This window comes from Agelaius tricolor, unplaced genomic scaffold (genome assembly GCF_023055355.1).
Source record: "Agelaius tricolor isolate 1412-34295 unplaced genomic scaffold, bAgeTri1.0.p SCAF_12, whole genome shotgun sequence".
NCBI lineage: Eukaryota > Metazoa > Chordata > Aves > Passeriformes > Icteridae > Agelaius > Agelaius tricolor.
The window spans coordinates 13,805,619-13,927,514 of NW_027269272.1; the positions used below are offsets into that span (position 1 = coordinate 13,805,619).

General features: G+C 38.3%; 2 protein-coding genes and 1 long non-coding RNA gene across 4 annotated transcripts; 2 read left to right on the forward strand and 1 right to left on the reverse strand.

The window, feature by feature from the left end:
- The first annotated feature begins 60,377 nt into the window (after positions 1-60,377).
- AGTR1 (angiotensin II receptor type 1) lies at positions 60,378-81,435 on the forward strand. Of its 2 annotated transcripts, XM_071437683.1 has the most exons (3): positions 60,378-60,521; positions 65,110-65,226; positions 78,803-81,435. In XM_071437683.1, exon 3 carries the CDS (start codon positions 78,856-78,858, stop codon positions 79,933-79,935), a length of 1,080 nt encoding a protein of 359 aa, XP_071293784.1. In that variant the 5' UTR covers positions 60,378-60,521; positions 65,110-65,226; positions 78,803-78,855; the 3' UTR covers positions 79,936-81,435. The 2 variants fall into 2 exon arrangements, with proteins under 2 accessions (XP_071293784.1, XP_071293785.1); XM_071437684.1 differs by lacking the exon at positions 60,378-60,521 and having other exon boundaries at positions 64,636-65,226.
- An 8,743-nt stretch (positions 81,436-90,178) lies between these two features.
- On the reverse strand, positions 90,179-96,719 carry LOC139594687 (uncharacterized). The gene is made up of 3 exons (XR_011680733.1): positions 96,423-96,719; positions 95,491-95,555; positions 90,179-91,339 (listed from the first exon to the last, which is right to left on the reverse strand). It is a non-coding gene; the product is annotated as an uncharacterized lncRNA (long non-coding RNA).
- Positions 96,720-103,442: 6,723 nt separating this feature from the next.
- On the forward strand, positions 103,443-121,342 carry CPB1 (carboxypeptidase B1). The gene is made up of 11 exons (XM_071437685.1): positions 103,443-103,513; positions 103,609-103,684; positions 105,459-105,583; positions 107,877-107,976; positions 108,539-108,640; positions 108,982-109,083; positions 111,370-111,480; positions 111,563-111,653; positions 112,318-112,520; positions 119,845-119,929; positions 121,106-121,342. The coding sequence occupies exons 1-11, from the start codon at positions 103,443-103,445 to the stop codon at positions 121,291-121,293; spliced, it is 1,254 nt and encodes a 417-aa protein (XP_071293786.1). The 3' UTR covers positions 121,294-121,342.
- Positions 121,343-121,896: the final 554 nt, after the last annotated feature.

The following is a 121,896-nucleotide window of genomic DNA, read 5'->3' on the forward strand; positions in this document are numbered from 1 at the left end:
CAGAAAACAAAAATTGGTAAGCATCTTCCCTCTAAACATTATATAGTTAAAAAACAATTTAAAAGCTCCTCTTTTTTCTGCTTATACAACACTGCTTTGTTAAAACAAAGCTTCTTCAGGAAAATGTCCATAAAGTTGTTGGTTTATTGCTTCTGCTCCTTTTTAAATTCACTGCTGCTAGTATAAATAAAAGAGTTCAGAAGCATGGAAATTAATAACTGCAGAAGCTGTGAGGTGCTAATGGCATTGTATTTCACTAGACTAAAATGTGGGCAACATAGACTGTATTAGTATTGCAAAGTACAGCACAAACTATAAGAAAAGATTTTAAATTATTTACCTTTCTACTTCAGCACAAATGTCCTATAACCAATTATCATGAGATATTGCCTAGAAATTAACCAGTCATCTTGTGTTTCTATCTCCAGATTTACAATTAGTAATGCTATTAATGTGGATCCTGTACTTAGCATCACTAATTACATTGCTATGAACTAATGGTGTTAAAAATAGCAATAGCCATCAACTACCAATTAATGCTTAATGAGAGCGAATAAACCCTGGCATTGTAATGAATTTCCAAATTATTGTTTCTCATGTGTCTCTTGAAATCATACCAAAATGTGTGCAACCTATGAAAGCAAGCAGTGAATAAAAAACTAATTTATCACAACATTTTGAACAGGAACAATAGGAAAATGTTTAAGGATTAATCTACACCTTTCAGGCAAGTAAACAGAGATACACTTTTACAGGTAAACGTTCAAATTCTTACAAAGGTTAAAAATACAATGCATTAACTGTTGCAGCCTTAAGCAGAGCAGGGCAAGAGCCTAAAACACAGGAAGGCTGTGAATACTGTAAATAGCATTAATAAACTGCTTTGTGTTGAATTGTTGGAGTACAGAGTAACACTCACTATTTCCACACCAAACAGGTTTTGTTCTTGGAAATACTACGGTAGACAAGACAGAAAAGTACCCCCAACCCCTGCATCATAAAATACAGCAGGTGTTGTTAACTCCAGAAACATTCAGAAGTTAGAATGCACATTAAGCCATAAAACCTGGATTTGTTGTGCCTTGGTGGAAAGAAATAAAGATCCACTACAGGTCTGATCTCTGGGGCACAATATGAGGCCAGGATAGATCCAGGGCTGGAAGTTAAAGGCAGAGAACACCAAGGAAAACGGTAGAGAGGGACAAGAAGAAAGAGTAGGAAAGGTAAGGAAACAAATATTGCTAAAATGGGAAAGGTCATGTTTCTGGGAAGAAGCCAGTTTGATGAAACCTGTGGAATGATTGACCCTTGGAACTGGAACTCTGCTGCAAGGGGATCACCCTTAATGCAAACTTTGAGAGTTGAGAGAGATGAGGTGAGAGCCAGAGCAGTGAGTGAGTAAAGGCAGAAGGAGCACAAATTTGAACTGCTTCATTCAAAATGTAAGCATGGGCATAGGATAAAGGATTCTACAGTCACAGCCAACCTGAGCAGCCCTGGAGGAGCCACTGAGGGGCACAGCAACTCCCTTCCTGCAGGGATGTGTGGGCAAAGGGACCTGGGGAGCAGAGGGCTGGCTTCTCCCGTGCTCTGCAGGGCAAAGGCAGCCTGGGGACACCACAAGCAGCTCTTTCTTCCATGGAGCAGTGTTATGGGGAGATCCAGCCTCACTGCTCCACATGCCAAGCTGGGGGAGCAGCCCAGGCAAGGTGCTCTGTCAGCACGAGCTTTCCAGGGGATACTCCCCCAAGTGTTCTATTGGTCACCTGACAATGTAATTTTTCTCATTTTTGCTCACTAACTCTGTGCCCAGCTTTGATTAGAAATAAATCCTAGAAATTCCAGATAGCTTCCTAACTGTGTAATATCATGAACACATGCTGGGACAACTGTAAAAAGGCAGCAGCTACCACTGGGAAGCAGCTCCATGTTTCCTGGTTTGTTTTGCATGGAAGAGCAGATACACCATTCTATACAAGGAAGGCCTTACTCATTGTTTACTTCCTTACCCTGGTTCATTTATGACAAAATTGAGTACTAGAAGATTCACTATTCACTTTTTATATCCATCCATTGAGTACTGGAAGATTCACTATTGACTTTTTATATCCATCCTTCTAGTTTTCCTACTAACAGAATTCTATCTCAGTATCCTAACAACATTTAGACAGTACATAGTTATGATGGGACCTTCATGCTACTCAGTGTAAACCTGTCAACAGTTCTTGAAAATAAGAAAGATCCCCTCTATACCAAGATTATTCTTCCATTTTCTCATCTTTCTTCATCAGCAATATCAAATTCTAGAGCACTAAATGTGCTCTAGTATTAAAGCAAATACGCAAAATTAGACCTCTTTTTAAGGCAGTCAAGTAATTTTAATCTGAAATTATTCTCAAATATTGGAATTGAAATGTTTTCTTACACCTTGGCTCTTCATAAGTCTTTGGCCTAAACTAGAGTCACTAATTCAATTCTACCTGCCTCAATTACTTCTCCAAAAATAGGCATCACTAACACCTTTGCACAGGAAATTGAAATGCACTTCTCTGAGATGATGTTTAGCACAAGACACTTAAATTTCCTGCAGTTTTAAAGGTTTAGCCACGGTAGCTTTGAGTCAGGCACCAGAACTAAGAATTCTCATTCCAACCTGCAGCAATCCCCATCTTTTTTCAGCAAAAGCATCAATCTACCTCGCCTCCATGGTGGGAAAACAGGCTTTATCTGATGTATTACAAAGGATTCAGAGCAGAACTGATAGTATACAGCTGGGATATTCTGGGAACACATGTTGGGAACACATGCTGGGATTCTGGGAACAGCAGGGAACACACATGTAGATTGACAAGCACTGTGGTTAGTTTATATGGTTCAGGGCAAACACTCAAAGCAAGAGTTGCATAACCATGCACAGCTCCAGACTCCACACTCAGGCAGTGCTCACTGCTGGGCACCATGTTAGAGACCATGCCTCTGCTTCTGAGATCAAACAATTAATTTTGAAGCTTAGCTGTTCTTTTAAAGTATCTGAAAAGTATGTTAGAGCTTAAATATCTACAGCCCTAGCATAATTCTTGGAAGTAGATTTGTGGTTTTCGTTCACACAATGTATATTTGTTTCATCGATAATGGGATATTTTTAATACAAATAGATTAAGTCTTTGCTTTTTTCATTTCTTCAAAGTCCTATTTTTCTGTGGTTTTCTGTTTTTCCACTTACAAGCCAATTTCAGTTTAGTGTCAGGCATTTGTATTCAAACAGAAATGCAGAGATTTTTTTTTTTTCTGTTTTCCACTGGCTCCATCATATGGTGATCTTTTTCTTCAGGACCACTTCCCTGAACTAAGTTCCTTTGAAAAGAGTTCCTAATCAGAACACTTGTAAGAACATTTGTAAAAGGACTTCAAAATGGTGAAGATTATCTGTATAAAATGAGAATCTTATGGATTAAGGCCACATAGTAAATTGTAAATAAAGTTTCTGAAATATTCATCATCATACAGACACACCAAAAAACCCAAAAATCAACTGGCCCTGACAATTTGGCTGTGAGAAAATTCTGGGTCACAAAAAACCAAAAAACCACCACCAACAAAAACCTACAAAAAAAACCCAAACCAAAACAACGAAAACAAAAACAACGAAAAAATCCCAATGAATTCATCTTTGTATAAAAGAAAATGAATGACAACTTGAAGCCTTTGCCACCTCCTTCATAAGTATAAAGGAAATAAAGTCTAAATAACAATGCAAAACCACTACCTGCATTCAAACTGACTAATTGAAGATTGATAACATGAAATGATCCATAGTCAAACAAACAAGAAAGTTCTTCTAAGTTTAAATTCTCATTTATGTCACCTTTTCTCAGTGTCTTAACAAAATATTTCTGGGAACACTTCCCTAGTCTGTTCACTAAGGTTGAGATAATATGCAATATATCTGTATTAGTCCCATGTCAGCAGAGAATAATTTTGTTGTTGTTTATTTTTAGTAATAAAGAATAAATTAGAATTATCAAAGCCAGGTTGTATACTTAAAAAGTTTATTACGCAATCAATAATGTTAATATATCCAAATACATCCAAACTCTCAATTTGTAAAGAATATTTTTAAGATACTGAAATGTGGCTCCCAATTGCTCATCTTCTGATATCAGTGCCACAAAATTTCCTCCTACTTATTCTTAAAATCCCTGAAGATGATTGCAGAACTCAGTGTAGAATCCATTTTTACTGATACATTTGAAACTTTTCTTTGACACAAAACAACCTTCTACACTATAATTGTGTATTACACAACCCAAAATTATTTATGCATTAAGAAGCATCTCAAATTTATGAGAATACATATAATCCAATATCTAGAAGTTTTACTTGCCATAAATCCCACATCATAATATATATTAACTGCAAATAACCAATCTATTAAAGAGATTCTCCCACCATATAATACCTGAAACAGAAACCAAAGAAAAAAATAAAGCTTCAGTAGAAATTTATGGTGAAATAATCTCAAATACTCAAATGAGTAGCTGTGTTTCTGAAAGGATGATCATTCTAATTACTATGGATGGATTTGTGATAAATTCTATATGCCTGAGTTGGTTCAGACAGGGCAAAGCACTCAGGCCCTGGGAGATGATATTCTGTGTGTGAATGCAGCAAGCAGCAGTCTCACAACACAGTAAATCCTGCTCATTAGTGCTTGTGAGAGATGGGCATGCAGTTTGCTAACTCTCAAACCAGGTAATGCATATACTGTCATTTTATTGATTGAAAAAGCTTTCCTGAAGAGGTCCAGATCCCACAAATGCAAATTCCATACAAGAGTCTGAATTCTGTGTAAGAGTGTCTGCTCAGTATAAGCCCAGAGTTCTGTCATGAGCTGAGTGTACACTCCGACCCTCACACCACATATCCAGCTCTCAACCAATGCACTTCCAACTTTTTCTTTGTTTTCTACAGCACAAGACCACTACACGAGGAAAAATGCACATGTTTGTTTTTCAATTCATCTGCACATGATAACGTCCCCATCCAGTGTGACAAGGTGTAGTGACTGACTAACACAAGATGGTGCTCTCTTCTTATTAAACAGCTCCAAGCCTGGTTTACAGCTTGTGGGACCGTTTTTGAGAGCTCCAACCAGTTTTCAGAGGCATTTTTCCCCCAAAACCAGAATTTTTATATCAGAAATTCAAATAAGTACTTAAGCAATTTCTTTCTTTTCCCCCAAAGGTATTTTGCTGAATGAAATGAAATTTCTCACTGCATTTATCAATTCTCCTACCATAGGTCTGCCTGCAGCTCTCCCATTGCATCTTCACTCTCCTCTGCTGGTGTCTCTCATCCAGCCCACCAGCTGGATGTCACCAGGACTTAAGGCTCTCAAAGGAGATACACAAGCTCTTTTCTCAGAGGCTGCTAAAAACCCTAATGAAATCTATTTCTTAGTTTTTTATCAAGTGGTAAAAGAGATTCCCTTAGAGACCCTTTATGAACAAGGTTTCCTCAGCACACTCAGTTTCCACTATGAGAACTTAACACCAGATTCACTCCAACCCAGACACCATATTAAAGATCCAACAGTGGTTTCTTTCCTATTTGTGATGCTAATAATATGTATCAGTACAGCTTTTCCATTTCCCTCCCCAATGAAAGACTGGTAGGCTTTCATTGCCAGAACTTCCAAATCAGCTCCAAAAATATCAATCATAATTCTGTCCATCAAAACAAGTGCATGTGCAACACTTCCAGATGAAAAACCAGAGCAAAACAAAGTAATCTCATTTGCTCTTTACAGAAGGCTTTCTTTCAGATGAAAATTAATATTCAGAGCAAGCTCAACCATATGTTTTGCCCAGGTTTTGATTTTTTAGGATTATGTATTTGTCTAGCAGCAACAAAATGGACACTCCAGGGACAGAGGTCAGTCACATACAGGAGGATTCTGATAACTCTTTGGGTTTCAGTGTGGTCCAGATCCATACAAACCCTTGCACCACCTTGGAGCAGTCACAGCCTTTTATCTCAGTCCTCACAAAATCACAGGTGACAAACTAATTCCCAGTCTCTTACAGGTCATCTTGACCTTGGGAATACTGGCCATCTGTGGGAACCTCTCAGAACTGCAGGATACAAATTACACAGGAACACCTTGTTAACTATATGAAAATCAGTGCATCTAATCCCTTGAGCAGGCATCAGTGGTGGAAATTTCCTACTAGAAACTGCATCCTTGCCCTGTGAAAAAGTGTATGCTACATAGTGGCTGAATACCTTTTCCATCACCTCCATAAATTTCATGGCAAACTAGAGACAGTGGAAATCCCAAAGCATAAAATGAGCACAATAAACATTTTCTCATCTCTTCTTTAGAAGTGCACCATAAGAATAGTAAGCATATGGGAAATTAGTTAACTTATAAAGACCTGTGTTACATAAACATCTCTTTAATCAGATTACTCTGGTGCCACGGGATTGTGCCATGTTTTATTTCCTCAAAGGACATGCTATTCGGTTACTATAGCATTTCTGTATCTAGATTAATTAGAAACGGAAATGTGGATACAATTAAGTTTGAAATTAAACATTCTGTGTAGGAGGGAAGATAATCATTGCTTTAGAATGATCTGGCTGCTCCAACCTGTGAAGGATCAAGCTATTCTCTCAATTAATTGGAACAGTACTGCATGTTCTCAGAGCCAGCTAACTGTGGCACTCTGTACATATTGCTCTGGACATATTGCATCTCTGACCTATTATTTGACCTGCATTACTTGATGATAATAATAGTAATTAATGTCCCTACACAGCTCTTGATGTCAAGCATAGTACTTACACTTTTAAATTACTCTGGTGTGTTGCACCTCTTCCTCTGGCTGCCCTGGATTCTCACCTGCTGTGTTCATCAGCACATCCTGAGCAAGGAAACTGAAGTGTCAGTGAATTCAGGCAAAGTTCTCTGCCTCACAGCAGAATTTATTACCAATTTTGATTTCCATGAAGAAGGGTCTTCATAAACAGGATTTTCTCTCAAAACAGGAAAAAGACAAGTCCTCTTCCCCCGTCCTGCCATGCATTGAAAAAGAATGTGTGAAAAGTGACCAAGGTTCAAGACCTTAGGGAGTGGGCTAGTATTGATGTAATTTCTGCACACTAATACCAATTTTTCTCTCAAAAGAAAGCAGAATAAACTTTATGCTTTATCTTAACATTCCTGGGGCTGCAGCAATAAGAACTTAATTTATCTCAGGAGGGCAATCAGCAATGCACACAGATCTCATGATCCAGCAAGCAGGCCAGGAAGACAGAACTTCTGACTATGTGGGAAATCTTAAAGTTGTTCTAAATGCTTCCCTTTTACCTTCTGACCAGCTGTGACAATAGGGAGCTTATATTCTCCCCACCTCCAAGTATAGTGGAAAAGAACTGATCCATAGGGTTGAGAGAGGATGTGCAGACTGCCTAGTCTTCAGATTCAAGGCAGTAAGACAAAGTCTTTCCTTCCTGATAATACTGGTGGAGATATTCACACTAAAATGCACAAGGAAAGCAGGGTTCTGCAAATGAACTGTGCAAGTAACAGGTCATTGGGAAATATAGAACCATCAGAGCAAAGAGCATTTCTTCCTGTGCATAGACAGAGATCAGCTCTGTTTGACAGGTTGAGAACAGAAGTCTCTATTGTGTGCATTATAATTGAAATACCAGAGTAGGTTAGGGCTAAAAAACCCCAAAACAGGATAATGAAAAGTACAAACAAAATTTACACAAGCTCTCCTTAGAAAGGTTTCATGTGGAATTATAGCTCAAAGTTGAAATCTGATTTTCATATTTTAGAGCATCCACTGCATACATGCAAGTAAAACAAACAAATAATAAAAGAATGGAAAATTATCCGAACTGCATAATTAGAGCACCCTGATCTTCTTATTGCCAAGCCCTTGGCTTTAACTACTAGACCACATGGTTCACACCCTAATTAATGCATAAATTCAATGTTATAAAAATTTCCAAATCTTCTTTTCTTTTTTTTTTTAATAAAGCTGAGATGGAGATTTCCAGTGTCAAGCAATTAGAAATGTCTTAATCCACTCAGATACCTTCTACAGGGCTTAGCATATGGCAAGTACATTTTCCAGTCTTCTTGTTTGGCTTATTGCTCTTATTTTCAATTATGTCTTACTTTTTATATTAAGTTTTTCACATTTTGTAACCTTAGTCCCAAGTCAGCTTCACTGAGGATGGGAAAGGACTTAATGGTCTCCTACCAAGTTACAGTGTAAATGAAGCAGAGATTCTATTACAAGCCTATGCCACCTACATTTCAGTGGGTGTTTTATGCATCAAGTATGTAAACAATCCTGGGAACATGCAGAAGGAGAAATTCTGTGCCAGGAGACTGTAGCATATTCCCTTCAAAGTGTTCAGTGGTCATTTGCAAACATAAGAATGACAGGAATAATAATGATAGAGAGAATTTAAATATCACCATGGAAAAAATACCACAGAAGGAGGGGAAAAAAGCTTCTGTGCATGTTTGTCATGAGACTGCAAACTGATACTCTCATATGCAAATGTTTTTAGAATACAAAATAGGAACAAAGAACAAGCTCCTGAAAGTGTAAAGTGTATTATTGAATCAGTGGAATTGTGAAGGTCTAAGTTATAGAATAGTTTCTTTTAATAACTCTGACACCTGTTTGCAAGGCACAAGCCTAGTTGCAAAAATTTCCAGTATATCAGAAGTCTCCCACATGTGGCCATTAATCCATGCAGAGCATTTTCCTTTTAAAGTTTGAGGATCATTAGGTAACCTGCATTTCTTTAAACAGAAAAGTCCCAACCCAACAGGGCCTTACTTTTGCCAGCTCAAAACAAGCACAGGCTTTAAGACTAACTAAAAATCTCTTAGACAGGGTTTCTTATCCCAAAAAATACACAGACATATTATTTCCATGTATGTGATGAGTTCCAGGAGAAACTTGGTGGAGATTATCAGAAAATGAAATGCGACTATGGATCTTGCAAAAAACCTCCTGAAATGCCCGTGTGTGGTGACAAGACCTGTGGTGTTTACAGAAGCTCCACATTTTCATCCAATACTTTTTCTACAAAGTTTAAAAAAACTAGTTTTCCCAGGGGCTCACTATAATACTTGAGGAAAACCATTTTTCCAAATGGAAAAATTCAACTTTCTCAAAAGAAAAATTCAGCAAGTCCAAGGAATTCATAATCCTTACTCCCTATGCTACTTTAGACATCCCTGCTGCCTGTGCTTCTGTTTTCCTGCCTCTAAAGCACAGAAAAGACAAATGCTGGCTGAAGCTGGTTATGAGCTCTTTCAGAAAACTCATGCTTACCATTTCCTGGGGTCACCAAGGAATTGTAGCAGATGCTATCAGAACAGCTCCTACTTAGGAGACCACATCTCTGCAAACATCAGTTCTCAGGACAATGAGAAAAAAATCTTCAACCCGAAGGTCTTTTAACCTAAGTTCTATTTGAAGCTAAACCGCTGCCTTTCTGAATATGGCACAACCTTTTTTGTAGTCATTTTGCTGTCTAAGATCACCATTACCACCATGATAGATACACCACATCATGGAAGATGATAAACCCCCATTGAAGATGGGGGACTTGGAGTGGCTCTGCTGTTTGCTACTCAGTTGTTATTATCTTGGGTTTGGATAAAACCAAGAAGTTTGTTATATAACTCTTAAGAAACAATTCTCACGATCAGAAGGCAGCAGACACAAATAGATCCACTCACACAGGGCTGAGAAATGAAGGAACATACAGATCTAAAGCACAGCAGGCACCATTTTCCTGGTCACCTTTTCCTTGCAGGAAAGCGATGGCCCTGGTGCATAAATGACCAATTTGGGTCTTTTTCGTTTAAGTGATTTTTGCCATTTGGGGGTCCAGACGTGTTCCTTTCTCCCTGGGAAGGTCTGTCCCTGCTGTGAGTGGCTCTCTTGGTCAACAGCAGGAGGTAAGGCTGGTGGCAGCTGCCTGAAGAGAGAATACAACAACCTATTACTGCTTCATACAGGAGCAGCAGCCACCTCCGATTGTGTGAAGAAAGAGCAGGAACACTTGTTTCACCCTCAGCAATCTCCCCTATTTCATCCCTACCTATGAAAGGCATTCACACAGCTCCTACTGAGCTAAGCAATCTCCAGTGTCCTTACAACACTCCTGCACTGCAGCAAAGCATATCATATCTTTGTGCACATCAAAACTTGAGGCACTGAAAAATAAAGTTGTTCAAGGTAACAAGAAGTTCATAGTCCAGAAGAGGCACTCTGTACTTGGAGAAGAAAGCACTTAAAAAAAAGAAAAATGCTCACTTTTATAAATTCCCCAGAAAATTTTCAGTTCCAAAAACATTGATTGATCCACAAAACAACCCAGCTTTTATACTTCTCTATGCCTTCATCCTTGCAAAGCCAAGCTGAAGAATCAATCAGTTATCTTGTAATAGATCAGACAGGTAGCAAGCCTAGACTTTATTACTGAGCTTCCTATACAAAAATTCCTTTAAAGAACTTCTACAACTTCAACTTGCTTCATAATGGTGAAATCCCAGCCTGTAAAGCACTTTTTGGAGACTCAAATCTGTGAATACACCAGTATCTCAATCTGAAGTGGGAAAGACAGAGGATGGAGATGAGTTTCCTACAAATGAAATCCCATCTGAAAAAAAAAAAAATGTATAGTCACTAGAGGCTTAAAGGAATTGTCAGGCATGACCTCCAGCATCTCTAAGTCATCAGGGCAGGTATCACCTTATTTTGGTGCAATGAAAAATGGGTTTAAGTGGTCTATCTTAGCCTCTACCCAAGACATATGGGTAGGAAATACCAACTTTAATTGATCTACACAATTAAATTCAACTCATCAGCAATGAGAAGACTCATTTTACCTTGATGCTACCGTCATTTCACATATCCTAACACTGCTGACTTTCAACAGCCGAACATATTACAAATAAACGCAAAAATTCATGAAATAGATTTTTTTAAAAAATTGAAGATCACGAGATTTATTATTAATTTTGCATGACTACTTTTTTTAAGATCACTCTTTGGGGTCAGTGTCTTATGGCAGGTATGAAATTTTGCCTTGGCAGGATAAAGGTCAAGACATGTGTTCCACATAAGCATTTTTTCGCTTATTTGTTACCAGCTTCCTCATAATAATCTTTGAAGAATATTATGTAAAATGTAGAACTCATTATTTATTTTAAGTTATATTTAGTACACAAAAAGCTAAATCGCACTTGTTCAAATACTGTACATACTGTAATTACACCCTCTAATTTCATGATTTTGGTCATGCACTTAGCATAAGTACATGTAATTACACATTTAAGGCATGTAATTATATAATTATTAAGATTCACAATTCAATTATATAATTAATGTATGCAAATACATAGAACTATCCTGTGACATTGATTTTAAGTAGAATACTCCACTAATTCTGAGGGGAGTTCTGCTTAAAAACTCATTATACAATACAAGTTGCAAAGGACTATACTGACAGAAAAAGGGCAGACCCACTGTCATGATTCTTTGGATATCTGCATGAAATTGAAGTAAAAAATATATAGACAGAGATAAAGAGATAGATATAAAACAAAGCTATACACACAAAGGTTCTCAAAACAGATTAAAATATTTGTTTGCAAGCCAATATTAGTGTAAAAAGAGCCATCTCAAAAAGTACCCTACTACTTCATAAAGAGCTGTTATGTCCTCAAAAATATATTAAATAAGCATGATCTCTTTATATGTTTCCATTTTTTTAAAAGTGTTTATTGTTTCTTTCACAGGAGTAGGAAAGGAAAGAAAGTAGCTTTTCAAAAATAAGGAACCCAGACAGCAAACTCATTTCCACTATGGTTGGTTTTTTGCCTAACCACCAAAAACAGTTAACAAAAATATAAACCCCAAGATTACTGACCTCCATCTCATTGCATATTTTTGCCAATGCTTTTAGTAATTTTATTGACACTCTTTTCTTCTCCTAATGAAAAGAGACTTCTAGACGCAGGAGGGCTTTGTGCAGAGCAATGCAATAATTAATGGTTCATTCAAGGGGGTTTCTCTCCAAGAGTAGAAAGTGGCAGGACCAGGAAAGCCACTGCCAGAGCAAGGGGAGTCAACTTTCTGCTAAAGCACATGGGTGGTGCAACCACTGAGCCCCAGTGCCCATTCACACTCACACTGGCAAACTGGGTTTGGAAAGGAATTTCGAAAGATGACAATAACATCTTTCTGGTGTAAGCTCCACTGAAGAGTGGATTCACCTTCCCCTGTACATTCACCTTGGTGTGGTTTGAAGAACAGGCATGAAGAGTTGAGAAGCAGAATTTCAGTATTTTAAGCTTGGTACAGATAAGGCAAGGGCTCCTAAGCAGAACCAGTCTTCACCTCTGACCCAGCAGGTCAAAGCATATCCCAGAGGCATTTACACACATTTTATCATCCTGTTCAATGCTGCTGTGATGGCAATTGACCACTGCAAACAGGAAAGTCATGAAAGTCATTAAATGTTGTAATTTAGACATATAAGGATTTTGCTGCTGTGGGAAAATCCAGCACTAGACTAAAATAGCGTACAGCAAATATCTTCACACATAGAAGTCAACACATTGCAGGGCACTAACTGCAAATTTTTATATGAACTTTCACAAAGAAAGGAGTATGGAAAAATATAGACACACAAAAAATAATGCCAGTTTGAAGCCTGTTTAGGTAAACTTCAACAGCCTTGATACAAAAACCAGTGATGCTGTAGATTATTTGCACTATAACACAACATTTGTTGTTGCTGACACAAGTGGCATTAAGATGAAAGACATTTTCAGATTTATGGTAGAAAATTATTTATTTCTAATGAGATCATGGATATAGTATAGTAGCCTAGCATATTAATCTCATCACCAGTTCCTGTAGATTAAATTTGAGCCCAATGCTGAGGTATGTGCCCTGTCTTCCAAACAAAGATATTTTGGTGTATCTGTACTATTTTATGTCATTTCCAGCACTGCAGCCCAGCCCATTTCTCTCTCCACCCCTCACCCTTCGTGTCTCACAGACTGACCAGGATGAAAGGAAAGGAGCTGTGTGTGACAGCTCCTCTCACTCAGGGCAGCAGCATTCTCAGGAGCCTGCCTGTGAAAAGGGTTGACCACTGCAGACAGACTCCAAGATCTGCCACCATGAATATTTGATATCCCATAATGCCAAGAGCAGCTAACAAACCTAGAGAAAAAGCCTGACCAAGGAATGTGTCACAAGGGCATTGACAGCAGGGACCTTAACCAGTGGTGCCAATCAAGGCCCTGAGCAGCATGGTCTGTGTGAGCTTCTCCTACTTTAAAACTCTTCACCACCTTTTGGTAAGAGGAAAACAGGCTTGTATCTGCTTTAAAATTGGACAGCAACATCAAGATGTATTCAATGAAGGTGTCAGGTCCCATCTCAAGTGTAATAGGAGAAATGAAGTAGTACAATAGCATTTCACAGCTGATAATTGTGTTTCTGCCTGATTTGCTCTAATTACACAGATTGAACTGGCTCAGTGTTACAGGCAACCATTAATTACCTGTTCTATAACCCAAGTGCATATTTTTCTTCAGAGTTTTATAGCTAAGGTCCTAACCCTTATCATACAAGAATCACACACAGAAGTTTAGGTTATCTAGTAACTCTCCTTTCATACCCAAAAACTTTATTGTTCATTTAGGGCAGACACTTCATTTCATTGCCAGCATACTTAATGGTAACTAAATTACCCCTAAGAGAAACTCCAAATGAACTTTCAAATTCATATAAGAGCCTTTGCCAACCATCTATTTTCAATTACACACTAAGTTGTTTCATGGCATGACTGCTGCTTTTTACATTCATTAGTAGATATTTTTTGCTTACATTAAATTGTTCAAGGGCAGAATACATCATGATGAGAATTGGATTTCAGAAAGTTTGCCTCATCACATTTTGGAAAACATATGTAATACAGTTAATTTTTCTTTTTTGTTTTATTTCCCTTCATGCCTCTAAATTTTGACAAGGAATTGAAATGAATGCAATGCTGAACTGTTTCCTATTGCATATTTGTGATAACCATTTACGTCTCTAGAGCACAGAACAACTTTCCACTGGAAGTAATTTTGGCAGAAGTAGCAGGCTTGTGGATTGGCCCCACGAAAATGTGAATTCCCATTCATGTTTATGGGGCTCTGATGAATACCCAGCTAGAACTACTTAAAACAGGACTCTGCAAACACAGTCCTTTGAAGGGAAGGAACACTTTGGAACTCTTTTACTCAACAGAGTACTTTTGCTAGAAGACCTTGAATAATTATTGCTCAACAGCAGGAATAATGCCACATAAAACAGCTCTGAAAACCTTCTTATAAAATGCACACATTAATTTATTACAAGCAAAGACCTAACTGTAAAAGCAAATATAGAACATTCCTGTTAATGGAGAAATTGGCTTTTATTTAGCTTAAGGTTTTCTCTTACTTATAGAAGTGTTCCTTAGACAGAAAACTAAATCCCTGGTCTTCCAGAAGAGGACAGGATACACACAGTCCCTTATAATAAATGGCTGAAGCCACAAACTTCTGTGTTTCACAATGCTGTGTTTGAGTCTTTCTCTAAGGAATTGTCTTTCAAAACATTGTTATGTGCCAAGATTAAAAGTATCCACAGCCTTTCAACATTGTAACCTGAAGTTAAAAAAGCACTTGTCAACACTCAAAAAAACTCAAATACACAAAAAAAAAAAAAAACCAAACAAAACAACCCCTCCCCTACCAACACAATGTGATGTTACTAGTGTGATAACTAAATGCAAAATTATCCTAATAACCTCAGTGTAAAGATATTGAGATAAGGAGTCTACACTCAGAATTACAATTGAGTATGCTGTATTTACAGAAATCATGTGTTTGATTGTAATTTTCCGATAAAGGCATGACAGCTGAGAATGCTCAGAACACTTCTGACTATTTTTTAAAATCCACAGTGTGAGCCTTACATTTTTTCTCTTCTTGTTGTTCAAGCCATTTTATATTGTAGGTGACTGGAATAGCTGAAATAAGAAAAACAATGAGTCAAGCAACAGAACTCCTAACCACTTATCTATGTGGAAATACACCTTTTTTCAGCCTTTCAAATCAAGGGCTTAAGGTAGATTGCAAGGTTAGTATCATATAATTCAAGAATTATATGAATAATTCAGATTCAGTTTGATATTCTGTATCTTTAGTCGTCATCATCATCATCAAACAACTCCACACTAAGAGAAATAATACTGGGAATATGACATAGGGGTAATCTTACTAAAATCTGTTTCCTTCTGTGAGAGTAAGGAACCCTGTGATGGCCCTTCCTATTTCCCTGTTTGTCCTTATAGGAGGTAAAAACACCTTGGAGGTGTTAATCCTCCTACAACACTTGATTTTGCTGTGGGAATCATTAGTTCTCCCCTCATTAACACAAAAATTGTGTTGATTAGACTTTAGACTTGGCAACTTTCACTGAGGAATTTTGTTTCTACCCTGGGAATTCAGGGTAGAAATACTGTGAAAACAAAAGTCTAAATTTTATCATATGGAATCAACAAAAGAGCACTGCCACTGTAAACTTGTGCAAAAAACTCTCAGAAATGTCTGTCTGAAAGCCCTCTTGGATTTGGAGTAATCTTATGGATGAAGGTTTTCCATCTAAGACTGAAAACACAATGTTCCCTTCCAAAGAGCCTGCTCTCTTCTACCTAATTGCCAGGGTAAATATGTACCTCTTACAAGGACATCAGCTCAGACTCAATGCAGAGGCAAAAGCTGTGATCCACAGGTGATGGAGGTTATCTGCTCCTCAGGTGATACCTCCTACACTAACTGCTATTCCCAGCACCATGCACTAACAAAGTCCCACTAATCTCCTCAGGCAATGAGGCCCCCGAGGGTCTCTGTGACATTGTGCACCTTAGCCTATTGTCCTGCTCCTGTTGTTTGTGTTGCTGCTGATTCATCTCTCAAAGCAGCAAACACTGTCTGAAGACAAAGCAAGAGCACACCATTCTCACTGCCTGCTGGTTTCTATGAACACTGCAGTGTTCTCTTGTTTGTTTTAGAAAAGGCTCTCTTCCTTTATTCTTCACTGAATTTTTCAGGATCCAGCCACCAAGCACTGCTCTGGTTTTCTCCATGTGATTTAGAAAGCCTTTTGATGCTGCTTTTATCTTTCCATTAAAAAGTCACCTCTTCATATCATTGTTCTGTAAAAAACTTGGAGTGGCTCTGATAGCCCTCAATCCAGTAGCATTTCAGCAGCACACAAATCCTTCCAGCTCTTCTGCAGGCATTGTCCAGTTCTTTGTCTTTGAAGCTCTTAACCCCAGAAAGAGATGCAGTATCCCAGTATTTGTTACTTGAATCCATCTTCTCAAAAGTAGCTTTCTATTTGCACCAAAATAAGAGTGAACCAAAATAAGAGTGAAAATAAGAGCAACACAACTACTTGTACCCCACCAGTCTTTTTCTATGAAGTTTACTTCAATAATCATGAGGCTTAATTGCTTACTCTGTCAGCCAAGCCTTTTGTAGAAAAGTATCGATTCATAATTCACTCTGCCTTCTAACTCAATTTAAACACAGGATGTTTATTCTTCCCTTTTGTCACATGAAAACTTCATTTAAGCTGGATATAATTGTCTATGGCACTACAGGATCCAGTTCTGTTGTGTAGAGCTACAGGCTATAGCAACCATCTATTATCACAGTGCAATTAAATAAACACTTCATCTACATCCAAATAACTCAGCACGTTCTGTTCCTCTAGCATAGCAGAGTCCAGCAATCCCTGACATGTCTGAGTATACTTTATTAAAAAAAAAAAAGAAAGATAAGTAACATTAATAATTACAACTATTTTCTTCATTCCACTCGCTCACAGAGGCAAAACATTACATTTGAAGAGCTAAATAAAGAAAAATATTGAAATATACTTCCACAATTCAGGCACTCAAAGCTTCAATCTTGTTAGCAATAAGCACAGAATTTTTTGGAAACACTGTTCTTGAAATGTGTCTTGAAATATGACCCTTCTTTTTTCCTGCATTACTCTTTTCACTTGCCTTGCATAATTCATATAAATTTTGCAGAAGTCTGAATTACAGTCTTGGCACCACAATGCTGTCTTCCCAGAACATGAGTGGTGATCACATAAATTTTGAAACAATGACTATTTAACATCAATAAGACCAACAAGGGCTATTTAAACACCAAACATTAACAACTTATGCGGTCAGTCCTGCCCTAATTTCCACCTGACTTTCTAAATAACAATGATAATGAATAAAAATGCAGATTGTTTTGTTAATGGTTATATCTGACAACATACATTATTTATTCAGGCCTTTTGTTAATATTTAAGTGATGGAAATTACTTTAAATTATACCTATTACTGATGGGAACTTTTTAGGCAATAACCCACCTGAGCTGCACATTGTGAGGCAAAAGTTTCATTGCTTGGTTGGATAATGAGGCAAAAAAACCAGCAAGAAGCTGGCAGTCACCACAGACTAACCATGTTCACACCTGCCTGCTCTGCCAAAGCCTCCTCTCCTGGCCACAGGGGCAGCAGCCCTTCAGCACCTGGCAGACAGTGGGATGGGCCTATATGGCCACTTTCATGCACTTACAAAATTACATGCATCAAGTAATGCCATAAATGCTCACATTTTACACTGACAACCTACTTGCAATACTGAACTGCTATGCTGACATTTGGAAATGTGAAATAGATAGGCATGTGGAATTAATTATTTTGTTTTTCAAGTCAGAGATATTATACTCAAAAGAAAGCAATTTATGAGATCAGTGACAGGCAATCACAGTGACTTATTTATGAGGACAACACTGAAACACACATCTCCTTTACATTCAGGGAGGAGTAGGTGTGGATAAATCACATAACTCACAGATATCTTTGTTTCAAGAAGACAAGTCATATTCATTTTTACCTAATCCAAATACAAAATCACAATACAATCTATCTTACTACTTCCCCTGTATCAAGTACTCATTTGAAAAATGCTCAGTTATGTCTGCTACACAGCCAACTTCAGGAGGAACAAATCAGTGCTAGGTATCACTTCCAGAAGAAGGGTAAGTTTAGACTCTATGAAATCTGCAGCCTTCTTCATCCAAGAGGGTGCTGTCTGCAGTGTAATGCTAAGAAACTACAATTTGTTAGCATTAAATGGAAGAATGTTACCTAACAGAAACCACAGCTATAGTACAGAGGGAAGACATTTACCCCAGCAGATGTGATCCCTTTCAGTGTCTGGTAATATCTAGGTTTTTCAAACAAAGCTATTAAAAATAGATTATTTTATCAGTCAATACATAAAAGTATTACTGCATATAATGAACTCAGCTCTAGACTTAAAGTGATGAAAACAGAATGATAACTGAATTAGTTGATCTGAATTATAACATTTATGACATGCTTTTAACAAGAAAGGACTTGTTCAAGACCAAAGTGCTCTTTGTGTTACAAATTACTTTCTAGAAGGCTATGGGTACATCATGCTACAGAATAAAAATCTAATATGTGCAGACATGCAATCTCAAAATGGTCCTCAAGACCAGAACAGGACATTCACATAAAGAAACAAAGTCCCATAAATTTACCAGCCCTTGCCTGGTACCCTAGAGGCATAGCAGATTCCACAACTCAAAGGATAAACAGCAGACAACTGTGGGCAGCATTCAGCTTTAGTAATGATCACAGGCTAAGAATAACAAAGAACATTGCATCTCTCAACAGTAATAAAATCTGCCTATCCAAGTGTCTGGCTTTCAACCCCTCGTTCATGGCTGGGACCAGCACTGCCCTATAAGTCAGGGCTCATCTCCTGCCATTTACATGATCAGCCAAAGCAAGGAATGGATAGACAGAATAAAAATATATTAAAATATTTACAAAAAGCAAACTTTTTTACTAATAATCAATTTCAGACAGATCAAAAAAGTATCAAGAACAATTTTGGGAAGAACTCATTTCAAAAATCTAACGTCATGAAGGTATCAGAATAAGGGGGTTTGTTGAAATAACACAACTTAGTGTTCAGACCAAAACCTAAATTTTATTCATAAGAAAATATTTTTAAAATTGGAAAAAAAAAACTACTTTAAAAAATGGCCTTTCCTTCCAGGCCTGTTCTCCCCACTACTTTCAAATCTCTACAATTTGGACCTAGTGTGAAAAAAACAGAGCCACATTTCACTCTGCCAAGTCATAATACAAAACTTTATGCACAAAACATGGTTAAAGCCTTCTAAGCCAGTACAGATCTTTGTAGAGAATCTGTTCCCCTAAGCCCCAATCTTGATTTTTTTTCATGCAAAATCAGCTCAGATGCCAACCCATCAGAGACAGGCCATTCTGCAACTACCAGCATTTATGTAAAGTTATGGCTAGGCTGCACTCTCCAGTTGTGCACAGCCCTGGGTGTCTGATGTGCTCCATCATTTAGCCTTCCCAGCAGCAAATCAAATAAAGATGCAATTTTGCTTCTTTTCAGAGCTGACATTTTAATTAATCTTCAGTTAGAAGTGTTAATCGAGCTATGAAGTGAGGCAGTAATTCACAGCTAGTAAAATCCCCCACAATGGTTTTACAAGCATCAGTACACAGTTTATCTCATTAGTTGTTCTTTGGATAATTTTAATAAAAAAAAAAATGCATCCAGAGTGTATAACCCTTTTTTCAAAGAAAACCAGCTTAGGAGCCCATTCCTAACAGAGGATTCTTCTTTCCATTTATAAAATAATCTAAGCCCCTTATGAGTTATTACAAAGGATTCAAATACAATAACAACTTTATTTACTACTTTCATTTTGATACATTCATAAAGATATAGCCATAATATCCCTCCTCCCATGGAGCTTCACCCCGCTGACAATATTATAGAAACAAGTTTTGTCCTTCTATTTTTAAAGTATTCTACAGATTCAGACTCTCACTCCAAAGATTTTCAGAAACAAAAGCTGTGCTTGCTCTCAAACACAGAGCAAAAACATGTTGAATGTGGTATGTATGTGCATAACTATTAATTTTTTTTAAGAATGGAAATCCTTCACAACAAATATTTTTAAATTAATGCTTCATTTGTTTATTCATTTAGTGCATGCATTTTGAAGGATTATTTATCTTCTACAAAGCTCAACCATCTGGCTATTGTGAAAGCCTAAAAAAAAAAAAATAGAAACAAATGGCTAAGAAAATCCCTTGCTTTTCTAAGTATTATGGGTGTGGTGGGGCTGTTTTGGCAGTGTGCATGTGCATGGCTCCAGCAAAGGATGGCTGTACCATAGCATCATGCTCTTGATAGACAGTTTTCCACTTCAGTAATTGTACACAATAATCCTAAAATATACTCAACACTTACATCCAATATTTTCAGAGAACAGGGGTAGCAAAAGAATTTGAAAAGTGTTTGAGAAGTTGAAAGTGCCCCTGTGCACAGATGTATCTCCAATTCTGAGAAGCATGTTTAATAAAAATTCACCTATCAGAGGCAGACTTAGGATGAACTCCATCCTGTCACCATAGGAAGTGCACCAAGAGCTCCCTGAGCTACATTACACTTACCAGACACCAGAAACCTTCACATAGTGTTCCTTTGCAAAAAGTTTTGAAGATGAGTGCCAGCACTTTTTCCTTTCCTTTTACCTCTTGAAAGGGCTCAACAAGTTCCTACATCAGTCAGCAGTAGCTGTAGATCAGCTCAGTGCAAAGGTAACACGCCACCTTATGCAGCTCTGCAGAACTTTCCATTTTCAAGCTTAATTTCTGACTCTGCAGATGAACTTAGCCACCATAAAAAGACATCCTTACCCACTCATTAGTGTGGGTTGAGAGAGAAATTAGCCAAGTCATTTCAAAATACACACATCAAACAAGACAGAGAAAATTTCTTGCATTCTTTCCACATATAATTTTTTTACTTTGGTTTTATAGTAAAGACTAGTTTCAGATGCAGCAGAATGAAACCAACTCAATACACAAATAATCCTTTTTATATCAAATACAATTTTCTTGAAACTAGCAGCTTCATCTTCATTTACAAAAGAATATAGTTGGCCATTTTGCCACTTTCCAAACATTATAACTTCTATTACTGCTTCAAGATACCATGTTCAGGGTTTTTACTAGATCATACTTCCCTTTTATACCCCAAGGTTACTGAACTTTTCACAGCTGACTGAGATTTACAAGGCAAGTGACAAAGCTGCTTGCACAAGCAAGGCTTTGTAACTAAGCAAGAAGGAGGCAGCTCTAACCATGGAAATAAAGTACATTATTCCAATCACTCCAGTAGATAAGGTATGATGGGGCAGCAACAGTACAAGGGCAAAATACCAGGGAAAAAACAAGTCATAGGATCTACAGACTGATAAACTAACAAATAATGCATCTGCATCTGAGGCAGCTTAGATTGTCCTTGTTTTAAAGTTATTTGTAATCTCAAAATAACAGACATTAATATAACACAGTATATGTTAGTACACAGCCAGTGTTTATTTAATTCACCAAATTAATGAGACAAAAAAGCATTACAGTTATTCTTTGTAAGGTGACCCTGTAGGAGGATATTATTACTACAAGTAAATCTAAAAGGATACTTCACAATTCTTTTTCCTAGATGCATTTTATTTTACTCAAAATGGTCCACAAGCATGTAGTAGAATTCTAATAGCTAAGGTGAAAAATTTAAAAAAAAAAATTTTTAATAGTGTTAATAACTCATTTCATATATCTATATACATATGTATATATCTACACATATGAACTGAAGCAATAGAATGTATAAATATATATAATATATATTATTAAAGTAATATATATAAATAATATGTACTAATTTCTCTCATTGGCAAATTCAATGCATTTAACTCCTCCAATTAAATGACTTCTGTAAGTACTACAAGGAAAATCCTGTATCCTGATTTTTACATAAAGTATACACAAACAGAAAAAGACTTTCTGCTAATGAAATAATTTATAGATAGAAAATTCAAATACCTGTAAATTAATAAACAGAAAAAGCTGAGAAGATCAACAGAGCTGCCACAGCCCTGACAAGCTTTTAATATTTCTTTCACATTTTCCTCGGAATTAAATTTTCTGTCTGGATCAGACAGAATCAGTTCTCTGATCAACTTTGCCCTTACCAGTGAGGTCTGACTGCATCTCCACAGTCTATCACACCCAGATCAATCCCAGGCAACACACAGACACTGCAGAGCTGGAAGGGAGCACAGGCTGTGGGGGAACAGTGCTCTCCCAACATTGCAAAGGCAATTAGCAATTTCTAGCAAAGAAAAGAACAGGGGCATGTTGTTAGTGTGGTCACTCTAATGCCAAACAAACCAATGACAACAAGAGAGAGATTCATGTCACTGCATGAAGTAAAGGAAGCTGCAAGCACCATGGGACCCATCCTGTGCTCCTGCTTGCTTTTCCCAAGAGAAATTGCAAGACCTGGATTTTATCTCAGCACAAGTGTCCATACACTGATCATTCCTGTCTTCTTTCACATCTGTTACAGTCCTCAAAATCTGCGTTAGCTACTACTACATGCAACTCCCAAAAATGCTATTCAAGAACACAAAGGTTGAGTTTTCTTCATATCTCAACCATCCAAAGAACTGAAACCTAACCTCCAGCCCAAGGGCAATTACAGCTCTTTCATAAGCAGGGGAAATCACTCAGGGCTGATATCCAAAATAACAGCACCAAGTAGAGTTTACATTGCTGCAACCAACAGTGGAGCCCCTTAGGCAAGCAGACAAGGACTGAGCTCAGTGCTGTAAGGTTAGAGAGCTCAGCCTGTGCTGCTCTCAGCACAGGATGAAAGAGATGGAAAGATGATTTTTCTTGCTCTCCTGCCACAAGGAGAACAAGCAACACTTCCCCAGACCCCACTCCATGGGACAGATCTTCAACAGCACAGAGTACACAGCTGAGTTACAAACTATCCCAGTTTTAAACCAGCTGAAAATCTTGACTACTCTGGAAATAAGATTTTTGAAAGAAAATAATAAAAAATCCTATCTTTTGTGGTTCAAATGTTCCATGAAAACAGTTATGAAGATATTATAGGATGTACTTTTAACAAAAAAGGCAGAATGCCATGTCTCATAGCACAGATCTCCTTTTCATTCACAGAACTCTCAATATTATGAGTGCTATGAAGAATATTGCCCCTCTACGTCAAAAACAAGTTTGCCTTTTTTCCTTTCTCCACAAATGTCAACACTTGTCCCCTTTGGGAAAGCTTGCAACTCAAACAGCTTTTCACCAAAAAGAGGCTTACAAACGTGGTCTTGAACTATGCTTTGAAAAATATTATCCCATTTTTCCATTAATTTTCCCCTTGTGCATAACTAAATGAATGGCTTTTGCTTGCATTTATATGGGTTTTTTTTTCCTTCAGTAATCTTTCTTTTATTGAGTCTTTAAAGTAGAATTCCCTTTCCCCTCCAGATTTTATTTACGAGTCCTATAGAACTTTGTTCAGGAGTGTACAGAAGGCAGTGGCACATTTCTCAACACATGGTGTTCCACATGCAAGACTTTACACGTGTCCATAAATTGGATGTACTAGAAGTCCTCTGACAGCAATGAATTGAATTGCTGCCAGTCACTACAGCATGGTTAAAAGAAGTCTTTACCTTCTTCCAACAACCACTTTAAAATCGATTTGGTGTTCCTGAAGTACTGCAAATAAAGAAGAAAAAACCTGCTCAGAAAAATAAATATCATACTTTTTAAATATGAAAATAAAAGACAGCTGAAATATCCAAATATGCTTTAAAGTTTTTTTTTCTCTCCACAGAATCTGGTTAATTCACTGTTACTGCCATGAAAAATAATGTCTCAAGAGGGAAAGAAAGAAAAAGAATGAAAACTCAAAGTACAAAACTGGTGACACACACAGTAATCAGAGGTACACTACATGCCCTTGCTGATGGGATTACTGCTCCAGATTTGCTCATTAAATTGGGAAGAGTTGGCTGTTCATGCTCTTCTGTCAGGTGCTATCTGATGGTAGGAAGATCATCCCAGCACATCCCAGCCACCAAGTGTCTTGACAAACGTCCTACAAAACTGGGATGTTGTATTTCAGCAGTATGCAATGGAGTTTTGCCAAATGTCTAACAGCCCTATTATTTCTCCCTGACAGGCTGTTTTACAGAGGTTATTATTTTCTGATTACAGCAAATTAAAGTATGGGTTGCTGGACAGAACAGAAGGATATTTACATTGGATCTCTGGCATCATTATAATGAGATAAAGGGCAAATACATGCCAGAAATGCTTCACTTACAGTGACATTGCAACTTGTTATACTGTATAGTTACAAATTTAATTTAATCCTTATTTTCAGTACAGTCTTAGCAAAACAAGTCCATTACAGTCACAGTGATTAACTCTCAAGAGGCAAAAACATATATAACCCTTAATTGTGAAACAAATGTATGTCTTAACAAGTAAAGAAAGTACATTGATAACAAGACCCTCCTTGATTTTAAATGAAATTCAGACTGAATTTTTCCTACAATTGTTTTATGTTGAGGACATTTATCTCCTACTGTTGCCATTTATCTTGCTTGGTAGGCACATAGCACTAATTTGGCAATCCTATGTAAAAATAGTATCTATTGATATACAAGCTATAAAATTTTGTCTAACAATTCCCTTTCCTTTGGACTGTGTGTGGAAAATGGTATGGAGTGGGCAGAGTCAGCCCTGCAGTCCCACAGGTGTGTCATCCAACAAAGATAAGGATGCATCTAAGAGGGAATAATGGTACAGCAAATGGAATTATTTCTCTTCCACAATGAAATAGCAGGAGCTTGCTTTTCTGCTTTGCATTCCTCCTATAGGACACACAAGTTACATGTGTTCAGTACACAGCACTCTCTACTCATACATTGCTGTGCACAGCAAACAAGTAAATATTGTTTTCTAATTTCAAAAAGAGCAACCTAACTGTAGATGGTAATTAAGACATAATTTTTCTGGCCCCATATCTATTTGCATAAAAATTAAATCTTCATGACATTTGTAGTTTGCAACAATACAGTGAAATAATGCTGCATAGAAGAGAAACAGAGCATACATCTGTTGTACTAACCATGGGAAAAGAAGAATGGCACATATGTTAAAGATTATTACTGATCAAATTACATAGAAATCTAGGCTCATAGTAATAATAAAGAGCAAACTGAAAAACCTATCAAGGGTCAGATCTGAAATCTAAGTCAAAATATAATAACCTTTCCATGCTAGTCTGCAATTCATTGCTTCTGGCAGAGATCAACACTGTGGACCAGAAGCAGAACATAATGTTGTTGGTTCTGAGGCTGAACTTCCTATTTAGGTGTTAATGGTTATAAAATTTATTTTATCTTGGCAAAGATATTTCTGACCTGCCCTAGAATAACACCTTTACAGCTGCATTTATGTAAATTGCTGGTATTGCCCTTTCTGATAGGCAGATGTTACTGCCCACAGCACAGACAACAAAACTGAACATTACCTTACCTGCAAGTTAACTTTTTTTTTTTTTACTCTGTGCAATTCCCAACAGCATATTTTTATTTCTGAGTGTGTTTCTTTCCAGCTACATGCTTACAGTATCTTGCAGAAAAGGATTTCAATGTTGGATATAGTATTTCAGTACTATTTTAGTATAAATACTGGTGCAAAAATGTAACTAAAAAATAGTTTAAGCACTTAATAAATAAAGTACTGCAAGTGAAATGACTGCTTGTATATCCCCTGGGATCCCAGCCCACAGATACCAGGAAAACAGTTTGAGAGGCAACACAGAAATAGAAAGTTGGATATCAGATTAAAAATAACCCAGAACAAATGAATAGCAGTCTTATTTAAAGTTAGATTTAAGAATAAGATTATTTTATTCTGTAGTGTTAACCACATAAGTCAGATCTCACCATGAAAAGAGAAATAGCATCAGTAGCACACAAAAGCCATTAGAAGAAACACCAGCGGTAAGATTTCCATGAAAACTGAAAAAGAAAATAAAACATGCAAAAACACAGACTTCTGTAGAGAAAGAAACTCATGGCAGTGTATTAAAATGGATGTTACTTTGAATACTGGCCATTGTAATATTGTGGGATTTGTCACCACAATGTTTCTGTAAACTGAAAAGCAGGTGCTTGACAGGGCTACTAGCTATATTGAAAGTTGGAACTTTATTGAAAACAAAAATATGTGAAGGTGAGCAGCAGCAAAAGGAATCAATTAATAGTAAATTTAAGCCACAAAATTACTATAAAGTAACTCTATAATAGACTGGCAAGGATGAGATCTAGCTACCATAAAAATAACATTATTACATAAAGCTGGACTTGCTATATTGGGCTGCAGCTGTAATGCAACATCACAAATGTTCTGCCTCTGACAGTGATTTCAAACAGTTCTCCAGAGGCAGCCATAATCCCCAAAATTTACAAGTACAGATTACTCTGCCCATAGATATTTTCACTTAGAGCCCAATGGCTGTATTTTCACCACACATCAAGATGTGCCCAAGAACATTTTCAGGACTGGACACATTCTCCATGCATGTGGTTAACAGAGAAGGGAAGAGAGCCATGAGAGGAGGCCTTGGCCCCTCCTTCATGCAGAGACTCTTTGCTCCAACCACATCATTTGCATGTCATAGGTGCAGCAATGACAATAGCTCCTAAGCAGGTACCTCAGAAGGCCTATGGAGCAGAAGGACACCATCTTAGTAAGGAGCTCAAAGAAGCTTCATACCCATATCTGGACCAACCAAGCACCTAAACCCTTGTCCAGTCCCCAGCCCATCCTTTAACACAATGACAAAGGTTTATGTCATATGCAATCTATGCAAGTTATCTTCACTTCTCAACAATGCCCAAGTAATACTGTTGGGAGAGTGACCTAAGTAAACATTATCAGCCATCCAACTGCCCTGACAGGCTCAGATTCAATTTTTTATTTCTTTTCCTCAGGTACAAAGAGCTTCTGAGGAGGTGGAAATTGGCCTGATTAAGACTAATCCCAGTAGAAAAAACTGGTCCCCAGAATATTCCTATCCATTCCACAAAAGCCTGTACACACTTCAAAAATCCTTCCTTAAAACCAGAAGTGTGTATGTCTTGGGGAAAAGGGTTTAATCTCAATCTAAACAAACATGACAGCATAGCAGGCAATCTACAGCAAAGTGAGAACTAAAGACATTGGGGCACATCCAAATCAACGAGCAATTAGCCAGACCCTCAGTTAATACAAACCAGCACTATCTTCATTAACTTCTTTGGCTCAGAATCATCTTCTAGGCTTACAGCAACGTGACTTCCTCCATCTAACTTTTCACAAGCCAAATCTCAGCCTCACCCACCTCCTCCCACAACCCCTCGGTTGCATCCTGTTCCAACACAGCTGGGCTTCATTACTGCACCCTCCTCAGCCCTGTGAAAGCACATCCTGCACAAGGCTCAGCCCCCCTTTGCTCCTTTCTTCATGCTAGAGAAGCTTGAAAGCACCACCTCATGGCACAAGTAACATTCTGAATATTAACTTTTTACACTCTTTCTAGAGTGCTCTACCACAGGGAGATACAGCCCACTGCCCAGAGAACGCAAGGTACAAAAATAGAAAATTTTATTTTGTCCCACATCAAGGAAAAGGCATTGCACTTTACCAAGACCTACTTATGCAAAGACATCTCTTTCTATAGTGTATGTCAGAGTTCACAGATAGCCTCAATTTGGCTTAAATATGGAGTTCATTAGTGCAGTGACCACAATTCCACATCTGGATTTAGAAGCAGCTGAGTGAACTGTACTGTAGAGAAATTAACAGGAACACTTCTACTGTCAACTGCACATGAAAGAAAAAAAAAATGTGCTGTACAAAACATTTTTAAGAGCTCAACTGTATGCTGTCTTATATCATTAGTACTGACTAAACAGAAACTGGAACAACAGGAAGCTGTGTGACTGCTTACTTGACTCAGAGTTTACCACTTGGCTACTGTAATGTTCTCAGCTACTTTCAAGAGAACAAACTAAATGAAAAACTGTGATTTCATTCACGTTTGGAGTGGATTTTGGCAGGACACTACAGATTGCTGTGGTCAGCCTCTGACTCTGAAGTAATCTGCCTGCTCTCTATTCAGTCCTGAGCAGAAGACAAACACCCTTCTGCATCCATTCACTCCATAAACAGCCAGAACAGGAGTCAGTGGTCTGTGCATGCCTATTTACATCCTTTATATTTTAGTATCCAAACATGCCTACACCTGGCACATCAGAATTAACAGAACTGATATTGCTCCAGAACCATCCAATATTTTTATCTTTGTAAAAAATTATACAAGAGGAATAAATTATATTCTACTGCTAGTTAGTAAGAATTATATCTTCCCATCTAGAGAGGTTTTTTTTAATGCAAAAATCATATTATAATAATATAATTCTTCTGCAGGTAGAGAAATCAAGAAAAGAAGAAATTAAAGCATATAATCACATTCCACAGCAAGTCAGTAGCAGATCTAGAAACAATTCAGTATCCCAGCACTGTTCCAAACCCTGGAGTTTACAATGAAATCTATTTCTGTTTGACTCCTCCATACTAAGTATTTCTTAGTTTCCTATTTGCTTTGTTTGACATTTTTGTCCTGCTTGCACAGAAGAAACAATAACTAAATGAATAGAGAAGCAATGTGAGCCTGGTATCATTCATGATCAATCAACAGTGAAGGAGGAGTTCAATCCTTCTGTTACAGATTGTAACATTTTTTAACTATGTTTTGACTTTTCTGTAGGATTTTCTGTTTATATGCACTAAACCACAACAATATTTAGCATACTGAGTACTGTTTATCTATCTTGCATTTAAGAAGTGCTTGCTGTGTTTATGTTTAAATCAGATAACACAGATGGCTTCCCCTCCACAACTCTGTAATAAATCTAAATTCTAACTCCCCATTTATTTTTACTGTTTTGACAAGAATCCTTTGAAATTATCATGTATTTTATTTAAAGGATTTTTTTTCAGTTTTCCCATGTTTAAAGAAATCTCCTGGGAGGGGAAAAAAGGCACTTTCAAAACAAAGAAGTTCCATTAATAGAAAAATATTTTTAAATTATTAAAAGGGAGTGGATTCAGAACTTACTATTTTTTGCCTACAGATCGAGCATAAAGGTTTGGTCTTTTTTTCTTGATTTTTATTCTTTTAACTAATATAAATTGGGCTAGTAGGAACCAATTTTTTTTCTCAGGTTTTATAGAATGCATTTTACCTGAAAAATGAGGTTCCATTGAATGTTAAAGACTGTTTTTGTTCCAGCTTTACCAGTTCTATGGTATGATTATCCATGACTTAGTAGGCAGAGGATTGGAAACTGGAAAATCCATGCTCTACTTTGCTTCTGTCCCTGTCTGTTGCTTCATGCCAGTTTCTCTAAAATTCATTGACATTACAGAAGAAACATATTAGTTTTTGCCTGTCCAAATTTCATGATAAAACACAAATATACAAGTTACTCAAATAAGTAACACAAAGTCCTCAGCTCCATCATGGCATAGATCATGTCTCCATATAAGACAATTTCCACCCCATGTGCCCCTAAAGCCACAAATTTCATGTGCAGCAGCCAAGAGCCAGGGCTTTGTGAGCCATCAAAAGAAGCAGCAACCCTGAGAGAAAGCAGCAGGTCAGACTGCTGTACTTTGGACCTGATTAGTATAAAAGATTTGATAATCAGGGTGCCTTGGTAAGAACAGAGCTTTGAAGATTGCAAGAATATTGAGTCAAGAAAGAAGATTGAGTCGACTTCTACAAGCAAGAGATGTTGCAAAATGTATAAGTATGTTTATGTGATGATTAAGCCAATCACTGTAGTAAAACATTACTAGCCTTCCTAGAATAGTATATAGGCACATATAGCCCACAGTAAATCTGGGTTCTGAGCAGCTCCACTCAGCTTCTCTCCATCACCAGTGTCAGACCTCACATGCACAGCCCTGGTGTGGCCTCCTGGGCAGAGGCAGAAATGCAGCACCACATGAGGTAATGGAGGGAGGCCAAGCTTCACCAGGTTTATTGCTCAGAAAGTGCTCATATGCTGAAGAAAATCCACAAAAGAGATATCATACACATTGCAGACTTTTTATTGTTTGTATAGATGCAGGGCAGGACGGCTGGTGGTAAGCACTTTCTTTTCCTTTAAAGTATTTACTCAGCTCTTACAACAATGAAAATGGGCATTACACTGGAAAGTGACACAAGAAAAGAAAATTTACAAAGCATGTAGAGAGTATACAGAGCTCAATGTCTATGTGGGCATACATGCCTGCCACCACTTATATTTCCATGTTGCCAGGAGCCAGCAGGACTGCTGGCAGTGCTGATTTTTTTCTATATTACATTTTCCCCTCATGAATCAATGCTTATGATTTCATTTTAACCAGCTTTGAAGGGGTTAGAAGCAGTAACTGGTCTATAAAGTCTCCATTATTCTAAACGTATAAAGGAACTAAATATCAATTTTTGTTTTTCCTGGTCTGAAAGGGTTTTATATTTAATAGTAAAGCAGTGTACCTGAGAGTCCAGCCATCCTTTCACATCACTCCATCTGATGAAATACATCTTAATTTTCCTGATTTAAACCAATATGAGGATTGAATCAGATTAATATTGGCAAAACATTCTTAATGCTCCTTGGAGCTGAACAGGAGATTACATATGGTCTATAAGAAGCAAAAATTAAGACATCTCACCTAAAAAAGAGACAGAACGACTCCCAGGTTTTAGCTCAGTTGAAATCTGCATGTTTGCTAAATGACCAGAGTTCAGAGCATTGGCACAGACATTACAGTCTCCCAATGCTTTTGCTTCTAAAGCAACCAGCATGCATTGGCCCCTACTAGTGAGGATAGTGAAGCTTCCCAGTAAGAAACAAAGGTTATTTCACTTTGCTACAGATAATGAAAAAAACCCTTAAACAAAACACCAACAAAACTGTACAGGAATGCTAAAGCATTCTGACAATTCAAATAAGGAGCTAAATTATCAACTCCTGAGGTTCCTCCAGTTTTTGAAGCGAGGAGGGAGATTTTCTATTACTTCAAAGGAAGGCAGCCTTAACTCCCACAGAGTTTGGGTGAAGACTGGGCACTAAAAGCTCCAAATGCCCATAGAAGAGAACAATCTTTTGTGCTCAGACCAAATGCACTCCACAGAAATCACTGTGATGGCAAATTATAACACTAGACACTTCACACACAAATACAAAAACAATAACAAAAATTACTCATTTTCATGGTAACTGAAACAAAATCATTATTTTTGTTCTAGTTTGCTAAATTTTCTCCAACAATAAGTTTTTATAATATCATAAGACAGAGGAGTTCATGAACCCATTGACTAACGCTTCAATGCATTGACAAATGCGTTTTGGTTTGCACCCAATGACTTAGAAGAAAACAACGCCTTCACAAGTGACAGCAGCTGTGACCATGGGAGGATTTGTACCTCACTCTGGGAGCTCCAGCTTCAGGTTGAGTCTCTCATCCTGGCATTCAAGATTGTCCTAATTACTGCCCTGCAATATTCCTGGATGGGCACAATGAAAACAGATCTACGACTCCATGAAAACAGGTCATCACAGAGAAAAAAGAAATTATCTGAAAAAAGAAAAAAGTGACCACAGAAGGCCACCATTAACTCATCATAAAAAGAAAACCACTTGCTATAGTTATTCAGAGAATGTAGCTCACCAAGAATAACTTTTCTGAATAGCTAAGATATCTTGTGCCAAGAAGGAAAACTCATTATTTTAAAGTTGGCCAGGTCAATGGAATACACATTTGGAAAGATATCAGCTGTGTAGAAAAAATGAAATCTTTCCATCCTCTTTAAAGGGGGATGGATATTTAATATTGGTATATTTAATTCGGATAAATTTTGCAATGGAAAAAAGCTTCTCAGATATTTTCTGTGTTATTTCTATTGGTTGTCTCCTTTTTTTTATAATGTTTATTCTCTCCCTTTCTCCAAGTGTTACAACTTCACTATAAAGATCAGGTATTGCTTAACAGTTAAATGATCCTATTCCAAATATTTTGACAAACTTCTGGAAGAAGCACTTGAAGAGGCCCATGCAATTCAGTGCCAAATCCCCTCCTACTTCCATGCTCAGGAGAGAAGCTGGCAGGACACATCAAAATTACAGCCATGCCACACAACTTCATAAGAACTCCATCTTGAAGCCCCTTTTAGGATTATTGCGCATTACTCCATCAGCCTGCAAAGCAAGCTGTTCTTAAATGAAACATTGTGGTGGTGGTGACAGTCTCCTTATGGACATCATAAACTCTTTATGACACTTCCACAGATATCTCTTAGGTTGTTTTATAGTTCTGCCACTAAAAGCAAAACTTGCACAAATAGATTTAGGTTGGTAATACAAGATAGTAAAGCACAAAGCCTAAGAGAACCAGATGCAATTTCATCTTTAAAACAGTTTAATGTTTAAAAGTTAAGTTGACTTTATGGATTTTAAAATTTACTATTTGATTTTATTGCATAGCAACAAGGACTACATGTGAAGCAAGAACCCTTTCATAAAAGGCCATATGCATCCTTTTATACCCTTTCTACATTGTCTTAATTTAGACCAGTTTGGTAAAAAAAGGCAGATCACTACATGAAGATATGCATCATGGCAAGTAGCTCTAATGATTCAGCACTGATAATGTCAGACATGCATGTTCAAAGGCCTCTCCACAATTAAGCTCTGTTTTAAGCCTTGTAGAAGCTATTTTAGCACATGCAAACACCTCTTAAGAGGCCTCTTAGCCAGGAAATTATGTTGGCTGTTCACTATTGAGTACAGCTCATGAGACCACAGGATTGCAGAACAGAGAGCACCTTCTTGTACACTGAGTAGGGTCTCATGTTTCCAGGGCTGGAATACACTTCACATGTGTAAACCCCTCTGCCTTCCAAATAGGAGTACAGCTAGGGCTCTCCTTTAGTTACATGGATTTTGGCCAATGGGATGCTTACAGAACCAAGTATTTGAGTTTTAGTTCTGTGCATCTTCCCAGAAAGAGGGGAAACTTTAATCCATCTCTTATGCTAGTTGAAATGAAGGTAAAACACCTAAGTGCCTCTCTGCTTCCAGACATTTATTAGGCTGACTTTACAAAACCAGGCAAAATAACAGATGAAAGTGGTTGGACCCATTTTTTTAACAACATTTGTTAGTAACAGGTTTCCACATTTTTTTCCCAGAAAATCTATCAATTCATGTTTTTTAAGCATCATCACCAACTTGCAGATGCATGCATAAGTAGGAGAAAGATCAGTTCCTGCATCACACAATAGAGAACACAAAATTCACAGAGACAAGACTTGGGATTTGCAGATCTACACTGAAATCCCCATCACTCACACTGTGGCTGATTGTACCTGTGGCCTCCCTGCTCTCCTCACAAGGCATCAGAGCACAGAGTCCCTGCCTTCAGGCCTGACAGAAGGGCCAGGTGTTAGGCATAAGGAGTTAGGAAAGTAGAAGAGGCTTTTTCTTTTTTCCACAAAATAGCACATGCAAAAATTGAGTAAGACCAGGTTTCACACAGGAAGCTCCAGCGTCAAAGCATAGGGCCTCTAACATAAAAGTTCCTTGAAATACATCTTCATTTAAAAAAAAAAAATTATGAAAACAGATTCTCTCAGAATTCAATAAAAAGTTCTAATTAAAATCTTGCATGATTTTTTGGTTTCAGACAGGCAACCATCATGGAATACAGCAGCACACTAGAGCACACCAAAATACGGCAACGTGGCAACCATCTGAAAAGAGTCACAGGAAACAAACATCCAGCTCCTGGTCCTGAGAGCAGCCCACAGCTCCAGCTCTCTAATCATCCATTTACTGGTACTTACAGTGAAGTGGACCAAAATCTGGGTCTTGTTCAAGTCAGTAGCATAAGTCCCAAGTCTCTGCTCTTCTGTAGCTCTCTGGCCCCAGTGTAGCTTGGGGATATTTCACTAAAAGGTTTGAATGTTTCAAATGTGCCTATCACTATCCATCAGTAGGACAAATTTATATTTCTCCTAAATGCCTGGTATTAATCACATGAAATAAGAATAATTCACCCCATAAAGCTGTTCAGGAGGTAAGTGGTTTTCCTTGGAAACACCAGCTTTATTGTGTTGTGGGGTGCAGGAGAAAGCCTTAAAACATCACCTTCTAAATTGAATTTGGACACTTTCTGAAATAAAATCTCATCTACCTCACTGAATTTAATAATTGATCCAAATACTTTTCTTGAAAGCTATTTTTCTTCTGCCCCAGCCAAAAGTACCAAGAGTCCTGAATCATCCATTCACTTCTCCATTTTTCACACATTTAAACTTAAATCTCATAACAGTTTAGGTCTGACGCCAAGGGGAAATGACCACACAACTCTGATGGATTGTCAAAGAAAGAAGCATCAGTTTAACTTTATAGTGTTTTCTGAGAACAAAGTCTTCCCTTTAAAGGCTTTAATTAAGGTTCCACTTAGAAATAATTTTTTTAAAATTTAAACTTTTAATTAAGTGCTGTCAGTGTTCTTGGTAATAATGCAAGAAAAAAACATCCTATCAGGCTGTCTTTAGCTCTCCCTGAATGAACCAAAGTTCCCTGATACCAACCAAGAAAAACAGAATCAGAAAACACGCTATTTTTTAGGTGATCAATGCCAAAAAAAAATACTTTGCTTTACTATACAAGCACAAAAATAGATGAGTTCTTTATCCAAATTAAAATGTCCACCCACACTGTAGCTGAAGTAAGTAATACTTCTGGAAACATGAGTGTGGAATATGAGGAAGGTTAACAATTCTGTATTCTATTAACACACTCTGTGTGTAAGGAAATGCACAGACAGCTGCAGGGTCTTGACAGCCACAGCACAGCCCCCACCCATCAGTATGGGACATTCACAAGGACTTTAAATTGACTAAATTTCTGTGACTCTCAAATAACAAGAAAATTGCTAAAGGTTTTCTTTCCTCCTTGACATCTTGTGTCTGATATGCCACTGTTCTGCTCAGTTACACAGCACAGGCAGAATTCCACTAACACATTCCCATACATGGGTAGAAGCTCTGCCATGCTTAGAGTACTATAGGTACAACAAGAAATCCAAAGAATTTTAATTTCTTGCCCTGCTCCTAATAATAAACATGCTTTGTATCTCTTTTAAAAGCAGACAATTTACATTACTCTTTTAATGCCACTGGCCCCATGACTCTAAATCTTTATCTGCATCACTACTCTCAAACATATTACTGACATTAAATACTTATGGGAGAGGGAAAAGCCTTGACCTCTTCCATGAGGAAGTTGTTCATCACTGGATTTTATCCAAGGGGAATGTTAACAATGATACAGAAAAGTGGTTAACCATTTTTCTTAAATATAAAAAGCATCTCCTCTTAAGGATATGCTTCCGTCTTACTGTGGGAAATACACTAAAAGGCAACATATTAACCTTGGTTTGTTTGCATGAACTCTTATCTTCAAATGTGGACATATAGCTCCAAAACTATTCTACCTGACAGCTGAGGGATTGCTCCAATACGTCCACTCAAGAAAAAAGTAGGATTTAAACTGATTATGTGATGAATGGAATCAGGCCCCCGTGCATAGGCTGCAAACATACTGCACATGGCAGCACTGAGAGAAACTCTTGGGAAGAGCACATAAACCCTCTCTAGAGCCCCTCTGCTTTGCCCAGTGTCTATGATTTGCCTCCATTAGGAATGCCAGAGGACACACCTCTGCCTATTCCCTTTAGCATCCTAGCAAATACAGGCAGCAGCCTCTGTCTCCCTCCCAACAACATTCCAGAGGCTGCCCAATATGTGATTGGCTTTTTTGACCACCACACACTGACATGGCAATTTTAGGGAACTGTAAATGATGGCTTAATGACCTCTTTCCTGAGTTTTAACTGCCAGCCCCAAGTCCAAAATCATGCAGGTATGTGTGATTTACCTGTGCTGCTCTCCCTGAAGCTTTATTTCCTGCCTTTTTGCCCACTCACAGAGTTCCCTCCCCGTGTGCTCTAAGAGCCAGTCAAGGCACTGTGGTCACAACATGGAAAGGTTAAGAAATATCTGGTACCTGACTGGGAAAAATGGATAAAGGGAAATCCACAGGGTTGTTCTTGTTATAACTGAGAATTTAGTTCAGAGGGATCATAGGCAATTATTATTTTATTATTAGATTGGTAAATTAGGAATTTAATAAAATAGTCATTCCTTTCATGCACTAAGTGACTAGGACTCGCAGTTGAAGGAATAAATCAGGTTTGCTACATTTAGAAGACTTAGAAAATATAAAAATCACTTATTTCTTTTTGTCTATGAAATCTCAGGAATGAGATGGTGGCATTAGTGAAAAGGTGACACAAGCCACCTTTACCATTACTATTACCATACTCTGCATTTGGCTGGTTTTGGGGAGAGAACAGGTCACTTTGGCAAACCTCATGGGGCTCTGTTAAAAAAAAGAAACTCCAGGTCTGTCTCCACAGCTGCTCACACAGTGAGCACCTACCACAGGCAGGTCAGTTGCTACATTCTGACTTTGGCCACACTTGTACCACCTAAGTTTAGCTTGGACAGCAGTTCATACACAGCACAACAGGGTCAAATACAGTTCCCATGACAGCACCCCACAGAAACCATAAATAAAGCAGGAAAACGTGACCCACAGTGTGAGATTGGGCAGCCTTTTACAGCTCCATCCCTGCAGCAGCTGTGCCCTTAGAAAGGCAGAGCCAGGCTGCCAGAGGGAGCAGCCAGCAGAGCTGCAGGGGGGTCCCTCAGGAGGGAAGGTTCCTCTCCTCTTCCTCTGCTGCTCTCAGGACAGGAACCCTGCGCTCCTGCACCCACCATGCTGGAAAAGAGAGCAGAGCCACAGAATACTCTCCCTAGAATTTTGAAAGTTCATTTAATAAATTTTGGAGTCTCTTGGTCTCTCTCCATTATTTTCCTTTTGCTATCCAGCTCTGATTAAGAGGAAGGTGCTCTTTAAGAACTTTATAATAGGAAAAAAGAGCCAAAAGACAATTTCCTCTTTTACCATACTAGAAAGGAATTAATTTGCTCAGCTTTGAAGCAAGTAATTTTATGGGTGTTAAATGAAGTTAAGTCCTTATTTACCAATAGAGATGTTTACACAAATGAAGGCAGATTACACAATAAAAACGTCCAGTTATACCCCTAAATAATGTCAAATTACAAGATTTTGCTCTTTGGGACCTATTTTGCAATATGCTTATTAACTGCTGTACTACAATATATTTAAAATCTTTTGCTTTCTGAAGCATTACTGGTACAATGTCTCCCATATTTTAGAATTGAATTATTCAGCAATTCATTAAATAAATCAGACAAATCAGATTCTAGCACAGCATGTAGTAGAATAGACTCCAGTCACTGGTATTTATGATGCTTTGCAATTGAAAGTAAACAGGCTTTTCCCAATTATATTTATGATCTTTTATTATTTTAAATCTCATTTATATACATAGCAGCTGTTTATACAAACAGTAGCTGTCAGGTCACATTAGAAATCAATGTGTCAAAAGTATATAAAAAGGTTTTTATATAGGGCTGTATAAAATCATATATATACACAACTCACTTAAACATTTGCATTAGCAGTTGTTTTTCAACAGATTGTCAAGAGGTATGAATTTATTAATTTAGGATTAAGTCTGCTAGTATAGCATGAATCCACTTTATCAGCCTCCTCAAATACACCAAATTATGATATAGCTAATGTAAACCATTCACACTGAGATGTTCTGCAAATCTCCTTTGCCTGCAAATGAAAATATGATTAGACACAGCACCATGTAATACTTGGGAGGCGAGGACAAATGCGTGAAGTGTGAAATAAATGTAGCAGAACATGAATCTCCCATTCCTAGCAGCTCTTTGGCAGTGCAGCATGTGTGTGTGACAGCAGGGACAGCACGGTGTCCTCAGAGGCAATGAGACATTTCCCAAAGCGCAGAAATGCGTCACAGCTGCGAGCCCCAGGACAGGCACCGTCAGCACAGGATGCATCACTGGCTGAGGGAAACCAGGGAGCAGGGATTCCAACCAGCAACAGCCACTTCCACACCCAGGTGGAGAAGCACTATTGGTCTGTATCACTACCAGAATTGTGATTCATCATTGGAGCTGATGTAGCAATGTATTATACCTTGCTTTTTGTAGGTACTGAAATGGAGCTCTGAAGCCCTTTCTTGTCTCCTTTAGAGCAATGTATAATTTACTATATTTTAGCAAGTAAATTAAAAAAAAATTACAATACAACTTCTTTCTTTTATCAGCTAGAAGCTGCTGTCATTGCTGACAAGGGAATAGAGCACCACAAAAAAGCTGGGATGCCTACCGCAGAGAATCCACCAAGAGCTTCCAGTGGAGTCTGAGGAAAACAAGACACACACATAAAACCTACTGCCAGAAAGCCCAAAAGACACACCCAGCACAGAAGGGGAGCAAATGTCAAGAAGCTTTTTGAGAAGGGAAATGATGCACAAGGTGCACCAAAATACACGTGATTCACACTGCCTAGAAAGATCACTGGGGAGTTACCTGACTCATCAAGCAGAGAGGAGCTGGTTCAGCTGCATCATCACCTGTTATTTAATGTACCATAGTACACAACTGGAAGGAAAACATGAATAATAACAGGGTTTGTGTTTGAAACAGAAAATGGTGTTTATCCTGCATAACTCAAAGGAGGGGATTTATCAGCTCACAAAGTTTTACTTTATGTTGGAAGAGCAGGGAACAAAAAATAAAAACAGAATGATGCATGCTTATCAGCAGACAAACAACCTGGGAGTCTCTGAAGGGTCAGCGTTGCCAAGATATTTTTCTTATTAGCCATACACACATTCTGAATTTCATGCAAAGGCAATACTTGACTACACATAGACCAGTCCCATATTTTCACTCATCAAAATAATGAATTAAAACCCAGCATTATTCTAATAATAAAAATGTTGTGCACTCTTCAACAGTAGCATTAATAAAAGATGCAGAAAAAACAACTGTGCATTTAACCAGGCCATGATCAAATGTAATTAGTATATTTTTTTAAGCACTTCTTCTGCTTTCCAAGAACAGTTTTCATGGAGCAACATGATGATTTTGACACTTCGGGATACCATAAGCCTATATGGTATTCAGACATTTCAACTATTCTTATGGTCATGAGAATTTAGATATGAATCATTCCTTGAAAATTTGGACTTCCTATTCTTTAGCTAGGAAATGTCAGCTTTTTTCTTCACTAATTCTCCAACAGCAGGTAAAAATAACAATAAACTGCCAGTTAGGCATGTTATTTCAGAGGGACTGAATGGATTCTTAAGAAAGGACAAGATATTAGTGAGAGCAGATGCAAATTATCTCCAGTACACACTCTTGAGGGTGTGAATGGGAAGAAGGAAAAAGTTACAGAGAATGCTGAAAGGCTGTTTTATGAGGGTTTTTTTAAAATATTTTTTAAGGAGATGGAATCTTACAAACAATTTGCCCACAATCAGCCTGTTTCACTTTGAAGCCAAGTGCCATATTTTACCCATTTTTAAAAATAATACCCATAAAACTGGTATTTATTGACAGTAGTTATATGTGCATTGTGTTGCATTTGCATCACTTACTCTTCAGGACAACCATCTCTCAAGTCAATGCAGAAAAATGTGTATAGGCTAACAAAAACAAACAAAATATTATGTAGCACACAGGATGTGGCAAGATTCAGTCAGGAAGGCACTTTTTATTTTTCTAGAAACTCACATAACACACTGATTTTCTGCAAGCTAATTCCTAACAGCAAGCACAGCCAAAGAAATGTCTTTTCAGGTCAGGATCTTCTCCATGTAGAACAGTAAACACTGCACAGCTCTAGCCTAGAGATACAACAGTATTTAATGATGCAAATAGAAACACTAAGAGAAAAACAGGACAAAAGCATCACAAGAGAAAGAATGAAATGTAGACAAATTGTATTTAATGTATATTTCTACGATTCCTGTATATAAAAGACTCTAACTCCCTGAGTAAAACTGATTGAAAGGTCAAAGTCAAAGAGAGCTGCAGTGGGAACATCTATGTTAGGCAGTTCTTGGAGAAACCAAGCCCATACATTTTCCTGCAGCCACCTTAATGCTAAACTTAATGGCAAATTCTGCCTTGATTCCAAGGACTGTAAGGCTGCCTAGGCCATGTTAGCCTGGGCAAAGCCAGGACTCAGCAATGCTCAGGTTGTGCTTTGTGTGTCTATTTTTGAACTACACAAGTTGAAGGTCCACTGGGGTAAGGATGGGATTGCATTGGTACTGAAGGAGGAAGACCATGGTTCAGTGTAAAGTTACAATGAGACAAGGTAGGACAGACAGACAATTAACCAAGGGAGTCACAGCACACAGACTGCAGCTGGAGTGCAGAAGGGAGCCCAGAGAGAGGGAGGGACCCTCAACAACACACTGAAAGTAACTGTGAGGCTCAGATGAACTCAGGTGACCTGGAGTGAAGTTTTCACTCTTTAGAAGGCAGCAAACACGTGGCCGTTTGCTAACACGATGTACTCAGCCCTATATTTTAAAAACATTTTGTCTTTTATTTGCAGAAAACTTATTATCAAAACCAGCAAGCCATCAGCTAAGAATGAGTCATCACAGCAGCTACAAAAGGGACAGGATTAAAAAAATACCTATGTATGTATCCAAAGTTAACACCCATGCATGGTAACTAACACAAAAGATCATTCACACATTGCAAGATGTTGTCTGTGCAAGGGGCTGCAGAATAATGAAATATTAAGAAATTCCATATGGAACAGATTTTCAAGAGAACATTGTGAAAGGTGCATCTTCCAAAAATTTGTTCCATAAGAGAGAAGTGCTTTTGCCTAAAACTGATTGCACCATTCCATCAGGACTCATTAGCAAAAGATTAAGCAATAGCCTGTGAGACGCCCCCTTACACAGAAGTGATTCAGTTTCATGGTGCATCCAAACCCACACTCTGCACAGGAAACAGATTCAGTGTAAAGAATCGCATCCATTCTGCTACTGAGGTCAAATATTCATTTTCTGAGGCTGAAGAACAGAATACAGCAACCACTTTCTGTGCATTTCTAATCTTTAGTCAAGCTCTCACTTATCAGTGTTACTCCCTCTGAATTTGGTAGTATTTGTAGAAGTGGATTCCTTGCTCTGCCCTGGCTCTTGCTGCCACTGACCACCTTGGCAAACACATCTGACACTGTGGCTGTGACCACTGCACTGCATTAACTCAGTAAGAGAGCAATGCAACATGTGTTGACAAAACACTTGTGAACAAGAGGAATTTGCTACGTATTATCCAATAAACACCACAATTAAAACCAGATATCTCTGTGCCCTTTACTCTTTTTAATTAGCAAACTTACAAATACATACGCTTTGTTGTAGAAACAAGAAAGATACTGACAAGGAATTTTACCACTTGCTGTAAAATACACGAGTGTGCACTTTGCCATATTTGAGAATTTTTTCACATACAAAACAAGACATGGCAAGACCATACCCCAACCTGCCTCAAATCTCTTCAAAGTGTTAAGTAAAACAGATGAACATTTTCTTGATACTGAGCCAGGATATGAAGTTTACTTTGACCGAAAGACTGAAAACTGATCACAGGGCAACTGAGGACAAGATTTTCATTAAACATCCTACATTTGTAATACTTCAGAATTTACCAAAAGGATGAGCTAGTTATTGGGTTTGTGCTTCCAGCACTGCAGTAAGTTCTGTGTCTCCCTCTCCTGCATGATACCATATCTTGCTTAATTTCACAGTTATAACAAAAAGTGACAGGAAGTACCTGACATTGTGCTTTATTCTGTTCAGAGGCCTTTTACACACATGCTTTGGGAGAGATGGCCACATGGGCATCTGCAGTTCTGCTTTCAATTTTACAGCCCTCACTGATGAGCAGCATTAGATAAAACACTGCTCACCCAAAGTCAAGTGTGCACCAGCAACAGAAAAACAACTTGAAGGTGTTAGATAAGTGACATTTCAATTAGAAATATCACCTTCTATTAATGGAAGGTGTTTTTTTGCATTATCTAATCTGAAACTTTAATTTTGGGAGGAACAGAGAAAGGCAGTAACTTCAGTACCTGGCTGTTCACCTAAAGTCATTAATATAATATAGTTTTTACACTGAACAATGATAAAAAACTTTAACTGACATTTCAATAGCATCTCCCTATCAACATTTAGAAGTGTTGGGGAAAAAAAACCATCATTTCTCTATTAGCCACATGAAGGCTCCAAAGGGTTGGTCATCTTCCAGACAGTTGTCTCATCTGACACTGCTAACTACTTTGGAATTTTAGAACAAAAACTTTCATATTTTGCTGTAGGATACGAGAAAAAGCAATTTCACTTCATATCTTTTTACAGATGCAAGTAAGTGTGCAACAATAAGAAATTGCTTCACTTCAGGTCAAAGTTGGCTGCCACCTCAGCAGAATCAACACTGCCTACTGCAGGAGGCACCAGTGAGTCACCTCAAGAAGAACATCAGAAATTCTGCAGCTTGCTACCACGTGGCTCTTAACTCCTCAGCATACAAAAGAGAAAAAGCTCTCCAAAGAGCCAGAAGAATTACCCAAGTCTGACATCAAAGTTACAAACCAACCCCTTCCCTTTAAACTCTCATTTAGCTCTTGTAGATTTTCCTCCTGGGTAATAATCTGATTTTGTACATACCATTAATTTCACATAGATTTAGAGTTCAGGTGATCTAGGTAAAGGAGAATAGGATTTTCTAGTAACATTGCTCTCTCTAAGAATGAAAAAAAAAAATCAAAAAGGACAATAAATTAAAACAAACCTAAATTATCCGTGATCCCAGATACTCCAGCTCTTAATCAGTCCAAATTTCATAAAAGATAAGGGTGAGAGAGAGATCTCAATTTCCCCATCTACTCTTGCACAAAGAATAATTTAGAATAGATCTCATCTTTACAGATGAGCAAAACCAAATTACAGAAATAGTTTTTTAAAGTCACAGTGCCTATTTTCTTATTAAAAAGCAGACAAGCAGTACACAACTCTCTGATAGAAGCTGCATTTAAGAAGAATATGTATGTGCCCAACATTATCTCCTTCAAATCCATGTCTATTAATGGTTAAAACATTATTTCTCATTTTATTTCTGCTCCCTTGTTTTGCTGCTCTTCTTGCCAGTGTTAGACAATGTTTTTTTCTCCTACTTGCCAGCACTGAGCTAAGTGTGAGCTCCCTAAGGCAAGGCTAACCACAGTGGGCCACGTTGCCTTTCTAGGGGCAGAGCTTCTTTCTTGCTGTTTAAAGGTCTTGGACAACAGGTTGTCAGTCAGAGATTTCTGGCTGGATGTACCAAGGACTGTGGAGCCATCTCAACAAAGTAGTTGGTAAATACCAACATTTCTGCAAGTTGCTTTAATTTGATTATTCTCAGCCTACCAGCAGGCTGGAAGGGGCTCAGTACTGAGTCCATACCCATTCATAACCTCCTCATAACCACTGGGATCCAAATGACACTAAAACCAAATGAACCACCATACCAGGAAAAAGAAACCAGCCTAACTGGGCTGTCTGACCTCTTCCCACTTAAGCCTCCACTGCTAGTGCTTGGCATTTTCCACAAACGTAGGGCAGGCAGAAGCTGCCAGCATTCATAGCATCTCCCTAACCCCCAGCAGGCTGTCATTATTTGAAAGCTGTTTCCAATATTCAAGTAGTTTTAATCATCTGCTCTCCCCATCAATCACAATCACTGGGAGTGCCTTGAAGTCCTTTTCAAACTGATGATGCCTTTCCAAGACCGACTTCTAACCTGCGTTAGAGCAAATGTGAAAAATCAGCAACCCCAGCTCGGGGAAAGAACATAGCCATGCACTTGAAAATGCAGACATGTGCCAGCCAACTTGATACAAAATTAATCCAATTCTGTATTCCTACATGCTTTAGGGAACTCTTAGGTTTCTTTTTACCTGGGAACATATTAACCTTGAATAACGCTGTATGCTCGGATCCCCCTAAGGCAGATAAGGCTTATAAATCTATGAAAAGACTGATTAGAATAACAAAATATACTTAAGTATCAGTTTCCACCCTTGTGGGCTCTACAATAAGACAACTGGCGGAAGCAACTTACACATGTTAAGCTGCAGGCATCAAAATTAATTATTTTACACCAAAGCTTGCCTCAAAAGGGACCACTGTAATTAGTATAATAAGCATTAGTGCAGATCATGAAATTTATGTGGGTTGGGCTTTTTTTAAAGTTTATAAATCCCCTTTGTACGCAATTGTTATGTTATTGCTATTTGAAATAAAAACACAAATTAGACATTTAAAATCTTATTAAAATGTATGCAGTTAAACACTGACTAAAGTGTATATAACCCTCCCACAGTTTCAGACTTTATGGGCTATATCTATCATTCTAAGTCCATAAGTATATTCATTGCATGGATTTTAAGTACCATTAACACTCAACAAATAGTGTTATTCCAGAAAGCTTCCAGCAAGGATTAGCACCTTTTGGAAATAAAATTTAATTTGCAGGGAAGGTAATAACATTTTAATCTATCTCAATGTATTAAAAATTAAAGGAAAAAATCAGCTAATATTGGCTTTGAACACTGGAGATCTGTCCCATGGCTGCCAGAAACTAAAACAAACCCATTGATTGGGGAGAGCAGCGTGGGCTGAGTGCCCTGGGGCCCCAGCTGGGGCTGCTCTGTGCTGCACTGGAGCTGGGAGCCCCTGCACCTTCTCCAGCTCTCAGCACCTCTGCTGCAGCCCCAGAGACAGGAAACAGATGCTGAGGTGAAGGCAGACAGGGCACTGATTGCTTCTTTTAGGATTAGCATTAAAGTGTGTGCAATGTGTAACACTTAACCCCCAGCTCCTGCACCTCCCCACCAGCCACCAGAGCACTGCACACGACAGAGAAGAAGGATTTTGCCTTGAGCCAACAAAGCATTTGACTTTGTAGGAGCAGCATCGATTCATCTTGCTCCTGTTTTTTGAACGTGGCAGTTGTTTGCTTTCAAAAGTGCTACAAGGCAACATTAAGTTGCTGTTGCTGGATACCAGCTTTATAATTACAACTCAATTTATAAATTTTTTAGCATATCAAAATTGTTACTGGTACAAGGAAAAATTTTGAACAGTAGTTCTGCGTATAATCATTATGAAATTTGTGGTTCTTTCTCTGAAATTTAGATTTGTTACCTCCAGGCTCCCAGCAATTTTGTCCAATTAATTAATTACTGCTTTCCTTCTTAATTTTCTCAAACATTTTGACTGTCACTAACTATATCTGTGATATCCTCCTTCAGATTATTAGCATTCACAATTAGCATTAAAACAGATACTGTTTTTCTACTCAGAACCTAATGTTTTTGAAGTGAGCCTAACAATTTTTTCCTACTTTCTGATCTATTGTGAAGCCCAAATAACATCGTTAAAGTGCTGCAATATACAGACAAAGTAAGAGTAGGAAAGGAGTTTTTATCACTGATAGTAGATTTTTTAGGAAGAATGGGAAGGGTATTCTTGTACTAATTTCCTTCTAATAGAAATATTACATAACATAAAATTTGACAAAAGATCACTGTTTTGTTACCAAGAACTTTAACATATTCATTGAAATAAACCCTTTAAAAAGGGGCCAAATATGCTTCAAGTGCTGCCTGGAAGAAGAGAGGAAAATTCCACTGAGATTTTAATCTGCCACTTACTATTGCTGAAATAATGGCTGATAACACAGATCCCAGTAGCTAATCACACTGTTAACATCCCTTCACATTAGTTTACATGAGTTCTGTAAATTGCTGTATCCATCATAATTGTTTATGTTTCCTTTCAGGACACAAGGATTTTCGTGATCCAAAGCTAAAGGAAACTTTTTTGTTAATGTCAGTGGATAAGACCTCACACAAAATCTGCACCTTGGCTGTCTTGAGCCAGCAGTTACCAAACCCTCATGTACAAATTTAAACTCACAAAGGCTTCTGCACCAATATCATAATCATGTCATCTAGGGATGCTAAAACCAAGCTCAAGTTTTTGTGAAGATGAACTAGAAAATTTTAATTAAAGAAATGTTAAACTTTTGGGGTTTTGTTTGTTTTTAGTGGTTTTTGTTGTTGTTGTTGTTCTGGGTTTTTTAATAAAGTAAAAAAAGACAGCAGCCTGAAGGCCAGAAGAGACTCATTCCATGTGTGTGTGAGGGGAAACAGGGAGGCAAGCAAGCAAAGCATGGGTGATTACATAACAGTTATTGATGGGAGAGAAGACAAGATAAACTTTGACTGTGTAAACGTTAGTCAGAAAAGCAAGTGTGTTTAAAATGAAATGAAGGCACTGTTTGCAAGAGTTTCTGGCTTATAGCAAGCCTCACATCATTAATGCTTTAGAAAAATTTCTGTTGACCAAACCCCCACTTGTTCAGGGCTTTCCAGTAATCACTATAGATCAGACTTGCTTAGGAAGTGTAATGTATCAGTTCTGGTTTACTTTGGGATCTGTTTGTAGCAAATAAGGGATCCTGACTTCTCAAAGACCAGCTGAACGTTGTGATCCATGCCCACACCCACCTGAATGTGGATGACTGCCATTACCACACAGAGAAAAGCAGGCTCCAAAACAGGTGGGACCTTAAAAACAGGAGGAGGCAGCTCCTGAACCTGTCCAAATTGTTGATGAATTTTAGGAAGCAGAGTGGGACAGCAATTGAAGGATTATTGGCACTGCTCTAGCGGCAATGGTTATAGTTTGTTCCAAGCACGGTGTTCCCTGCCCATGGCTGGGGTGTGGAACTAGGTGATCTTTAAGGTTCCTTCCAAACCAAACTATTCTATGAAAACATTTTACAAATCATCAGTATGGCAACTCCTCCAGGCCCTTACAAATGAGTACAATTAGTTTGCACAAAAACCACACAACTCTGCTGCCTCTGATGGCAGGGTCTGGACTGGATTGCAAGCTGTGTTTTCTGCATTCCCACATCTCAATACCTGACTGGCTAACACTACACAAGTAGAGTGCAAGCTGTCTAAAAAAGGCTGATAGAAAATGTATTTTCCCTGTCACCTACCTAGTGCATTCTCAGGGCTCCTGACAAGTTACCAGTCCTTTTCCTGACATCACTGTCTTTCAAATGCACATCAATTTGCAAATCACCATAGCAAATTGGCTTTTGTCACTCTTTTTATGCCACTTTTTCTAAATACAGCTGCAATTTACATCCTTAATCACTAGCTACATTTTAAGTTTCCAGGCACATAAAATTATTACAGCAACTACTTCTTTAAAAAGCCACTGTTGTGACCACAATAGATTTCATTAATTTCCACATTTCTTAGCTGGATCACCATGATTTTTTTCTCCAAGTGCTTGTGCACCATCTGAGAGCTTCTCTTGTATTGACTGTATTTAAAGAAAGAGTTTCATTAAATTTCTGCAGGTCAGCTACTAAACTTAATGACTGTATGCCTTGCTAAGGAAATAGTTTTCACAAATCCTATAAGCAGTATCAAAGTCAGATACATGTTTATATTTCCATCAGCCACCGACCTTTTTACTTATTTATTCCCCCACTCCTGAACAGGCATTTCATCCTCACCTCTTATAAAGCCTGTTTCTTTTCAACAGCTTGACCTCTAAGTCTCTGCTCCTCTCTATACCCAAGTTCTGCAGCTGGAGCTCCACTCATTCAAGCCTCTCCTGAGCCACAGAATTTAACCCTGAAGAGGTCCTTCCATTTTTCTGCAGCTGACAACAGTTACTCTCTTTAATGAATCCTAGTTATGACTAATTTCTACTTCCTGTATTTTCACTAGCAGAACAGGCCCCCACCAAGTTCCTCTCTTGTTTTCCTTTCTTTCTCCTAAAGCAAGGCCTGTGGATGCACCTTGGTGAGCACATTGCAACTCAGCTCCCTCCCCATCTTCCCACAGCTACATCAGCTACTTCACTTCTTATCATTTCCATTCCTTATTAAACAAAACAACATAAATCAATTTGCTCTGCTGCATTTTAAGTTTCCAGAACACTCCTTTATCATTTGCAAAAGATAATCATCCATCCACAAGTTCCACCAGCTGGGACTCTTCATTCAGTATGACAGGGCTCACCAGACCTCAGAAATGCCCCAGTCCAACCTAACTGATGACAGAACTCTCACATTGACCTGTCCCAGGTGAGAGTTTCAGTAGTCAGATTCTAAACCAGGCAAGACCAGCCTGTGTCTCTTGGAAGCTGTTGGGTTTTGTTTATCTGCTCACAGTCATGGGGTTGGAAGAGTGAGGCTGCCCCCTCCATGGACAGGGTGCTGACTCCCTCCAGGTAACATTTTCCAAACCCTTCCTGTAACCTTTCATACATTTCAAATACTCCTCTTCCTCAGTTGCTATCTCCATGTCCTCCCATTGTATTTGAGCAGAGCTCTGGATTTGCAGGCATGTATTCACCTTGTGAAAATCTTCAGGCAAAAGCTACCATGTGAATTGCCTTTGGATGAGGTAACTGAGCCCTCTCAGTTCTTTGTTCACTCTTACCACACGGAGTTAACTGTGTGTTTCTAGCAAATGTGTCTCTAATCCAAATGGTTAGTAAACTGAAAATGGTAAGCTGAACACATTAAAAAAAAATTCAGAAACATCCCACATTCTCCATAAAGCAGCATTTAAAATGAACAGAAGCAAATTTAAAAATCTGTGAACTCTAAGCAGTAATTCTGGCATCCCAGAGACAATATAAAATACATCTGATCACACCTTTTTTCCATGGGGTCATGTCATAAGAAAAAGGAACATAGAATATTAGTGTTCATATAAACCTTTGCATTTAAAGGCATGAGAATTACACATTGACAGAATTTGGGTGTCTGAACACACAGTTATTCTTTCTAGAAATGGTCAGGGTTTATGATAATTTTTTTTTCCATTTATATTTTATTCCTGACCAATTCCACCACTTTTTAATAAAATAATGTTTTAAATAAAATCCTGTTGCTATTTGTTTCTGCCAATTTTGTTTTCCTGAATTCAGTTTTGCCTGCAGCAGCACTTCAATTCTGACTTATAACTTTGACTAGTAAGGCTAATTAATTCTCATCATACCACTTTCCCTTACCCTAAACAGAATTAAGGGCTTCCCTCAAAGCAGATTGTTTTCTTCTAAGCCATACTTTAGATGATAAAGGAATGCAATTAAAAAACCAAAACAACACAACTCCACCAAAATAAAGCCAAACAAAACAAAATCAAATAAACAAACAAATCACAAATATTTGCAAGAAAGACTCAGAGTGAATCTTGGAGATAACAGAAAATTGTATGCATTGAGGCTCCAGCAAAGTTAAAAGAAAAAAATAGTTAAGGTGAGAAAAAACAAATCATAATAATTTCTGATTTGCTGAACCTCTGGATCAGGACTTTCTGGTCTGACTCAACAAGCAAAACGATCTCCTAAACTCTTGAGTTCTTATTATAATATCCAATTCCACTGTGATGAACTCTTTCCTATGAGCTTCCCTACTACAAGCAAGCTACAGACACCTATCCCTAATCCCAGCTATGATCAATAATGCTTCTGTCACTTTATTTTACAGACATTACCTCTTTGACCTCTTCATAGCAGAGAGTCTGTATCTCCAAGAAAGGACATTACCACCAAGCTAAAACTCTCCAAGCCATTTTCTTTTCATTGGTCTTGATTTAATACATCTGGAAACAAATACCTGACACTGGTATTTGCTACCAATTTTCAGCCTGAACCACCCTAAATTGGGCTTTAGGATTCAGCTGTGCTCATTTCTGAGAAATAATATAGAAGAAAATGCTGAGCACTTCAAAAAGTAATTTAAGAGTTGGAGACCTTAATGCTGCTTTAGGATACTGGTGCACTAAAATAAAATAAAAGAATAAAATAAAATAAATAAAAAATATAAAATAAAATAGAAAAATAAAATAAAAATATAAAAATAAAATGATAAGGAAATAAAAATAAAAAATAAAAATTAAAATTAAAAATTAAATAAAATATAGAAAACAAAAAAATAAAATAAAATGGCTTTTTAAATTGAGAATACAAAGAATCAGGCAAAATATCTGCTTCTAAATTGCTTTTCTTCCTTCTCCTTCATTTCCTGATTATTGTGGGCTTTTCCACAATGCTAATGATTTTTCCAAATAGCTCTTAAAAATAAACAAACAATGATTTTACTTTATCCACACAAGCAGGAAGGATACCAAAACAACACAAAGAGATAGACAAATCCTGTAAGACCTCCCTCAGTAAAAAGGGTCACAGGTGCAAAGGCAGCAACATCATGAGCAACAAAAAGCAGACAAACACAGATCACAGGAGAGAAAATGCAATGCAAGAGAAGGGATGTGATCACTGCTACAAAGTGGAATGTCCTTTTGAAAAGGCAGAGAGACAAGCTGGTGCAGAAGGCCCCCTAATCAAGATGCTTAGGGATGAAAGCTCAAGGAATGCACAAGCAGGTCCTGCTTTGCCCTGGAGCAGCCTGGCCAGGAGCAATGTTATCCTAACATCCAGAGGCTGACCACACCGATTCCTGGGCCAAGCTGCATTCAGCATACCATTCCTGTCTCATCCCTGCCTCAGACACAGCATAATAAACACAGAGAAGGTGGCAAGATTCTTTCCCCAGCTATGAAAATCTCTCCTTGGGTGCTACTGGTACTTGGGTACACACAGGCAGACTCCCACCCTGGATTGCAAGGCATCATTTCATAGTTTGAAACCCATTGTACACAATCTACCCAGTAAGGCAACGAATGGTCCTCCTCCCATCTCTGTGACTTTCTTATATTTTGGATATTTTTATATCCAGAATATCTTATAACATTTCTTATATTCTGGATCCTGTGAACCATCCAAGCTTGCAGTGAAAGTGAGACCTGCCAGATATGTCAGATAACTCTTGCCCTGCCAGCTTCTCCACGTGCAGCTCTGGACAGCTCACTACAGTTGTAACTTCCAGGTAAACAAAACCCTACATTTTCCTCCTAGCAGCACTTCACTCCAAATTAGAACTGCCTTTTTTTTTTTTTTTTTATAACAGGCCTATAGAAATAAATAGGAAAACTAGAAACAATGTATGTTCTGTGAGAGAAAGAATGCTGTGTTTTAGCTCTAAAATAAAGAATAAAAACAAAGTATAGTCTGCCATCTCATGTTGCTCAGATACAAGGCAAATTACCAAGAATGTTGCTGATTCTGTGACTTGATAAAGAGTTATTATGTCACATAGCTACATTTTCCTGTATAGATTCTCTTTTTTTGGCTTAATGTAATTAAGCCAGAACAGTCATGGTTTCCAGTCGACTTTCCCTAATGCTGAAGTAAATCTCTTGTGGTTATAGCCCTGTGTACAAAGACTCCAACACTGAAAACAACAACAAAAAAGAAAAGCAGTTCTTGAAAAGCATGTGGAATCTTGATGCCTATAAACAGTTTGTTGAAATATGAACAAAGACATGTACCTGGCACTTCCAGAGAGAGGTCTATAAGGCAGTGTCTACTCCCTATGATTTATAGGTGCTTATGTTGTGGAGTTAACATGCCACAACAGGGAGGTAATAAGTATGTTCTTCACCAATTATTCAAAGCACTCTACATTCCTTCAGTGCTACAGCACTGCTCCAGCTGGGCTGTGTTAGCTCTTCCTTCAGAAAATGCCTCCAAATACTTGCAGATAGGTCAGGAGAACATGTTGTGGAATGAATATAAACTGGGAATGGCAGCAACAATACTCTGTTCCCCAGACTCTTCCAAAAACTGAGTTTACTGATTAAATATGTTCATAAATAGAGCCTCACTTGCCGGTGACCTGTAAGAAGCCCATGTATTTCAATCAGTACCTTTTTTGGAAAAGATGTATATGTCCCTGCTAGTATTTTGATTTTAATAATATTTCAACACATTGAGATGGTGCATTGGATGACTTCAATATCTAATACTGCTGATTGCACCATCTGACAGGGTGATCCTGGCCCTTTTTGAGGAGAAAATTAAGAGCATCAGTCATTAGGACCAGCATTCCCCTCATAAGCCTAGTAGTCCAAGCTCCTGCTAATAAAGGATCACCACAAAAATGCAAAACTAGAGAATTTTTTTAGAGAAAAAAAAATTTGAATGGCAGTTATAATACAAAACATGTCTATTTTACTTATGTTTTCATAAGTGTACAGAGAATACAGGTAAGTTTATTAGGGATATGTTTACATATCTATACATTTTTCTATTTCTTTGTAGAAGCATTAAGGCTTTAGGAAATTGTAATTCACCTTATGTAATTCATGTTTTCTAAAAAGCAAAGCATTCTAAGTGTTACTCTGCTGCTAAAAGCTTCACAGTATAAACCTATCCAACAAAAAACCTTTAATGATAAAAAAAAACCCTAATAACAATTCTGTGATCCTCTGGGGGTTTGTTGTTCTCATCCTCATATTTACACAGTTCACTGTCAATAAGCTAAGCCAGACCCCTGCAATAAACCAAACATCACAACAAACAAGCTAAAGTCATCTCAATTATGAACAAACTAACATGTTCTTACTGTTCATTAAGGTTGCCTAGGAACGACTTTTACTTTTTTGAAAAACAGCCAGAGTCTGGATAAACAATTCAGCCCCCAAAATGTGCAGTGAAAACAGATAACATCCGAAAGCCATGAAATCAGAGTGCCAAAGGCACACCCTGGCCTGGCCAGGCTGTTCGAGAACACTCAGATAATGGCTTACAAGCAGGGATGACAGCATGGGCTGGCCAAGATTTAGACAAAAAAAAAAGCAGCCACTGAAATTAGACTGCTAAATCATATGTAATCATAGAGAGATGTCCTTAGCACCATTAAAACCAAAATTAGCATAAATAAGTAGGTCTTCAAGACATTCATTAATTGTGAAAGACAACAACTCCAAGCAGGCAGTTAGCACCACTAATTAGTGTCATCTCCCCACCCTGCCCCAGCAGCTTTCCCTGGGTTTCTTACACAGCCCCAACATTTCTGTCAGCCCAGCAGCCTCTGTGACATGGAGGGGCAGGGAGCAAAGGGACAGCCAGCAGGGTCATTTCTGTCAGCCCAGCACCCTCTGTGACATGGAGGGGCAGGGAGGAAGGGGACAGCCAGCAGGGTCATTTCCCCCAGCCACAGCACCCTCTGTGACATGGAGGGACAGGGAGGAAGGGGACAGCCAGCAGGGTCATTTCCCCCAGCCCAGCAGCCAGGGAGCTCCTGTGTGTGCAGAGCTGGCAGCTCCTGCCACAGCCTGGTCACCCTGCAGCTCCCCCAGCACACTCCATGTGTGAAACTGTGAATCTCTGGGAGAATTAATGCTATGAAATTTGGAGCAAAACCAGAGCTCTGGTTCCAATGCAAACACTCCAAACTGGTGGAGTGTCTGAAAATTGCAAACTGATCTAAACTCACAGGTTTGGAAAAAAATGTAAACACCAGTCTTACACACTAGGACTTTGGTTTTTGTATTTCAGACAGAGCATGGATACTTTTTGAGCTCTCCATAGGAGGCAGGAAAGGAAAAAAATCCCTTTTAAAAACAGTGTGATAGATCCAAGGTGATTATTAAAAGTTCATATTTTTATGCCAGTTGTCTTCTATTTAAACAAGTATTTGACATGCACAGAAACACTAAAAGATAAATTCTCATTAATTTTGTTTGTACAATGATAGAATCATTCTGATCAGTTGCTTCAATCATGAAATGATGTCTTTATAACATATTCCTTAGTTTTCATGGTGTCCTAATGACATAGCATGCATAAACACATAATCACATCTTACATTTACCCACAACATGTACAAGATTTAAACTATCACCTTTCAAATCAACCCAGTCATTCCAGGGATGTCTTTTCCAAACTTTTCCCTTCACAAGAGGGGCCAACTATTTGCTCCAGTTCAGAACAAACATATGTTGAAATGTGAGGAATACCTGAAAAATAGTAGCTCCCATCTTTTAGCTATTTATATGTGTTTGCATTAGGTATTAATTGCCTCCAATTTTTCCTCTGCCAGGATATTGTATTTTGTCCATCTAGAGGTGTGAGCAGTGCCATAAGACAATGAAGAGTCAAGCTCTATGGCTCTGCAGCTCACACACATCCTTTCAGCAGCACACTGGCCACTTTGATTAGCTTTTGATTGAAGTGACAGATTTTCAAGGAAGAGTTATGTCTCCAGTAGATCAAACACTACTCCTTATTGGAAACTTGCACCTGTTTTTAACATTATCAGCCTGGTGAGTACTGGACTTTAGCTGCTTTTTCTCTTACTCCATAAAATGCTTGCTCTATTTATAATAATTTTAATAGAAAGTGCTGATTCTCAGACCCCAGTGCTTTGCAGACAGCACTGCTCTGGGGCTGAGGGAATAAGGAGACTGAATTTTCACTGTGCCATGAGCATTCAGAGGCTCTCCATCAAGTGACTGTGTGATTAAACAGCCTAATTCCCCTGTGAGGTGATGATAACACTTCTGCACTGCCTGTTCATCCCACAGCAACTGGGCAGGGCTAGGCTGATGAGCAATATGTGCCTGGAACACTGGTGTTCAGCCATAATTCCAATAATTATCATCCCACTCTGAACTGCTCTGATGAGAAGAGGTAGAAATTCTGGTTTTGTGTAACTCTGTGTTAAGAACACCATCTTTTACTCTTCTGTTGATTACATTTCTTTTTCAGAAACAGCAAAGCTCCCTGCTAACTAGAAAATAGTGTTTTCTCCAAACTGCAGAGAGAGGAAAACACATTTATTTATGCTTCTGTTTAGCTCAAAGAACACAGTAAATAGTGTCAGGAGGGTCTTCTAGCAATAATTCTTGGTAAATTTGCAGAACTCCAGAAGTAAGAACTGACCTCTAAATCTTTCCCATTCTCCAGTTAGGCTGGAGAAGAGAGTTTTTCCCATAGTAATTATCACTGATAGCACTATACACTCTCCATCAAATTTTAATCACAATTATTAGGGTCAACTAGAAATAGAGGCCAGCTCAAACACCAATTTCTGTGTCTCTTCTGGTTCTAAAGTATAAATGTGGGTTTATGAATACATACTGTATTTAAGTTTACCACAATGGGAAGTCTTGTTTGTCATTTTGAGAAATGACATTTTAAAAATTACTAATTACACATTAGTCCACCCTCATTTTCAAAGGTGACTAATGCAAACATCTTGCTTTACCATAACTGCAGCCTTTCCCAGAAACTGATAATTTTATGATCAGTTAAAAATTAAATGGGATAATTCTTTTGACCTACAAGAGCCTTGCATCATTAACATGTCAAGAGGAAGTGCCTAAACTTTCCTTTTCTGCTGCACAACAAAAGAACCACATAAAAAATAGTCACCAATTTCATAACTTAGGTTCTCTATTTCAGCATGATATGTTCCTTTCAAATTTTAACTCCATTCTACTCTGAACATAATTTTTACATAAAGGTTGCTTCAACTGAGCTGGATTTACTCAGGGGAAGGAAAAATGAAGGGCTACAGTGTGCTCCCCACTAACAGCATCACCTATTAAGAACAAATCACATGGCCCATCCAAATGTACTTCACTGTCATCATCACTGCTTCCAGCTCTAAGGAATTTAAACATGATTCCTTTCTCAGGAATAATTTGTTGGTTCAAATTCTGCTTTCTTAAACCTGACACATAAATGATGATTGTTTGGCATTGTGTGGAGATCAGAGCTGAATCTCAAACAGACAGGACTGCCAGTGCTAGAAATGGGAGCCAAACTTCACAGACTTTGGATCATGACCACATTCAGTGTTCACTGTCCTGTGCTGAATTTCATAAAAATAATCTTTTGAATGGCACCATCTGTGTAATATTATATTTTAAGGCATGCATAATTTTAGAAAACACATTTTAAATATAACATTTTGCTGCCACTTCCCAGAAAGAACATGGCCATGATCATGCAGTAGGGGTGAAGATTCACAGGCCAAATTTAAGTGGCAAACACAAGTTAATTGGTATCTGTGTCTGGGATAAAACAAAACTATTAAAAAGTAAAGCATATAGGCCTGAGGGAAAAGGGCTGATTTCCAAAATCACAGCAACATGTCTGACAAATAAAGGACCTCAAACACCTGCCAGCTTGTAAGTGGTAGACTTTTACTCCAGCCTGACATTTCTTGGAGGTATTGAAAAGATGGCTCTTCTTGGCTCTCCTGCTCAAGTCAGGTGAAAGGCATCATAAGCAGAGGAAAAGGTTCTTGATCAAGAGGGCCTTTCATGCCTTTAAAACCAGCAGGTTTTTGACAGAAGTACAACAGAGAAATGAGCATGGTAAAGTCCAAACCCTCAAACCCAACCCAGCTGTTGTTAAATAACATGTTGTTAATGGCCAAGCACAACCAAGTGTACATATATAAATAAGTACATAATTGCCCTGTTTTATAAACTTTGGAAAATGATGTCACAGACTTCTCATTCAGTTCAGCTTCCTACACAGTAGAAGCCAAGCAAAAAAATCTACTATTTATCTATCAAAAATCAAACCAGTTAAACTTTAAAGTGTTATGGAAATGCTGAGATTTGAAACGTTGGCTTCCTTAGAATCTTCATATTTTCCAGCCTCCCCTTTTGCTGTTATGATGATTATGAGGGATTCAATTAAAGCATAGTAGCTGAGGAAGACTAGAAGTTAAAGCATATAGCTTCCTGGAAAGAGATTAAATACCTTAATTGTTCACAAACCTCATCAGAAAAAAATAATAACGTAAATTTCCATCACTCTGGAGAGGCAGACCTTGTGGATATTAGCACCACTCTGCTCAAAAGTCTGCAAATGACCTCCCTCACTTGATCCAAATGGCATTTCACCCTCTCCTGCTCTCTTCTCCTCTCACACACACAAACACAGATTACTCTGCTGGCCCAAGCAGAGTGTTCTAGACTCACACAGCAAGTGGATGACAACAGTAATATACTTTCCTGTTCCTACAGCAGAAGCTAACATTTTTCCTGCAGCTAAAAAGGTTTGGGATCTAGAGAGAAAGAGTGAGAATTAAATGTGTCTTTTTTCAAAATTTGCTTCCCTCAATACTTCCCAGTAACTTTCATTTTAGCAGACCAGATTGAAGGGAACACACTCAGAAAACACAGTTCATCTTAGAAAAAGTGGATAAAAATTTCTAAACCACAGATGCATTGGCCTGGGATCAATTCTAGGTCCCTTTTCTCAGAAAAAGTTTAGGGATATATAAACAGGATAGAACTGAAATACTCCTTATGGTAGCAGGAGAGTATTTTGAAAAGAAGTGTTTTTAAAAAATAACTTTTGTAAGTTGTCTTATCTTCAGGAAAATCATCAGCTTTACTCACATCAGATTGCTACCAGGACATATCTGGGTTTCCAGTAATTCTACATCTGAATTATTCATTTGCTTCTAAGCAAATGCACAGATATATTCTATGTGCAACAGTCCAGTCTATTTCCTGAAAGAATCAACAGTGGGAAAATGCATCAGAAATGAACATAAAAGGGTACAATGAAGAGAACCAGAATGGCACAAATCTCACAGCCTGTGGTACTTTCCTCAAGCCTGGCTCTTGAGATGCAGAAGCAGGGGGATATATGCAAGAAGCAGTTTTCAATAAAGAAAATAAATAACTTTGTTCTTCTTGTTTCAGCCAACAGAAATAAAATATCTTGAAAATGTAAAAAAACAACAGCTAAAATGTTCAGACGTGAATCATTCCAAACGTTTTACTAAAATATAAAGAGTTTTAAAGTCTAGGTAATTTTGAGTTCCCAATAAAGAATTTGTTTTAAACTATTTTTTCTGACTAGACCACTGGTGACTTTAATAAATATTGCTGTTAGAAGAGCTATTTATTTGGTTTTATAGCAATTGAATTTCCCAGTCCAGTCACCTTCCTAATGACAGCTCTTTGCTCTTACACAAGCAATAGAATGAAACCTGCTCCCTGAAATCCTTTCCACATTACAGACACCTCAATCAATTCTGGTGTGAAGAAGCCTCTTTATTTGCAGCAGCTCAATGAAAACAGAATTCTAGTCATCAAGTCTATTATTCACTGGATGTTCCTGTAAATTACATTTCTATAGTGAGTACATGTTACAGTGTTCATCATGTTACAATTCTGTTATTGGGATTCCAGACACAAATCTGCTGGAAGTGAAGAGATTTTCCCAAATTACATTAAATTACATCTGTCTCTTACATATCCCAGAGATGGACTGAACTCAACAGAGAGATGAAGACCCAAATTCAATTTTACATGCACCTTTTCAGAAAGAACCCAATTGAAAAAGAAGTTGCTGTGGTGTTTTTCATTTTATTCTGGTTAAAAATACAGTTATCATCTACTTTCTTCATCCTTTCCTGAAGAGAAGAGATGATGGAATGCAATAAAGGGCACAACTGCTCGTGGGAAGAGATTCACACATCCAGAGGCATTGCAAACAGCCAGCACTGGATGCTGGCATTGGGATTTGGTTCCCGCTCCTCCAGCTCTGTGAGACCTGGAAGCCCTGCAAATGTCACCTCATGGAGATCTCCTGCCCAGCAGCTCCACCCAGCAGGTTCTGCCACAGCACACACTGAGGCAGAAGTGGGCAACAGCTGCCAAATACATTGTCACTCAGCAGAGTTTGGGAATCGGGCACACACGTACAAGAAATGGTTTGGATAGAAAAAATATGTCCCATATGTCAAGAGCTCTGTGTAATAAAACCACCAACACAAATGGGGATGGCACAGCCCACTGCTGTAGCCAGCTTTAGGTGCTGTACTGGCTGAACAGTACTTGCAGCAAGTGGTTCCTAGTCTCTGTCAGGATAAATCTGTGAACATGCATGTGGTTCATCATCAAAGATCTCTCAGCACCATCTCTTTAGAGAGGAAGCCAATTACAAACTCCCCAAGTGGCAGGAGGGCAGCATGCTGACAATACAGACTGCTTCAATCCTGGCTGCTGTTCTGATGAAAATGCAGATGATTTTTCTTGTCACGACATAAATAAGACCAGGGCAAAAGATTATGTCATAGGTCAATTAGTGCTTCCATGTCACACACCATTGCCCATCAGACACAGCTGGGACAATTGAATTTGTGCAATGTGCTGCAGTTCTCCATTTCTATCTGAACCTCTGATTATGCTAACAGATTTTATAAAACAAATTATAGCCAGACAAGACCTTACTGATGGTACATGTGCAGATACTGAAAAACTATTTGTTATCACTGCAGAATCCAAATGTTTCCTCTTGATTTACCTCTCCTACCACTATGACTAAATAGACTGTAATTATTCTTAGCCACAATAAAGTTATACTGCCAGTCTTTGGAGCATGTTGCCATCCTAGATCACATCTTTCTTAAGAGGACCTTCAAAAACACACTAGGTGTATAAAAAGATTAGGAAGCAATCCACAGTTGGGCAGTTCCATTAGAATCTTTAGTTCTGTCCATAACTGAGGTGTGATAGCCCTAATACAAATCATAACTTCTGAAATCTTGTTCTTGAGGGGCACAACCATGCCACAAATTCTGCCTGAAAAGTTGTTCCCTGTCCTGTTTAGCAGAATGTGAGAGACACCAATAAGCAAAATCCCTCATATACAAAAATCCTTTCTTTAAATTACAGTATCAGTGACATGAAAAACCCTCCTAGAACATGTATTCCGAGGGGCTTTCCTCTGTTTCTGCTCCCCTCCACTCCCAGAAAATAAAGTTTGCCAGATTTATTATGGTAAGTACACATTCAACTCCAATAGTGGTGATCAGAACATTTCAGTTGTGCTCACTGGCGGCGCGGGGGACTCTTAGAGAACCTGGGAATGTTTATTCATCACTCTCGACCCCTTCCCCTGGAAACTGGAGGCAAAGGCGAGGAAGGGGCCCCTCAGAGCATCCCTCGCCCCATCACCGCAGCCGCGACCCCGGCTCCCCGCGCTGGCTCTGCCCGTCCTGCCCGGCTCCGCGGCTGCCGGGGAAGGAGGGAAGTGGGAGGGAGCCGGGTCAGCGGGGTCCGTCCCGGGAGATGGGTGGGGAGAGGCAGGGGCGAGCCGGGCTGTGCCGCAACGCCCCTCGCTATAAACGGAGCGGCCGCGCTCGGAGCGGGAGGAGCGGCGCGGCCGGCACGGAGCGCGCCCGGAGCCCGGCCCAGCCCAGCCCAGCCCAGCCCGGGGCGCTGCCGGTGCCGCCGGGGCTCAGCCACCCCGCCCGGAGCCAGGTAAGCGCGTCCCGGCCGGGCACCTCCGGCCAGGCGCTGCCGGAGCGTTTGCGAGCGCGGCACCGCCTCGGACGGAATCGCGACTCGGCTTAGACGGAGCTGGCACGGGAAGGCTCCGTCCTGGACGGAGAGCAGCCACTTAATCCCCCCTGCTCCGGCTTGCCCTGCGAGGCCCGCTCCACACGATTATTTTAGAGAGGACTAAGCGCCCCCCAGGCTCCCAGCCCTGCGAGTTCTCGAGTCTTGGCAGCAGTTTGGAGAAAGCCAGGGCACCCTTTGGCAGGAGGCACAGCCCTCAGAGCTGGAACTCCATCGAGGCTCATCCCAGCATCCTGCAAGACGCAGCCCTGGCACCTCTGCTCAGGATCAGATGAGCAATTAAATTTTTATCGCTGCGCTAAGCTCACGATAGAAATCAATCAAACACCAAAAGTGATGCTCATGGCTTCTGGGAGTTGTGCAAACAATTCGGTTTCAGTCTAGCAGGCAATGCCACTTCCAGCAGTTAGCAGCAAGTATTGGTTTAATCAGAGTTTCGTATCATGCACTCTCCATAACCAGATCTATCCTTTTTCTACAGAGAAAGAATTGGAGTGCTCTACAACCAGAGATTAATTTTAGTTAGTAAAGTTAAAATGCCTCCCTGCCTTTTTTTTTTCTCCAGCCAGTTTCTGAACTTCTCTTAGACTCACTCTGGACTAGAGTTCTTCAACAAGTTCAGATGAAATCCTATAGTATATTTACTGTTCTTCCCCCCTCCATGCATCAAAACACTTCATGTTACCAGTTACTTACAAGTACAAGCCCTTTTCTTCTAAGCCAACTGCTGCATCAGTAACTCAGTCAGGTACAAGCAGTATGTGTACTAGCAGTAAAATTGCAGTATTCACACCTATTTCTATATTTCTGCAAAACTCTTAGAATTAATGAGATGTATGGCAATAAGGGACAGCAGCATTCTGCCCAGAGCATGCTACAGTTCAGGGTAAATTTCCATCACTTCCAAAAGGAGCAGCACTCATTTGGATTGTGTTGTGCTGCATAGCAAGGGACAAGGTAGTAAATTGCTCACTAAAATCACAGGTTGAGGGTATAAATAGGGATTTTTTTTGTATAGGGAAGCCTCTTCTCTTGTCACTTGCATGAACCCACAGCACTAACATGATTAGATTTTTGTTGGAATAGGAGGATTAAGTATGGCCTGAAGCAGGTAATTACCATGATGATGTAGAAAGGCTTTTTTAGGTCTATTTTAGTGTCAGAAAAATGTTTCGTACTCCTGACTATGGCAGTTCATTTTGCTTGTTGCCACCATAATCTTTTAAATTACAGCCTCTTTCAAAAATATTAAGTGCCTACAAATTCAGCTTTTGCTCATGTATTAAGAGTTTAAAATATATACCTTTCCAGCAGGAATGTGATATTTCTTTACCTCTCTACAACATGAGCTACATAGCAGAGAAAAATCAGTTGTGATTATTGTGTGGTTCCTAATTTGTGTTGTTGAACTGACAAAGCAAAGTGGCCCTGTACAATTAAGAGAAGTCACATTTATCATTACATTTGAATATAGCTGGTTTCATTCTCCCCTTAATTTTGCCTTAGTAACAGATGGAAACTGAGATAATTTTTGCACTGGGGGAGAGCAGAAGTGTGCTCATTTTCTATGGGGCAAGGTGTCCTGCCTTCCTGCTTTGAAACAGTAGCTTCTAGGGCTGGCCAGCATGTGCAAAGTGCAATTAGAAGTTACTGGTTTAAAATAACCAGCCTGAAGCGTTAGTACCCCCAGCACTGCAGAAGTGAGGACAGTGCTGCCTCTAACTTTCAAAAATCCCAACTCAACAACCTGCTTTTTGCAGTCCTCTTAGAACAAGAAGAGGATGAATGATGGTATTTGTGTTTCCTGAATAATATTAATTGTATTAAATATTGAAAACTATATTTAATTTCACTCTTTGTCATACTATAAAAGCAGAGGCAGATGCAGAATGTAAACATGGTGATTTATTTACACTTTCTAGAAATGTATGGACTGATGTGGAAATAAGCGTCAGAGTTAATGGCCTTTTTAATAAATTCTATTTTAGATTATGGGAACTGACTACATTTTTCTACTCCTAAGTTTTCTCCTCGGTGATAATTTTTTCCTCCATGTTTGTTAAAGGAGCACATTTAAGTAGTTCTTTTCTCTGGCACTGCCTATTGTTGAACACAATAATTAATATGGTAATTTAAAGTTACATAAATTACAATCTCTCATTACACTGTGCTAGTTAAAATCTTGTTTATACAAAGGCATAGTATTACTTTAAACCATTTTAAGCAGTCACCAATTACTCCTATTTGCTCATTATCTCTCTTTTTTCTCTGGAACTTCTTGTGTTCCAGAAGTTGTTATAGTGTCACCAGTAGTATTTATAAGCTCACCTGTGGCTATAACTGCACAATTTTAGGGGTCTTAATCACACTCTAAGAAGCATGCACTTGTTTGAGTTGCTGGCATGTTCTCTGCACCTTAAGTATCCTATTCTGCCTTGGTGACTTCATAAAAGGTCATATTTGTCTTGATGTGGATACAGAACATGGATATTTATGCATTGCTTTAATCAAATACTGCATCTGACTTACATGGTTAATGTCATGCATTTTTTAAACTGAATTTAATAGTTTTCTGCTAGGAGACTACCTCAACGAGAGGAAAGATCAACTAAAATTGAATTTGGATATGTTGTATCTAAAGCTGACCTGAGGAGATGGATTATCAAGATTCATTGGCCAGCAGATAGATCTGCTTGGGCTTTACATTGGACACATGAAAAAAGAGGACAAATGACCAAGCTGGGAAGGGTGGTGGACAGCAAAGCAAAGTATTGCCCTCAGCTATTTCTGATAGTAGTGATGGCAGCATCAACAGCAACAATCTCTCCAGAAGGAGAAGCATAAACTCAGAATCTTTTCGGAGTTGCCAGCATGGTGAGATGGGAGCTCACAGCAGGGAGGATCGGGTGAAGCTGCAGCCTGGCCACCACAGCAGCCTGCTTGTCCTGTGGGCTCCATGGCATGTTTAGCTCAGTCTCCAGCCTCTGGGTAATCTTGGCTCAGTTTTCAAGCCCTATCTAGTTTATTGCTGCTGTTTGTTCCTCCTGCTCTGAGCTGTACAACAATTCCATCAGAAACGCAGTGATACAGATGTTGTGTCTTACCCTGTGTCCTTCTCAAAAATTAATCAGGAATTTTTCAGTATTATTGGATGGAAGTTCACATTTTTGGACAGCTAGTCCTAAAGAACTATTTCAGTGCAATTGTGGCTTTATTTTTTGTATACAATACAAATACATATAATTTATGTAAGAAAGACTGTGGTGTTTTTAAGAAGTCAGCCTCTGCATTTTATGATCAGATTTGAGAAGGTAAAATGGCAGAATGTTACAAAGAAACATACTTAGAAATCTCATGGAATTCTGAAAACAGAGTAAAAACATGGATCACTTTTGAAGAGAGAGAGAAATGGAGGAAAAAATTACATCATTCTTTTCACTATTGTAGGGTCAGTTTCCACAACACCAACAGGAATAAAGAGGCTGCTATTGCTGAGTATTTAACCTCACCTACTTACATGGAATTAACTTTGCATAAAAGATAAAATTTTTCCATGTAAGCACAAATGCATTGGAGAGTTTGAGTAGGTGGCAGTCTAATGTATGCTTTGAGTTTCAAGATGCACAGAGCTCATTCATGAAGCTGAAACACTGCAGCTTGAAGAACAGAAAGGCTCCAGGAGAACTATTTTAGTGCAATTGTGGCTGTATGTAAGAAAGTTACCAATCACAGTATCATTTTCTGTCTCTTCTTTCTGATCCCAAACACCCTAGCAGTGAAGAGCAAGCCAGCAATCTCTTGCTAATGACAGAATTTCTTACCATTCCCTTTCCATCAACAAATTTGTCTCTTAAGATCACTTTCACCAATAGACAGTCTACTCAGAGCACTCATTCCATGTTCTGCACCATTTTCTAAAATGCATCCTTTGCCAACATAAGAAAACAAAATAACCCTAAAATTGCCAGATGTACCCTGGAAGGATCTTTGTCACTGTGGAACATTTTGGGGAATTTAACAAATTTGACCAACAAGGGGAGTCAGGATATTCATACTTAACATTTTTTTACCTCAGCTGTAACAAAAGAAAAGAGGTTATCTTGACTGTAAGTCCTGTAACAGCTGATTGTTTGAGACAAAGTGCATATGAAATAAAATTGCTGGCCTAATAATTTTTGGTCTTATCTTCAGATAAATGACAGATTATACTAAAATTACTCTGAGCTTTCAAGTGAATTGCAACAAAGGATAGGAAACTATCATGTTCCAAATGACATGCTGTTAGTATTCTCTGCTGCACCATCATGTGAAAGAACTATGCATTTTGGCCTTTGGTCGGGTGTCTTTTAAAATTTTTATTCCATTTGCGTTTTGTTTGATAGCAAAAGTGTCCAGGTATTCACTACATAACAAGGCCAGCTAGAAGGCTTGGTTACTGTGTGTGGTGTTTATCTCCTTTTATTGCAGCTGAGGAGCATTTCTCTTGTAGGCACAGGGAACGGGTAATTACCGAAGACGCCTCGCAGCAGGAAAGTGAGATCAGATTGGCAATGCAGCAGTGAGTGGCATGATTGAAGACAAGATAAAAAGCAGGCTACAGCAAAAGGTAACTGGCAATATCTGAAGAAACTGGTACTGAATTTGGGCAAGGTCAATATTTAGACAGTATTTCACTGCTTGAGGTGAAAGCAATAATTAGGGTTACAGCCAGAACAAAGAATGATTTAACTAAACTCCTAATTTCAGCTAATTCACCTATTCCTTTCTTTACTTCTAGGTCATTCAACTTTGTGAGTTACTGATAGATCCTTGGCTGGTACAATCTAATAATCAGTAGATGAAGTATAGGAACTGAAATAGAAATTAAAATTCAGTAGATTCTTGAATCCACTCAGTTTTCAGAAAACAGAGAGACACTGCAGAGGAGTGCTGTGCCTCAGCATTTCTAGCTGAGAAGGACACATGCAAATAAGTAAAACATTCCAGAAAGCCACTGAACAGCTGTACTTTCATGATGGGGGGCTTACGCAAGGAGAAAAATGCACAAGTTGACTTCTCTAAAAAATGTTCTGTTGGCAGCCTGCCTCCATTTAACTCTGCTTTAGCATCAGCACAGCCTGGCCAGAGCCTTTCCTCAAGGCATGCAGCACATGATGTACAAAGATGCAGCCTGAGCTTGTTTAGTGAGAAACCATTAGTTTGTTGAGAAACCATACATGCCCTTCCCAGTCTACATTTATAAGATGTATATTGCCCTTTCATCTTTTTCTTTATAAACTCCTATTGGTTTTCATCTTTTCTCCTTTCTCCACTCATTCTTGTTGCCCAAGCCTAAATAGTTTTAATTTCTTCCCCTGCCAAGTGACCTAATAATTTTTGGTCTTATCTTCAGATAAATGACAGATTATACTAAAATTACTCTGAGCTTTCAAGTGAATTGCAACAAAGGATAGGAAACTATCATGTTCCAAATGACATGCTGTTAGTATTCTCTGCTACTGGAGTGGCTCAGGGTTTGTTTCCTCCATCCTCAGGCTCTCTACTTATGTGGAGAAATGGAAGGCATGGGACAAGAATCAATATGTGTTAACAAACTGGGACTCTAGTTGTGCTGTCTTTATTGTTTTCCTCTTGGTTTTGTTATTAGCATATTAGATTAGACAATTACAGTTTTTCTCAAATCAGGTAAAAAAATTTCTTTTCACATGGTCTTCCTAAAAAGCACTTCAAAGAAAAAGGGTTCAAAATCATTTTACCTTCAAATACATTTTAGGATGCCATTCCATGTTCTTAAACATAACATAAAAAAAAAAAGCCATGTCAGTGAAGGACAGCCACACACCCAAGGAATTGCACGGTAATTTCCTAAAGTGAAGCTCATTTAGCATCTCTGGGAAGGCACAGCAAACCCCTTCTGGGCTTTTCTGCACTTTTGTTTGCTTGAGAACTGAGACTGCACCTGCTTGAGGATGCACTGATTCACAGCATCATAGATTAGCTCACTCCAGCTGTAACAGCTGTCTTTGTTTTTCTGTCTCTGGTTGGTCCTCAGTACCCACAAGGAACATCTCAGGACAGCAAAGAGTTCACCAATTAATTTTATTTTCAAAATACAGCAATAAATTTTACTTTGGGGGGAAAAAACAGGAAACAAGCTGTACAAATTTGTCAGAACATCTATTTTGGGATCATTGTATTAGGTGTGCCGCCTTGCAGACAAAGCACTAAGGATCATAGTAACTTGTTTTCCATGGGTGATAATACCTTTCACACTGACATGGATTAAGGTGTCTATGTTTGACCTTTCCTTCTCTTTGATTAACCCCTTAGAAACTCACTAGTTCAATTGACTCATATATTCTCAAATTTTCTTCTAGTCCTCATAATGATCTGCCCTTAACAAGAGTTTTTTGCAACTGAAAGCACAATTGGGCCTCTATGCTTTCAGTGTTATACCTACCAACAGTTACAATGATACTAACTTCTCTTGGGCTTAGCTACATTACCATTTTAAAAGATTTTTTTTGTCTGAATAAACTCTTGTACTTTGCCAGTTACTCATACTGTTTTCTTTCCTTTCTGCCTTTGGTTCCCTTTTTCTGACCCTAATGAGCGATTCATTAAGAAGCCTCCATGCTGATCTTTTGCTTTTAATCTTTTAACTTTTCCCTCCAGGCTGTTCCTAACATTCTCATTTAGGGAAGAAAAATCTTTTCTGAGGGGTATTGCCGTTGTGTGATATTTTCCCGCTGTAAGGATGTCTAAATTAATTATATAATAAGAAAAGTAATCAAGTGTCTCAGTCAGACACAGTGAACCAAATCCTATTACAGATGGCTGAATTACAAGACAAAGCTTCCTCTGAACTAAGGTGTTGAAACCTAACATCCATTTCCTTGCCCAGAAATCCACACTACATTGCCTTTGCTTCTTCAGTAAGACAAACACTATTTTTCAGCACAAAGTCAAAAGAAAAAAAGTGTTCAATGCAAGGTTTGCTTTCCTCAGAGCTGTAGCACTGACTGGTGGGAAGTTACATAGAAATCACTAACCATGACACTGGAAATGTAGTGATAAAGCTTTCACATTGGCTAGTTTAGTTACCATGACAGACACTTCAGTGATACTGGTTTGTCTGTGCTCACATAGAAATGCTACATCTGCACACATGTTTGTATTGCAGTTCATGTCTTCACAAGTAAAAGCAAAAGATTCTGTTTCTAACTTTAACCACGTTGGTGAAAGGTAACAGGAATAGGATTCATTAGAGGGAAAGTCTTTCTAGGAAATAATATGCAACATGAGCTACTCTCAGTCAACTCATATAATTTCCATTAGATTAGAAAGTGGAACACCTCTGTATGGAGGCAATCTCTCCATTCCTGAGTAGAAGCAGAGAATTTTCAGTGTTTCTTTTCCCTCCTGCTTTCTGATTAGCCATCATTACAGATGAAGGCAATTGCTCTGCACAATGCATTTCTAAAGCTTGTCATTCATTAATTTTAATTTGCCTTCTATAGCTGGGGGGGGAAGCAGGAGGTTGGGTGGGGAGTGGGACGTAAAAATAAAAAGCCCATCCTGCATGAGCCTGTAAAGCTCATAGGTGCATCACGGTCCCAACCTGGTGATTTAGCTCAATGGCAGGAAAATGTTCTTTTGAGGATTAACATACCAGGTAAGGCTTCAACACACATCAGAATGTTGCCATGCACATCAAAATGTTACTGATTTGCTTTACAGCTTGAAGCAAATCTATGTAAGCTCTCTGGTGGCACCTTTCTTGCTGGTTTACAGGAAGGTACAGAAAGGCAGTTCCTTGTACCAGAAAAGTAGAAATTATTTTCAGAGTTTGTTGCTGATTGCATTAGTATCTCACCTTTAGCTAAGAAAAGTTGTTCAGGAGTGCAAATAAACTGCACACATGGTCATTCTTGCCTCTGTATCTTCTGGCTCAGCAGCAGAGCTACACAACACTGTGGTCTCTGAATAAAATAAACTACTGGAAAAAAACAAGGAAACCTCTATTTGGGCTAACTGGAAATTCCACAAAGTGCTATCACCTCCCAACTCTGTCTACAAAATTATTAGCTGTGTCCCCTACCCTTCTTCCTAGAAATATCCTTGCCTAGAGGGAGCAACAGAAACCTAATTAAAACATTACTCTTGGTACATTTATACTAGTAACACCACTGATTGAGTTGTGTCTTTCACAGTAAAGCTGTAAGGCAAAAAGAGCAAAGATCAAGAAAAATCCTTTTCTCCCAGAAGCAGGGAATTTGGTTCTTGAGGAAATAGTTGAAGTTCTGGCCTTTCCATTCCATTTTCTGTTGTAATCTCTGCCAGGAACAGAAAAGGTTCTCACAGTGATTGCATATTGCTGTGGGCATGTCACTCATGCAGTAACCATTATATGATTTAGATGCATGATTTATGATTTATATGCATGAAATACCTTTTTCTAATTAATTATTAACAACCACTAATAGAACCAAGAGTTTAAGCTTACGTAAATCTCACCTGTTTTTACCTAGAGGCCGGTAAGCAAGTTCTGTCTTGCAATTATAGCAGTTTAAAGAAGTAACCTTTTTCCCCCAAAAAGGCCACTCTCCACTGACAGCTCCCTTCTGCTGGACAAGTGCAACCACTAAGATTGAGATCTGGACAATGAAATTTCAACTCTTCCAGTGTTGGATGCATTCCAGCTGACATTCCTTCCAGCAAGAATAGGATCAGAGACCACAGAGACCAGTACTCAAAACAGCACATAAAATGTACTATTAAGCTCTACTTATTAAGCTCTACTTGCTTGAAATGACAGTAATATAACAACATTTCTCCTACAAGTTGGGCAGGAAGAATAGTTGTTACTGCTATTTTTTGCACATTGAAGAAGGAACCCTCAAGCTTCAGTGAAGAGGACCATGTAACTTAGGGCAGACTCAGAGCTGTAGGGGATGTCCAGTAAGCTAATTGTGATTTATATATGATCTGAAAGGAGGTGAGATACCCCACTCCTTGTACCTGACCTCTGCCCTTAGAACTGGCCAAGATAACCTGTGCTCACAGCAGTGCTTTTTATTTCAGTATGGTTCTTTCTTTCTTGCCTCTCCACAGCATTTTTAATATAAGACAGAAATATAGATCTGGATCAAGGCCAGAATTAATGTAAATTCCCTTACTTCTCAGATTGGAGGAGTTCACAATAGAATCTTATGGTGCATTACATATAGAAGCAATGGAGATATTTCAGATGTGGGCTTAGGTATCCATTTGTGTAGGATGTGCCGTGCAATGTAATACAAAAGCTAAAACAAAAAACACACAAACTTTAAAACTTCTTACTCATGGAACTAAGCTATGAGAAAAGAAACTTAAAATTATTTCACTTGTACTTAATAAACTTGAATTAGATTTCTGTCTTTTATTAAAAACAATCACATGGGGCACACTGTATTTTATATAGGCAATTCCAACTGCAATAAAGGAAATGTGTTAATTCATTCATTTACTATCACTCAGAGAAAGTAACGGTGCAGCATGTAACCTTTCACAGCTCAAACTCATCTCCTTTTTATTCATTCTGGGATTGATGGCTTAATTCTGGTTAATTATTGATTTTTACAGGTACTTCCAAATACCCTAAAGATACTTCAAAATCCGGCATCAAATTTGAAGTTATAAACCTGCAGTAAAATGTGTATTCATACTAAAATATTACATTCTGCTGCTATTCAAAAAACTTTTCATATCAGTGCAGAAAACCTTACCAATTCCAATCCTACATTGTTCTGAAATACCTTTATCTTTCATTTACTTTCATCTAATGTGCAGCAAATGGCATTGTGAGCAGTACAAGGCAACAACATGATCCTGAGGAGCAGACCTTAGGTTAGCCTGCTGATTATTGATCATTTTTATCTCCTAGAAGGGCACCAGTCTTCCTTTTTGGTAAAGCTAATGGCCAGAGCAGAGGTGCAAAATCCTATGCTGGGTGGTAGCTAATGCACTCATTTCAAAGTCTTAATATGCTGCCTACCTGTCTTCAGCCTCTTCTGCAGAAAGAGACAATTTTTACCTTGTGTTATAAAGCAGTGACTGCTTCCTGCTATAACTAATTTTCATATTAAAAAACTAATTTGGCTATAGGTTTAATAAGCTAGATGAGGAAAAGATGATATTCATTTCTGTCAAGACAGACCAACCAAGGTGACAGGACACCATGAGAATCTCCTTTCAAACATCATCCTTGCTGAAGCTTAGCATTGTGATGTTTAGTTTCAGAAATACTGAAATAGAACTATTAATCTAGAAATCCATTTTACTTTGTTTATTTAATTATCTTTTCAGTACTAACTTACTGCTCTGGGGAGAATTTTATATTCATATCCTTAAGGTTATGATACCTAAGACATATTAAACACCAGAGAGTTTGCAACACATTCATGCAGCCTTGGTCAAAGAGGGAACACAGAGATTGTTCTGATGATTAAAGGGAAAAAAAGAGACCAGAAAATTAGGTAGAAAAGTCTAAAATATCTGGCATACGCTGTCAAGCCAGGGCCAGCAGTGTCTAAACCACCACCCCACTGATCCTCCACAAGAGATTAAACACACTGCAGGCTGACAGTGGTTAATCTTTCAGTGTTTTGGAGTCCAGTTCTACATGGATTGAACCCAAGAATGTTTTCCTTACCCTTAACAGCAGAGAAAACAAATATGTGCATATAAGAGGAAATCAATGTTTACTTTGAAACTTAAATCTAGAGAATCCTAAAAATGAAACCTATAAACTAAAAGAATTCTATTAACTCTCAGCTTTGGCTCTAACGAGTGCCCTGTTGATCTGTCAGTCAACAAATTTTGTAAAAAAAAAAAAAAAAAATCCCCATAATCACTGCTATGGTAGCATTCACTAAATCACTAAGTTCTGGTGAGGTTGAGAAACCAGCGAAGTTGAGCAATCCTTTCTTGGCATTAACTTCTACAAGTAAAATTTTATAGAAGCATGTACACCAGGGCTTCCCAGATTCTGGGAAAAAAAAAAAACCCAAACACATACACAATCTGGGGATTGATAGTCAGCTTTGTCCAAAGAGCTAAGTAGTAGGAAGAGATTTCCAGTGTTTCTGGACTCTGTATGTACAGTGAGAGTATATGCAAACAATAGTCCAAACTTTCCCTGCTACTGCAGCTGCTCTCATTCATTACAACTGTGACATCATTACACTGTGGCTGGCTAAAAAGAGCAGAAAAATGTCACATCTTACATCGTAGTACTTTAGCATTTAATGTCCAAAAAATATACTTGAAAGATTTTTTTCATCACTCCACAGCCCCATAAATTAGTGTTTGGAAATGACCTTTCACTTATGCCAATTTTTGCCACATCGATTTCTAACACAAAGTCTAAGTGTGCAAATAACAGATTAGACTTCTTTATTCCTCATTTTAAATCTAGCCAACTGCTTGCTGGTTTTCTATCTCTATATATCACTTGCATTCTCTCTAAATGCCCCTATTTTTAGCAACCTAAAGATATACACACTGTATGCTTGTACCCTTAAGTGCACAGAGATAACTGACACTGAATGACCCAGTGGACATAAATACAGGACAGGATACTCATTAGTCCAACTCATCTGTCACAGGACACTAGAGTTTGTCTTTTTTTGGTTCTAGTTTGCTCATTTACTATTTTCAATGAAATAAATCTCATTGTGACACTAAGAACCCTCCTGCTCCATCTGAATTAAAAGCTGTTTGCCCTTTCCAGCATTAGGGAACTGTTTAGGTAAACACATAATTTGAAACAGAATAGCAGTATCATGCACTGACATTGTCCAAAGAGGTAATGACAAATCCAAGTATATTAGTAAAAGTGGGGTATGGTGGTAGTGTAAAAACTATTAAATATGTTTCTATTTTCAAATTACTAAATTGCTTAAAATTCAAAAAATGGACACACCATTTGGATGACACTGTGTAGGCTTGTGTTACCTTTTAAGTTCTAAAGTCCCTTAATTGCTTAAAAAAAAAAAAGAGTAATTATAAAGTGTCATTTTCAGCAGTAAAAAGATATTCATTCAAAATTGGCTGATATTTGGATTAATAACATGCCTAGCTAGATCTAAAATAATCTTAGTTGAATAAGTAGGTGTCACTATTTTTTCATCCACATTGCTAAAGTGAAGTTTTTTTAAAATAGTCTTCTTAATTTGTGTCACAGAGACCATAAACTGTATATGTCTTTGAAACAATAAAATATCAGAATCTTATTCTAAGTCTTAAAAGTACAAGAACTGGACTGAAAGTTAGGAAAAACCAGGAACGTGCCAGAATATAGGAAATTAGATAGAAGCTGCTAGATGCTAAAATAAAGTGAAAATAGTTACTCTGATACATTAAATTCAAATAAGTACAGGTACAATAATATATATATTTTGTCATATGTTTTCATCTTGAACAAAGGGGATATTTTGAAAAGTGATGGTACTTGATGGGAAATACAGACCTCTAGTGGTCAAAATCTACATTATATGAGCTAAACTTGAAAGCAATTTAAATGTCACTATGCTTAACTGTGTTACTTTCTTTTGCATTTTACTCCCCCATAATCATGCAAAATCATACACACCCCCAATTCCACTGTTCAGACATTCTACAAGCATTGATTTTTCCCAGAGGAAAAAGTCCCTTCATCTGTCCTTTTTCACATAAATTTTATGACTGAAATTGAGTAGTTGAAAGATACTTGGGAAGTGAAGAGAAAATTAATGAGAGTAGTCCATGAGAACAAACAGAAGATAGATGTTAATGCTTCTCAGAATAAGCTATAAAGCCATCCTACAGAAGGACAGGCTCTTTTGAAGTGTGGCAGAGGAAATAAACACAGAGAAGTTCTTACAGAGAAGGTCAGAGTACATAAACATTTCACATTTGCAAGGTAACAGAAACTTCGGGTAACAGGAACTTTTGTTCTGCAAGCACAAAAAAGTAATAACCAATTTAGGTTTCAATGTTACAGAGAACCAGATCCTGAAAAGATCACAGGCAGTTTATTTTCCAACTATGTAGAGCCAGCACAAGTAAAGCAGACCAGCTTGAACTCTTGCAAGGGGAAGGCACAAAGAATCCAAAAATAGGTTAGAGCATTAAAAAGATACATACTTTTAAATAAATAAAGCAAGCATCAAAAAATTAACAGCAATTTCAACAGACTGGCAGCTGCCTCAGCTACACAGCTGTTAAAAGAAAATGCTACAGTACAAGGTCCTGCAAGTTCTGTTTGTTCTTATGTCAGACCACCTCCTGATCCACAATTGCAGAGCAGCTTGACAGCTGCTGGCACAGGTCTGCTGAGGTTTGCTTTGTGTTTTTGGTGTTTGTGAGCTGATGTACAGCCACTCTCTGGTGCTGTACTACCTATCACAGCTCCTTTCCAGTAGTATTTTGATTTATTGGCATTTAACATAACGTCAGATGCTGACCTCTGGGGAAGGTACCTGCAGTGATGACAAGAGCCCACTGTAATGGCCCCACAGTTGCAATTATGTACCCTTGTTTGTATTTCTCTTTCCCTTCACAATTCAGCTATCAGCTCTGGATTAAAGATATTTAGGAAAGCCATCAGTGGGAAATGCAGACTGTTGGAACTAGCTGAAGAAATCAAAGCCAGGAGAAACGTAAATCTATAGCTTCACGATGGTACTGCTCAGGAACTCCAGGAAAGCACAGAAGGTGCTGAAGTGTAGGTGTGAAATAGAAGGAGCTCTATTCACTAAGGCCATAAGGATAGAAAGGGTTACTCTATGGCATAGAAAAAGACCCCAAAAGCCTTTGGAATAAAGCTTGTGTAAGTGTCATTACTTTCTCAGCAGTTAGAATAAATTAGGAAAGGGGGGAGCTAAATTCTTAAGATAAAGGAAAGTTTATGCCACCAGAAAGAAATAAATATAGCTAATATACTGAACATATTGTTCCAAACATTTTTCATTGTATATTCTCCCTGTGCAAAAACTTTACATAAAAATAGAATGCAGTATCCTCTTAAATAAGGAACTAGCTTCTCATTTGTAAGAAAAGCAAATAACCCACCCACTGTCAGAAGGAAAGTGCACATTATCTAGTGATAAGGTGGATGAGCTGTGGCAGGATTGGTCAGCCTCAGTTTATTTAGTCTTTGTCAAAGCAAATATTAAGTACATTTTTGTTCAAAATCTGACTTGTGACATCTGCTTACCTGTTTTTAGTTGATAAAGCTCTCACAGAAAGTCACAGCCTCTGCTATCTTATCTTTCAGTAGGCAAAGTGCTATTTACCTTGCATGAGCCCAGCATTCCTTTTTTCCACAGACAGTTTAATTAGGATGCATGTTCACCCAACAGAAGCAATGAATGGAGTGGTAAATAATAGTTGGTTGAGCAGTCTGAAGAATTTCATTATCAGTGACTTATTGTAATCATTGTAATTAAAAAGGATAAAAGGTCAAAGAGGTAAGTTTGACCTCAGAAGAGATACTTGCTGCTCACCAGACAATTTGTTGGAAATTGATACCCACCACACCATTCACAGTCACAATTCAATCCTGTTAGAAAAAGCACCTTGTGTATCAGCCTTAAAGTGATCCAATTATCATTATGTTAACACAGGTCATTTGAGAGGCTTTACATGGAATTATCAATGTGCACAACTTAATGTACACATTTAAGTGGCCAGCCTCTGCTTTGCATGTGTGCAACCGTGATCCTGGGACAAGTAGATGAACTGTGGCAAGTGAGAATAACAGGAAAAACTGAAGGTGGTATGGGAAAGAAGTCACTGCCTGTGAGGAACTCACTGCTGCAGTGGCCCTCTCACACTGCTCAGCACAGTCCTGGGCCCATGCCTTCCAAAAAAAATTACCTTCTCCAACTTTGAAATTCTCCTAATGCTCTGAAGCTACAGTTGTGCTCAAGGAAGCTGATCCACCTCAGGCTAGCTCTGAAAGTTTAGAATTCCCAAGAAATTTAAAAATTCCATTTGGGATTAGCAGTGCCTTCCTTAGTGTGCTTCATTTGCACAGCTCCTATGAGGTTCATTCTCACAGTTCAGTTCATTCAGACAGTTTTCAGATACCCAGATGGCAATCCATATGTGTTTACCCAAAAGCAACCACATTACATATTTCTGTTTCCTTGTCATTTACTGAAAATACTGATGGATTTATTTTAATTATTGATTGTAATTCCTTAGTATAATTTAAAAGTGGTAGCATACCAGATACATCATTTGCACAATTTCACTGACTTCAGTGTTACATCAAAACTTTTTACCTCCAGAAGGATTATACAGTCTTACAAAGGAAGATTGAGTATAATACTATTTCTTGACAAAATTCCTGATTCTTCATGGGAATTGTTCTGCCTTTTCTTATTTCCCAAGCACTCCAGAATATGCTCAGGCAATTCAATACCTCAGAGTGCCAAACAATTATTCTCAACCGAATCATTTTTTATTTTAACACATTTCTGAAAATGCAATAGAATTACTGTTGCTCTTTCTTGAAAGAACATATGCTATTAATTAGTATCAGCTAAAGCTACTGCAGACATGAAACAGTACAGGTCACCATGTGGGTAGAAAAGGGAAATTGGAAGCAAAACAACACAATGCAGTACACTGAAAGGGTGTGTGAGGAGACCATGGGAAAATTGCCTTGGCATCTACCATTGCACAGAATCAACCCCACCAGAAGGGAATATCCACCCTCAGCTGCATTTGCCTTAAACACTGAACCTCTCACTCAGTACACACGGAGCCAAATTGTACCAAATGGTACCAGGGACTGGTGACTCTTGTCACTGAGAAAGGTATTGCCCCGTGCCTGGCCCATATTATTGCCAGTCAAACTTGCACAGGTGATGATCTCCCAGGCAGAAACTTCACTCCAGATTCTTACTGCAAAGTTCTGGGCTGTCATTTTACTGGGTATATAAGGGAGCAAAACTATAAGTGACCATGCTGCACCAGCCTGTAGCTGGGACAGGGCAAATGTTGCCAGACCTTGATGTTGCAGACCATATCAATCACTGTCAAAGTTACTTTCATAACCATGGATGAGATAAAAGGATTTATCTTGAAATCTTTCTAGTGTGGTTTCCCTGTCCCAGGGATAGGCTGACCTTCCACAGAGCCAAACACCTTGTATTTGAGATTTGGCACAGTTTAAAAGCCAGGTTTTGCTCAGGATGTACTAGAGTGCCACATGTGATCAGAATAGCAAACCTTTCTTTGTGTTAGCTCTATTTGCTTGGCTTGTTAATTTCTTAAACATGGCAAAAATAGCTGATGCCATTTTGAGACATCCATACCAACTGAAGCAACAAGACTAATACACAGAATGAATTGAAGGGACTGGGAGGTGTTGCATGGCACATCTTGACAAAGTGTCTATTAGCTGCATTTTAATAGATGCCCCCAACTTGATAGAATTATTACCTATCAATTACCTAAATCTTGACATTACCCTGCTAACTTTTCAGAAATTAATCAGGTTATGAATGCAAACATATGCTACAACATGAGCTAAGATAGAGAAATAACAAGTCTTCAAAAGGCTAAGAGCCAAAGGGTGCCCTTGCTCACAAGATGCTGCCTGCAACCCATATTCTGGGTTCAGTTCCTGGCTCCTTCAGACTTCCTGTGTGGGTTTTGCTCAAGTATTTTTAATAGGGAAAGTGTGCCTCACTTTCCCTATTAAAAATATAGTCATTTGTAAAAAGATTGGTCTTCCAGCAAGAGGAGTCAAACACTAAACTCAGTGGCATTCTGAACTCAAAAGGAACACCAGTGCAGAAGCACTGAAATAATGAGCAGCTGTGCCATCACTGGTGTGTCTGTAATGATGGGCATCTCTGCTTTCTGAGTGCATCTGTACTGCCCATGGACTTAGGGTGGGTCTTCCACTTATGAAGGGTTTCTCTGCCATTTGGGGTTTGCTTTGTTTTGGTTTTGAAGCCAAAGTATTTCAGTTAATCTTTGTTTTAAGCAGCACAAGTTAGGTTTGCCTTATAGCTGGATCCTGCAAGCAGCAATAAACACTACTCTGCCATAATAACTATATTTTTTTTTAAACATCCATTATTATTCAGGGAAGACTATCTGTTTTTAGACTCCAGAAAGTAATGAGTGTTAGAGTCACTTACACTGTATTACCTGCTTTCTAAAGTAATCAGCCATTAATAAAGAAATTATTCTTACAAAACACACAGGCCTTGGCAAACCAAACAGGTGCCCTTTAAAGGAGATTTCATACCCTTGCTGAACACTTAACATGATCCAGAAATTCACCCTCAACTCTTAGATACATAAATTTTGCCAGCAACTGAAAAAGTAATATGTTCCCCCTTGCACCCTTTGTAAACTCTTTGTACAGTAAATTAATGTACAACAGATCTGGACATGTCTGGATTTTCAGATTTTCTTCCCCTCACTAGTAGTTAAATGCCATCTTTCCAAGCCAGATGGGGAGCTAAGTAACCTCTGAATATTTAAAGTATTTTGGGTACAAACAGAATACTAGACTGTGTGTTTTCATCTTTCTCTGTGATGTAAAAATTTTTCAAAGAATTAAGACCAATGTATAAATAAATTTCTAGTGATTAATCTCAGAGATACAAATGAGTACCTAATCTAAAGTCACTTATTTTCTTAATTCATTGCATTTTGTATTTACATACTTAATTAGTATTCAGAGTGCTTAAGTTTAGTTTCTGAGATATCTGAATAACTTACCTCATTAAACATGTCACCTATTTATGGAAAGAAAATAATCTAAATACTCTGCTGAATTTATAGTTATCTGCTATTTTCAGCCTGTCTTATGATTTTTGACATATGTTCACTAACAGTATTATTTTAATTTGGAACTTTGTTAATTGAAAGAGATTTTTTAGATTTCATTTATGTTAAAAATAATCTAAAAATTTTCACCCTACTCCTAACATTCTTACGTCTGTTTTACTCTGCAAAGTCTGTATTAAAATACAAATTGGTTGATAAAACACTTGAAGATGGCTTATTTTAAAATTCAAAGACATTGACACATTGTGTTAGACTTGAAAAAGACTTGACATTTAGTTGAGAATTGTTAGAAATTAAATTTCTGTCACAAATACTGTTTTCTTCCTCTATTCCCTTCCTAGGTGTGAGCTTCATCTTTTCTCCCTGAAACTAGGTTACAGCTGAGGAGTTCAAGATGATTCCAAATTACTCTACTGAAGAAACTGTTAAAAGAATCCACGTGGACTGTCCTGTTTCAGGACGGCACAGCTACATCTACATTATGGTTCCAACCGTTTACAGCATCATCTTTATCATAGGTATATTCGGGAACAGCCTGGTCGTCATTGTCATTTACTGCTACATGAAATTAAAAACCGTAGCCAGCATCTTTCTCCTCAACCTGGCCCTGGCTGACTTGTGTTTTCTAATAACTCTGCCCCTCTGGGCAGCCTACACGGCCATGGAGTACCAGTGGCCTTTTGGCAACTGTCTGTGCAAGCTGGCCTCGGCGGGGATCAGCTTCAACCTGTACGCCAGCGTGTTCCTGCTGACGTGCCTGAGCATCGACCGCTACCTGGCCATCGTGCACCCGGTGCAGTCGCGCATCCGCCGCACGGTGTCCGTGGCCCGCGGCACCTGCGTGGCCATCTGGCTGCTGGCCGGCGTGGCCAGCCTGCCCGTCATCATCCACCGCAACATCTTCTTCGCCGAGAACCTCAACATGACGGTCTGCGGCTTCCGCTACGAGAGCAACAACACCACGCTCCGGGTCGGGTTAGGCTTGTCCAAAAATCTGCTGGGCTTTTTAGTTCCTTTTCTGATCATCTTAACGAGCTACACCTTAATTTGGAAGACGCTGAAGAAGGCATATCAAATTCAAAAAAATAAGACTAGAAATGATGATATCTTCAAGATGATTGTAGCAATTGTGTTTTTCTTTTTCTTCTCCTGGATTCCTCATCAAGTGTTCACTTTTCTGGATGTGTTGATTCAATTACATGTAATAACAGATTGCAAAATCACCGATATAGTGGATACAGCTATGCCCTTCACCATTTGTATTGCTTACTTTAACAACTGTCTGAATCCCTTTTTTTATGTGTTTTTTGGAAAAAACTTTAAAAAATACTTCCTTCAGCTAATAAAATACATCCCACCAAACGTCAGCACACATCCAAGCCTCACAACCAAAATGAGCTCCCTCTCCTATCGGCCACCAGAAAATATCCGCTTGCACACCAAAAAGACTGCTGGGCCCTTCGACACTGATTGAGGCATCGCACAAAGTTCTTCTTTTGAACAACCTCGTGTGTGAAGCACCAAGAACAACAAGATTCATCTGCGGTCCTGAACATCACAGCTCATTACAGCAACACTGGATCACCTCAGAGAAATCACACTGTAAAGGGTCAGCAGTGGCCTTACAGCTTACATTGTAAAGAGGACTGCTTCGTTTTCATTTCACTTTTCTTTACTGAAAGCAGCCTAAGTTTTGGACAGGTGTGTCAGAGTTCCTGCCACATCCCACTGTTTGCTTGGAACTACAAAAGAAGGGGAGGGAAAACTCCTAACTTAAGTTCACAGGTGTTTAAAAAGGAAAAGCTTGTATAAATAACATGAAATACAAAGAACCTGACTTGCATATATGTGAACTATTCTGTTGAAGAAGTGCAGTTTTGTTTCTTGTTTTGTTGGTTTATTTTTAATTACATAAATGTTCTATAATCATATTTATAATATATTTTCAAATATATGCTATAAATAGAGGCCCAATTTTAAACTCAAATGGAAATTTAAGGTCCTTGAAATTGGTCTTATTCTGATTTATGCTCCTATTTTTTAATGGCAACTTTTTCATAATAATATATGCAATAAAATGCAGATTTATTTATTAAATATAGAATAGATATATTTTTAGATTTATATTCCTACTCATACATTTCAAACATTGCTTCAGAAATGTACATTTATATCTCAGTGGGTATTTTTCTAGTAGTTACAAAATAACTACGTGTATGCACAGAAATGGGTTTCACTCAGCCTTTCCTCATAAAAAGCCACCCTGACTTTGAAGAACTTTATATACAGAGGGAGTTGACTCCATACTCTGTATGACTAAAATTAAAAAAATTCAAATTCCTGCACATTTAGTAAACTCATATACTGATAAGCAAAAATATGACAATGCTTATGCATCAATTTAACTAATAATACTTTTAGTCCCATCGCAAAACATCCGAGATCAAACTTTACTCTTGGCTTTTATGGAATTTCTCTCCATTTATTTAAAATTATGCCCAGGATATTTTCTCCCTGTAGAACATTTTTTATTTATATGGAACAAATTCAGATTTATACTAGTATAAATCAGAACTAAAGTCTGGCTCAAAATCTCAGTACAAATCAAGAGGAAAGGAGACAAGCACTGTGGGAAGTTTCCACCAGTGATATCCTCATATGTGTCCTTTTTACCTCAAATAATGAGCTTCAGATAATATTTATGCTTGATTCACACCCATTTATTGTCTTCAAAGATAAATGAGTTCATAAGTACTCTTTGACACTACAAAACTTAAGAAAAAATCCAAAACTTTACATCTATCATGTAGAAAATTACATGCCCCTCGAGAATTTACAGTATTTATTATCTTCAAAATCATACATATAATGTGGCTTTGTCTCAAGTAGCGAGTGGTTGGATTATGCATATTTTCTGATGATCAAAATCAAAACACAACAAAACAGTTATTTCTGTAGTTCAATAATTTTTAAGGAAAAAATGGGACTACAACCAGCTCTAGAAATCTTCCTACTCTTTCATTCACCTATACTAAGGGAATTTTTTTCAGTTTTGCCTTTGTTCTTCCAGCTGCAGAAATGGGAACAATGTGTCTACTCATACATTGCAAGGCGCTGTGACGAGTCACAACTTCTAAAGCTGTATAAAAAAAAAACTCTCCTTCATTAAAACTTTAGGTTAATTTAATTGCAAGCCAGTATCTTGACAGTTGAAGCCTGAACATCATTTAACTATGCCATTTAAAAATATATTTTAATTGTTATACTGAATACTTTCTGTTTAGCTCATATCCTTATATGTGAGACAGCCATTTGCTTAAATTGAATGTGGCAATAACCCCATTCATTATCAACAGCACTCAGAACAGGACCAGTACCCCAGCCCTCTTTAAGCTGACAAAGGACTGGCAGAGACTGCCATTTATCTGTATTTTGTTCATGGACACACATGCACACGCTGAGCAGCATCAGGAGCTTCCCCTGGCAGAAGCATCTCTGTCCAGCCATAATTCTGCATGCTGTGCTTGCCACCTGCTGGATGCAGCCACAAATTTGCTTTACATCTCAAAAGTTGTTACAGGAAGAAAGAGCAACACTTCCCTACCACCTGAAGGATCTGAAGATCCTCATCTGTGGCAAAACTCCTCTATAAATGAAACACAAACTTGTCCATCTGGGAGGCCAGTAACTTCCTTGACAGGGTCTAAGCAAACATTTTCTCATCAGCTGCTCATCCCTTTGGTCACTGAAACCCAGTGTCCCCAGTCACCACAACAGGGAGCTCATTTGCAAAACATTGATTGCATTACTACAAGAGACATCTCAAAGACATAAAAATCAAAGCCATTGGTTACTCATCTTGATCATTTCATGCCAGATCCTTCAGTTTTAAGAGGCTGTGTTTCCTAAGCTACCGGTGCCACCTGCATCTGCCTGTGCCATGTGAAAGAGCAGGAGCATGCACATTCAGCTGTGTTACTGGAGGAAAGGTAGGAAGGGATTGCACCTGGTGTGCTCTTAGGGCAGCACAGACCTTGAATTGATAGGCAAAGAAAGTGGAGGGGACAGCTTTCCTAAATAAAGCAGGGAAATTTTTGTTCTCCTACGCAGTAAGGAAACAATCATCACCTGCCAAGTATACTACCTCCTTAAAAAACAAACAAAACAAAACAACAAAACAGCAGATACTGAAAAGAGCCCAGAGATAAAACTCTGCAGCAACTCTAACTGGGTAGCAGCAGAAAATAAACTCCTTGGAGCACAGAGTTACTGTGTGCAACCAGATGCTGCAGTTTCACAGCACCCCAAACTGACAGCTAAGGGAAGAGCCCACAGGATGGACCCCCACACCACCTCTATCATGTATCTGCAACCAAGGCAGGTGCTGGGAAATGTGTTATTGCTGAGCCTTACACTCCCCTGCCTACCTGTGCATGGGGCAGGCAGAGGGGACAGTCTGGCCTTTGCTGGGGACCCTTGGCCCTGTGCTCCCTACTAAGGGGCAGAATATTCTTTGGTGCAAGGACATACCAAGTGCCAACAAAGGAGGGAGAAAGATTTGGCTCTGCATGACTTTGCCATCTTTGGGGAACTTTGGATTGAGTCCTCTTAATATCAAAAGAATATAGATGTTAAAAAACAAACTCCCATTACCTTAAAAACCACAAAGTTAAAACTATTAATATGCAATAGTATGCAGTTGTTTTTAAAAGGAGTACCCACAGTGCTTTTCATTTCTGTGATGACCAAAGTAAAACACTACAAACTCTGAGTCTGTCCTTGTACTCTCCTGTTGTGAGGAACCAAAGTCAGTACTAATGAGAACAGCATACAACCCTAAACGCAGGCATTACAACCCTCGTTCCACCACAATTTGATTTATTTGAATGAACACCTTTTATTTCTGCTGAATAATTACTAAATTACATATTTGACATGTACATGCACAATATCTATTTCTATTTATTGTGCAATAGTACTTTCAATGACTCATGTTTTGTGCTCTACTCCCTGCTTGCTTGCCCATTGTACACCCATCCTAAATCATAGTGTATCATCTACACTGGTTAGCCAAATTCCAACAAAATCATTACAGGTAGAACAGGAATTCATCTGGCTTCTTGGCCTAACAATTTGCTCATGTTTACATTGTTAATCAAGAGGTTGCAGAGTAAGCACAAGACCAAAAGTCCTTTACCTTGCCAGCATTACTATTAGGTGATTTCCATTGTCTACATGAAACTGTGACAGTAGCAGAGAACAGAGTAAAGTTTTCTAGCTTTGTTTGAATAGCTTCAGCAAAGGTTTCTTTTGATAAACCTGACCTCCTTTTTAAGTGTACTAAAGTACAGGTATTCCCAGGGAAATATTTGCCATTGAAAGGAGAAACAAATCCTTGGGAGAGGGTGGTTGAAGGCCTAAAACAGAGACTTGCTGAATTTGTAAATATTAAGTGTTAAATGTAAATATTTATTTTTGGTTTTGCAACAGACTGGGGGGAAAAACACACACACACACAAAGAAGAAATCTTTCAGCTTAGTGCAAAGTGAGGGCTGTTCTATCAATCACTGAGTGCACCTCCACAGCGACCTCCCAGCCAAGGCTGAACTAACAAACCCTCAATGCTACGGCCCAGCTCAAGCTCAGTGTCACCAGCGAGCTCTACAGACGTGGCAGGACACTCAAGGGATGGGGACACAGCAGATCATGTCTGAGAGCAGCATTGTGTGATCTTTTTACTGAACTAGTGCCATGGGCACCAGCTTCGTAGTTGGCAAGTTAGTTAACAAAAACTAGGTATTATTTTCTTTTCAATATTTTCTTGCAGTTGTAACTTGTGACTTGTGGAGGTTAAATGTTTTCTATTTCACTAGCCATAGTTTTCTACCATAGAAGTTTACCTCAATTATATAACAACTTTCACTGTCTGAAGTGTTACTAAAACCATACAGGTCATCAATAAATGCCTTTGTATGAAAGTCATCTCCACTTCTGTGTTAAGCATCCAAAGCAAAGAGATCTGTTTCTGTGTTGTAAGTACTATACTGTTATCTGTGTAACTACAGCTATACATGTACATATAAATATTTTTTAGGCAATATCATCCTCAAAGTATTTCTGTGTAATGCTGTAATATTTTATATCACTATTCCTCATTACTTTTAACCCTGATCCTAATCCAGCTCTCCCTTAAAGCTTTGAGATGTGTCTGCAATTCTTATTGGAGAAGATACCCAGCTAGCTCCAAAATCACTTGTAGAACAGCAGTTCAGTAATTCATGTCTGTACCCCAGAAGAGACTGAGCTAATGAAGTTTACTGAGTGGAGACTTAGCAAATTGCTAATTTTCCTACATACAAGTTGGAGTTTGAAGCCAAATTTAGGCTTAACCTTCTAGAAACTGAATTTAATTTTAGGGACGTATTTATTTAGAATACTGTGTTAAATACAGGATCACATTACATTATGAATGATAGCCTTGAATAGCCTGACTCAGGCTGCCTGTAGCTGAGTATTCCATGTAAATAGATCCACTTAGCATATAAGCAGTGCCAGATTGTACTGTGGCTGCAGTGGAGACAGCATCAGGTTGCAGAAGGGAACCTGATGATAATAAGATATGACAATATGATAATAAGAAGGGATTGGGAAGGGGAGGAGGGGTTGACAGTGAAATGAATGGTAGATTGGATTTTGCCATTTCCAATTTGTATGAAAATAAAATAGAATTTAGTATTTAGCATATCCCTAGCAAACCTCGCTTCATACCGTGTCTTACAGCGTCACATACTGGAAAAAGTGAAAAACAGTTAAAGGTTAGGCCTACGACATTTTTATGGCTTATCTGCTGTATAACTTATTTTTCATGTATATAAGTTATTCCTCAGCTTTGTGTACTGGTAGTATTGTTAGGCTACAATTAAGCAAAGGCTCTGGGACAGGACAGACAGAGCCATACCTTGGAACTTTATCATGAGTGATGAGAGGTGAAGAATTGTTAGAAAAGGATGGAAAGCAAGGCCAGTTGCTGAACAAATACAAAACTGTAAAGATAATTAACCCATTAAGTAACATTTTTTTAATTTTTTTTAACCGAAGTCATGCAAATAATTAAAAATAATAAAGCAAAAAAGAATAGAAAATGCTGAAAGAGAATTTCAATTCCACTTAGAATTACAAAGAATTTCAAACATCTCCAACTCATATGCTCAAGCAAATACAAACCTGGCCATTTCTGTGAAATTGAATGAATAAACCGAAAAGTTGAAGTTAACAGATGTGTAAGATGCAAGCAGCTGCTTTGCTACTATTGGCTTTTCTTTCAGAAAAAAAGTTGAATTATACACTTGAAATCTACCAGATAATTATATGCCCAGGAAAGGGAAACAACATATTGCCTATGGGCTTAGATGAGCTTTGCATACCTAGCCTGAATCCTCCTCCTGCTTAGCTAAGCCTGAATCTTCCTCATGCTTAGTTTATCACATGGCAGACAACTACTCCCCCCCCCCAAAAAAAAACCAAAACAGCTAAACCAGAAAACAAAATGGAAATAAATAAATTTTGTGAAAATATGCAGTACAGTAGTGCTATTTAATTTTTAAATCACCTATGAAACACTAAAAGATCTGAAATAACTTTGTTACAACAAGTTTATAGTCATGTAAGTAATTTTTAAGCTTCTATAAGGATTATGTTTTGCACTGCAAAAAAGATCTCCAGGCATGAGCAGTAAGATTCCAGACCCAAAGCCCTCTTTCTGCACAGCAGCACCTATACAGTTAGGCCACATGTATGATTTGCAGGATGCCTTTCCAAGGCAGGACATAAATAAGTGCCCCTGAGATGGAATATCACCTGCCAGAGCATTGTTAGTGTTGAACCTGATTTTTGTGATGTGATTATTCTAGATACAAATGGAAAGAAGCAGTAGAAAGGCCTACTCTGTATACTAGACTGTACTATACAGTGCCATTTTTTATGTGTTAAATTCTGAATAATTATATTTCTGTTATTTTTTTATTTTCTCTCCTTATCTATGATGGCTCTCTATACTGTGATCTGTCATTTTTACATGAGAGTACACAGCAGATACGGACTGTTCTGTTTAAAAAGGAAGCAACACATTTTCAGCAGCTTTCTGTCTAACACAGCTGCAAAACCAGTAACCTTTTTCACAGAGCCATCTACACCAGACTGGTTGTATTTTGAAATACTGAAAATATTAAAACAATACAAAATAACATTAAATAAGTGTCAGTTTAACTTATTCTTCATACTGTATGTTTAGGCTGTTTCTCTCGAGTTTTGTCTCTCCTTAACCCTACAAGCAACTGTGTTTTTATCTTTCACTCAGCAACATGGAGGAGAACCATGTACAGAGTCTGACATGAACACTTGATTCTAGATAATGTACATTATCTGTACAGCTTACACCCTAGAAATTCTACAGTTGCTCATATTTTTTTCTTTAATCAGCAGTCTTTGTGATTTGATATCCTGTTAATTGAAGACTTTAAACATTTATTGGAAAAAATACACTGTATTTATTACTTAAACTTAGATAACATTCTACCAAGGGATGTGCTCCTACAATTCTTTTCACAAGGGATTCACCACTAATGTGTACATCAAATATGTTTTGAGTGCTTGACAGATCAGTACCAAAATGTCAACATTCTGTACTATGACCCAGAAATATGCATTTGATTTAAATGTGGAACTAAACCACAATACTGTCAAGACACTAGAATATATACACTACATTTGAAAAAAAAAAAGCTAAAGGCATATTCCAATTTTTATCTCAGTTCCAGCCCAAAAGTCAACTGCAAACTTTTCACGCAAGATAAAGTTTTCCTTACACTTCACTGCTTATCTTGGAGCTGTTTAAAGGCTAAATTTTCTGCCAAGTTAGTTCAATTATTTTGACAAGGTTATCCCATGATGGAACATGCCTTTATCTCTCCTGACATATCATTTGATTGGAGAAGCTGACCAAGACTGCAAAGCTCCAAGGAGATCATCACCCCGCCATCCCAACCTGCACAGGAGATCAGTGTGCACAGAGCACAGCACTGCAATCCAGTTTCACTTATTGCAAAATAAAATTTACTCCCCCGGCCCCATACAGCCATGGAGGCAATGACATCCTGAACAAAAAGTATTATGGGCAGAGATATCCCCAAAATTCAACTCCTATGCAATACCTGCAATATTTCAGTCACTGATAACTGACTGCCAGCCAGCACATACCAACACGCTACTGCTGCACTGCAAGTATGGACTAGAACAAACACTAGGGCTTGGTTTTGTTTGGCAAAGCCTTGCATTTAATTTATCATGTCTACACTTAAATTTTGAGATTTCCACCCTATGTTTTTCTCCTAACAGCTATGCATGCAATACTCTAGGGGTTAAGTTCATTATAACAAAGGAGAAAAACACATGGGCAATACTAACAATTTGCTCCAACACACACTGTGTTAATCCCACATTGTTTTTAAATATGTGTTTTCACAGAAAAAACAAAGGAATCTAAGACTTTCCCTATATGTTTTTAATTTGGGAAATGTTTGAGTTCCCAAAAGCACAGAGCAACTCTCAGGAGGTCTCTGACAAATTTGAAAACAAACAAACATTCTTTTGCACAAGCTTTGAATCATAATGTAGACAGTATTTTAGATGCAAACTGCTGACTGCACATTTGACAGGATTTTGCTGGCAGTCATTTCAGTATTTCTTTCTCCTTCAGAGAGCCTCTGAGTAACAGGACATAAAATATTCTTTTAACAGAGGGCAAAAATTAAAATATACACTGAACAATAAATACTGGAAGACAGGTCAATGCAGCTGTGGTTCCTAGAGCTGTGTTACCCACTATTAATTTCATTATGTTGAAAATGGTACAATTTCAAACTAAGAGCCTCTCTAACAGGCAGAAGTGGTCCGAAGGCTCATTATTATTTCAGACTCTTGTAAAGATATAAATCTTTAGGAATTATAGGACTTAAAGTTGCAAACATGCATTTAAGTATACTTTAAACCCCTTAGTATTCTACATTTCAACTTTCAAATTACAGCTTGTAATAGCAAGCATTGACATTGATGTAGAGAAGCAAAACAGGTCTGTAAACATTGGCCATAAACCTGTCACAGCTGTTCCTGTGTGCAGACCGACCATGCCTTGGAAGGTTCCCGTTGGGCAGTGCCAAAATCTGTTTCTTTCCCATCTAAAATGTTATTGCTCTGTGGCCAAGATTACAATTGCTAGTTTGGTAAATGAGACAGCATTTTTTAAATTATGAGAAAAAGGAGAAAACTCTGCAATCACCTCAGTGCACAATATTGAAGAGTTTTAAGAATATGCTGAGTGGCACTAGTGTGGAAAAGAAGTTTGTCAAAACCACAAAAGACACACTGAATCCCCTTTGCACTGATATCAGCTGGAATTTAGTTACTGGCTTCAATGAAGAGACAACATTAGATTCAAAAACATAACACATACTACTGTTCACTTTAGAAATTGAGAAAAAATAGCATCTGAAAAATCATTTTATCTTCTCTGAGACAGATATGAAAATACAGCATGCATTGTGCCATCATCTGAGGGGATGAATGCAGAACAGATCAAGGTAAAATGATGGAGCCAAGCATTTCATCCATCTATTTATAAAGGTTGCTTTAAACACAGCCAATCCAACCTAGAAAACACTAAAAAATTAAACACTATTTTCTTATGCTGTGAAGCAGCTTCCTAGCCATCTTCTTTGGTTTGTGCAGTACCCAGCACTTCTTTGCAGCACATACTAATCAGGCTATTAACCTGATGTGATTCTGCCTCACCAACAGAGAGTTTAAAGTAATTTGCATTAAAACCATGTAAAGTGTCACTTAATAACAGAGACAGTGGAATAAAACCTTAAGTTGAGAGGAAGAAGGCAGGAGGAAACCCTAGCAGCACAAAAACTTTTATTGGCACTTATGAGTATTTTTCCCTGACTGAAGCAGAATTCATGCAATAACTACAATCCCACAACAAAGATCTGTAACTAGCCCTTAAGAACTACTGTTATTTTCTGACAGTTCAGAAACTGCTCTTGTTTATTTCAGGAAATGAAACATCAAATTTATTTTAGACTATCCAAAACTGAATATCTAGGTTAACATCAGCTAATTGCCCAGTGCCCGTATTTTGCTGAAGCTCCCACTGTCAAATAGGAGGCTTATGCACTAATTTATAACTGTAATTAATTCTTGTCACCTAATCAGGGTTTTTAAGGTAGCAATACACACTTCGGTACCTGATACTTAGATCATGCTGTGCAACAATAGAAAATATACAATCAAATATAGTGAAGGAATTCTTGGAGATAAATTACTGTTAAACAATTTTAACAAATTCAATCTGAATTATTGTCACCAAGATGTATGTAATAAAAAGAAAGATCAGTATTGCAATAAAGTCACCTACACACATGGCAGCACAGGCCACAGCACATGTCACAGTTGAGAGGGCCACAACACACAGAGTATCACCACACAATATCAGAAAGCTTTGATCCATACACAGTAACACCTTACCTCACCAGAAGGCTTCAGGTGTCTGCCCACACAGAGAAATATCAGGTCACCTCAGAAGGCTGCAAGCAACTGCCCTCCTTGTTCTTTAGCCCAGCCTTTTATCCCCTCCTGTTGATGCATTGCCCCTGTGTGCCCTCTGCTCCCTTTGGTGGTTGGTCAGTGCCCCTGGGCACTCCATGGCTCATTGCTGTCAGTGCTGCTCACCTGCTGCTCACAGCTGAAACCAACTGGGGATGGGGCTCAGCCCAGCCCCATCCCAATCACCACAAACTCTGTGCCTACATACACAAAGACATCCAGGCACTTCAACAATATTTGTATCATGATACAACTTTATCTTAGTAGCTAAAAATTACTTTTATTATGTCATTAAATGTAAAATGTTTTTCGTTATCAAGTTCATACAACAAGGCTTGGATGGAATGGAGAACTTCTACAATTCTTCATAGCAGGGGCCACATTCAGAGCCATCACCTCATTATTTTCTGGTCACATATTCAAAAATCAGAAAATATCCCTGCAGCAAATGCATTGCAATAATGCCTTAGCTGCTTGATGCAGAACAGCAATACTGAGAAATTGTCAGTGAAATAGTAGCAGAGTGTGTGTGTCTGTGTGCTCTGTTGATTTTTGCACATCTGTTTGGTTTGGGGGCAGGGGTTATGCATGTGGGGATGCATTTACTTACTACAATTGTTTTATCATTTAGAAAAAGCACATATCTCAGGATCTGTTTTTCTTCTTTGTTTCACATACTCTTCTCTTTATTTAGGTATCGCCCTTTTTATTTTGTTTTCTTTTGTTTCCCAAACAAGATTCTCTGTCTTGGTATTCTCTAATGTTATTTGAATCTTGTCTTTCACCTAATTACATTATTTCAATAAACTTGGAAAGGTCCAATCCTAACCCTATAACCCCAAAAGAGGCTCAAAACTTCAGACACACAACAGCTCACTCCAAACACCATTGCAGAGCTCACCATCAGCTTGGAACCATAAAGGAAGGTAAATACATAGCAGTCCCCATCCCAACCAAGCAAGTAGATGTATCTGTCAACAAACAAACACATAATCCTTACAGACCAATTCCTCTCTCCAGAGGAGGTGAACACCTTCCTGTGCTTATGCAACCAGCTTCTAGAAGAAGTGGGGTTTTCCTGTTTTGCTTTTCCAAGTGAGAGCACAGGGCTGACAGAGAGGGAGCCCATCCACAACAGAGAGCTCAGACTTCCTCTTCCTTTTCATGTGTATGATGTTTCCCATGCTTTGTTGTTGACCTCCTCATTGTATCGAACCTTAAAATTATACAGACAAGAAAGACAACACAGCATTAGAGAAATAGTAAAACTAGATTTTAGGCTAGCCCTGCTTCTGTTCATACATGTAGTCTGCCATTTGCTAGAACACATTTCCTCTCAGAAAGCCGTTTAGGAATGAAAAATATGTAATATAATCTTTTGAACACGTCCCTTTAAAATATCTACTTGCTTTACCACATCACACTCGTCATGTGTATGCACAAAGTTGCAACAAATTTCATTTAAAGTTTCATTGACAAATTATTAAATACTCCCCAGTTTGCCAAATTCCAAGGAATACAAATCTTCATGTAAAAATGCTGCTGTGAAAGACAATTCTGTGCAAACTTAGACATACAAATAAAAATAAATCACACTAAGACATCACCCCATGTGATTTCCTGAGGGAGAAAACCCCATAAGATTTACTGAGCTAGGAACAAGATAATAAGCAACAATCTGTGAATTAATACTCAAATCAAAGCATAAGGACTTTATATACTAGAAGATTTACTTTTATTCCCACTAAATTTTTTTTCCTAAATGTAAGCACTGTTATTTATCAACTCCCTAGTGAAAAATATTTGTGGTTTTCTTTTAAAAAGTGATGAAGCAAAACAGATGCTGCAGAGCAGAGCACAGTGACACAGGCAACTGTTGTTTGCTCACTCTCCAGTGTGCCACGCACATTATTGGCAATCATGCAAGCCCTCATTAGGCCAAGTGCTGAGCCACAATGAAGCCTTGCTGCCTTGGGAGCTGTGCACGTGCAATTGAGATCAGGATTTGGCCACATCTGTGCTTTCCTGGCCCAACAAGCACAATCCTTGCTATATAAATTCTTACAGATGCACAGACAGTAACTTCCCTGCTGGCAGGCAGCTCACAGAGCTCACGTTTGCCTTTCTCCAGGATGCTGACCAGCAGAACACCAAGTGAGAGTCTGCTCACTTCATTCATCAGCTGCCCAGGCACAGGGAGCCTATTGTGATTCTGTCATGTCAAAGCCCACTCAAGCACCAGCTTGCCCCAGAGAACAGTGCCATCCTCTCACTGTGGGGTGCCCAGTGGCTGCTGAGCCTGTGCCTTGGTCCTGCTGAAGGGGAAGCATTTTCATCAGTCTCTCACAGCACAAAGACTTTGTTCCCCACCCAGCACAGGGCTCACAGAGACCCCAGCTCACACTGGGGGGCTCTGTCACTCAAAAGAGGGTTCCTGGGTGCTGCCCAGGGCTCCTGGCAGGGCACACACATTCTGCTGCCACGCTCCTCCAGGACCCACACGCAGCCTCTGAGGACACTTCTGTGCCTCAATAAGCCTGACCAGCTGCACCTGGGGGCTTCCCAGCCTGCCCTGGTCCAGCAGCCCATTGCAGCCCAGCCTGGGCTGTGTCCCAGCCCCAGCAATGCTGATGGACACTGAGCTTTGTCCCAGCCCAGCTCGATCTCCATGGCCCTGCTTGGCCATCCCATGCTGTGCCCCTCCCAGGTGCCCCTCACCAAGCCCAAGAGAAGAGCACTGAGAGGTTTGAGGTTACTCTGGCAGTGGTCTCTGGGGCCAAGAGGGGCCCATAGCAGAGATCAGGAGTTTTCAGGAGTAGAAGTTTTCCACTCAAGCTTACTCAATTGCATCCTCCGCAAATTCCACATCAGAATTCATAACGACTGGTTAGAATTGTCAAAATAATTTCAGTCTCATCTTAGCTTCTATCTGTTTTTTAAGACTCAGTCTCACCTGGGGACAAGTTTGAGTTTTGTTGGATATTTAAGGTGATCTAAAGGTTTTTACCAAACCTAGGCAGTCCACCTGACAAACATTAAAAACCAGGTAGGGAAAAAAATGTGCACTGCAGACAGGTCTGGCCTAGTGATAAAACACCTTAGAGGAGGAACGTCAAATGGGTCATTGTATTGGCAGCCTGAACTTGCAGCTACACCCCTTCACCATTTTCTTCTTGGCTCATTGGATGAGAAACCAGACATGGGTTCCACATGTTAAAGTTCAACCTGTTTAATCCATTCATAAACAGCTTTTTCCCAATATAACCACTTCTTTTTGCAACACAGAAAAGGAGAAATTTTGGCACCTCAGCACTGGAAAATTTTAAGAACAGATAGTTTGGATACCTATCAGGAATGACACAGATTAGCTTTGTGACAAAGCCATGGACTAAGTAATTGGTCAGAACTTTCTAAAGGTTTAGAGACAATTCTGAGGCAGAGGAGGAGCTGATGGAATCATTCAGTTGTTAGACATCAGCTTCCTCAGTTCTTGCTGCAGTTCAAACCAGCAGGCAAAACCCCTGCCTTTCACTACAAACAGTGCTGGCCTTGTGCTAAGGCTACAGTTCATTACACTGACATTAATTTATAGCAGAATACAGCCTGTGATAAGCTTGGAAGAACTAGAAAAGGCCTTGGCAGAGCTTCAGCACAATCCCAGCAGAATGGTTTTTTTTTGTTTTTTGTCCCTTGGGATGGTATTCCTCTACCATAGGTGGTGTTTCACAGGAAATGACTTTAAATCTATGCTCTTGAATTACTTTGACTCTTTTAGAACTTGCAGTCTCTCCCACCAAACCATCTTCAAACACTGATATCAGAATATGCAGTTCAAAGGTGGCAAGAGGATCTGGTTTATTTGTAAATGCTGTTTTTTGTAAATTCTGAAAGAGCCATGAGTGCCTTATATTTATGATGAACCATTTGTACTGTGAAAGTATTGTTTTACAAAGTTCATCACTTTCCCCTTTTGTCAGCACTGGGCTACTTCATAACAAAATTATTACATTTTTCCTAAAAGATCATAATCCTTAAACAGCTATTTAATGATTATGCAATTTTTTACAAATGGAAAAATATTAATAAGTACCTGAAATAATATCAATGCAACCTAAAAAACCCCCAAACTTATAACATTACACAGCTCCCAGTAATGATCTGCAAAGTGCTCCATATAATTGTATCCCTGTGGCTGTATTGGAGTGTGCCCTCACTTTGAGGACTTCTCAAAAAGGGGTCTCCAGGAAGCAAACACTTTCCTGGCAGTAAAAGTGTCATTTAAACCCTTTGTCCATGTAAGTAATTGGAAAACTACCACTTCTGTAATGCTAGAAAATTATGAAGGGAATGACGGTTGGCACAATTTCTGAGTGATGGATATGGACTACATGAGGCAGTCCTCCTCTAACCATGTGGCCTTGGCCACAAGCTTAGGGACTCGTGGTGTAAGCCTATTTGAAATGCAGATTTTTATTGGAGTTTTTTAATACTTTGTGCTTGTGAGGTTGTTTATATTTGTTTCCATATATAAGCTTCACTTCTTGCCGTCTCTTAGTCTTCTGCCTGACTGCAGTTCCTCAGGGCAAAGAAAAATTTTATAAATCAAATTTTTTTCTGGATTACACTGCAGGGAAAAAAACAGACAGAAACACAATGCTCTTACTGCCTAACTCTCAATTATAGAAAAATAACATCAGTGAGAAAATTACTACTTTCATAATTACTCTTTTCAAGAATTGTTTTTCAAAATTCCATGAAAAGCTCTGAGTGCATTTCAAACTTTGAAGCAATGAAGTAGATCAAAGTATGTGTATGTCTATTCTCTCTTACTAAGGAAGATGCACAGTATTTGACAGCTACAAGAAATATTTTTGTGGAACTTGTAGGATCAAAATGGCAATAAACTTAAAGCAGTATGTATCTTGATAGATTTAAATACAAAATATGCATGTTATGTTGCCAGTTAAATGGATGGTGGTGTTTTTCTCTCCTTCTCAGGACAAGCATGGAATATTTTAGACAAGAATCAAAAGAAAGGAAAATGATATTTCTTTTAGTCATTAAAAGTGTAGCTTTCCTGTATTTTAACAGGAAAGTTTTCCCCCCCCTGTTTGAAGGGGGGAAAAAAGGGTTAGGAAAAAAAAAAGGTCTGAATCAAACAGGATATAGGACACAGTTAAATGCATTAGATTTCCTCTGGATCAGAGGTATGTGTATTGCCACATACACCATTGCCAGATCTTCAATACAAAGTACTTCTATGGCTAGGAATAAATCAGAGACAGGATTAAAAAATAACAGTATCTTCTTTAACAGAGAGAACAATTCCAGAGAGATTAACAACAGGTTTCCTCTGTCATTCAGTACCTTGACCAAAGAGTCCACCAGGATCTCTGTTTCTTCTTTCTTTGCTACATTTCCTAGATCTGTATCTGGAAAGAAAAAGGCCTCTTAGTGTCACTGGGCCAGGTTTGCAATGAAAAGCTCATAGAGGAGCAAAATATTGAGGAAGATACTTTGCCTGGAAACACAAGTTCATCCTCCCAAGCAACATCTACCCTTTGCTTTGTCCATTTTCCAACAGCAGCTGCTGGTCATCTGTCATATGAATATGCTTTCAATATACTGGGCTTGAAGCAGCTGCACCAACTTGAAACTCATTTGAAAAACATGTTTATAGAGAAAGACAAAGGAAATGACCTGTAACATTGTAGACAAAATACATTCCACATGAGAGCTCCATCAGTTGGGCTTTTACCAACTCAGTTATTTTATTGTTATTCAAGGTCTTCAGTTTTCATTATGCTGCTTTTGTTGTAGGTCTGGAATACCTCTTACTTCCAATCTGTGTTCCCATTATTTTCCGTGGTTCTTTGGTCCCAAAGGAAAAGCAGAAGTAAAACAGTCATTTAAGTGGAAGGCTCCCCTAGACACTCCTGTGTAACTACAGCAAAGTGCCCAAAGTGACATCGATGGCTAAAGCACGATTTGCTTTCCTAGCAGGTGTGTGAGGAAAAGGTACAAGCAGGTGCTTCCTATCTTTTGTGGCTATGAAGAGACAAGAATGTGTGTCAAAGGAGAAGTGACACAAAATGGTTTAAAATTAATGGTTTTTCTTCCAAGAAATTCCCATGCAAAATCTGCCTTGAACAAAGTGATCCACCTTCCATCCACCGACCACTCAAGCCATTAGAATTTAGTGAAATGTAAGTTAGACCACAAATCTAACTATTGTGGATGTTAGGGTCACATCTTAGAGCATAATGAAGAGAAAGTTGATTAAGAGGGTATTCTCTCACCTTTTATTCTGCATAAATCCTTGAATTGATCCAGAAAGATTTCCAATAAGCCAAAGTAGTAATTTTTGTTTCATGACAAAATCTTTAAGTCCAAGTTCCAGAAGCTTGTTATTCAGTGACAGGGAGATATTGAACATCATGACCTGTTCTCATTTTCCTCATTGATAACAAATACCAGTTTCTTCAAACATGAGAGAAGTTTCAGCAATTTACCTAATTCAGAAAATACACTGGGACAAAAGCAGCATTAATTAAAAACTGTATGAATCAAAACCAAGCAAAATCCCAAACTTCACATATTCTGTTCTAAGACTTCCAGTGAGAAAGCAAAGTCAAATGTGAGCAACATACTGAACAAACCAAGAGGCAGCTTTGCTAAGGTAGGAAAATCTTTGGCAGCAAACCAAGAGGAAAAGATTCCCCAACCCTTCCAGAAGCTGCATAGTAGTAAAAATCAGCTAACCACAACAGGGAAGGAACATCACCTTTCACTATGAAACCTCTCAGGGTGAGGTAGGAGTATTATGGAGCTTTAAAGGGGAGAAAATAGTATTTTTATATCTATATCTAAAGACTCTATATTCCATATTTCAATTATTATTTTATCTGGCCAGGCTCTTGGACCAGATTTCCTGGTGACATTTGCACACAAGCAGCAGCTGTGCTGCTCCATGGCTGGAGTCCATAGTCACAGCACACCATGGGTGTGACATACAGGCTGCAGAATACAGCACTGGGCCTTGGGATGGCTTTTCAACCTTTCTATGAAGCACTACTACAGAAACATTTCCACATCAAAATGCTTTTCTTTTCTTTTTTTTTCCCCAGAATACATTTTAAATAATTCACAGAAAATGTAAGGATTTCAGGTAGCTGTGATGTTTCAGAAGGAAGTGGATCAAAGCATGGTCTCTCCTTTACTCCTCCTTTACCCCTTCCTAGTAGATCTGATTTCAGGGTTGGAAGCTGAAAAGTACACTAAAATATAATTAAGAAGCAGAGAAAAATTAGTAGCAAAAAGCCTGTGTCCAAAACTGGACCTGCTCAGTCCCAGTATTTGTGTATTACAAACTAGTTTTACAAATTGCTTCAAATCAAGTTGGTATAAGGAATATTTTCTCTCTATTGTGCTTTACCAAGCAAAAAAAGGAAATCATTTAAACATCTGGAGTTGCCTGGGTGTAATACAGAAGAATATGGATACTGAATTTAAAACAGTTATCTTATCTGTGATGCCTAACATCTCCATGTGTGCAGGCAAAAGTATTTCCCAAGAATGGTGCACTTTATGCTCTGAAGCTTGCTTCTCTTTTTCTTCATTGAGGCTCTTTTCATACAAGTTTAACAGACATTTGTCTAACTGAATTTATTTTCAGATGAATTCATGGAAATGAAATTTGACTATGGTGACAAGATTAAATTGTTTGCACTCTGTGGTTTCCTTTGTTCCATGAAACCTACTTTTTTACTAAAAATAGCAAATTATTGATTTTTTTAAAAGTCCACTGTTATCTTTTGTAGTTGAACTCCTTCTTTGAATAAAAGGAACCTAGGAAAAAATCTTCAGATTTGGTTCCACACCCCTCAGTAGCATGGATTTGATTTGTTGTTCATTTTTTCCCAGTGATATCTCACAAATAACTAATACACTTGCTTAAGTCAGACAGGTTCTCTGCTCAGTTTGAGTTTTGTTTACTTACATGTTCACAGAGGAACAAAGAGTGCCAAGATTAATTCATTCAACATAATCTGCTACCCCATACTCTTGTAATGAGTGAGCTCTCACTAGTTTTTGCAATTAGTATGTTTTAATAAGGCTGTCAAAGTAGGGATTATTAGTCCAATTAATTGCTTTGAGAAGAGTTTTATGAATACTCTTGATCAATTACTAACTGTCAGTCTGTTTAAGAAGGAATATATTTTACCTGAACAAATTGATGTGCAGAATCTATCTATTTGAACTTTTTTGTTTGGTATTTTAACATGCTTCTTTTGGTGTGGGTTTGGGTTTTTTCTTTTTTCTTTTTTTGTAGTATGTTTTTTGAAGTCTAATTCCAAACTCCTCTAGAAAGTAAGAAGGGAACTAATTGTATTGATCTTTTCATGTATGTTTTGTTGGGAAGGAAGCCAGAGAATTAGCCAAAGTTTTATTTGATTATAGCAGAGTTCTACTTTCATCTGTAGCTTATGAATTTGGGTTATTTCAGTAGATGTGAACAGAAAACTTTATTAATTTCCAAATAGTCTTGTTTTTCTGAAATGGTAGGACTCTCTGACCTTTGCTCAGGTCTAACACCAGTTGATATAACCTGTCTCTCAGCAAAGGGCACTGGGTTTCAAAATCATCCAGAGCTGAAGGATCTGTCTAAGCACTGGGCTTCAGATTTATCAAGCCTGCAGATGAAATACAAGCTATGCAGGAGAAAAATGTTCATAATTTATATCACCCATGAGGGCCATCACATACAAAAAGCAAAACAGAACAGTAAATTACCCACCAATCTGTAAAAAGGAATTTCAGTTAGGCCCAAGGGTGGACTCAAGCTGCTCAGTCCACTCTCTTCCTTGAACATTTCCTGTTGATGTTTTTTATGCATCCTGGACTCTCCTGATAACTCTCATCTGCCTTTGCTCCCACTTGTGGTGATCCTGCTGTGCTTGGTTAACAGCAATAGAGCATCACTATCTGGATCAGATTTAGGGGGATGAAATGGAGATCCATCTGTCTGTCTAAATCCTTCTCTTGAAACTGGAGGTGGATGAGTGCACACTGACAGTCTGATTTACCTTCAGCCCCTGCAGAGCCCAGAATGGGAATTAGGGCAATACTGAGGAAGACAACATGCTAACAGTCTGAATTACACACCCTGGAGAGGCCTCAGCAGTGGGCAGACACTCCTGGGTCTTGTTACAGAATAATTCTAGCACCATCTCAGCAGCATCTGGTTCTGGCATTGTTGGGGATATTTGTAGGTGAGAATGATGTGCTGATCTACCCCAGAAGAGAAACTCCTGAACCCATCAGATAGAACCTGCACAAAGATGGGAGATAAAACTGGCTTCTAATAGTAAGAGCACTGAGTGTCTACTCACTCCTGTACTTTCCTGGAGCAGGAACTTTTTGCTGCAGTTATGATCTCACTTCACACCACATGCTGATCTCAGTGCCTTAAATTTGTAAGAGGAAGAGCCTCATCCTTCTGTGTGTCTTTGAGGTGTCACTGAGTCCTGCCATGGCCCTGCCAGCCTCCCAGAGATCATAGCACAGGAATGATCTCAAGTGTGAGAACTGGCCACAGTCATGTACACGACAGAAAGCTCAGCCATGGACCAGCTGATTGAGCAGATGTCCATAACCAATGGCTGGGAGGTCACTCCTTCTCATTGCTTCATTACACATCTTTTCTCTGTTTGGCACTAAATAGATTCCATTCAACTTCTAGCTAGGGTAATAAAATACTGTCTAAATCCTAAGCAAGCTGTGCATGGATCATACAATGAAGTTGCAATACTACAGTCAATCCTGATTCCTAGAGGCCAACAGTAAAAATATGATACTTATTCCACAGGAGATACATTGGCAAGAATCCACTGACTCTACAAAAAACCAAGTTACAAGTTCATATGTTTCTCCCCTGACAAGTCAATAACAAAAGTACAAACACATCCCAAAGTCATGAGTGCTCCCTCTTTTTTTGCTCCATACCCTTGATCTCATCACTTCCATTCTTTTATCTTCTTATCTAGTACCTGTTCACCTATTAAGTAGCATCTGCAAATGTGAAAAAAAAAAATTAAAAATAAGATACCTACACATAGCTACCAAAACAGTAGGACATGAGCATGTCCCAGGGCCCTAAAGTTGAAAAAGTCTTTGATGAATTAAAAGAATATTAATAATATATAAATACAGAGAAAGTACCAAGAAAGCTTGGATCATATGCTGGGTAGCAGCTTCTGCTGATCCTGGCCTCTTCAAAGTACTCTCAAAGGTCTTCAGAATATATTCAATAGTTTTACTCTTCAAAACTAAGGTTAGAATATATTACCGTAACAAATAAATGATCATAAGAGGGTGCCATACATCAAATACATGTGCCTGGTCTGGGGCACAGGCTAGGGCTTTGCTACATAACACACATAAGTAGTGTTAAAATTTGTACATTGCTGATCTTTTGGAACATATTAAATATTAAAGAATATTAAGAAGATAAATTTGTCAATCAGGGATTGTAAGAACTGACTATATTTTGTGACTAAAAAATGGTAGACTTTTAAAAAATGTAGATCCACAAACTACTGGATTCAGGAAATCTCTTATCTACAGAAAATCCTATAAAAACAGACCTTATTTATCCTCAGACTTTTGGACTCAGTTTGATAACAAATGGGATGAAAGGCTTTGTAGGATAAAGGATGCTTCTGAAATGCTAACATTGATGTGTATTTTTTCCTTTTATCAGTCTGTGGTTAGCCTTGATATGCTTTTCAAAGTGGAGTACCACAGTAATTCTATTCCAAAAACTGAAATAAGAAATTACTACAAAGATGAATTTCACTGGAATGTAGCCAGTTATTTACAGGGAATATTCTTTGTGAGAGACAGCATCATAGGAGGCTGTATTTTTAATCATCTAAAAAGCAAACAACTACAACAAAATTGCAATTGCTGACACTGTTTTTAGCCGCAGTTATGGTAAGTATAGGACGAAACGCCTGTCCTGAAGGAAATTACCACACATTCTCCTTTTGGATTTTATTTCCTTGATTACAAAAAATTAATTTTTCCTTCTGAATCTATTCAGAGATATAGGTAATGCTCTCCTCTCTGTGATAGGCCAAGGCTTACTCAACCATGGCCAACTGATGATGTTGGCTTGTAATCAGAGGCTAAAAAGAACAGATGGCTTAACCAAATCGGATTTGTTCTTTTATTTATCCTTACGCTGCCCCTTTATCAGGTATATATACAAGTATTAAACATTTATGCTATACAGTTAGAAGAACAAGACAATGCTTAGAGCTAATTTATGAACTAACCTGACAAATATCCATCCTGAGATGCAAAATAAATCACTTAAGTAGGATTCCAGGTCAGTGTTTGTTTCTGATGTAGTCTGGGATGGAAACTGCAAAAACTGCTATTACAAATTCTGGTTTTCAGCGATGCTTTCCAACTCAGTAGTCGATGCTGCATCACTAATTGTTTGGAGAAAAAAACCCCAAACATAAAACCAAAAAAGCCCCAATCATCTCCAACTGCATGAATAAGGAAGAAATTTATTAAAAGTAAATAAACTCAGACTTTGAAATCTGGCAATTTCTATTTCCAAAACGCTTCTCAACAGGGAATGGTGACATCTGCAAATTGTTTGATTACTTCTCATGATCATTTATTCATTGCAAGTTCTGTGCTTGATCATCTCCGCATTATTGTGTTTGCAATTGTCTTTATGGGATCAGACCTTTTTATTTGATATCTGTAATGATGATCTCATCATCATAAAATTAAAACTTCTGGAGACTGTGCAGTATTGTTTTGACACTGTCAGAACAGCTCCTGTTGTCATCTGTCTTCAGAGGCTTGTCTCAGAAAGATTATTACTGGGCAAGAGCTTGCAGTGCTACAAATTAGGCCATTAATTGCCACCTCCGTTTAAATCCTATGGTTTGGCAAAGACAGTTTTCAATAAGTAGGCCCAGTAGACTTTTTGACTCTCCTTTTAGGCAAGTATTAATAATGGGTCATATTTATATGCATGAACATTGATTTAAAATTATATTTCTATCTATTCTGTATCTATGCTTTAGTGAACTGAGTCCAGAGAACCTTATAAAAAATTAGGTGTCAAGTCTGATGCCACATTCATTCTTAAAATGCTCAATGACAATTAAATTTTCTGTACCTTGAAACTGTAACCACATCTTTTAATCTGAGATTAATTATACTATTTTTCTTAATAGATTTTCACATATTTGTATTACACATATGTGTAATACACAGTAGAGTTTATTTGTGTCTGAACTCCTTTAATTTGCCTGGTTACTTAGGCATAACAGGAGACAGAACTGAGCTCATAAATTCCATTTTTTATTTATTTGTTCACTGATTCATTTAGAGGCTCCCTGTCGAAAACATCAGTCACATCAGGACATAGCATCAACAGACAATTAATGTTGCATTCAATGCCAAGTACTCATTAATGAAAACTAAACAGATGCAAGTGCACTGCTGCAAACACACCACTGTTCTTCAGAGTAGGCACAACATGAAAGTTAAAAATGCTTTAGTATCAGTACATTTCATTTGATCTTCTTAGTAAATTCCACAGTATTGCTTAACCTGTAAGATATTTACCTCTGATCCACACATGAAATTAAAGAATGCACAAGAATCAGCAGCTGTATCACATGTAGTATATGTACAACCCTACTGCTACTAGAAATTTCTGCTCTTTCAGTTCTGCAGACTCCTGACAAATTTCAGTGAAGTGTGCACAGAACCAGTTCAGTGTTTTCCTTCTCTGTTGGGGAAAAAAGAAAGCTTATTGGTATATCCCAATTGGTAGATTCCTCTTTGACAATAATAAGTCAAAGTCAAACTTATATTATTAATGAAGAGGAATATTGGGATTAACACCAGGCACACTGCAACAACATCTGATGGACATCTACCATTTCACAAAGTAACAATAAAGTATTATAAAGTTTATAATTCAGCAACCACCTTATTAAAAAAATATAAATTCATATAAAACAGAAAATAAAAAAGTAAATTAAATTCACTTTCTCATATCAAGAGTTTTTCCAGCTCAAATAGCAAGATTCTTTAGCCAGGCCTCTGTGAGACTTTCACAGGTGTAGAGAAAAACACACGCTATAAATAGTATGAAAATAAAACAAGGCCAAAAGAGTAAACTATCAGTTGATCAGTGGGTTGTTCTGTGTATAACTGATAAAAAGAAGGACAAAACAAGTTATAAAAGCAGCACAAAAAGAACAGAAAGCCTGTTTGAGAAAATGTGGGCACTCTTGGTTCTCATAGGTGCTGCATCTGTTTCTGCTCACCTGCAGGATCTTTCCTTTGATGGGTAAGAACAGACATCAAGTTTTATATCTGTGATTTCTTCTGCATGATCAAAAGGCTTTCAACTGTTTCAAATCGAATCTTTTTCTCCCCTTACAGGCAGAAGGTGTTCCGTGTGATTCCACAGAATGATGAGCAGGTGGAAATCCTCAATTTCCTTGCCAGCATCATGGAGGTAAAGGACTTGGGGAAGTGGTTATATTGTAGTTAAAATAAAAATTTCTCCCTTTGCTCCAATAACTGATTTTTTTTTTAATTGTGCTACTGAATTAAAGACTTAATCTTGATTTCATTCAAGTCAGCTGTATTGTTTCTCTGGAAGGAGTAGGACAAGTTGATAAAACAAGAGCTCTACAAAACATTCAAATACGTTCCAATAAAGTCTGGTTTACCCAATCTGAATGTCAAAGTGCCCATCAGAATTTATTAATAGAATAAATAAATCTTAAATGCTGTATTCAGTGTGAGGTGCTTTCAAGAATGTGTTAGATAAATCATGAAAATTCCAACTACCAGAACTTTTACTATTACAGGTGAAACATTTTCCTCATGTAAATAATCTAAAAATTTATACTGCCAGCAAAATGAATTTTCCTTTGGCCTCTAATCTCTCATGTTATCTTTTCTTCTGTTGACTTTCCTTTAAAGCTTCCTTTCTCTCTAAGCTGCATGTTTCTCACTGACCTTGATGTAGATATATGATGACACAATGACACGATGAAAAACAACAAAGACAGCAAATGTGTTTTCAATATTTCTCTTCAGCTTTGATGTTGTAAAATAGCTGTTGGTGAAAAAGACACCATTAGATGTAGGATGAAAGGATGGTATTTTTAATGAAGTACAGATGTGGAGACCTATCATCAACAGGCTACTACAGCATGCTGGAACAGTTTTCTGTAGAACAACATACTATTGGAGTGGTGCTGCCAATATTAAGGAAATTAATATATATCATGCTTGCTTTTAAGTGTGAAGTATCAAAGGACTGTTTGTTTTCTTTTTCTTTTAAGAAAAGATCCCTGAACTACCATTGTTATACAAAGCAGTCAGTCAGGACTGATGTAATTGTATATTCTGGAACAATCACTTAATTTGATGACACATAATTCATGAATAACCAACCCAAATTTCTTTTACCTTCGTGAGATGAAAGGGTGAAAAGGCATCAGGCTGGCAAATCATCTTTGTTTCCATTGGCCTTCAACAGAGCACTAAATCCAGAGGCTTGGATGCTTACTTCAGCAAAAATAAGTGAAGTAGTAATAACACTGTTGTTTGTCCACTTGAAATGAAACATCTTCAAAGGCACAAGTTCCTGATATCAACTTCAGTGATCTCTTTTAAAAGCACTCGTACAGACAACAGTCTTCTTCAGTTGATTTATGTAAAATATTCATACAGTTCACCCCTGATATTGAGGTAATTTCTCTCTAACATTTGTAGGCAAAAACCTGAGCAAAAAAAATGAAAGAAGCTGTAAAAATGAAAGAAAATATAAACATAGTTATTAATATAATAGAGTTATTATAATAAATTTATATAGTAATGAATTATCTATATTGTTATATATGTATAAATAATATATTTATTATAATAAATGTAGATATAGTTATGTAAAATAACTACATATGAAACATATATGAAAATGTAAATATAGTTATAATATTCACAATTCTGTATGAACGCAGATACTGGAGACAATTTGTGGAATTGTCGCTGTCATCTCCAGAATTCTGCCATATAAAATGCAGGACCTAAAAAAATCTTAATCAATTTCCAGTTAAAATTTAGGTTGATACTTGTGGGAAGCAATGCTGAATCAGTGTAATAGGATAGGCATGAAATTCAGTATATTAATCACAACCTCACCAGCACACATACACCAATCTAAAAAATCACAGCCACACATATGCATTTGTTTATGTCTTCATTTGCTCTTCTTTCAGGTTGACTTTTGGCAGCCAGACTCTGTCACACTGGTAAGACCAAAAATGCAAGTTGATTTCCGAGTTGAAGCTGAGAAGTCTTTTAAGGTTGAAGACCTTCTGAAAGAAAGTGGAATGGAGTATCGGTAAGTTTGTTCTGACTATTGTACTTTGAATAAAAGGGGACTACATACCATGGAGGATGTGTTTGAGCTCTTCATATTGGTCAACTGATTTTCCTGTTACAAACTTCATCCCTTCTATGGATGTCTCTACTGGGTTCAGCTTTCCTATGGCAGTTCAAATGGACTGTAACTACTCTGCATTGACAGGGTGAGAGGAAATATTGATAGAGGCAAGAGATAGGAAGCAGAGATGCAGTCCCAGAAATTTCCCTGAGGTGAAAGCTCACTGCAATACACAAGGCTGGAGTATGGATGGGGATAGAAATATTTCCTACCACAGACAAAATGCAGCAAAGGTCTAGAAAGAGCCAGAATATACACCAGACGAGGGAAATGGACAGGGAACTGAAGCCAGAAAATAAAATTATGAGCCCCAAGGTTACCATGAGCAGGTCCCCAGTGAGTTGCAGAACAATAGCTAGAGGGCCAAAAAACCCCAACAGGCGACAGATAGAAGACAGCTACCAGGTGAAAGGCCAAGGAAGCATGGAAAACAGATTCCCAGGATAGCCTTGGGCTGACAGAAGTCACACAGCAGATCCATGGCAAGGATGTCTCCAAAGAGAGAGCCGACCGACTATGACTGCAGCACAAGTGGAGAGAACAGAGCACACTGCCACATTCCACACCCTGGGGAACAAAACTCTGTGGTGAGGAGCACTAACGGAAGAATAAGGAGAATGAGGAGTTGCCTGACCCTGTTCTTCACTTCATGTCTTCCAATGACTGTGCAAGCATTAACTGAGGATGAGAAATTGCCTTTGAGCTGGAGTGGAGTGGGGTTGTCTGTCTTCATTTCTCCTTTCACTCCACTTAAGCACTGCAGAATGGATGTGCTCAACTTCATTATCAGGCTTCTTTGATGTGTAAAGTATAGTCTGTCAACATCTTGTTCTCAGACACTGAAAGTCAGTAGTATTTGATCAAGTTTTTATAATTTCATTTGGCTGAGAGTAGAGTTTTGTCTCTCAGCTCCACTGTTGTTGCTATTAGACCAAACTCCTTCATTGGACATCACACAATGCATCACAATGCATCCCTAAATTTACTGGCCTCATGTCAATTGTGTCTGATTTAGATGCCTCTACAGGAACAGAATCTAAAAACGCTCTGGAATAAATGGTTTTCAATAATCCCACAGTGCACATAAAGCACAGGAATCCCATTTCAGTGGAATTTCCTCTTTAGCGAAGGAGTTACTTTAATATGTTAGTTTTCCTATAATATTCATGAACTGCTTCAGGTCCATGCACAAATCTTTTGATTGCAACAAAAGGCCAGAATGTCTGGAAACTGTCCCTGACAAACCAGTGGATTGTCCTTGTGACAACTCAAGCTGTTATAATCCTTTTGAAGTGCAGCTGCAGTGCCATGACATCATGTCACTTGCAATGTTTGCTCTGGAGGCTGCTGGTGCCTCACAAACTGGCCTCCTGTTCCTCTATCCAAATCACAAATAATCAAGGACATATCCTGGATGAATAAGATTTGTAAGAGTTTTAAGACAGGCGCTGGAAAAACAAGAGGACTTCATTTTTTGATAGCCAAGGGTGAAATATAAGCAAAAAGTCCTCAAGAGTATGCTCAGTGATAAGTCGCACCTTTGTGCTTTGTGTCAGCCCCAGGAGAAAATGAACTGGAGAGATGCAACCAATCCAGACTGGATGTTGAGGTTTTTTTGCAATTGTGTGTTGTATTTAATAGCTCACCTCACATGCAATGAAGTAGCTTGGAGGATGGATAATGCCACCTGAACAGAGCTGTCAAACCAGATCTAACATTTAGAAGCCTGGTTTTACAGGGAATTTCATCTGGCAAACATCTCTGGGTTGCTGCCTGGTTTTGAAACATTGCTGCAGTCTAGCTGTCCTCCAGTGCCAAAAGTTCAAGAAGGCCCTTTTCCTATTGAGGCAGAAGCAGCTGCCAACATAAGATCAGCCTAAAGCTCATTTTTAAACACACTCTGTCTCAGCATTGCCATTTTTCTGAAACCAAACTGTTGCCACCCTGGAGGTTTGTTAGTGTGGGGGTGAGGCAGCTGCTAATTGGCAGGAGCCTGTTGCTCCCTGGTCCTTTTGTGGCAAGGTTGAGGCAGGAGGTGGAAACTCGATACTAATATATCTTATTTCCAACCTGCCCACCTTTGCTTTCACAATCTATGCAGCCCAAAAGCTGGGCAGACCCTGAAATGTCTTACTTTCCTGCTGGACTGGTGTATGTTTCTCTTCACACTTTTCATGGTGCCTTCTTGCAGAGTTCTGATTGACAACCTGCAGGCTGCACTGGATGCCCAGTTTGACAGCCAAGCTCGTACTGCCAGCCACAGCTATGTGAAGTACAACAACTGGAACACGGTAAAGTCTAGAATTTACCACATTATCAGCTTGGTACCTTAGTTTCTGTAGTCAAAGTGCTTCCAGCCTTCTTCCCTTTTCCTCTTCTGCTCCATCCATGACATGATAATGTCTCAAAACTCTCCTTCCTCTTCATTACTGAGCTAGTTTGTGTAACCTACTTTTATTTCCTCTACTTTTCTTTGCTCCCAATGCTGCAAAGAAACTCTAGCAGAAATCCAATGACCAGGCTGAGATGCTTCACTATTAATTTCCTTTCCTTTTCACTACTTCTCCCATCTCCTCTGCTAAACAACTCAACTCCATTCCCTGCTTCTAGCTCTTCATGTCCTATCATAAGACCCCTTCCTCCTTTTTTCACAGCCATGCTCATTTTTCCTGGCATGTGATCATGGTCATGTTACTCTTAACATCTTTGCAGCAGCTCCTTGGAAATCTACAAATTGTATTAACTATTAGACCACATTAGATGCTTAGAAAGACTGTTCTGGCTTGAAATCTGCAAATTAATCAGTCTGGACCTAAGGAACAGAGATTTAGACTTAACCTCTTTATTAAACAGATAGCTGATTGGACTGCTGATATTGCTGCTCAGAACCCAGACCTTGTCTCTCGTAGTGTAATTGGGAAAACATATGAAGGACGGCCAATGTACCTTCTCAAAGTAAGTGCCTTGATTTCTTCTTTTCCTCTATTTACAGTAATGTATCATTCAAACATACAAGATAAACTTTTAGAGACACTACAGGAAATAATTCAACCATGCAGAGTAATCAAATAATTGGGGGAAGCTTATCAACATTAATAAAAATGAAATTAATAAGAGTATTTTTGTAACTTGATTATCATGCTCAGGTACAGTTGGGAACACTCCACAGATTTCCATTTAAACAAGGAATGCCATATTTTTATAAATAGGTCAGCAAGCTGAATTACTTGTTTTGCATACTATTTATTTTGTTCAAGCCCTGGGGTATTGTTTTTGTTTTTTGGTTTTTTTCCTAGGTGGGAAAAAGCAGTGCAAATAAGAAGGCCATCTTTATGGATTGTGGTTTCCATGCAAGAGAGTGGATCAGCCCTGCTTTCTGCCAGTGGTTTGTGAAAGAGGTCAGTAAGAGTAATAAAGAAAAAATATTTTGCAAAACCTACGTTTAAGAAAACCTTAAATTAGCAGCAAGAACTCAGGCCACTGCCTTTCTCCCTCTAAATACATGTCTGCTCATGCCTTCTTCTCACCTCAGAGGATTAAGGTGTAACTACTTAAACCAGATCTTTGTGCTTGGACCTGCAATCTTCAGCAGCTTAAGACAATCTGAAACGTGTCTAAGTGGTACTGACAACTACAATGGTTGCTCAGTTTGTAAATTCTTTTTGCACCCGTAGTCAGAGAAAGGTGAGAAAAACAAATAGCTCAAGTAACACTATAAACATAGCCATGTTCTGCACACAGATATAAGAATAAGAAAATTCAAGGGCACATCAGAAGGCACCTGAATGCATTTCAGAACAGCTGACTTGCCAGGTGGTGGGTTCCTTGCAACCAGCTTTATTCAGTAAGGCAACAGGGAGGATGGAAACCTACCCTGAGCTCAGCACTGAGGAAATGTACCCAAGAAAGGAGGAAGACTATAAATGAAGCTCCCTAAGCTCCACTCAGGAAGAGGGAAATGCATATACACCCCTTTGAGCTACCACATGAGGCTGTAGAGAAAGGTGCTAAAATATGAAACCATATTCAAGGGAGAGCTGCATAGGTGAAATTAGCTTCACTTCAGTCTGGAATACTTTAGGTCTTGAATTAGAAAATATAAAGGACATAAAATTGTTTTTCTCACTACCTATATAAAGCAGGTGGGGATTATCAAATGCTGCACAGTCATCTTCACAGAGACAGGTATATTACCCCTCATTGGGAGGAGATCAATCAATTTAGCAGAGAAATTTACTGACTGAATCTCAAATTTTGTAATAACTTCTGTTAGAAGATTAAGAAAAAAACACCAACCAAACCAACCAATCAAATAAATAAAACCATACCAGAAGCAGCAGCTGGAATCCAAAACCCAAGAAAAGAAAAGAAAAGCCAATATACATAAGCCAGCCATGCTGGCAGAGGCGTTGGTGGCAAGTATAATCTCAGTGTTATCAGACAGGCATGCAGTTTTGTGTAGGGAGCAGTGGAAATTGGAAGTGACATTTTGGTAGAGTCAATGGGAATATGATTTCATTAGTGCCTAATAAGGCTGCAGACAGTATGTGGTACCATTTTTCTCCCAGCAATTCACGTCACTGTAGCTGTCATTTTCACTGTCTGGTCACTTAATTCATGGGTGTACCTGACACCAGCAGTGCCTCTGCTCAGTGTGTCCACAGGCAGAAGTGCTTTAAAAGAGCAGACCTCTGAGCATCATCAGAATTTCACTTGGGATTGCTTCTAGAAGTAAAATTCAAAAAAAATAGAGAAAAACGTGAGCAAGGTGGATTGTTATAGGTATCTCAAAAGAGAAACCCACCCAGACATCAACAACAAAAAAACAAAACAAGCATAAAATAAAACCCAGGAAAAATTATTTCAAGTGATCTGAAGCTGCTTTTCTAGATTTTATATCCCACCCTCCCACTTGTCAGTTACAGGACAAAAAATGCCTTTTTCCATTGTATTGGCCTGTGTTGCCCTTAATGGCTGTGTAAACAAAACATGGGTACAACACACTTAGAGAAATTTCTATGATCATTGTATGGTCTCTCAACACTGATATGAATCTGTGTACAAGCATAGCAAGTGCCAGACCATGAACAATCAGGATATAGAGGATATTGCAGGAGTTCCTGTTTGTTATTCAGTATCTGTGTCTGGAAAAGTGCAGGGAAAAATCTGTCTCCCTATGAATAAATGTATCCACAGAATTATGATTGGAAATGTGTTAGGATGTTACTTGGAAATATTCTCTATAATTCTGGTTGTTGATAAAATTTCTGCACAACAATACAAAAAATGGAAATAATGATTTCTCATTCTCACATAAATTAAACCCTTAAGGTGTTGGGATATAGGAATATATATGGACAGCAATATTGTTCTGCCTGTAACCAAGAAGCTAGCAGATCGAAATCTCTTTCCAGTGATTTATTATTCTGTTCAAAATAAACATTCTTTCATCTTATAATTTATCTAGCAGTACAAGATGGTTTTCTAAGAGCAGTGTGGTTTGAGTCAGTGCAAATCTAAGCACAGGTCAGAACACAAGGGTGCCATCTCATGGGCTGGAGTGACCTGGATGAGTTTTTCTACCACATTCATTAACTCCTGACCCAGACCCAGGCCTTCACATGCACACAGGAGATATACATCTGTGAAGACATCATCAGCTTTTCCTACTTTTCTCCAAGTAGGCTGTGGAGACCTACGGAAAAGATACTGTCATGACCACACTTCTGGACAAGCTGGACTTCTATGTTCTGCCTGTTGTTAACATCGATGGTTATGTTTACACTTGGACAAATGTAAGTACATTTTTCTTTCTTATTGTTGGAAAAGTCGACTGTCAGAACTGACTCTAAGTTTTCACCTGTGATTCTGTTACAGGACCGCATGTGGAGAAAGACGCGCTCTAAAAATGCCGGGACCACTTGCATTGGGACAGATCCCAACAGGAATTTTAATGCTGGCTGGTGCAGTAAGTATCTCCTAACAAGAGCTGCAAGTAATTACTCATGAGAGCAATAGCCAATACACTTAACTATTGGATTTCCCCTACCTGATGCTCCAGCTTCAGCTTGAGTGAAGCATTGTGGAGTAGCTTGTGTTAAATTTTTAAAGAAGTTTTGGGGAAAAAAAAAAAGCCAAACTTTGGCTCCTAACATCATCAGCATGGTCACTTCTATGAACATATCTGCACAGACATGTGCATATATATACACATATATACATATAGACATACACACAGCTATGAGTTCAGAACAGAAACCAAAGGAGCTTGTTTTCATTCTCTTTTGAGTGGTTTCCACTTTGTTCCACGGAAGTGCCTTAGAAATGGAGAAGATATGCAAGGAGAGGACTGTTAAGTACTGAAGCAAATCAATATCCCAAAAAATTCCCATAATATAGGTCTTTACATCCATATTCATGTTCTTCCAACTATGTACACTGTAAAGGCCATATTTATTCATTGCTATGGGATGTTTCCCAGCATCTTAACTATTCCATAAAATATTCCCTCCTCTGATATGGCATGTGTATTAGCAGGATTTCCAAGGCTTACCTACAAACGTGGTGTAACGTGACTCTCCTAACAATCTACTTCTTCATTAAGTACTCATTATATTCACCTTTCTTCTCAGCTCTTGGGGCCTCAGATTACCCCTGTTCTTCCACTTACTGTGGCTCTGCACCTGAGTCTGAAAAGGAGACCAAGGCTTTGGCTGATTTTATTCGTGAACATCTTTCTACAATCAAGGCATACTTGACAATTCACTCCTATTCCCAGCTGCTACTGTTTCCTTATTCATACACTTACAATTTGCCATCAAATTACCAGGAACTGGTAAGTCTCTTCGTCATTTTGACTTTATGAAAAGAATAAGCAAAAATCATAACTTGCTATTTAGGTACCTTTAACTTCAAGCAGTTTCTTTACTATCTCGAAAGAATCCATATTGCCAGTTTTTGAAAATATTTTAGTCTTAGCAAGAACAAGGGAAACCAATATGGTTTCAAGATAGCTGAAGCATCAGATGAACTTCAGAGCCTTATTTAATTTCCATGTGCACAATGAACTTGACACAAAAGCATTCTGTCTCCCAGTCATGCCATCCAGAAATCCACTCTGCTGTGCAGCACTGCCTCTAGAGGCTGCTGTATGTGTACCTGTAATATTTTACATAAAAACACTATGGTCTGTAAACCAAGGTAGCAGCTTGACAGATTGTAATAACTATGAAATAACTCAACTGGTATCAACAGCAAGCCAGAATCTCTCTCTACCACTTTCTGCTGAACCTTAGTTCTCACTGACATAAAGTCAATGAGGCAGTTTTTGACTTAAGAATAATTGAAAACAGATACCAAAGACATAAAAAGTTTCAGTTTTGAGGCCTTTTCCAAGAGGCCTGGATTTAAACACAGACATTTTATTTAGAAGAGGAGAGGATGAATGTGGTATTTTAAAGGACAATTCCTCTTTTATCAATTCTAGAGAAAAACCACACTCTAATGCCATTTAAGAGAGATTTTTTTTTGATCCTTAAAACCAGATAGAGAGTTTAAAACTATTAAATGTGTATAAAAGCCATAAACACTTCATAGGCCAAGAATCAACAATCATGAATAATAAAATTACTTCAGTTCTCTGGCATATTAGCAACTAGAATCTGTTGGCAGGGAAAACAACACAGCAAGACAAAACAAACACATTTTGATTCCCCCTCTTTCCTCGATGCTGCCAAAAGTCCAAGGCAACAACAATGTGTGTTGCTGTGCAGGTTTGACAGATTTATGAATACTCCCAAATATGTGTCTTGGTTCTGAACAGAAATACAAACTGGGGCCAAGAGTGAAGCTTCTTGTTAGATTTTTTTAAAGCCTAAAAGAGAAGATTAAATTAAAATGAAGATTTTGTTTTCTTAATTTATATCCCAGGAATTTTGTAATTGAAATTATTTCAGGGAGTGGTAGTAATATCTTGCCTTCATATTTTACAAAAGCTTCATAATTCACACATTACTGTTCAGTCTAAAGTAATAAACAACACTAAACACTTGAATCTGCTTTGTTGTCAAGATCACAAAGTTCTTATTTGTCAAAAATTTGCATGAAGTTCTGCCCCCATTTTTTGAATGAAGAGCACATGTGATGAAATGTAACTAAAAGTACAGTGTGTTTCTCACAATATTAAACAGAGAAAGTACACTGACAACTCATTACTAAAGCAATCCCTAGCAGAAAGAAAGAACCTATCTGCTTTGCTAGGTTTTAAAATTCTTAAATTAGAATTTTATATTGTCACTCTTCTATTCTAATACATGTCTAAAAGTTCTGTCTAAATTTAGAATTTGGAGAAATGCTGAAGAATGGAAATCTTAACTTTTAATAGCTATTGTTTGGGCAAATAAAATAACCATAAATCATTTTTTAAATGAAGAAGCAAAATTTATAGTGCCATTATCTTATCTTAGATGTTATTTTTACCCTGACAGATCTAATAAATTAAAGGAAATATAGCTGCAATTTCTTATCTCTTTTGGTGAGCAACTGGACATGTGTTTAAACAAAACCTCGCATGTCTGCTGCTCATTAATAACATTTTGTTCCATTGTATTTAATGAAAGGTAACATAATACCATGGGGCTTATGTTGCATTCCAGTGTCCAAGATACAAAAAGGTGCAAAAATTGAGTAATCTGAGATTAAGGACACTAAGTCTGCAGAAGAGAGAGGTCCAGAGAATGCCTGGACTTTCCTTCCCTGAACATGTAGTGAACAGTGTGTCCTTGGGGCTCAAAACACTTTTTCTGTTTACAGCCTCAAGAAATCAGCAGAAGGTCTAAAACTGCTTTGCTTTGTCAGATAGAACAGAGCACTCAGAGAACCTCTTCACGTTCCACTGCATTGCTCAGCAAATCAGAACAACTCAAAGTTATTGTAACTGACTTAAAGCCAGGGATTAGAACTATCCTTCAACCATGCCTGGTCTTGGGGTGTAAAATGTGATGAAAGTCATGTATATCCATTCCTTCCCACAACCTCCCACTCTTCCCCTGAGATGCAAGAGGATCTGTGAGGTTATAAATCCCACAGCTCTCAAGGATTTTCCCCAAATTTGTCTCCCTTTATTCAGGGTTCCTGTTTTGTGCCCCTAACCTAGGAGTTGCACAAAATTTCCACTGTTATCCAAACAACAAAAATAAAAATACCCAAGATAGGAAAATCTAGGTCAGGAATTTCTCAGAAGTTACACAATATTCTTGTGATGACACCCTTAAAGAAATATGTCCTCCTTTTGGAGAAACACATTTTGTCTGCTTCGCAATCCTCTTGGCTCATGCTTTAATATACCCTGACGTATTGCCCTGAACACAGAATACACACTTGAATCCCTCTCCTACAGGGAACAGAAGCATTAGCTTTTCACAATAACAAAATATGCTTGGCAAGACCAGTATCTCTCCACACCCCAAAAAGACTACTTTTATCTTTATTTTACTATTCACATTTTGTCCTCTTGCAATAAACAACTATGTATTTAATCAGACTTTTCATAAACAGTTCAGCCCATATTTATTAATCACTTCATATATTTGCCTTAGCCTCCCATTAGGCTTTCCTTATTTTCAGCAGACAAATCTAGTGTTATCAGTTCTTGTTTGTATTTGAATTGGCTCTGAACTGTAGTTTGAGAGAGCAGAGGAATGTGTATTGTGCCCTTCCTTCCTTTCCAGTTCAATTCCATCTCTCAGTTAAACTCAGCACCAAATACATGTGTGCAGCCAGCTCATATTCAGATTAATGTAGGTGTGTTATTACAGTTTCACAAGCTGCAGAATATTACATTAATTTACAACCCAAGATAATTCCAGTCTGTATTACTTGAATGCACACTGGCTGCATGGGTTGTTGTTTCAACTCACCAAAATTAACCTTCCATATTGGGTTGGTCTAGCATTTCACTTCCTCTTGTGTGCTTAAAATAGGACATATTACAAAGTGTTAAAGAGATATACCCAGAGTCTGTGCAGCCTGAAAGAGTGAATTTCAAATACATAACATGACTGTGAGTATCAGTCTGATTATTTAACTTAGTGCCTAGTCGTGAAGTCCTGAATATGCTTTAGACATAGGAAGACCTATGGGTAAGAATTGTTGGATAGCAAAAATCCTACATCTAAGAGACTCAGACAAGCCCATGAGGAGCTGCAATCTGCTGCTGATGTATCTGTGTTATTGCACAGATTGTATTACTAAGATTGTACTACTTGTTACATTAAATATTGTTAAAGCCAACTGGGAAGCACAACAAACAGCAATGTGGGCAGCAAAGCAGTATTTGAAATTTGCTTCACAGCTCTTCCACAAGTTTACCACAACAGAACTGTTCTGTACTGGCAGTCTTAAAATTGTGAAAAGGATGTGTTTAGTAGCAGCATCTTCCAGATGAAGTTGATGAGTGAATTTGGCTGATAGACAAGAGCCTCCAACAGGTGTAGGGCCCGAATGATTTGCAGTGGAAACCCTCTCACCAGGGACTAATTTCTTAAACACTGTAGAAACTGTCACAGAAAAACACGCTTGTAAAGGAAAAGAACCATTCCACTGAAGTCCTCACTGGCTGGATTCCCTTGGCTTTTGGAGCATATGAGACACAACAGAACAGTGAACTAAATGACACATCATCATGGACCCTTGAGGGGGGAATCTGTTTTTACTGGCAAAACAAGAAGGCTCAGAAGTTTCAATTCACTTGGCTAAAGCAAACAGCAAATCCACATTTTCAGCCTTTCATTACAAAGGAAGTTGAGGGTCCCTTTACTTAAAAAGTAAAGCATGAAAGACCAATGTGAAGAGAAAATACGTTGGGCAGATCAGCCTTGGGCAAATCAGTTGGCAGTCCAGTGAGGGAAGAGAGTAAGAGGTCCAGTCAAGCAGTGAAAAGGCTTCTCCAGACCACTTTCAGATTGAGAAGGCAAAGGGAGTTGTCCACAAACAGCAGCTGCATATCAAAATCTGTGGAGAGTTTCTAAATGGTCACAGTTTGCTGGAAAATTCTCCCTGATGATACAAGAGCAAAATGAGGGAGATGAGATGCTCCCATAAAAATTACCTATTAACACATAAAATATGCTTAGCCTGATAATTTATCTTGTTAGTTCAAACTTCCAACGTGGTGAGAAAGTGACACCAGTATCACATCTTTCATTAAAAGTTAATAACTGAAAAAAACCTAGGTTTGAAAGTTGTTAATTATGTCAGATAGTGACAACTGAGAACACAACTCTGCTGTCTCCCTGGCTCACGCACTCTGTACACAGATAAGTGAAATATTGGTAATTGCAGTGTAAACACAGATGGGTGATGAGCACAGGAACTGCTGCCTTCTGCTGAAATGACCAGCTCTGAGAGCTCAGCTGGGAGTCAGAAGCTGAAAAGCCATTTCTGCTCCCAGTTACACAGTATTACTCTGGAGCTATTTCTTCGACTTCAGGGCGCCACTTGTTTCTCTGCTACTATAAAGCTCAGCAACATTTTCCTTGCAAAAGAGGGATTCTTAACAATATAAAACCCCAAACAAACAAACTCCAAGCAAACCACAACAATTCAGTTAAGCCCATTACATCAAGAGATGTAGAAAATAATTGAACAACAGAGTATCCTCAAAGGTCAAAAGGAAAACAATGTTTCTCCTTGCTGTATTCCAAATAATTTATGGGCTTGAAAATCCAAACTACTTTTCACCCTTTTGGAAAACTTTGGGCACTATTTATACACCTCTGCATTGACCTCCCTATTATTTCCTTCTTATGGATTGCTTTGAGTAATTGAGCTATTTTGAAAAAACAACCAAACACATTTTCCTCATATTTTGTACTTATACTCACAAGTAATTATTTAATACATATTACTCCTGCTGATTTATATTATATTATTAACAAATTACATTAGTTCCTATAAAGTTGAAATTTATTTTTCTACCTTTAGGTTTCGGACTGCAAATCTATTAAGAAAGTAAACGTTAGAGAGTCACTTAAAGGAAAACAAAAAGATATCAAAACTTCTGTTATGCATGATGAAGTCATAAATGCTTAGGCACGTTTTTCACTTAGACAGGGTCATTTAAAATACCACCTTTATCTCCAACCTGGAGAGCTTGAGGAAGCTGTTTATTTGGATTCTAGGCTCTAAACAGCTGGAAATCTCAACTGCTCCTTCTACAAATTTCTGGTTTTTACAACTTCCAGGCCAACAATAAAAAATCCCTCAGGTAAAAAGATCTCCTGACATACTTTTTCCGGTATGTGTTCTGGTATGATTTAGAGCCATCATTTGTCTGCTGGGTGGAACAAATGCCCTGGGTCAAACAGCCCCACAGAGCAGCTCTGCTGTTCTATTGTCTCTACTTTAGTTAACTAAAGAGAGCAAATACCAGTTACCAACAGGTCTGCATATTGAACCAGATAATCTTTCCAAATTTTATTTCCGCTTTGCATATATTTGAAGAGAGGAAGAATCAGTTTACATTTAAAAAATCATTTGCTATTGAGAGATTTGACTCAATCTCAGCTGCTGATTAAATGTGTACATTATAAACAACAGATGGCTGAAGAAAACATGGCATTGCTAGCAGACAGCAGACTCCACCTCTACAATTCCCTCAGCATGTGTTAAAAATTATTATGGATTTTAGAAAAATCAATTTATTGAGGGATTAAAAAAGAGAGGCAAAAACCCAAACCAAACAAAAAAGAAGATCAGAGGAGAGAGCTCAGCTACTCCAATTGCCCTGGATCCAAGATTGTGAAATGCAGAGCAACAACATAGCTCCTTGCAATTGCTTGTCTTTGTGTGACAGAGAGGCCAGAAACCAAACCCCACATTCAGGCACAGTCAATGTTACAGGTGGAAAGACAAGCTTCAAGTATGCTTTGGTTTGTTTTGTTTAAATATCCTTCATATGCTAAAGAACCAGAATTTTCTAGAGCAAGTGCCCATAATTCTAAAATGTTCAAAACCAAATATTTGGGAATGGGGAAACACTTGCAATTCTGCTAGAGTAGGCTGCCAGTGAAAATGCAAACATGTTGTGATGTTGTTTTTTAGCAGCTGAGAAAGTTCTCTCAGTTTTCTAAATACTTGGTCCAATATGTCTTTTTGAGTAAATCAGAAGAACATTTAAGCATAAGGATGAACAGAGAATATTTTACAATATATCTTCCACTGGGATGTAAGCCAGAGAGTAACCTACAGAGAAGGAAAGGGCTTGAGGAAATTCCTGGAATTGTAAGCCATTCAGCTGCAAGCTATAAGGAAATATATGGCAACCCATTGCTTATACTGAACATATGCTTTCAAAAATCATTCATATTTATCATCTGTTAGTAATAGTTTTCATGTTTTATTACCAACATGTTGTATAATGAAGAATTGGAAAAGCCACACGTTCCAAAGAAAAGTCTGTAATTTTCCTTAATGCAAACATACAGAACTTCATAGTACTATTGATGGGCCTGATCCAACCCTCACTGAATCAGTGGGAGTTGAATGAGTCCCTCTGTGCACAGGAAATGAATTGAAATTAATGAGACTACATATGGTTTCAGGGTAATTTATGCCTTTTTTGGCTGTTAATATTTATAAGACCTTAATCTGCTTCCACTTGTATCAATGTTCAACTCCCCTGGCTGAGCTGACTCTACTCTGAATGTATAGTTGCATGAACAGAAGGAAAAGAAAGGCTATTGTATGTTTGCAATTTACCATTCTCTAAGATTCTCTTATCTCTAAGTAAGGTTCCTTGTTCCTTATTTAGTTTTAACCTTGTACAAGCTTCTTCTAAGTCTATAAAGTGCTGTTACCTCTTATCCCCTTATCTATCCAAATCCCCCTGGACTGTACACCAGGCTGCAACAGACCATACACAGACTAGGGCACACTCCATTAAACCTTTGAGAATAAGTTCTTTGCTGACAAGCTCTTTTCACAGCACCAGGACAAGCTGGGCCTTAGCTACTGACACCTAGTCACACTGAGAGGTCAACAAGAGTTTTTTAATAAAAGCTTCTCCAGCATGGCTTTTGAGTTTATACAACAGTGTAATTGCTCAGATTCACTCAGAAAGCTTCTGAAAATCTGCATTTATCATTCTTCCTTTCTTACAGAATTCCATAGCTAGAGCTGCTTCCAAAGAGCTGGCCAGTTTGTACAACACTGAATATACATATGGTCCAGGAGCAACAACAATCTGTAAGTATTGACCTAAATGTACTGACAATCCTACTAGGACTACAAAATGCATTTTCTAGTGATTCTTGTTCCTCTTTCTAAGTAGTCCCCTTCTTCCTTCACATGCATATACAAAGGGGTATATATGGGACCTGTCATTTCTAAATTATGGGATAATTTATTCCCCAGGGATCCCAGGAAGCGTGTGACCCCCTGGGAAGTCAAGTGATGTAGTAAAATGTTTATGAATTCACATGCATAGCATGAATTCCTAAATCATACACAGCTTAGATTTAAACATAAAAACCTTGACCTGAGATTTTCTGCTTTTCCAGTATCTCCAAGGCAAGGATGATGTGAATCCTTCAACCACTCTAGTGACACCAATTTCTTTTACTTTGCAGTACATTCTGAGACACATATTAATTATAATCCTATTTGCAATTTGTAATGACTAATTATTCTACCCTTCTTGGGAACTCAGCTGTGGATATGGCCTCTGCAGTGCCAAAAGCTTAGTCAAGGTTATCTCAATATCTCCCATATTTAAGATCTCTTAATTACTTAAATATGGAAGCTAATTTCTCTTGCCTGTTTCTTCTTCCTCAAATAGTTAATCACCACCTCCCAAACATTTTAAAAAACAGTTTCTTCCAATTTTTACAATATTTTTGGAGACTCTTCCTTTAGAAATGGCAATTTTGGAGGCTCCTTCCTTAGCAAAAGAGACTGTTTTTATCATACCAGCTAATGAAAAGGGAGGGTACTATTTGTCCAGCAGAAAATGATGGAGCTGAAATCCCAGATATACAATTCTTTCTCATCTCTGTGAACCTCAAAAAGCCACTCAGTGAGAGGGCATTTGCTTCTTATACCAAGTGTTTCTAAACACATGCAACCATGCCATTCTCCTGTTCCTTAGACATTTCTCCCACAGTTTCCCCACAATAATAACAAGGAGGGAGCAGTTTAGCTTGTTTACATTTGCTTGCACAAATCAGCTGGAACAAAGCTCATAAAAGGCCTAAAATCACAGCAACTTTCTCATGAGCAGGATGAATCAATCAATTTACCAAATATTTTTTTTTATCTGTCCTTTCTGCATTCCTAGCTATGTGACTTGACTCCAAAGTATTTCCAATTTGATGTGTAGCCACTCTTTCCCAGTTAAGCTTTGTTTAATTTCTTTACCAACAGACCCTGCTGCAGGGGGCTCTGATGACTGGGCTTATGACCAAGGCATCAAGTACTCTTTCACTTTCGAGCTCCGGGACACCGGGAGATACGGTTTCCTTCTCCCTGAATCTCAGATAAAGCCAACCTGTGAAGAGACTTTCCTTGCTGTTAAATATATTGCCAACTATGTCCTTGAGCACTTGTATTAGAATGGAGTTCTAAAAATTATTAAAGTAGGCTTTATGCAAAGATGCCTTCCCTTTTTTCTTCCCTAAAAATGACTTTTTTATTTCTCTATACTTAATGCACTTAAGTCATATTCTTAGTCCATTACAGGTCACTAGAACTACAAGTTTTTCAAGAGAAATTTTAGAAATTCAAGAGAAATAAAATATTTTTATTGAGGCAACTGGCATAGTTGGAGGGGTTGAAAAAGAAGGAGTACAAGATTAATCAACCTAAGGTACAGGTCACCTTATTGATTAAAATTATCTTTACACAGAGGAGATGGGCTGAGCATTAGGGCGTATACAGCCTGACTGCTAACCAGAATGAAAAGAACCAAGTGATTCACATAGATGGACTTTCACCCAAACATTCATTGCCTCAATGGCAACAGTAGCAAGGAGAAGCTCACATCACATACTTTTAAAATTATTTATCTGTGATGTGCTCTTGTGAATTTTCTCAAAATCCACCTTGGATCTGGCCCATCACTGAAAAATAATTTGGATCTGCAGTCACTGCTAGTCCAATCTGGATTCAGTTATGAAAATTATAATTACTATTAATGGCCAAAACTTGATATAAAT

Coding starts and splice junctions, on each gene's coding strand:
- CPB1 (XM_071437685.1), top strand. CDS start 103,443: ATGTGGGCACTCTTGGTTCTCATAGGTGCTGCATCTGTTTCTGCTCAC. Junction 107,977..108,538: donor AGTACAACAACTGGAACACG/GTAAAGTCTAGA, acceptor TTTATTAAACAG/ATAGCTGATTGGACTGCTGA. Junction 108,641..108,981: donor GGCCAATGTACCTTCTCAAA/GTAAGTGCCTTG, acceptor TTTTTTTCCTAG/GTGGGAAAAAGCAGTGCAAA.
- AGTR1 (XM_071437683.1), top strand. CDS start 78,856: ATGATTCCAAATTACTCTACTGAAGAAACTGTTAAAAGAATCCACGTG.